Here is a 126995-nt window from a genome sequence, read left to right on the forward strand (position 1 = left end):
GGTGCTCGGGTGGTGATGGAGGTGGTACATTAGGGGTATTTAAGAAACTCTTAGGCATATGGATGATAGAAAAATGGAGGGCTATGGTGGAAGGAATGTTAGACTGATCTTAGAGTAGGTTATAAGATCAACACTACATCGAAGGCTAAAGGGCCTGTACTGTGCTGTGCTGTAAAGTTCTATGTTCTGTCTCATCTGAAATGGTCTCATAGAACGTGACCCAGGGTATTACAGGGAATATATTTATTCATGGTACCTCCAGGCTAGGATAAGGTGAGATATAAATGAGAATAATACCCATCACTTTGCATTTTAGTTGATTGTGAAATGTGTCACCGTTGATCAAGTCCATTGATTAATTTTCCAATGAGAATCCATCTGTCCAATGTTCACGTGCTTGGCATCCGTCTGTCTCGAAGGACAATGGGTGATGATGATCATCATCTCAAGCCTGGGTGGAAGGTATGGCGATCCTGAGATGCCCAGTCATCAAGATCCCCCTCTTGGCTCGACCAGTGTAGTCCAAAGGAAAGCTTATGAAGCACCAGCTTGGCAGCAGGAGCTGCCAGAAGGACGTTCAATAATGTCCATCCGCCTTATGGACTCCACTCTGGATTTGTCGTCTGGGTTTACTCCCATAGCCTTCATTTCTCCTGAGGCTTCTCACAAGATAGTGGGGGTACTTACCCATTGCTGGGGATCTGGCTCACAAGCACCAGGGCATGTCCACACACCGGTGGGCCTGTGTGCATTGTGTAAGGGCCAGACGTCCTCCCTGCCCTCTGTAGTTCAGCCTGAGTCTGAAAGGAGTTCAGTTTCTGTGTGTCACCAGCGAGGAGGCACTACACAAGGTTTGCCGTTGGAGAGGCTATGTACCGGCAGGGAGAGACTTTTGCATTCAGCTCTCCTTTTAGCAAGACTGCTAGCCAGCGATGGAAGCTGAGATTAAGAGTGATAAGCACTACCACACTAGATGCATCACAACAACTATTTGTTCACAGATATACAACCATAAGACACAGGCTCAGAATTAGGCCATTTGACCCATCGAGTCTAGTCTGCCATTTCATCATGACTAATCCATTTCTTTTTCAGCTCCAATCTCCTGTCTTCTCCCCGTACCCTTTCATGCCCTGACTAATCCAGAAACTTTCACCTCTGCCTCAAATATACCCAACTTCTTGGCCTCCACAACCTCCTGTGGCAACCAGACCACAGATTTAGCATTCTCTGGCTGAAGAAATTCCTTCTCATCTCCGTTCTAAATGGACCCCCCTCTATTCTGAGGCTGTATCCTCTGGTCTTAGCCTCCCCCACCAAAGGGAACACCCTCTCCACATCCACTCTATTGAGGCCTTTCACCTTTCAATAGGTTTCAATAACATTCCACCCCCAACTCTTCTGAATTCCGGCAAGTACAGGCCCAGTGATTTCAATATCACTGCAATAAGTATTTTATAGTAAAACGGTTGAACTACACATTTGAAAGTTAATATACAAAATATGAAACTGATTGATTATAATGGGGGATGACAGCGTTTTGTAGGGAAAAGAGGGAATGTTTCTAGTTCTTCCCCCTTCCTTTGTCTATATATTTTTTTGGTCTGCAGCTTGCTTATGGGTGATTTCCAAACCTTTCCTGAACTAAGGCTATGGAAAAGGCAAAAGTGCTGATGGGGGTTCCCAGCATAAACTGATTTTAAAAAATACCCATGGGTGAAATTGCATGTTCATTCCTGCGATGACACAGCACAGCAAACCACGCAGTAAATCAAAGTCGAAAGTAAATTTTTTATCAAAATCACCACATGTGTCACCATACACTACCCTAAGTTTCATTTTCTTGCAGGCATTCACAGTGGGGCAGAGAAATAGAACGGAATCAATGAAAAGCCTCACACAAAGTCTGACAAGCAACCAAAGTGCAAAAAAAGATGTTATGCAAATAGAAAAAAACAAATGATTGAAGATAAATAAACAAATACATAAACAGACACTGAGAACATGAGTTGTCGAGGTCTTGAAGGTGAGTCCATAGGTTGTGTTAAGTGATCAGTTTGGCATTGAGGTGAGTGAAGTTAGCCATGCTGGTTCAGGAGCTTGATGGCTGTAGGATAACAGCTGTTTCTGAATCTGGTGGTGTGGGACCTAAAGCTCCTGTGTCTCCTTCCCGATGGCAGAAGTGAGAGGAGAGAATGGCCTGGGTGATGGATGCTGTTTCCTTCTGGCTGTGTTCCTTGTGAATATGCTCAGAGCGAGCTGACTGAAATGGTGGAAATGGCTAAATCCCTGATTAGAAATTGTGAGAAATTAACTAACCCATCCAGGTTCTGCAGTGGACACTATCCAGGCCAATGCCTTCCATTCTAGGGAGTCCTACTCATCACTGAATGTGCTGGAAATTTGCTCTGAACAATTCTTTACTGTTCTAAATTCACAATGAAATTCAGATAGACATGTGGTCTTTATTTATCAACGGGAGATCATTTGGAAATCTCTCTGAGGGATGCATCATTATCAATTTGTCTTCCCAGTCAGCTTTTGAAACAATTTTGATAGCAGTTACAAATTCCATATGATTTGAACAGAGACCATAAAGTAGTACAGAACAGTAAAGGCCCTTCAGCCCACCATGTTGCGACAACCTTAAATCTTTACTAAAATGATATTGAAATAGGATGATTTGGTGATCTTTCAGTGAGCTGGAGCTCACAACAGTCAGTCTAGGACCTTCATTTGCAAAGTATTAGCTTGGCTGTAGCCACACACACACACACACACACACACACACACACACACACACACACACACAAGCATCTACACAATCACATGCACACAGGCAAGCACACACGCCATATACACAGAAACATTCATGATGAAATACCAAACACACCTGTGTACTTGCATGACTAAAAATCCACACATGCATCACACACAACACATGTGCATGCACTGCAATGCACAAGGCACACAGACACAGGTGAACACAGCCAAGCACACACACACAAGACACGTAAAGAGCACACACATACAAACACAAAGACGTGTAGGGAACTGAGTGTTAGCACCTGGTGACTGAGATAATTACCCCTCAGTTTTTCTCCATATAATAGACACATTGTTTGGTGCTGCACGCAGGCAGAATGCATTTTCTTTTTGTTAAAATAAACTGATTTATGTCCAGAGGCTGTCGACTATATGAAGGTATTGTATGGAGAAACTTTGATGTGGTTCCAGACCTCTGTAGACCCAGGGCCTATGTTTTCCCTGAAAAGTGAGCATGTGTAATATGATTTACCTCAGAGGACAATTGTGAACATCACAAATCCTGTGTTTTTTTTAATCTATTAAGTGAATCAACCAAACCTGAGCATCTGTCATCAGATTAAGCACAGAATCAAAGCAGTTAATCAGCTTTGAAGTAACTTTATCAACAAGCCTGACTATAATAAAAAGGTGAGATCAGGTAGTGTCATATCAAAATTGTTTAAGGATCAAACAGTTCTGTGGTATTTATTACTCATCTAATCTGGCCATTCATTTGTCAGCCACATTCTGAGACACCAACTCACTGATATAAAGGATGATATGGCGAGCTGACAGTTAGCCTAGCTTCCTTTAGGCACCCTGGAAGTTCTCCGCTTTGACCGGCTGTCATTTTTGTTCTGTAGCTGCGTCATTTTGATAAGATTACTTTCAAGTAGTTTTAAGTTAATATTATTAGATTGGTGGTAGGGCATGGGGTGAAGATGAAAAAAATAGTACTTACATAGAGTGCAAGTGAAATTCAGCTTTAATAAATTACCCGCCATATCAGGGCAGCAAAACAACGGGTCCAGTGTAAACCAGGCTCTGCTCTCATTACAGAAGTCCCTGGAGCAGTGCAGTAATGCCTCATATTGTAAACACAGCCATTATCTCATGATCCCTCCATCGCTGCAGTTTCAGGCATGGTTCAGCACGTAGCAATCTGTCCTCTGACTTAGATAGCTGTGGGTTCAAGTCCCGTTCTTCAAGATACGAAGGCAATAAATCTGGGCTAACACTCCAGTGCAGTACTAAAAGAGCACTGCATTAAAAGGACTGCCAAATGCATCTTTTAAATAACATCCCATTTGCCTTAACAGGTGACCATAAAGGTCCATCTTATACATGGAAAGATGTAAATAAGATTGAAGGAGTACAGAGAAAATTTACCAGGATGTTGCTGGTACTGGAGGACCGGAGTTATAAGGAAAGGTTGAATAGGTTAGAGCTTTATTCCCTAAAACATAGAGGACTGAGGGGAGATTTGAAAGAGGTATACAAAATTATAAGGGGTAGAGTAAATTCAAGCAGGCTTTTTCTGCTGAGGTTGGGTGAGACTACAACAAGAGGTCATGAGCTAAGTGTGAAAGGTGAGGAGTTTAAGGGGAATGTGAGGGGAAATGTCTTCACTCAGAGGGTGGTGAGAGTGTGGAAGAAGCTGGCAGCGTAAGTGGGGGATGTGATTTCGATTTCATCAGTCAAGAGGATAGGTATGTGGTTGTGGAGGCTATTGTCTGGGTGAAGGTCGATGGGAGAAGGCAATTTTAATGGTTCAGCATGGAGTAGATGGGCCAGAGGATGGGGAGAGTAGGTTTCTATGCACACATAATGATGCAGGATGCAACTTGGCCCAACAGAGCCCTGCCAATTTCAGCAAGCAGTCCCATCAGTCTTCTCTCCCTCTCCTCATTTCATGGTAATCCTATAAATTACTCCATCTCACGGATTCTTATCAGAATGGGAACCAGGTTTAATATCACTGACTGTCCATTCAGAAATCTGATGGTGGTGGTGAAGAAGCTGTTCCTGAAAGGTTGAATATGTGTCTTCAGGCTCCTGAACCTGCCTTCTGAAGGTAGCTATGAGAAGAGGGCATGCCCTGCATGATGGGGTTCTTAATGATGGATGCTGCCTTGTTGAAAAGTCTCCTTTGACTCTTTTTGCCATTGGCAAAAGGAAGGAGTAATTTACAGAAGCCATTTAACCCACTCACACAGTGGTTTCCAAATGTTTTTGGGCCATGGACCAATACTGTTAAGCAAGGGGTCCATAAACCCCAGGTTGGAAACCCCTGCTTGTACTAGCACATGTGGATGGAATCTCAGTGAAGCTGTCACAGAGAGAACATTCAACTCCACGCAGGCAGCTCAGGAACAAGAATCAGGTTTATTATCATAAACACGAGAAAGTTGGTCATAAAAATTGTGCTCATAAAACATCCTCTCTTGCCAAATTGTTAATACTCTTTCCAGGTGCCTCTTGCAATTCTCATCAGATTCACTTGAAATGTGTGAAAATGCATCCACCAAAACTGAAGCAAAGTCCTGGGTAAATTCTGATCGCTTTTTGTTGCTATTCTGAATCACGTCATTCGCCAGGTAAAGGAAAGTCAGTTTTCTACTTGGTTTAGCTTTCCTGACCTCCTGGTGCTACAACAGCACAATGGTCTTGGAGTGCTCGCAGGGATGAATCAGTCATGTCTCATATGGTGTGAAATTTGATGTTTTGCTGCAACTGTACAGTGCAAAGACATAAAAATACTATAGCTTACAAACTAAATAGTGAAAAAAACAAAGGATAATAAGGTAGTGTTCATGGGTTCTTGGACTATTCAGATATCTGTTAACAGAGGCAAAGCAGCTGTTCCTAAATTATTGAGTGTGTGTCTTCTGGGTCCTGTACCTCCTCCCAGACACTAGTAGTGAGAAAAGATGATGTTGGATTATTTCTCACAATCTATGTCACTAAAACCAGATAACTTCGTCACTGCTGTTTGTTGAGTTTTGCTCTATACAAATTTGTGATGAACTGTGATAGATACTTCAGAAATCTCTCTGCCAATGATGTCATGCATGCAAAAGGTTAAAGGTTTTTCTGAGTTCAGTAAGGATTTTAACCAATGGCTCATGATAGTCTAATCTTCAAAGTAGATTAATATCAAGCAAGGCTCTATCATAGCCTTAACACTTCTCTCAATATTTTTTGCCACATTACTCTGTCTCACCTCCAGCAAGCTTCCTGCTAGAGTGCAGTTATTCTGTAGACCAGGGATTCCCAACCCTTTTTTAATGTCATGAAATAATACCATTAGGCAAGGGCTTTATGGACCCTAGGTTGGGAACCCCTGCTATAAACAAATGGAAGACTGTTCAGAATATAAAACTTCAGAAACCAATGTCACCCTAACTTTAGTCACTGACCTGCAGCATGTAGAAAACTCCTGTATATGAACTTGTTCAGAGGTCAAGTGCTGATTTTATCAAAGTTTGAAGATAATAAGATGATTAAGTAGGATAATGAGTAAGGATTCCTACTAAAAATAGTCTAGGACTAAGTGGTGCAGACTACAGTATGGAGTCTACAGTTTTAAGAGTTTACTCCTGAACACAAAGAGTGGGAGAAATGTGGAATTCTCTTCCCTCTCATTGTTTATTTTAGTAACAGAAAGATTGTCCTTGTTAAGGACTGCTAGCATTGTCAAGGACCCTCCCATCCATCCCACAGTCTTTGTTCCACTACCATTGGACAGGAATTATCAGGATCGGATACAGCTTCTTCCCCCAGGCCATCAGACTACTGAACTCCCTGCCACCACGCAGGTTTCATCATGTATGAAGTGCCAGGAGCATTATATATTGTTTACTTTTTAACTTGTGTTGTAAGTGCACCTTGGGCTAAATGTCAATCGTTTGGAATGTTCTGTATTTGTTAGTTTATTTGTGGTAATATTACTTTATGTGTGATGTCTGCGAGTTGTGTGTTGCATATGTTGATTCGGAGGAATGCTGTTTTGTACACATGGATTCAGCTGAATGACAATAAACTTGAACTTGAACTTGAAGGATACAAGAAAAAGGTAGGTGTACGACATTAGGTCACTGGTCAGCCATTATCTCCTTGAATATCGGTAGTGCCAATCAAAGGCTTGTAGAGTTAAATATTAGAGATAGTGTAATTAATCTGCTTAAACTGAGTGATCATCTAATTGTAAATTATAACATGTAAGTGTGCTTGTGATTGTCCCAGCAACAGTAACAGTTCAATTTAATTATATTCTGATTTAATGCTAGATAGTGCATTAGCTAACAGACTAAAATTATTATAACCTGCAGGAGAAACTTTCACGTTGTGACAAAAAGGATGCAAAAAGTAATTGAAATAATGTCTCAAGTAATTTTTAGATGTCATTTCAAAAATGCTCCAGCTGATTGATTAATAAAAACATTATTCGTTACTTGCTGAGCTTCCATTCAATGTGCTGGGATTTGGCCATTGCCTCAACCATGGCATAAAGAGTGATACGGTTACTAGAGCAATATCCCACCTATATACTCCACACCAGAAGAATTGTAAGTTGGCTCAGTATCTCAAAATGTTGAATAAAGACATGAACAAATAGCATTTAATACTATGCCACTAAAATCAGATAGGATGGATGAATAAAAATTAGGCCTAAGAAACAGGCAGCAAAGATCATTCGAAAGTAAGGAGAGTAGAGGATGGACTGGGGTGGAATAAGCTTTGGGTTATGGAAGCTGAAGACATGAATCACACCAATGGCATAAGGAAATTACACGAATTAAGAACTGGAGTGAACAGCGTAGAGATGTCAATTGAATTTGCATTTGGATTCAATTAGATCAAATATTTTGATTGCCTTTATTTTCTCATCACAGAGGAAAGGTTTTAGTAACACAATCCCATCTGAACAAGACTTTAAAGACAATTTATTTTAAGACATGCTGTGTTGCTTTTAAAGTTGTTTGACTTAGATCAGTATGAGTCAATAAATGATAGTGGCTGTACCAATCTACATTCAGGTAAATTAGAAATGTCTGTGAGACATGCCTGAACAACAATGTTCCGCCATCTAGGAATAACAGTGAAGCTTTTAAGAGTTGGAGAAATTAGAAACTTCATCTTGGCCCGGGTTCCATTTGCCAATGCTAGACTGAATTCTCAAAATTCAGATTACACTTGCATTAGATTATATTCATGTCAGGCAATGGAACTTCTACATTTATCACTAAGAAAAAAATCAAAACATTTCATGCGTAGAATGTACAAACAAGGATGAGATGGATTATCAGTTAGTTCAATTTTTGGAAATGATAGTTTAGGGAGAATTGCGAAACATATTAACTTCCCACCATCCTCTGAAGTCGTGCCATGGAATCATTAGTATCCAGTTGAATGGAGCCACAGTCTGAGGCCTTATCTGGGAGATGGCACTTCTAACAGTTCATCACTTCTCTGATATCATAATGGAGTGTCATCTTAGATTATGTTCTGGAGCAGAAGTACAATTTGAACTCAATGCCTCCTGACTCAGGAATAATTGTGCTACTATTTGAGACAGACTGCCCACTCAGAGATATGGTCTGTGATTTCTCTACCAATACTGCACATTAAAAATTTAACTATGTATTTCTTTGAAGGCATAAGTTCAAAAATTCTCTCTCAGATTTTATGTTTAAACATTTGGATTGAACTGCAGTGAGAAAACTGCAGCTGTAATCACTTTTAAGTGTCTTTTTTTGAGGCGGTTGTCAGAGAATGATTTCAGCTGTGCGGGCTTTCAAAGCTGGATCAGCCAGGTTCCGAGACCATTAATGAGTGTGTAGCTTGTATTCACTGAGGACATGCACTCAGTGCTCCTGATAGGCGTCAAAGCCTCTGCAGCTGTTTGAAGCATTTCATTGGAACAACAAATGGGAGTCAATAAACAGCCCATTAACATGGCTCTGCCAAGGCAGCCCAACTGACTATGATATCAGTCCTACCTATTGTCCTTAACCCCACAGTTTCCGAGTTTGCATCCACACTGCAAAATAATAGAGCCCTGGCTTGTCCTCTCATCTGAGCCAAGATCACTGAGTTCCAGCTGTCTCAGCCTGCCCTGCTCTTCCACTCTAAGCTTCATTCCAACAACAGGCACCTAACCCAGTAGCCAAGCAGGGCTCTGGGACTGCAGGAGTGCTAAACTGTCCAGGGGAGCTCGTTTCCCTCTCAGCTCACGTCAGCACTCGAAGCAAAAGTTGAAGGTTTCCTTGAATAGGTTGTCTTCTACTGCAGCAGGCACAAGACGAGCCTGTTCATTTGCATGAATATAACTGGGGAGTTGTCCATCGGAGGGGTCAGAGAGCTGAAGAATAAACACCCTAGTAAACTTTATGAACTCCTGTAGCAGCCAGCAATGAGCTCCTCTCTTATGATGACTGTAAACTTTGTGCCATGCACGGAATATATGTATTTTGTTGTTTTTTTGTATTTATGGGAATGGATAAATGAGATGTTAAAGAACTTCAGAGGAAGGCAGGCTCCCTGATATTTGGAATCAGCCTTATTCTCATCAGGACAGAAGCCAGAACATTATTAAAAAGATCAGGGAAGCAAAGGAAAGGTCATTTTATGTTCCTGCTCATAAAGGCAAAGTAACAGAAGGAGACCATTCAGCCCACAACATCTTTGCAGATTCTCATTAGAGTAATCCCATCAGCTCTGTTTACCAGCTCTTTCTCCTCTGCCTGTAAATTACTTTCCTCAGTCTCCTGGTCAATTCACTCTCAAAAATAAAATGACTATAAGACCATGAGATATGGAACAGAATAAGGCCATCTGGCCTATTAAGTATTCTCCTCCATTCCATCATGCCCAATTTATTATCCCCCTCAACCCCATTCTCCTGCCTTCTCCCTGTAACCTTTGATGCCCTGACTAATCAAGAAAATATCTATCTCTGCTTTAAATACACTCAGTGACTTGGGCTCCATAGCCCAAGGAAATAAATTCCATAGATTCACTACCCTCTGGCTAAAGAAATGTGTCATCTACTAATTAGAGGAGCTTCTCTCTAACTACCATGATCTTGTACATCAACATCAAATCTACTCTCAACATTTCCTACTTCAAGGAGAACAAAACCATCTTCACCAGTCTAACCTTATAAATTGCTGCTTCTAATCCTTGGAACGATTGTAGGAAATGATCATTCCATCCTATATATATATATGACCAGAATTGAATGTTATGTGCTAGTTGTGTCCTCACCAGTATATAGCAATGTTCAACATAATGGTCTGCTTCTGTGCGGTAACCTTTCATTTACAAATCCCAGGATCTCTCTCTCAATGTGCCCTGCCACTTACAGATATCCTGGCATGTGCCTGTGAGTCACAGTTAAGCACAGGCTTGGCAAACAGTTTGAATAACCAAACACACTGTTTCTCAATCTACCACTCATTCAGAATTAACTCAGTACAAGTTAGTCACAGACAAGATATCGGGGGTTTTCAAACCTTGCAGCAGAAATGTGCTTCAGAGGAGAGTTTCATGGGCTCAAGATTGGAGTGGAAAACCAGATTCTCATATCTTCTGCCCCACATATTTAAACCTGCTCATTAATTATGTACTAAATGCCAGTTTGAGTTATCACTTTCAGTTCCTGAAAAGCAGTAAATAGAAAACAAATTCCCTCTTTAATTTACATAAAGCAGAATCTAAATAGTTTTGCTTGGTCGTTAGAACCTTTAGAGCAGACGACAAATGTAGAATAATCCCATACCACAATAACTAACCTTGCTTTGTAGCCTGAAGTAAGTCACCCTTGCACACAATGGAACCTACCTTGCGGAGCAGCTGTAGATGTGATGCACCTGCCTCCATCTCACAATGGCATAATTTGAGCTGACAACGTGCACACCTTGTAGCAGCCACCTGCCCAACATCGATGTCACCACAGAGCCCACAACACTTTTCATCCCGAAACTTCACCTGTCACTAATGGCCACACTTCAAAGGATGTTTTAAGCATCAACTGATTTGGGCCGACAGGCCTAACCGCAACCTCTACTCAACAGATTAGCAAGTCCTTTCCCCTAATTAGATACAATGGGGACCTTGCTGCTGATCAGGCAAATACAATCGCAACTCAAGTAGGTGATAGAGGTCAGGGTATAATTATGGCTTGAACAAGACACGTGTGAGCTAAGCACTTTTCCCTTGTTATTTCTGCATCTCACTGCCACCCTTGTAATTACTTCATTTATGAGAAGGCAAAGGCAACAACTATATGTTCACGCTCAAATACCAAAAGTACCTTTACAGGATTTCTACATCAGTAGAGTTTTATTGGAACTGAATAAGTTAACCTTTTGATGGAATAACCTTCTATAAAATTTAAAAAAGTAATTGACTGATCTAGTCAATACTATTATGCATGTGTGCTTTTTCAGTATTTTCAGTATTCTATTCAAACTTATAATCATTATGACCATCATTTTCTTTTCCTTTTGTCTCTATTTAAGGTTCACTTGTGGCATATGCCATTTGTAAGGAGTTTTTACGTTCTCCCTGTGACCACATGGGTTTCCTCTGGGTGCTCTGGTTTCTTTCCACAGTCCCAAGATGTACCAGGTAGTAGGTGGATTGTTTATTGTAAGTTGTCCTGTGATTAGGTTAGGGTTTCTGGGTGGCATGGCTCGTTGGGCTAATAGGACCCAATCCATGCTGTATCTCTAAATGAAAATAAATAAATAGAGGCTTCCCAACAGTAACTAGGATATGGACCAGAGATTATAGCGGGAAATAGAATAGGCATGTCAAAGGGACAATAAGATGATAGTCATGTGAGATTTCAATATGCGTGTCAATTGGAAAAATCAGGTTGGTAATGGATTTCAAGAGAGTGAGTTTGTTGAATGTCTATGAGATGGCTTTTTAGAGCAGTTTGTTGTAGAGCCTACTAGGAGATCAATTAATCTGGATTGGGTGTTATGTAATAAATTAGAGGTGATTAGGAAGTTTATAGCAAAATAACCCTAAGGAACCAGTGATCACAATATGATTGAGTTCAACTTGAAACTTGATAGGGAGAAAGTAAAGTCTGACGTAGCAGTGTTTCAGTGGAGTAAGGGAAATTACAGTGGTGTGAGAGAAGAGTTGGCCAAAGTAAATTGGAAGAAGATGCTGGCAGGGATGACAGCAGAGCAGAAATGGCATAAGTTTCTGGGAAAAATGAGGAAGGTGCAGGATTGATGTACTCCAAACATAAAGAAATCCTCAAGTGGCAAAATAGTACAACTGTGGCTGAAAAGTCAAAGATATGTAAAACCAAAAGAGAGGGCATACAACAAAGCAAAAATTAATGGGTTGACAGGATTAAAAAGCTTTCAGGAACATACAGAGAGCAACTAAAAAAAGTCATTAGCAGGGGAAAGATGACATATGAAAGCAAGCTAGCAAACAATATCAAAGTGGATAGTAAAAGTGTTTTTTAAATATGTAAAGAAATAAAAGGGAGATGAGAGTGGATATTGGGCCACTAGAAAATGAAGCCAGAGAAATAATAACAGGGGACAAGGAGATGGAAGATGAATTAAGTAAGTATTTTGCATCCGTCATCTCTGTGGAAGACACCAGCAGTGTGCCAGATGTTAAAGGGTACGAGGGAAGAGAAGTGAGTGCAGTTACTATTACAAGGGAGAAGGTGCTCAAAAAGCTGAAGGCAGCAGAAAGGAAATTATAGACCAGTTAGCCTGACCTCAGTGGTTGGGAAGATGTTGGAGTCTATTGTTAAGGATGAGGGTATTGAGTACTTGGTGACACGGGACAATATAGGACAAAGTCATTATGGTCTCCTTAAGGGAAAATCTTGCCTGATGAAGATGTTGGCATTCTTTGAGGAGATTACAAGTAGGATATATAAAGGTGGATGTTGTGTATTTAGACTTTCAGAAGGCCTTTGACAAGGTGCCACACACGAGGCTGCTTACCAAGTTAAGAGCCAGTGGTATTACAGAAAAGTTACTAAGATGGTTAGAGCATTGGCAGATTGGAAGGAGGCAGTGATTGGGAATAAAAGGAATCTTGCCTGGTTGGCTGCCAATGACTAGCGGTGATCCTTAGGGGTCGGTTTTAGGACTCCTTTTTATGCTGTATTTAAATGTTTTAGATGATGGAATAGATGGCATTGCTGCTAAGTTTGCAGATGATACAAAGATTGGTGGAGGGACAGGTAGTGTTGAGGAAACAAGTAGAATGCAGAAGGACTTAGACAGATTAGGAGAAAGGGCAAGAAAGTGGCAAATGAAATACAACGTTGGAAATGCATGGTCATGCGTTTTGGTAGATGACATAAATGAGCACACTATTTTCCAAATGAGGAGAAAATCCAAGAATCTGAGATGCAAAGGGACTTGGAGTCCTCATGCAAAACAACACAAAAGTTAACTTGCAGGTAGAGTCGGTGGGGAGGAAGGCAAATGTAATGTTAGCATTCATTTCAAGAAGTCCAGAATACAAGAGCAGGGATGTGATGCTGAGACTTTATAAGGTACTGGTGAGGCCTCACCTTGAGGATTGTGACCAGTTTTGGGCTCCTCATCTAAGAGCAATGCTGGCATTGGAGAGAGTTCAGAGGAGGTTTCCAAGGACGATTCCGGGAATTAAAGGGTTATCATACGAGGAACGTTTGATAGCTCTGAGTCTGTACTCACTGAAATTTAAAAGGATGAGGGAGGATCTCATTGAAACCTTCCAACTATTGAAAGGCCTAAATATGGTAGTTGTGGAAAGGATATTTTCCCATTGTGGGGAAATCTAGGGCAAGATAGCACAGCCTTAGGATAGAGGGGCATCTACTTAAAACAGACATGCAGAGAAATATCTTTAGCCAGAGGGCAGTGAATTTGTGGAATTTATAATCACAGGCAGCTGTGGAAGCCAGGCCGTTGGGTGTTCCTAAGGCAAATTTTGACAGGTTCTTGACTGGCTACATCATCAAAGGTTACAGGAAGTGGGGTTGAGGAGGGGGATAAAAGGATCATTCGTGATTGAATAGTGGAGCAAACTTGATGGGCCAAATGGCCTAATTCTGCTCCTATGTTTTATGATCTTATAACCAAGACCTGACATTACCCTTCGTAAACCAGATTCAATATACACAATGATTCATCCTGAGGCATAGTTCCATTTACGTTGTCCCAATCTTTCAAATACCATGTAATACATTTCAGTGGTGTACTACCCTCATTGAAATGTGGACCCAAAGAGTGATATTTCTCAATACTCTAATATTATTTTACTTCAACCTTTGCTAGCCAAAAAGATCATACAAATACAGCATTCTGTATTATCTTATTTTCTTTTCAAGGTAAAAGGCAAAAGAAATATTCTTTCAAGACACTTTATTTCAAGAACCTATTAATACACAAAATAAAATCTGGGGAATTTAAATACAAGTAATTAAATAAATATGAAATTAAAGTGCCAATATAAGTAATGGTAAGCATGAAAATTCTGCATTGTTGTAAAGTTCATCCAGTCAACCAAGAGCAAGGAATCTTTCTTTCTTATTTCATATGATTTATGAATGACTGCAGACCCACCAACGCGGTTGAATCTTAGCTGCTTCCTCAGTTCATCAGCAACTAGCAGCAATCCCAGCCAGATTCAGATTCATTTATTTATCACATGTACATCAAAACAAACAGTGAAATGCATTGCTTGTATTAACAGCCAGCACAACCTAAGGATGTACTAGGGGCAGCCTGCAAAACTCTACACATCTCAGCACCAACAGAGCCAGGTCCATATCCCCTGAATTAATTAGAGGAAAAAGTTGAACAGGAGAGTTGCATTTTGTTTGTGCATGTTAAATCCATGAATAAAAACAGGAGGATAAAATTAAAAGACAGATTTGCACTTTTACTGTCAGACTTTGGCAAGCTTAGAATGTTCCAATAATACCCAACAGCCAAGAATATGCTTTTCAAGTGTGCTTGCTGTTGAAGTGTTTTGGAAATTAAACTTACAGGTGGTTATTTAGTATACTATGGTCTCATTAGGAATGTGCTTGTTTACTGGAGAAGTGAATTGCAACAAACTCATGTTTCCCTCAGAAATTAAAATACTGAACACAGATACTGAATATTGACATGAAATCTGTAAGTGCTGGATCAAGCTCTAGAAGGTCAAGTAGCCTCCGTGGAGCGAGAAACAAAAGGGACAACATCCATTCAGGGGAGCCCACTTGTAAGGTTTGGACACCCGAAGATGTTTGCAGTCTTTTTTACGTACTTTGGAGTGATGTACAGATGGGGCAGCTGATTTCATATAGCAGTTCACATATCTGGCAGGGAAATAATGATGAGATGTGCTTTAGTCATAGCAGCCAGAGCACTGGAGATAGTTCTCCCATTCAGAGGATGTTATACATCTATAGAGAATGAAGAGGGCTTTGTTGCAGCCTTCAGCTGAAAGGGGGTCTCAACACCACAGTGTTGTAAAGTTATTGAATTTAGCCAATGAGTCCTAGAATCTGAGAATCTATTTCTGTGAAACAAAGTGTTATAATCAGAGATTATAAATTACTGTCTTATTGCAGAGTACTTGTGTACTTTAATGTATGTGGTGGACTAATGCATACATTCATAATCGTATCTTTATTGCATGAATGTTAAGCCTTCTCCTAGCTTGCCCCCACTCCCACTTGACCCCATGTTCTCTACCATCCCTTTCATGTAATCTGTCTGCAGTGGGATTTAACTACGCCACAAAGGCTATTATATGACTTTGCCCTAGTGCATATGTGTTCGTATTAATTTTGTGTTCAAATCACTACTGATTTGCTATGTACCTTACATGGAACAGATTATTAACGTGTGGTTTCAATCATAATAGTGCAATCTTGTGGTAACCCACAACCTATTACAATTACTGTAAATGATGAGTTTTTGTAATAGTATTTGTTCTTTCAAATTCCAGTCCAACATAATAATTTGGAAACCAATGGAAATAAAAGATCAAAAAGGAGAACAAAGAAAGAAAGTACAATAAGGTACAGAAGTTATTCACACACAATTAATGTGGTAAGTAATTGAAAGTTAATTTGTTTATGCACATTCAGGATCATATGTAATTTTTTAAAAATTATGTATAATATGTGTGGTGGTATGCTAGTGTAAGACTGAGGTTTAACTCCCGCCGCTATCTCTAAAGAGTTTATACATCCTCGTGTGACTGTGTGGGTTTCCTCTGGGTGTTTTGGTTTCCTCCCACATTCTATGCTCACATGAGTTAGGATTATAAATTGTGAACTGTGCGCATGTTATATTGGCGGCGGAAACATGGGGACACTTGCAGGCTGTGCTCAACACATTCTCGATGCAAAATACATTTCAATGTATGTTTTAATAGAGATGTGACAAATAAAATTAATCTTTATCAAAAACGTACACTTGTCTCATTTAGTGTGTTATACCAAGAACCAAAGGGTTGGTAGAAAAGATGCAATTCCTGTTCATTGGCTTCTTTTGTCTGACTCTCATTTTCTCCCCCACATAGTTTATCCTCTAAGTTTTAATGTAGAACTAGGGAGTAACTCTGTTTGTTTCCCAAAATGATCAGAAGGCACTGCAGTGATTTTTGCTGCCCAAATAGATTCTCTCTAAAGCATTTCATGCTGGTTGACCCTTCCCTTAATGCATTACTGGGTTCTGAAAGATCTTATTAGTTGCAGTAATTGAGGGCCAGAGGTTCTGCCATCCTGAATTTCCTGGTGTTTTGCTCATATTGTACCTGGCTAAAGTTTGAGCAGTGTAGGTGGTCTTTCAGCCAGTAAGTGAGGCTGTTATTCAGTGCTGTACCCTCGAATAAGGTCAGATTCTTGTGACCTTCAGCTGCCCATGGTGACTGAACCAATATTGATTGCCACAACTCTGGGAGTTATGTTACTGCATTCACAAGCATATTTCTAATGAATTAGTAGCACATGCTAGTAAAACCCTGACTGTTATATAATAACATGTTCTAGTACAATACTACCAGTTTTATGATAAAGATATACAAAATTATGAGGGGCATTGATAGGTTAAATGCAAGCAGACTTTTTCCACTGAGGTTGGGTGAGACAGCTAGAGATCTTGGGTTAAGGGTGAAAGGTGAAATGTTTAAGGGAACATGAGGGGGATCTTCTTCTCTCAGGGGATGTTGAGAGTGCGGAATAAGCCACCAGCAGAAGTGGTGGATGCAGGTCCAATTTCAACATTTGAAAGAAATTCAGATAGGTACATGGAAGGTTATGGAGAGGTATGGAGGGTTATGATTCAGCTAAGAGTCGATGGAATTAGACAGGTTAAAAGTTTGGCATGGACAAGATGAGCTGAAGGGCCTTTTTCTGTACTGTAGTGTTCTATGATTCTTTGACACAGCCCATCTTTCCACCACCTTAATAGCGATAGAGTACCACCTCATCAGTCTCTGCATCCAGCACATTATCCTCCATAACCTCCACCATCTCCAAAGGGATCCTACCACAAACAGATCATTACCACTCCGCCACCTGCACTTTCTGCTGAGATCACTTCCTCTGTGATTCCCTTGTCTATTCATCTCTCCCCACTAATCTCCCTTCTGGCACTTATCTCTGCAAGTGGTCGAAGTGCTACACCTGCCCATTCACCTCCTCCCTCACCTCTATTCAGGCCCAAACAGTCCTTTCAGCTGAGGCAATCATTCATCTGTGAATCTGCTGGGGTCACCTATTGTGTCTGGTGCTCCCAATGTGGCCTCCTCTACATTGGTGAGGCCTGTCATAAATTGGGTTAGTGCTTTGTTTAGCAGCTCCACACCATCCATCATAAGCAGGGCTTCCCGGAGGCCAGATATTTTAATTCTAATTCCCATTCGCATTCCAATATGTCAGTCCCTGGCCTTCTCTTGTACCAAGCTGAGGCGATCCTCAGAGTGGAGGAACAACACCTTATATTCTCGTTGAGTACAATCCAGTTTGATGGCATGAATATCAATTTCTTCTTCTGGTAAACAAATTTTCCCCTACCCCTTTCCTCCCTTTTACTATTCTCCACTTGGATCTTCTACTTCTTCTCAGCTGCCTATTACTTCTCCCTGGGTCCCCTCCTCCTTCCCTTTCTCCTATGATCCTCTCTCCTCTCCTATTGGATTCCTCCTTCTCCATCTCTTGACCTTTCCCACCTACCTGACTTCACATATCACCATCCAGCTGGCTTCCTTCCCCTCCCTCTACTTTTTATTCTGACATCTTCCACTTCCTTTGCTGTCCCGAAGAAGGGCCTCCGCCTGAAATGGTGACTGCTTGTTCATTTCCATAGACGCCGCCTAACCTGATGAGTTCCTCCAATATTTTGTGTGTGTTGCTTCAGATTTCCAGCATCTGCCGACTTGCATGTATCTTTGATTCTGTATAATAGCATAAACCTACTATACTGTAACAGCATGAGCAAGCATAACCTTTCCTGTTATAAAATAGTATAATATCAATAGTTATATATTTGCATTCAATGCATAGACCTGTCAGTAACGCAGTATAACACTGTATATACTGCATAACCCTGCCATTATTATAACCTTGCCAGGTATGTAATAGAATGTACATTATTGGCATGTTAGTTATATAATAGTGTGTATTGATTTAGTTCTACTGGTTATACAGTTATGTATATCAGTAAAACCTTTCTATTTGCATAATAGTCTGTACAGGCATTGTCCTACCATTTATATAATAATGATAGTTTGGAGGGTTGTTAGCTTAGCCTGGAGGTTAGTTTGTAAATGTTTTGTCGCCGGTCAAGGTAGCATCATCAGTACACAATTGAGTGTTGTTCCTGCCAAGTGCTCATGTTTATATTGGTCTGACTCATTGTTCTGATTGGTTGGCCGTCGAGCAGGCTGCTAGTCTCCACTGGGTTCTGGCCAGCTGGATAGCTGAGTATTCCTGGTTATCTGATTATGTCACCTCAACTGGTGATAAAACATTTGCAACCTACCCTCCGGACTTTGCAAACATCCCTACAAACAAGCCACCAGCCTGATCTACCAATCTTTTCTTTCATGCCATATAATAATGTTTCCAAGCATAACCCTGACAGTTATTTAATGACATAACACAAAATTCTGAAAGAAAATGCAATAGGCCAGGCAGCATCTGTGGAGAGAGGAGCTGCATTTCAGTTTACTGACTGTGCATTAGTACAAGGTAAGATTAGAAGTAAAAACAAGCTTGCTTTATTTCCAAACAACACACACAAAATGCTGGTGGAACACAGCATGCCAGGCAGCATCTATAAGGAGAAGCACTGTCCTGACGAAGGGTCTCGGCCCGAAATGTCGACAGTGCTTCTCCTTATAGATGCTGCCTGGCCTGCTGTGTTCCACCAGCATTTTGTGTGTGTTGTTTGAATTTCCAGCATCTGCAGATTTCCTCATGTTTGCTTTATTTTCAACTGTTTTTCTCATTTCTACTGTAAGGTAAAGGACTTTTCATCTCGTGTTCTGGTTACATTTGCCTTCTTTTTATTATTATTATTTCTTTCTTTTTGTATTTGCACAGTTTGTTGTCTTCTTCACTCTGGTTGAATGCTGCACAGTTGAATGGTCTTTCATTGATTCTGTTATGGTATTATTCTATAGACTTAATGAGAATGTTTACAAAACAATGAATCTCAGGATTGTATATGGTGACATATACTGTATGTACTTTGATAAAAGCAATTTACTTCAAACTTTAAATCTAAAACAATAACTCTGGTCCTCTCTCCACAGATGTTCCCTGACCTGTTGAGAGTTCACAACGTTTGTCATTTTCTAGCATCAGCAAGCACCTGTTTGCTCATGTGATAGTAAATCATTTGTGTACACCTTCCAGTTGCGAAGGAACATATATACTCACACGTAACCCTACTACTTATATCATGGCATGGATTACATCTGCCCTGCAACATACAACTCAGCAAGCCATAAATATTTCTTTGGTCATAATATTGTGAGTAGCTCCTATTAGAATATAATTCAGATAAATGCCGCAAAGTTATCGTGTTCATGGCGAAGCAGGAGATATAGAGTGCAGCTGTTGCTGACATCAGCTGAGGCAAGCGCTTTCACATCTGAGCTATACAGAGTTTCAGTAGCGACTGGTGCAGCTGGAAAGATTTTTTTGGAGATGTTTTGTTTTGGCATTCTGCCTTCGTGGCCTGGGTCTCCCTCTTGTAGCGACTGGGAGTCACTGGGAAGCAGCAGCCCTTTCAAAATATTTGTCTGCTAGAACTAGTGTGATATTCCCCATGGGCACTGGCTGTCAGTATTATGCTAGAAGCAAGAACAGTCGTTCAAAGTAAATTTATCATCAAAGTACTTATGTGCCACCATATACAACCTTGAGATTCATTTTCTTGTGGGCATACTCACCAAATATATAGAATAATAACTATAACAGAATTAATGAAAGACTGCCCATCTAGGGTGTTCAACCAGAGTGCAGAAGACAACAAACTATGCAAATACAAAAAAGAAGAATTAATAATAATAAATAAATAAACAATAAATATTCAGAATGTGAGATGAAGAAGGAAGTATGTGTGTGAGGCCAGTGTTCTATGCTCAGTGTCAGATGTGGAAGGTCCTGGAATCTCCCAGCCTCCTGGATGACAATATCTGCACCAGGTGTATCGAGCTGCAGCTCTTGAGGGACCGAGTTAGGGAACTGGAGTTGCAGCTCGATGACCTTAGCCTGGTCAGAGAGAGTGAGGAGGCGATAGAATGGAGTTATAGGCAGGTGATCACATTGGGGCCATGGGAGATAGACAAGTGGGTCACAGTCAGGAGAGAGAAGGAGAAGAGTCAGGTACTAGAGAGTAGCCCTGTGGCTGTACCTCTTGACAATAGGTACTCCTGTTTGAGTACTGTTGGGGGGGACAGCCTACCTGGGGGAAGCAACAGTGGCTGTGCCTCTGGTACAGAGTCTGGCCCTGTGGCTCAGAAGAGTAGAGGAAGGAAGAGGAAGGCAGTAGTGATAGGTGACTCTACAGTTAGGGGGTCAAACAGGCAATTCCGTGAATGCAGGAAAGAAACTCGGAAGGTAGTTTGCCTCACAGGTGCCAGGGTTAGGGTTGTTTCAGATCGCGTCCAAAATATCCTGCAGTGGGAGGGAGAACAGCCAGAGGTCTTGGTACATATTGGTACCAATGACACAAGTAGGAAAAGGGAAGATGTCCTGAAAAAAGACTACAGGGAGTTCGGAAGGAAGTTCAGAAGCAGGACTGCAAAGGTAGTAATCTCGGGATTACCGCCTGTGCCATGTAACAGTGAGAATAGGAATAGAATGAGGGGAAGGATAAATGTGTGGCTGAGGGATTGGAGCAGGGGGCAGGGATTCAGATTTCTGGATCATTGGGACCTCTTTTGGGGTAGGTGTGATCTGTACAAAAAGGACGGGTTGCACTTGAATCCCGGGGGATCAATATCCTGGTGGGGAGGTTTGCTAAGGCTTCTGGGGAGAGTTTAAACTAGAATTGTTGGGGGTTGGGAACCGAACTGAAGAGACTGGGGAAGAGGCGGTTGGCTCACAAGTGAGAAAGAGCAGCAGTGCGAGAAGAGTATGGTTGGGTTGGAGGAGATCCTTGATGATGAATGCTGCTTTCTTGTGGCAGTGCTGTCTATAGACATGCTGAACAGTGGGGAAGGCTTTTCCTGTGATGGACTGGGCAGTATCCACATACTTTTAGTGGGCTTTTCTGTTTCTGGGGTCTTACCATGATGCAGCCAGTTCATCTACAGAACTTTGTCAAATTTCAGCTGACGTGCCAAATCTGTGAAACCTTCTAAGAAAATGGAGGCAATACCATGCCTTCTTTGAAATGGGACTTGCATTTTGCTCCCAGGATATGATAAATCTGAAGCTCCTGACCCTACCTGGTGGAGGTAGCTGAGGTTTAAGTTCTCTGTAAGGATGTGTATTTATGAGAGTTCTAAACTGTCACTACAAAACTATGTACAAAACTATCAGAGCCTCTGAAGGCCTTTATAACAATTACTGACTGATCTTAATGGGACATCACAAGCCTTACATAGAACGTAGAACATAGAACGTAGAACATTACAGCACTGTACAGGCCCTTCAGCCCACGATATTGCCCTACTTTTAACCTACTCTAAGATGAATCCAACCCTTCCATTCTATGTAGCCTTCCATTTTTCCTATTATCTTTATGCCTATCTAAGAGTTTCTTAAATGCCCCAAAAGTATCTGCCTCCACCACCCCAGGATGATCCACCTACCCGCTCTCTGTGTTATAAAACCTAGCCCTAACATCCTCCTATCCTTTCCTCTAATCACCTTGAAATTATGCCCCTTCACATTTGGCATTCGTCTCCCGCAATCCATTTGCCTCTTTTCATCCTGTACTCCTCAAATCACCCCCCATCCTCCTTCACTCCAAAGAGAAAAGCCCTAGCTCACTCAGCTTATCCTCATAGAACAGGCTCCTGGCAGCATCCTGGGAAATCTCTTCATTGCCCTTTCTAAGCTTCGCCACACATCCTTCCTATCATGAGGTGGCCAGAACTGAACATAACGTTCCAAGTGAGGTCCAACTGGGGTTTAAAGTTCAAACTAATATTTATTATCAGAGTGCATACACGTTACTACATACAACCCTGAGATTCTTTTTCCTTCAGGCATACACAGCAACCCTATAGAAGGGTAACTATAAACAGGATCAGGTTTTATAGAGTTGTAACATTACCTCATGGCTCTTGAATTCAATTCCCAGCTATTGAGGTCCAACACTATATGCTTTCTTACCGAGCCTTACCCTGCCTTAAGAGAAATTTGGAAAGATGTTCAAGAGCTGTGGTCATAGTACCTATCTCAAACTATGCCTTTTCACTTCGTCTCACACAGCAGAAACACACAGCTCCTCAGGAGACCAATTATTCTATTTAACCAAAGACAAATTGTAGCAGTATGCGGCCAGTACTGTCCCCGGGGGGAAGCTCTCCATTGGGCACTAAATGAAAGAATTCAGAGCTCCCACTCCACCCTGACAGACCCACAGTTCACTCCCATTTCACAGCAGCAATAAGTTTAAAATTAACTCCTGATTTCCATCTGCATTGCCCCTAATTAAGGGAGAAATTTCCTAAAAGGCTAGGAACAAGCAAATTATCTTTGTTACTGGAAAAGTAACAGAAACAGAAGTCTGGAAGTAAGGTTTCAGCAAAGTATTATCACTGTCTGTTCAATTAACTGAGGAGTGCAGCACAGGTCCCAGGGCACATGTGGGAACTGTCAGTTTCCTGCTCTGTAATAATTCCAGCAAAAGCACTTGTAGGAGAAGTCCTCTTTAGAAATATAAGTGAGTGGCATGGAGACCATCTAATGCTTGCTGGGCAATTATCACACTAGCAATACTCCTTTCCCTCTCTATCAAAACAGCATGACAAATTGTTAAATTACTGGGATATTAATGCAGCTGCCTGAAGTAGTCATCCAAAGAAATGGGTTCAATTGCTACTGCACCAGACTGGGAATTTCAGAAACACAATACTATATGTGGAACAAATGAATGTTTGCTTGAAAAAATGTTCCTTTTAATTGATCTGACAATGGTGTTTTTGAATAAACTACTTCTGCTCACTGAAGCCAAAATTGGGTGATGAAGCATGTTGTCACTTGTCTATTCAGGAGATTTGCAAAGATGCACATTCTGGTCACATACTGCGTTTACTTAATTTTATTCTGGCCTAATGAGCCCATGGCATCCAGTTATACACAAATGACCAATTAACCTACTAACAACCCATGGGAGGAAACCAGAGCACCCAGAGGAAATCCCTGGGACACGAGGAGAATTGCTAAACTTTTTACAGAACCTGGGTTGCTGGCGTTGTGAATCATTACGTCAACCGCTATGCTACCAAGTTGTTTGTATATTTTAGCAAGAAATCAACCAGGCAAAGTTTTCTTCTCAGTTTCAAAGCTCACTATATCACTTCTTGTTAGTGAGCCTTCTAGCTAACATTTTGGCTACTTGAAGCCAGGTGTGTCATGGTCCGGTCTGTGAAGTCTGTGTTCTGGTTCATGGTAAGGTCTGTGGACTCCTGGCTGTCCCTTGTTTCAGTTGGGCTTAATCATAGGCATCTGATGCTTGTCTTGGGGCTGGGAATATAAGTGGCCCTGGGCTTGAATGTGGGGGTTGGATTGTCTTGTCAATATCCCATCCTTGCCTCTGTGGGGTAAGTCAGGCTGTCACCCTACGGTTGGATCTGGCCCTTCCTGTCCTTGCCTCTGTTGGGTAAGCCAGTCTGTCTGTGCTTTTACCCTGAGGCTGGACGGTTCCCTTCCCTTCCCCTTCTTTCTGTAGCCCTTGGCTGTGGCCTTGCCTGTTACTTTTCACCTGAAGCCTTGCCTGCGTCCTCGCCTATTCTCGCTGTCAAGTTCTACTTCCGGAGCAAGACTGGAGCCTTGCTGTGTCTAGATAAGGAACTGCCCTTCATCATTTGGAACTGTCTCTTTATGTCCATGCCTTTGCTAGGTAGGTCCGGCTGTTTGCTGCTACCTTGTGTTGAGAACTGTCTCATTGTGTTCAGCTGGCTGTGTATGAGTCCCAGCCCTACGTCCTGTTCCCAAGGAGGGGTCCCAGCTCTGGGTTCCGCATTCCTGTCTCCCAAGACCAAGGCTCTGTGTTCCAGTCTTCCAAGTCTGAGCATAAGCTTCATGTCCTCATCCAGCCCAACAGTCCTGTGTCCAACCCCCACGTCCAATCCTGTTGCCTTGCCACATCTCGTCCTCGCCTGTATTTGGAGTCTGAGCCCAAGTCAAGACCCAGATTCCGGGTCCCTGTCCAGTCTCTGGCTCGGAGTCCTTGTCCAGGTTCCAACTCCCTAGTTCCAAGTTCCTAGTTACTCATCCAGGTCCCGCTTTCCTAGTCTAGTCCTAGCCCAGGCCCTATATCCTATTCTCATCCAGGGCCTGTGTCTTGTCCAGGGTTGTTTCTTCCCCTCTTCCCTTGTTTTCTTGACAGACCTAGTCCTGTCCCTAGTACTTCAGTGTCTGTGTCTTGCATTTGGGTCTGCTCTCAATGCCCATCATATGACAAGGTGATATATAGTAAAAAATGTAGCAATGTATATCATTATGGACTAATATTTTCTTAATAATTGTCAGCTCAAAGAAAGGCAAACTGCTGGAGGTAGCTTGAAGTGGAAAGATTGCCATCTTTCAAACTCTCTTCAGAAATCAACTCTTTTAACCTAGGAACCTCCCAAGTAAATTTCCTCAATATTACCTTCAATGCAAGGATATCCTTCATTAAATAGTACTAGTACTCCAGGTGCCGTCTCACCAGAATCAAAACTGGTCAAGATAAATTGAAATTCCTCTACTTTTATATTCCATATCTCTTGCAATGAAGGCCAGCATTCCATTAGGTTTCCTGATGACTTTGTGCCATCATAATGACTTTGTATTTCTATACTAAGGCCCAAAATGCCTTGGAAAAGCAACATCTGATAGTCTCATTCCACGTAAATAGTAAGTTCATCCATGACCATTACCTTTCCCAGGCTCCTCCACATGCGAAATTATTTGTCTTTTAGCTGTAATACATTCAGTAGCCACATTACTAGATATCTCATGCATCTAATAAAGTGACAACTGAGTGTATGTTCATGATCAGCTGTTGTAGCCTATCCACTTCAGGGTTCAATGTTGTGCATTCAGACATGCTCTTCTGCATTCCACTGTTGTAACACGTGGCTATTTGAGTAACTCTTGCCTTCCTGTCAGTTTGAACCATTCTCCTCCAACCTCTCTCATTAACAAGGCTTTTTCCGCCAACAGAGCTGCCGCTCACTGGATGTTTTTGTTTTTTTGCACCATTCTCTATAAACTCAACAGACTGTTGTGTGTGAAAATCCCAGGAGATCAGCAGTTTCTGAGATACTCAAACCACCACGTCTGGCACCAACATTCCACGGTCAAAGTCACCTAGATCACATTTCTTCCCCATTCTGATGTTTGGTCTGAACAGCAACTAAACATCTTGACCATGTCTGCGTACTTTTATAAATTGTGCTGCTGCTAATTAGATGTTTTGCATTGTGAGAAAGCATGCAGGTGTACTTAATAGAGTGGCCACTGAGTGAAATTTACAGTTATACAGTACCTTTCAAGAAAAAATGTCCTAAAACCCTGTGCATTGATGTAACATGGAAGACTGGGCTAGTGGACAGAACTAGATCATTTCAGTCAAAGGAAGAGGATTTTCACAGGGAAGAAGTACAAAGTAAATTTATTATCAAAGTACATATGTCGCCATATACCTCCCAGAGATTTGTTTTCTTGTGGGCGTACTCAGTAAATCCAAGAAACATAATGAAAGACCACATCCCAACAGGATGGACAAATGACCAAAAACAACAAACTGTGCAAATACAAAAGAAAAAAAGAAATGATGATAATAATAAATAAATAAGCACTAACTATCGAGAACAAGGGATGAAGAGTCCTTGAAAGCAAGAATAGTTCAGAAATGGGGTGAGTGAAGTTGAGCAAATCTGTCCACACTGGCTCAAGAGCCTGATGTTAAAGGGTTATAACTCTTTATGAACCTGGTATTGTGGATCCTGAGGGTCCTGGGCCATCTTCCTGATGGCAGCAGTGAGAAGAGAGCATGGTCTGGGTGGTGGGGGTCCCTGATGATGGATGCTGTATTCCTGCAACAGTGCTCCATGTAGATGTGCTCAGCGGTGGGGAGGGCTTTTCCTGTGATGTAAAGTGGAAATTTTTACAAGTAGGGATTTACAGAGGGGGACTCACTCCCAGGAGCCTCTCTGACTTCTGAACTCTTATGAATGATGCCATCTTCTCATAATCAACTGCCTAATCCATGAGTCCTTCTGTTGATGAGAAGAGTTTTGCTGGTTTATTCAGGGAATGCTGAAAACACAATCATAACTCAGTAAACCAGTAACATCCTTCCCATCAGCAGATGGAAAGAACCATGAGTTTTCTGGATGGATATGAGGAGCCAACATAATGCAAAAACACAAGATTTAAGATTCAAACATACTTATCAACTTGTGCATCAAAGCACAGGGGATTGTGTTGTTTATCTTCAATAGTAGTAATAGTCCACCACTTGAGCTGAGTATGATGTTCTCTAAGGAGTTGTCTACTGGTGGGTATAGAGGCTGATTCATGACTGCCATAACCTGGATATTAGGGTAGATTTCCTTAATGGAGAATGCCTGTGCAGGACTTTGTTTAACATGGAGAGGCTGATGCACAGGGAGCCAACACACGGTCCTTGACAGATTGGGTCAGGGTCCAATGTCATGGAATGCAACACGACTGCAGACCCTTCACCACTGTGGCCGTCCTCCACTTTCACTGCTGTTGTGATGTTTCATCATCTTTTGCTAGCTCCACCGTGGGGGTCTTGGTTGGATTGCTCTTTGTCAGGAACCTCACCCTTGACCTTACTGCCATGGGTGACCCTACCAAGAGTGAAGCGGCAGATGGCTGAACTCCAGACAGAATCGTTTTTGGGACCTCAGGAACTTAGCGGCCTCTCCACCACAACAAGGTGATGATCCTCGGAGAAAGTGTGCGTTAACAACCAGCACACCTAAGAGTGTACTGTGGGCAGTCCGCATGTGGGTTGCCACACATATGGAGAGCTCTAGGCAATAGGGGTAATGGTGTGAGCTGGTGTTGGGAGACTGGAGGACATGACAGACAAAGAAACAGGCTAGATAAAAAGGTTATAGTTTGTAGCAACTGTGACAGAAGGAATCAAACATAAATTCATGAAGATTAAAAAGCTTTCACTAATAGAAAGTATTGCTATAAATGCATTAGAGTACTTTGACTATCAAGACATTTGACACCTGGAAACTCAACTTTGCATATAACGAAACAATATTAGACAAATTAGCAACAGTTCAGCTTTTCTCTACCATAAGTTATATTTCTACTTCTGTTTGCTCTGTAATCAGACAATGAAAAAGCATTTCAGAGAGACACCCAAATTGAAACTCATGCAGAATACTTGCAAGGAATTTATTTTTAATGTGCCTTAGCTCAAAGGTTTCAAAGGTACATTTAATGTCAGAGCAATGAATACAATACTTTTCTTTGCAACCGTCCAGGAAAACAGAGGAATACTCCAAAGAATGAATGACAGTTAAATGTTAAAACACCAAAATCCACCCCCCAGCTCCCCTCCCTCTCATGCATAAGTGGCAACAAGCAACAATCCCCCTCCCCCCACCAGCAAATAAGCATTGGCACCCACCACTGGGCACTCAAGTGTGCAGCAAAGTAACAGCAAAGACACAGACTTGCAGTATTCCAAAGACTACTCGTTCACCCGGTATTCGGCATACCACAGAGTCTCTCTCTTCCTAATGAGGGAGAAAGAGATGTCTCCATTTCACAGCGAGCAGGGAGACATAACAACTCACTGGTTTACAATGTTAAAAGTCCATTACGTCAATTTTTCTGAGCTCTGTGCCCAAAGATCTCAGGTCTCTGGGCACACAGCCAAAGATCTTCCAGCTCCCACGACAAGCCAGTCCGAGACACCAACCTTCGATCCGCCTGTCTCCAGAGCCCTGAGATCCTAGGCCCCTAAAGGCAAGTTGATCTCTTAGGCCACGCCCTTGGCATGTCAGTTAACAGTTAGTTGTGATACCCCAAGAGCAGGTCCTATTCCCGCAAAGAACCGAAGCCAGTGTGGAACTCCAGGTCAGGGTCTTCAAAAGAACACTGAAAGGGAAAAATATTATAGATAGAAATAGAGCTGTTTCCGAAGATGCAGGCAAAGGAGTCACCATTTAGCGCCATCTTGAAGCTAAACTGAGAATCATGGCGACATTGTCCAAAATAAATAATTGAATATACTTCAAAAATGTGTTGCCAAGAAAGAGTTATACTTGCTCAGTTATTGACAAAAAATCATTTCTGATTAGTGTTCTGGGAGCATAATATACACTTAAACCATTTGAACATACTGACAGCACCTGGATCTGACTTTGCGGCTAATTGAGTTCATCTCTGGAAATGTGGGAATGAGACGACTTGTGAATATTAATGATAATGGTCAATTGACAGAGTTTATTTATTTATAGAGGCAGTGTGGAACAAGCCCTTCTAGTTCGAGCCAAGCTGCCCAGAAATCCCTCGATTTTAATCCTAGTCTAGTCACATGCAATTTATAATGACCAATTAATCTACCAACTGATATGTCATTGGACTGTGGGAGGAAACCGGAGCACCTGGAGGAAATCATCCACACGGTCATGGGGAGAACATACGAACCTACAGGTCGCTGGTACTGAAAAGCGTTGTGCTGACCACTGTGATACCATTGGCAAAACTGGTGTGTGAATCCAGACAAAAGGGATATAACCAAGGCAAATAAAACTTTGGAAAGTTTGATAGAAGAAATGAAAGGGTTGGCTATTTTTTAAATTGAGAGAAATTATTAAAATCTGAAGTGCAGAGAGACTTGAGAGCCCTTGTGCTTATAACTTGCAGGTTGAGTCTGTGGTGAGGAAGGCATATATGATGCTAACATTCATTTCAAGAGGACTAGAATATAAAAGCAAGGATGTAATGTTGAAACTTTATAAAACACTGGTGAGGCCTCACTTGGGAGTATTGTGGGCAGATTTGTGTCCCTTGTCTTAGAAAGGATGTGCTGAAACTGGAGAGGGTTCAAAGGAGGTTCACAAAAATGATTCCAGGATTGAATGGCTTGTTTATGAAGAGCGTTTGATGCCTCTGGACCTGTATGCACTTGATCTCAGAAGAATGAGGAGTGAATTCATTGAAACCTATCAAATGGTGAAAGGCCTTGATAGTGTGGATGTGGAGAGGATGCTTCCAATGGTGGGAGAGTCTAAGACCAGAGGACACAGCTGCATCCTTTTAGAATTGAGATGAGGTGGAATTTCTTTAGCCAGAAAGTGGTGAATCTATAGAATTCATTGCTATGGATGGCAATTACAATTTTATTGTAATTTATAGCATTGTTTTTAAATGGTTATGCATTGCAAACTACTGCTGCTGCAAAACAACAAATTTCATGACATATGGTAGTGATATTAAAACTGATTCTGATTCTGATTGGGATTTATTTCACTACAATGAGCATTACAAATAAATCAGATTAATTTAAAGCCTAGATTTGCACACAGCCATTACAGAAATTTGAAAGAGGGAAGGGCAAGGCTGTCATCTAAACTGTTCCAGCATTTAGAAGTTTAGAGATTTTCTTTTTAGATGAGGGACATAAAAAAAGGTGTTAGGAGAGGGATGATACAGCAATCAATCACAGAAAATGTTAGAGCTTCCTTTAGTGGAGACATCCTGGAGTGCTCATCCAATGAAACAGTATAAGTTGAGCTCATCAATAGGAAAGATGCAATCGTTGTAATTGAATTAAAATATGGACCTCCCAAATGCCAGTGGGAGATGGAGCAAGATTTAAATAAGCAGATTATGGGAAGATGTAAGAGCAACAGTGTTATTGCAATGGGTGACTTTAATATCCACATTATTAGCTGAGACTTCTTTAATGCCAAAGACACATCCAGGAGAGTTTCTGGAAACAGTGTATGGATAATCCAATCAAGCAATGGGACATACTAAGCCTTGCACAGGGAAATAAGCCTGGCCAGATGTCAAAGTTTCACTGATCAATAAAACTCTGTCACTTTCAGATAGTTATGGATAAGGATAACACTTGACCTTTGTGGAATGTGTTAAATTAAGGAAGAGCTAATTATATCACCCTTTAGGTAGGACTGTGTTGAGTAGATTTGGAATGGTTATTATTGGTTAGGTTCACATCTCTCATGTGAGACACATTTAAATGCCAGTTGATTAGAAGTCTAGGAGCAAAGCATTTCAAGAAAGAAAGACAGGTGTAGCTGGTAGAGTTCAAAACCTTGGGTGATGAGAAATGTTGTAAATTTAATCAAAGAAGCATATGTAAGACTTAGGAAGGGAAAATCAGATAGCTCCTTGAGGAATAGAAAGGAGGAAGGAAAGAACTTAAACAGCGAATCAGGAAGACTAAAGTGGGCCATGAGATATCCTTGGTGAGCAGGACTAATGAAAATCCCAAGGGATTTTTTATACCTAGCGGGTAACTAGAAGGAGGGTAGGATCACTCAAGGATAAAGAAAGGATTTTATGTCTGGAGTTAGAGGGAGCGGGCAAGGTACTAAATAGTACTTGCATTGTTATTAACCAAGGAGAAGAATATGGTGAACATGGGAAAAACCTTAAATGGACTTTTTGCATCTGTGTTTATTCAGGGCACAGAGCTGGTAAAAGTAATTCTTATTCTTTGTGATTGATTTTTAGTAACATTCCAGCAGATTTGGCATTTCCCCTTAAATGAAAGTATTTCGAGACCAGTCATTACAGTTTTACTATAAGAATAGCTTTATTTGTCACATGTGCATTGAAACATGCAGTGAAATGACAGTTTTTGCAACAAATCAATTCAGTGAAGATTATGCCGTGCTGTGGCACTAGTGCAGCATGCCCACAAGTTAATAACCCTAACCTGTAATCTCTGTAACGTGGGGGAAACCAGAGTACAGAGGAGACACACGCACTCACAGGGAGAATGCACAAATTCCTTAAAGATGGCAGCAGGAATGAACTCTGATCTTACAGCTGACACTCCAAAGCTTGCACTAACCACTCTGCTATTAGGCTTCCCTCACTGTCACACGTTTTATTCATTTACTTATTTATTTCATTTAGAGCCATGCTGCCCGGCAACCCGCCTATTTCAACATCAGTCTAATCACAGGACAATTTCCAATAAGGAGCACCCAGAGAAAACAGGAAGAACATACAAACTCCTTACAAACGGCACCAGAATTGAACTCTGTACACTGAAGCCCCAAGCTGTAATAGTGTTGCTCTGTTACGCGATCTTGGAGGAAAGATATGCCAGACTTTTTCAACTTATTTCCAAAATGAAGCTCTGCTTCTGAAACCAAGAACATAATTAGAAAATGTATATATAGGACTGTGAGGCGTGGTGCTGTTTAGTGACAGGATATGGGCTGATAAGTGTTCCATTTAACTACCCAAGGCAACAAACAGCCTCTGATGATTATAATTAATATTCCTGATGTGATTATTTCTCAAAAAAAAGATAGATAGCAGTCAGAGTATGCCTGAGCTTGATCTTATTCAAGAAGAAACTGTTTAATTTGAATCATAAATGCAAAAGCTTCTGCAGATGCTGGAAAATTTAAGCAATCAATTGAATCACCTTTATCTAAAACGGAAGGGGCTTGCCCTGAAATTTGAGTGTGATGTAAACACATACAAGTCCTTGAGAAAATAAATGTATACTTCTAATTGTTGCTGTGTTAGAAACATGCAGCTGGCTAGAGAGAAACAACAATCCTTCACCAGTGTGGTTTCATTCTGATAACTGAACACCAGATCTTCCCTGGGTAAAAATCCAGCCAATCACCATGCACTTCTCAGGAAAGTCTGAGTCTCATCACTATCCAGTGATACAAGTTGTCACCAGGATGGAAAGAGGCTTTTGAACTGTCTCCACTACACAGTCTGTTCAATGAAACTAATAGAGCTGCACTGGTTGCAGGATTGGGAACTTGTAAGTCTTTGTTTCAATATGAATAGGTTTTACTGACCTGAGACCCATAGAAATTAATTTTCCAGATGTAATCAGGGGTACAAAATGTGCTTGCTATAGGTCACTTCATTGCAAACTAGTTGGCTCATTGTGCCTGTTAACTTTCTGAAAGACGATCCAATTTCTCCGCTCTGTATACAGAAAGCTGCATTTGCCTTTCAAAAAGTGATGTACGTATATATCCCTTTCCTTGCGAAAAAATCTGTCATTAATCTTTCACAACCGACACAAAATACTGAAGGAACTCAGGAAGCTAGACAGCATCTATGGAGGGGAATAAATAGTCAATGTTTTGACACTTCATCAGGACCACTTACTTCCACTGCTCTTCCACTACACATTCAAAATTACTTTTACCACACCATTCCAGGAGAATTTTCCTGCAGAAATGTAATGGAAGTGTGCAATTGATGCATTCCAAATGATCAACCTTTGACCTGTACCAATGTGTATCTGCAGGAGGACCAAGGATGCTGGCTTGTGGATGAGATGCTAAATAGTTTTCCCCTCTTACAAAAGAAAGAAAAGAAAAATTCTCTGAGACTATTGGATGATGAGCAGATAATCACTTATGATACCCAAATATAAAATGAAGAGTCAGAGTACAGTACAGAAATGGACTCTGGCCCAGCACCTCCATGCTGACCATGATGCCTATTGACACTATTCCCAGTTGCCTGCATTAGGTCTGCTTCACTCCACTACTTACTGATCCAAATGCCTTTTGAACATTGTTAGTGTTATTTCCCTCAACCACTGGCAGCTCATTCTGGACATTCACCACTCTTTGTGTAAGAAAGCTTCCTCCTCAGAGCTGTAAATTTCTCTCCTTGCATGTTAAGTAGATCAACAGATAAAATTACAACACTTAATTGACACTTGGGTAGGAAAGGTGTAGAGGGATGCTGACCTGGTCTATCCAATCTGTCCCTTATAAGTAAAGGCCTCCAACAATCTGGTATATCTCTTCTGCAATCTTTCTAAGGCTTTCACATCCATTCTGCAGCATGGCCACCAGCAATGAACACAATGTTCTCAGTCAGCCTCACCAATGTTTTGTTAAACTGCAACATAACATCCCATTTCTTATAATCGATGCCTTGTCTTATGAAGACAAGCAAGTCGCTACCCTTTACACCTGTGTCACCATTCTCAGGGAAATATGAATTTACATCCCAATGTTCCTCTGTATATCAATATTCCTGAAGTTCCTGCCACTTATTCTATTTACCGTGCTAATATTTGGCATCACAAAATGCATTACCTCACACTTTTTTCATAGATGCAAGAAGTTATATAGCCCAGAAACAAAAGCTCTTCAGTCCAATTTCTCTACACCATGCCTATCTGTGCTAATCCCATTTGGATTAAATGGCCCTTATCCCTCTAAAACTTTCCCACCAATGTACCCGTCCAAATATCTTTTAAATATTGTACCTTAACCCACCTCTGCTACTTCTTCCAGTAGCTCATTCCACATATCCACCACTCATTTGGATTCAATTCCACCTCCCACTTGGCTGACACAAACAAATTCCACAATATCACCATACCCCTAACTTTCCCTCTTCAGTGTATACCACTGAGAAGTCTTCATTTAAAATCCCATTGATATTCCTTGGCTTCACATGTTGATTTCTTTTCTTGTCCCTGAGGGGAACTTCTCTTTCCCTGACTACCTCATACTTCTAATATATTTAGCAAAGTCTTTGGGATTCTCCTTGCCAGGACATTTCACCTCCTATTTTTGCCATGCTGATTTCTTTCTAAGGTAGTCTTCTTGTTATTCCTTTTCATGTCTTGTGGTGCATTGGGTGGTATTTTTGCCATTTCCATGACATATTACTTTTTTAGGAGGCCGAGTTGCTAGCTCATTGCTCAACCCAGCACAGATGAAAAACGTGCAAGGGGCCAGTTGGATTCGAACTCGGGACCATTGGCCTCGAAGTCTGGTGATGATGTCACTACACCACTGGCTGGCTAAAGGTTTTCTTCTATGTCCCCTCTAAACCTTAAAGTACTCATTCGATAGGAAATGCCTATACTGTACCTGACATATGCTTCCTTCTTATCTCTGATCAAGCCTTTAGTTTCCTTTGTTAACCACCATTCCCTTATCTCACTATCTTTTCTTCTTATCCATAAGGGACAGCTGACTTTGAGCACAACTATCTTGCCTTTAAAACCTCCAAATTATTGTAGACATCAGGAAGGGGAAGTTGAGGGATCACACACTCGTTCTCATTGAGAGATCAAAAGTGGAAAGGGTGAGCAGTTTCAAGTTCCTGGATGTCATCATCTCTGAGGATCTGTCCTAGACCCAAGAAGGCAAAACAGTGGCTATATTTCATTGGGAGCTTGAGGAAAATTGCATTACCAAAGTTACTCACAAATTTCTACAGATTTCTACACAATCCAGTGTATTCTAACTGATTGTAACTTTCCGGTTTGGAGGGGCCTCTGCACAGGGTTGAAAGTTGTAAACTCAGCTATCTCCATCATGGCCAGTAGCCTCCCCAGCATCAAGGATACCGTTAAAAGGCGATCCCTCAAAAAGGCGGCATCCATCAATAAGGACCCTCATCACCCAGGACATGCCCTCTTCTCATTGCTACCATCAAGGAGGAGCTACAGGAGTCTGAAGACTCACACTCAATGTTTCAGAAACAACTTCTTCCCCTCTGCCATCAGATTTTTGATTCAATAATGAACCAATGCAACCTCAGTTTTTTCTCTCTTGCTTTGCTAAATTTATATACATCTTATTGTAATTTATAGTTTTATTATTATGTATTGCAATGTAGTGCTGCTGTTAAACAACACATTTCACAACATACTGAATGACAATGATACTAAGCCTGATTCTGATTCGGGTTCTGATTCTGAAAAGCTCTCTTGAATGGATTTTATGAATTCCACCCCATCTAAACCCTTACATGAAAGCAATTAAACTACCATGCAAGTTGCCTATATGTCAAATTGATTGTCACTTACTTATTTCTAAGTTCTGCATAATGCCCATTCCCTTCAGAATATCTTCCCTGAGTTTTGTTGTGATTCCCTTCCTGATCTGTATGCAACACCTCCCTTGCTGCAGCTTCCAGAATCTGTATTTCGTTAACAGTACAGAGAGGATTCTGGTGGCACACCGAGCACGGAACATGATTTTAAGCTGGTATTCCGTGGCAACTTTGTTGCATTACTCAATAGGGCCAACCACATAGCCAGCACATTAGGGCACTGCAGTGTTCCAGAAAAGTAAGTCATTTTTTTGTTTGTATCCTGGGGGTGCAGCACCACTTCTCCAGGACTCATGGTAAAAGAAAGCTGACCCTTAACCCGTCTCTGCGTGATGGCTTCATTAGTAGAGAGATTTCCAAGAGCTATGAGGTAATGTTGCAGCTCTCTAAAATTCTGATTAAACCACACTTGAGTATTGTGTTAATTTCTGGTCACCTTATTATAGGAAGGATGTGGAAGCTTTAGAGAAGGTGTAGAGGTGATTTACCAAGATGCGGCCTAAATTAGAGAGCCTGTTTTATAGGGAAAGGTTGAACGAACTGGGGTTTTTCTCTTTGGAGTGAAGCAGAACGAGAGGTGACTTGATGATAAGGGGCATAAATGGGGTGGACAGCCAACACCTTCTGTCCAGGGTTGAAAGGTGAATAAAAGTGGATATTCTTTTAAGGTGATTAACATAATATATCAAGTGGGTAGTTGGTTTACACAGACAGTGGTGAGTGCATGAAACACACTGCCAAAGGCGGATACATTAGGGACACCTAAGAGACTCTTAGATAATGGATGAAGGAAAAAGAGAGAGCTATGTAAGAGGGAGGCGTTAGATCGATCTTGGTGTAGATTAAGTGATTGGAACCACATTGTGGGCTGAAGGGTCTGCTGTTGTGCTGTACTGATCTGTGCCATTGCCACATTTATTCTGACTTTAACTTTGAGTTTTAAACATCAACTCTGGTTCTCTCACCTCAGAAGCCCGGTGTTGTTAAATGCTTCCAGCATCTTCAATTTTTATGCCAGAGTTTCAGTGTCCACAGTTGTTGGATTTCCATGGGATTTACTCTTGTTTACCCACATATGCCCAATATGTAGAGGCTCCAGCTTTCTCTATGGCACTATTTCTATCTGCCTATTTTCTTTGTTTATCCTCTCTGGTTTCTCCTTACACTTTTGTTTTAATAAAATGTTGACCCAAACTCACGTTCACAGCCATGTTCCCTTCCTTACTGACTGTGAACTTCCAAGTGAATTTCAACACTCCACGATCTGGCATCACCCATGATCACAGGCACCATATGTTCAAATTATTCAGTGGTTCTTGAGTCACTGTTCTTCTTGCATCCTGAGATACATATTTAATCCCATACATCAGCACATGCGTGCTCTTGAATTCTCACTCCTTCTCCAAACTGTCCTAGTCCATGATCCTGATGAAGGGTCTTAGCCTGAAACATCAACTGTTAATTTCCCAATAGATGCTGCCTGATCTGCTGAGTTCCTCCAACAGTTTGTATGTGTTGTTCCAGCATCTACTGTCTCTCTTGTATCTGTGGCGCATCTACTTATTGGCTTATCTATTGTGGCACTGAAAGAAGCCATTTGCCCCATCAAGTCCATACCAACTCCCAGAACAGTGATTTCATCAGCCTAATTACCCCTTCCCGGTTTCCCTGTAGTCCTCAGATCACATATCCATCAGTTTCTACTCAGATTTCACCATTTGCCCTCACCAGTGGGTATTTAACCATTGTCAACTAACTGAGAGCATCTTTGGGATGTCAGGGACAAAAATAGCTGGTCCAGTCTTTCCCTTCTCTAGTCCCAGTAATGTTCTTGTGAAATGTTCCTGCACCTCTTCCATCTTAGTGACAACCTTCCTATAGCCAGGTGGGCAGAAATTAACACAATGAACCAAGTGTGGTTTCCAATTACAGCATTTCCACTTACTCCCAGGAATCACTGGTCCATGACCATGCAGAGTGGAGAAGGTGCATTGGGGATGGCCTGAGAATCAAAAGGCCATACATCAGGAACACACAGAAGCCCTGCATGAGCAGTGAAAGAGTCGCATTGCTTTACAAACTACCTGAAACCCTTCGTAAAGCCTCTTCTGTGGAAGAGTCTGTGGTTGCTGCATTAGCCTCACTAATTATATCAGAAACCAAAAAACCAGGATGGAAGTAAATCGTGCTCTATATAAAAAAAGGCACATGAGAAGAGTTGGTAGTGTGCTTTTGTTATGAGAATATTTAAAAATCCATAGTAAACTTATTGTCAAAGTACATATATTACCATAACTACCTTGAGATTCACCTTCTTGTGGCATTTACAGGGAAAAAGTACAACTGAATTTTACAAGAAAAAATTATGTGTTATCAAACAGAGACTAACAATCACCAATATGCAAAAGAAGACAAACTATGCAACTGAAAATAGTACTAGGAACATAACTTATCAAGAGTCTTTGAAAGTGTGTCTGTAGTTCATAGTTATAGTGAATAAAGTTATCCACACCAATTCTGATGGCTGTAGGGTAATAACTATTCCTGAACTGCTGGTGTGGGATCTAAGGCTTTTGCAGCTTCTGCCTGATGGAATTAATGAGAAGAGGATATGGCCTGGGTCTTTGAAGATGGATGGTGCTTTCTTGTTGCAGCACTTCATATAAATGTACTCAGTGGTACGGAAAATGTTGCTTTTTACGGCAATTAATTCTACAGAGGTTCACCTTAAAGAAATTAAGAGAGTGCCTTCTCCAAATGATATAACTAGTGTAAATTTAAGATTTTAATATAAAGCTACAACAATACAAAATGCTAAAAGCAACTCAATTTGTCATTGGAAAGAGTGAGTTTTAAAAAGTGCATATCAAATTTATAAGTTATAGTATCATAGAGGATGAAAATTCAGAAACAGGCTCTTCAGTTATCTAGTCAATGCAAAACTATTATTCTGCCTAGTCCCATTGACCTGCAATTAGACCATAGCCCTCCATACCCCTCCCATCAATGCATTTATTCAAACCACTTAAATGTTGAAATTGAACACACATCCGTCACTTCCACTGGCAACTTGTGCCACACTCTCAACACCCTGTGAGTGAAGAAGTTCCCTCTCATGTTCCCCTTAAATTATTCACCTTTCACCTTTAACCTACAAACTCTAGTTCTAGTTTCACCTGGCTTGATTGACATAAGCCTGCTTGCACTTATCCTATCTGTATCCTTCATAATTTTGAATATGTCTATCAAATCTCCACTCATTCTCCTGTACTCCAGGGAAAAAAGAATCCTAACCTTTAACCTATAACTGAGGGCCTCAAGTCCTGTCAACATCCTTGAAATCTTTCTTTACACTCTTTCAATCTTATCGCTTTCTTTCCTTTAGGTAGGTGACCAGACCTGCACACAATACTCCAAAGTTAGCCTGACCTACATCTTATACAACTTCAACATAACATCCCAGCTCCTGTTCTCAATACTCTGATTTATAAAGGCCAACATGTCCAAAACTCTCTTTGTGACCCGATCAGCCTGTGTTACAACTTTCAAGAATTATGGATCTGACTTCTGAGATCCCTTTGTTCTACCACACTCCTCAATGCTCTGCCATTCCTTCATCAACTTCCCTGGAAACCTCCTCAAAAAACTCTGAGATTGGTTAGACACAACCTATTATGCACAAAACCATGTTGACAATCCCTAATCAGGATAGTCCCTATCCAAGTGCTTATACGTGCTGTCCCTCAGAATAGCTTCCAATTATTTACCCACTGCTAACACCAAGCTTACTGGCATATAATTCACCGATTCATTCATAGAATCTTTCTTGATAAATGGAACAACATTTGCTATTCTCTTGTCCTCCAGCTCCTCACCCATGTATCCAATACCTCTGCTATAGATCCTGCAATTTCTGCACCAGCCTTCTACAGGGTCCAAGAAGAACCTAGTCTAGCCCTGCAAATATATCCACCCTAATTTTCCTCAGGTTAGAAAGTCCCTCCTCTTCTGTAATCTCAAGGATTCAAAGTATACTTATTCAAAGTATGCACAGAGTATACAACCCTGATATTCCTCTTCCTCACAGAGAGACAAAGAAAAACCACAAAATCAAAAGTGTCCAGGCATATTCAGTTCAGCTCAGTGTTCGTCATCTGCAGGCCAGCCCGATTCAAGATCACCCAAAACAGCAGCACAAAAAGGAATGACCAGAAACCAGAAACACATCACAACATGAACTACAGAGTCCAATTCACAAACCGCATTGGTTAAACCTTGCCCAAGGCCCAGAACTCCAGCACTGTCCTTCGTCAGCATCGAGGGAGACAGGGATCATTTGAAAGCAGGGACCTTCCTTTGGGAGCAGTGAGCAGGCGGGAGACAGAGAGACCATCACACACAGATTGTCTTCCGGCATCAGTGAGTGAGAGGCTGGAAGACGGTGCTGAATACCCACTCACCTTCCGCAATCACCTCAATAATTTAAATCTACCTCCGCACTTTAATTGGTGAGATTGGTGAGAAATGGAGTCGATCATGGGCTCGCATCTGGATTCAATATTATTGTCAATCCTTTAGGAGGCAATAATATGAGATATCTGCAACTAATGAATGAGAGACATCTGAATGCAAACAAGCCAGCTGGTTCCTTACAATCACCTCTCAGAGTCTAACCCTAGCAGAAATAACATGACATTTACCTGACCCAGTCCTGAGAACATTAGCAGACATTAAAATCCATCCAACATATACCACAGTTGCAGAGAATATACCTGGTTAGACACACGCTGGGCCTGACTGTATGTCTCAAGCTTTGATATCCACTTCGTACACTGTAACTAATACAAAACGAGAACATTTAATTAAACTACTAGGTGAACAACAGGAAGCCCTGTGCAAAGGTATCCATGTGCAAGAAGGTTTTCTCCAAAATGTTTACACATGCCTAGGTCAGAGGATGATTTCCTCATGGAGAAAGTTGAACTACTATAAGTAGTGTAGGAATAAAGAGTTGCTTATTTAAAACAGAGATGGGGAGAAATTTGATAAAGCATTCAGCACAGGAACAGGCCGCTCCTCCCACAACATCTGTGCCGAGCATCATGCCAAATTAAACTAATGCCTTCTGCCTGCACATGATCCATATCCCTCGACTCCCTGCACTGTCATGTGTCTGTCTAGAAGCCTCTTAAACATCATTAACGTCTACTACTGGCAGCCTGCTCCATGAACGTAACACACTCCATGTAAAAATGTACCTTGCCCCTTGCTTCTTTAAACTTTACTCCTTTCACCCTAAATGCATGTTCTCATGAATTTGACACGTCCACCCTAGGGAAAACATTCTGACTGTCTACCTTATCTATGCCTTTCATAATTTTATAAATTTCTATCTCCTATCAGTTTCCAATGCTTGAGACAAAACAACCCAAATTTGTCTCCTTACAGCTCACACCCTCTAATCTGGGCGACATCCTGATAAATGTCTTCTGCACCCTTTCCAAAGCCTCCACATCCTCCTGTAATGGGGTGACCACAATATCTTTTGGAGGTTTGTGAACCGTTAGAATTCTCTGCCCTGCAGAACTATGGAGATGGAATCACTGACTACATTCAAGGCTGAGAGAGAGTGGGCAGTGACTGCTTGGGTGGAATATGGAATTGAGTACTAAATCAGATTAGCAGTGGTCCCTGCTCCTGCATTTGTGCTCTTCTTATCTCACACTGATCACTCCCAGTTGATTCTGGGGTAGGACCAAACAATAGACCCAAGACCTTCTGCAACCTTGGACACAGTGAGGGTTTTTGCCATTCTGAGTAACATTCTATTTGCTAAGTTCTTAGTTCAGAAAATTGGATGTTAACTACTTCAGACTGTAACAAATAGTGTGGCCTCTTTCATCCAAACTCTTAGGCTTTGGTTTGGGGATTCAGTAACCAGTTTCACCTCAATTCGTTCAAGTGTTCAACTAATGAGTTAAATGATATCCACAGTTGTAAATCAGTTATTCTTCGGGGATCTCATGCAATGCACAGTACTGTGCAAAGTCTTCGGCACATATATATAGCCAGAGAATCGAAGACTTTTGCTCAGTACTGCACTTGTCAACTAGGAGTGGAGTGCAAGTTTGTAAATCTAGCAGGAACAAACAATATTGGAAATAGCGAGGGCAGAGCACCAAAGGAGGGGTACAGGACAGGTGGCAGGGGAAGCAGAGGCGCAAACGCACCCAGTCCTGAGACATCAGATAACACCATCTGATGCCAAACAATTGTTTATTGATCATTACAGAATATCTCTCTGGTGCTTCCCACTCCCTCTCCCTTCCCCTTTTCCCAACCACGATTCCCCTCTCCCTGCCCCCTTCCCACTCTCAGTCTACAATAGAGACCCAAATCAGAATCAGATTTATCATCATTTTCAGGTCATGATCTTTTTTTTGTGGCAGCAGTACAGTGCAAGACATAAAATTACCACAGAATTGTGCAAGGTCTTATGTCCCTAGCTATATATATTTGTGTATCTCAGACCTTTGCACAAGGCTCTATGTGCTTCAAACATTTGCCCAGTTCTATAGTTCTGTAGCGTTGTACTCCATGGGCACAGTAACAGTAGTAGGGAGATCCAGACCCAAAGTCCTTGGCTGAGGCGTGAACACATCTTCGTCAACAATGCCATCACCTCAGTATTGGACTAATATTCATGAGTGTAAATCTAATCCATTCAATTTCAAGGATATTAACTTCACATTTTTATTAGTATATTTTCTTCTAGTAGCTTCAATGCTTCATATAGCTTGCCAGAAGTTGTTACGTGAGTTTGCACAAGAGGTCAGAATAAAAGGGGAACTGAAAACCTGGGTCAAATGTAGGTTTCAGGATTGTCAGAAATCTCAATAGTTTTGTGTTGTGTCTCTGTTTCAAACAGAATGACTTTTGGCTTAATGTGGCTGAAATAAAATGTGATAGATACTGACACTAAGGGATTATGCCAGAACCTGTAAAATGCCCTATCAAAGCTCCCTTGTTCATGGTCCCACCGGACAAGGTCCTACTCATCTGCAAAACAAACCTCCAATGATAGTTTTCTAAGAAATCGCCTGTTTTACATTTACAAGGGTTGTAAACTCACACTATGGCTCTTCAAATATTGGCACTGTATGTTTCTGTTTTTAATATGCAGGACAAGGTTGGGGACTAATTCAGGATTCAGCAGCACAGTGGAAGTTATTAGCCAGTAAAATGACCAGAGCCTGTGAAATGAGACACGGAGCCATGGTACTGTAGCAGTTAGCACGATCACTTCCAGCTCCAATGATCACAGATCAGTTTTCGGTTCGCACTGCTGTCTGTGAGGAGATTGTTCTCCCCGTGACTGCATGCTTTTCCTTTGTGTGCTCCGGTTTCCTCCTACATTCTTATGGCTTTGCATTCCAAAGGTGTACTGGTTAGGGTTATTCCCCTCCATGAACTTGATGAGTTCCTCCATTATTTTGTGAATACCGACAGACCAAGAATATGATAAGATAAGCAACCAAGATATATGTTTTAGCATAATGGATCAGCCATTGACTGGCAGACCAGTTTTGGAGTGAACTCTCTGTTGTCATTCCTATGCCTGAGTATGAAGGTCCACTTGACATCTACACAAATACCTCATCTGCCAATCGTTGTCAGCCCAGAGGTCCTTTTACTGTAATACCACTCCATCAATGCAGCACACAATGTCTCAGGGATCAATTAGAGGATTATCCAGCATATTGGAATGAGTAAATGAATCGGAAAAGCTTCTCAAGGTGAAAAGAACCAATACTGTCATGAGCATACTCACACTAATGTCTAGCAATCATGGTTTATAAGGCTAATAGAGTGATAAAGGATCCATTCAGCATTTGGAAATTTGCCAGATCTTTAAAAAAAGCTATCCGATTACACCCACTTCAATTAGTCCATAATACTGCCCAGAATTAAACACTATAATCTAGCTCGGGTTTAATCAGAGCTTTAAATAACATTTCAGTTTATTTATAAATAGAATAGATTCTGTAAATGATGGAAATCCAGGGTAACACATCCAAAATGCTGGAGGAACTTAGAAAGACTGGCAGCATCTATGGAAGTAAATAAACAGTCAACTCCTTATGAGGGATCCCAGCCCTAAATTATTCCTTTCTAGAGATGATGCCCAACCTGCTGAGTTCCTCCAGCATTTTGTATGTGTCACGCTTCCATTTTATTTAATAGCCGTAGTTTCTCCATATCAAAATATGATAAATACTAAAATTGCAGAACTACTCAAGAAACTTCATCTTCATCTGGAACATCTTTAATTTTATTCATCTCACAATCTTTTCATGCAGTGCTTACACATAAATTGTTGTCATTTTATTATGGCAACTTTTAAACAAAATCCAATGCAATTGGTTAAATGAAAAATTCTGCCAATTCAAATTGACAGGAGACATAATTTCTCAAAATATACAAGTGGAGGAATATTTTGCACTGAATATTCTCCACTTGCATTGCTTTTCTGTAACTTCTTGTAGTTTTATGAGTTTATGTATAAAATACACACTCTTCTCAAGGCTATATTCTGTGACAAATTAAAATCAGGGTGCACTATGAAGCCATTTCAATTATTGTGGGGTTTCATTTTCCCCACAGAGGTTATGGCCCTGCAGCTGATGTTAAATGTGTATGCAGGAATTCAGTAAGTTTCCAAGTAAATATGTTCTGATAAACTTTCACTTCCAGTGCCAATGAAAAATACACTTTCAGTTATGTTTTAGAAGAATAATTGTTCTGTGTAGCTAGGGACTGGGACTAAATTGAACAGAGTCAATGCGGAGATGCACAATGGGTTCCTCTTTCACCCTGATTCTTAGAAACGGGCTACCTGGCCTCCATGATTCATAATTTTTTTAATTGCTGAAACTATTTCTTCTTTTTAGTGATGACAACATGCACAAAGTACATCTCATCATTTACACCTACCTACTACATATAATCAGTGATCATATGTAGTATAATCAGTGATCAAGTGATCCTGCATAATTACAGAGGGATCTGGTCTTGGAGGACTGAGCTTCCAATAAGGAACTGCAATCCCGACCTGTATTCTCTGGGGGTTCCTGATAGAGGACAACCCATGTAAGGTTTATATAGAGAATGGTAGGACTTGGAGGCGTGTTGTGGAGCGGGGGACCCAAGAAATACAAGTGCACACTTCTCTGAAAGTCACAAGTGAATAGGGTAGCAAAGAAGGTGTCTGATATGCTGTCCTTTATCAGTCATGGAATTTAGCACAGGAATTGGGAAGTTATTTCCAGTTACATAAGATGTTAGTAAGGCCAAGCAGGGTATTGTATACAATTTTGGTCACCCTTTTGTAGGAATTACGTTAATTACATTAAAAAGAGAGCAGAAAAGATTTACCAGGACTTTGCCTGGACTTGAGGGACTTGCAGTACAAGGAGAGGCTGCATAGACTGGAACATTGGTGATTAAGGGGTGGTGTATAAGGTATAAAAGATTATGAAGGCCATAGACAGGTTTTTTCCCTAGGTGCTAATAAAACACACTGTAAGTTTAAAAGCAAAAATGAATGATTTAAAAGAGAATTTAGGAGAATCTTCTTCATGCAAAAACTGGTGTTTATTTGGAATGAGCTGCCAGAAATAGTGGCTGAGGCAATATTTAAAAAGCCATCAAGATAGGTATATGAATAGGGAAGGTTTAGAAGGCCATGGCCAAATGCATGCAAATAGGACTAGATTGCTGGACAGCACAATTGGCATAGGCAAGATAAGCCAAAGGGCTTCTTTTCATGCTGTATGACCCAATGATTCAATAATAGGGCAGATTTTGAAATTCTGCTTTTCCTGAAAGAGTGATTAATATATCATATTCTTCCCTTGGCCAAATTAATATGGGTCTTGGTTATTTTAATTGATCAGACACAAACCACTGTCCAGTCACACAGTCTCAAGTTTCATCTTGGATTATAAAATGACTCTTTCCATACTCAATAATCATTAATAAAATGCACTTCATTAATAACATTTTTGTAATAAAATTGCTTTTTTTGCTTTATTTTCAGAGGTGTTAAATCAGTTCACTTTGAATATAAAAATCTTCAGGAACTGGTAAAAACAGCCCCAAACATCTGCTGTATTTCTCAAAATAAAGGACACATTTGAGGTTATGGTGAGGTTTAACATAGTTTTCTGGCTTGGATTGTCAATTAACATTTGAGAATCATCACCCACATCCCTCAGGCCGTACGTTGTTGCTCTTACGCAATTTCCATAGTGAAAAAGGGAACTCATTTTGGAAAACGTAAACCATTTCCGTTACATGCCATTTATTGAATAACAAACTACTTGCAGTTGATAGAATATAAGAACTGATGCCCCGTTTTTGTATCCTTCTCACAGCTTATGAAACATAACTTCCTCCATTCACTGAATCTACATTCAGTGGCCACTTTATTAGGCACAGAAAGGTGCCTAATAAAGCAAAACCCGATGTGGTCTTCAGCTGCTGCAGACCATCCAGTTCAAAGTTTTGTTTTGTTTTTTTTTTCACCATTCTCTGTAAACTCTAGAGACTGCTGTGTGTGAGAATCCTACGAGATCAGCCGTTTCTGAAATACTCCAACCACCCCGTTTGGTACCAACAATAATTCCAAGGTCAAGGTTCACCCCTCATGATTAAAGGTTGTTTAGTGTCACTTCCTGTAAACAAGTGTAAGGAGAATGAAATCATGGTTACTCTGGATTTGATGCAGCACAAATAAAAACAAAAGATAAAGAACACAATAATAATAACAAACACACAATAAATACAAATACATAAGATAGCTTATATACTTAGATTGATTTATGTCTATGAAGTGATGCTAGGCTGTACAAGGTAACTGATGGGAAATAATAAAGTAGTGTTATAGATCGTAGGGAGGGGGTGTTGGTCAGCCTTTCTGCTTGGGAAAAGTAACTGTTTTTGAGTCTGGTTGTCTGGGCATAGAGTCTACATAGCTTCCTCCCTGATGGGAGAGGGACAGACAGTCTATGAGCAGGCTTATAGTGTTACTGGCCCTTTTCCAGCACCATACCTCTTTCCTGATGCGAGTCGGCAAACAGTCCACGAGCAGGGTGTGTGGGATCCTTCATGATGTCAGAATCAGAATCAGGTTTAATATTACTGGCATTTGTCGTGAAGTTTGTCAACTTTGCAGAGGCAATACAATGCAATACATGGTAAACGTAGGGGTAAAAAAATGAATTACAGTAATTATATATGTATGTATATTAAATAGTTAAATTAAAATTAGTGCAAAAAGCAGAAATAAAGAAAAGAATAGTGAGGTAGTTTTCATGGGTTCAATGTCCATTTAGGAATTGGATGGCAGAGGGGAAGAAGCTGTTCCTGGGTGCAGAATTGGCTCAAAAGCAGAAAACAATCAGCTATGGTGAGAGGATCATTTTCAGAAGATGTTAAAAGTGGGGTTCTGCAGGGATCGGTTTTGGGGCCACTGTTGTTTCTACTTTACATGAATGATTTTGATAAACACATTACAAATAAACTAGAAAAGTTTGTCTATGACACAAGATTAGGGGGATGGGTTGATAACATTCAGGCAGATAAATGGCAGATGAAATTTAATGTAAGTAAATGTGAAGTATACATATAGGAAATAGAAATTTTAGATATAAATATACAGTGGGGGTCTTGAGTTAGAAAGTGAAGGATTTGGGTGCCTAGTAGACTCATCACTATCAACACACTGAAGTGATTCGGAAGGCCAATAGAATGGTGGACTATATAACGCACTCAATGGAATTCAAGTCTAGAGATATTTTCCTTAAGCTGTATAATGTAGTCAGTGGGGTTTAAGTCAAGAGACATTCTCCTTAAGCTGTATAATGAACTTGAGAGGCCACACCTTGAATACTGTGTACAATTTTCGTCTCCATTTTGTGTGAGGGATGTGAAGGCACTGCAGAGAGTCCACAGAAAGGTGACTAGACTCATTCCAGCTCTGCAGAGTATGAGCAATGAAGAAAAGTTGATAGAATTAAATCTTTTTAGCCTAAGTGATGTAGAATGAGAGGAGACATGATAGAATTGTTCAAAATCATTAAGGGTATAAGTAAATTGGATGCCAGCTGCTACTTCAAAGTTAATCTGGATAGTTATTTCAACACACAATGTGAATAGGAATTTGGCAAGCTTTGTTGGACCAAATGGCCTGTTCTTGGCAAAAACCTTCTAATATTCTAAAGTACTGTGACATACATGAAGGCTCTACACTGGGTAGTACAAGCTGCCCAATACATCACTGGTATGAGCCTACCTGCTATCAAGGACATATGTACAGTATGGTGCTGGAAAAGGGCCAGTAAAAGTTTGAGGAGATTTGTTTTGTCACCTATAACAGTGGTCCCCAACCTCCAGGCCACGAAGCATGCAGCAGTATCTGGCGCACCCAGCACATCTTAATGAAACAGCCGAAATAAACATCTAATTAATTACGTTTGTAGATGTTAATTTCGGTTTTTTTCTTAAAGATGTACTGGGTGTGTTCCGGCTACCCCTGCATGCTTTGGGGTCCAGAGTCAGTCCGTGGCCCGGAGGTTGGGGACCACTGACCTAAAACACCCAAACACTTCTACAGGGGTATCATGAAGAGCACTCTGACTGGCTGCATCACCGTCTGGTACGTGGGGGTTACTGCACAGGACTGAAGTAAGTTGCAGAAAGTTGTAAAATTAGTCAGCTCCATCATGGGTACTAGCCTCTGTAGTATCCAAGACATTTTCAAGGAGCAGTGCCTGGGGAAAGAGGTGCCCATCATTAAGGACCCTCACCAACCAGAGCATGCCCTCTTCTCATTGTTACCATCAGGTAGGAGGTACAGAAGCCTGTAATTTGATTATTAACCTCTCATCTTGGGTACCTTGTCAAAAGCCTTCTGAGAGTCCATACCAGGCAGAGATGCAGCATGTTAGGATGCTCTCTACTGTGCATCTATAGAATAATGTGAGTATGGATGTGCAAAGTCAGCTCTCTACAGCCTCTTCAGAGAGCAAAGGCACTGATTAGCTTTCTTACCAGTGTAAGATGTGCTCTGGGACCATGAGAGGTTGTGTGTGATGTGCACTCCCAGGATTTTGAAAATGCTCACAGTTCCTACTGTTGTGCCACCAATGTAAAGAGAGGTGGGAATGGAGTGAGTGCCCTGAATTCAATAATCGTTTCCTTTGTCTTGCTGACATTAAGGAAAGAGGTTATCTGTCTGGCACCAGACCCTGGGCTTTTCCACCTCCCCTCTGAAGGCCGTCTCATTGTTGCTGGTGGTGAGCTTTACCCCTGCCATGTCATTGGCAATGTGCTTGCTCGGGTATTTGGCTGTGCAGTCATGTGTGAGCAGAGTATACTGTAATGGGCAGAGCAAACTGCCCTGGGGGGCACCCATGGCAAAGAGGATAAGGAGGGAGGAGCGGTTGTGCATCCTGACTGTCCGAGGTCAAAGTCACATAGGTCACATCTCTTCCCCATTCTGAACACCATTTGAACTCTTGACCACGTCTGCATGCTGTTATGCATTGAGCTGCTGCCACATGATTGGCTGATTAGACATTTTAGGGCAGGTGTACCTAAAGGTGTATGTCTCCCGAGATAGCTAGAACTTTTTAATGTCTGGGAGAGGTATACATCAGTACATTTTCCATCTTTTTTGATCACTTCTATGATTAGTCATCCAGTAAGGCTTCCCAGGGTAATTCAGTAGGTCTTTGTTTGAGAGGCTGCAAGGAGCCAAGATAGATGGAATTGCAATGAGAAATACAATGTCCTAAAAGCTCATAAAGTTAATGTGCCTCATACTGTTAATGACTCTGTACTGTACATCCCAAGGACCAAGAGCAATATCTAAACATCCCACATTAATGTAGCATCTTTACGGGAACTTCATTGAAGGAAATTGAGTCTGAGTCAAGTAAGGAAGTAATTGGATAAATGACTCATACTTGGATGAAAGGATTAACTTTTGAGATTGAGTTGTGATATTCAAAAAGGAACTGGATAAATCAACATAGAGATCAAGAGTCACAGAACACAGAAACAAGTGATTAGACTGACAGACAGACAGACTTTATTGATCCTGAGGGAAAATGGGTTTCGTTACAGTCGCACCAACCAAGAATAGTGTAGAAATATAGCAATATAAAACCGTAAATAATTGAATGATAATAAGTTAAGTGGAAATAAGTCCAGGACCAGCCTATTGGCTCAGAGTGTCTGACACTCCGAGGGAGGAGTTGTAAAGTTTGATGGCCACAGGCAGGAATGACTTCCTATGACGCTCAGTGTTACATCTCGGTGGAATGAGTTTCTGGCTGACTGTACTCCTGTGCCTAACCAGTACATTATGGAGTGGATGGGAGTCATTGTCCAAGGTGGCATGCAACTTGGACAGCATCCTCTTTTCAGACACCACCATCAGAGAGTCCAGTTCCACCCCAACAAAATCACTAGCCTTACGAATGTGTTTGTTGATTCTGTTAGTGTCTGCTACCTTCAGCCTGCTGCCCCAGCACACAACAGCAAACATGATAGCACTGGCCACCACAGACTTGTAGAACATCCTCAGCATCGTCCAGCAGATGTTAATGGACCTCAGTCTCCTCAGGGAATAGAGACAGCTCTGACTCTTCTTGTAGACAGCCTCAGTGTTCTTTGACCAGTCCAGTTTATTGTCAATTCATATCCCCAGGTATCTATAATCCTCCACTATGTCCACACTGACCCCTTGGATGGAAACAGGGGTCACCAGTGCCTTTGTCCTCCTCAGGTCCACCACCAGCTCCTTAGTCTTTTTCACATAAGCTGCAGATGATTCAGCTCACATTAGGACGATTAGGACTGTATCAAACATTCTTTTACACTGAACCTATTTTATTCCACCCACTTTCCCTGAAAAGTCTCCCCACCCACCCCACCCAATCCATATTATACTAACCTCCACGAAAATACAGAAATATGATAGAATTTATGAAAAATTATACATAAACAGCCTCTTAGAGGACCAAAACCTTGTCGTAGAGTTTGGAGGTGTGCGTGCCTCAATAGCTCAGAGAGCTATGTTGGCTGGAGTCAAGGCCTTGTGATTTGATTCTTGGTAGGGTCACCCATGCCAAACAGGTCAAAGGGCAGAGGCCAGACCAAGAGTGGTCCACCTGTTCTCCACGTTCGGGAGTTCAGCTCAGGGCTAACAACCCTGAAAGGTAGAACAAGATTGTTATGGAAGCAGCAAAGCAGAATCGTTCTATATCTGTTTGCGATGACAGACAGAGATGGAGGACCTTCATTGCTGCTCTAAATGCCAGTGGCATAAGAGGCAGTAAGTAACCAATACACTAAGGTAAATGTACAAGGGTTAATTATGCTAGTAACCAACATGTCCTTAGGATGTGGGAGGAAACTCGAGCATCTAAGGAGAGTGCATGAGGAACATTGAAACTTCACACTCACAACATGGGAGGTCAGGATTGAACCCGCTTTACTGGAACTAAGAGGCAACTAAGAGGCTCACTGTGTCACCATGCACCAAAATTTAAAAGAAAGTATTGCAGAGTACAGGGAAAGGATAGGTATAACAGGACTGGTCTTGCATAGGTTTGGAGTAAACTCAATACTAATAAACTAAAATTCCACAACTGTAATCTTTCTGTGTGTGTCAAATGGTTGTTGTGATGCGTCTAGTGGGGTAGTGTAGTGGTTAGTGCTTGTCACTTGCTCTCAGCTTCAACCGCTGACTAGCAAAAAGAAGAGCTGAATGAATAAGTCTCTCTCTCCCAGTACATAGCCTCTCCAACAGCAAGCATCATGTAGTCCCTCCTCACTGGTGACACACAGAAATTGAACTTCTTTTGGAGTCAGGCTGAACTACAGAGGACAGGGAGAGGTCTGGCCCCTGCACACATAGCACGCAGGCCCACCGGCGTGTGGTCACGCTCTGGTGCGCATGAGCCAGATCCCCAGCTATGATTAAATGGCCCCACTTCCTTGTGGTCAGCCTCAGGAGAGACAAAAGCTACAGGAGTAAACCCAGACAGCAAATCTGGATTGGAACCCCTAAGGTGGCTGGACGTCACTGAATATCCTTCCAGCAGCTCCTGCAGCCAAGTTGATGCCTGACATGTTGCTTCATTTTCCTTTGGACAACACCGGTGAGGCCAAGAGGGGGATCTTGACCACTGGGCATCCCAGGATTTCCATACCTTCCACCCATGCTTGTGCCCTGGAGAGGTCACTCTATTGCTGCTGTTTGCAGCAATATACAATGGACTAACCCATTGTGCATGTGCCATTGTCCTTCGAGACAGACGGATACCACCATCATCAGTCTTTCTGTGTCCTTGCATGTTCGATCTCCATATCAGCAGGAGAAGTGTCTCGGCCTGAAATGTACTTTTTTCCATAGATGCTGCCTGCCCTGCTGAGTTCCTCCAGCATTTTGTGTGTGTTGCTTGGATTTCCAACATCAGCAACTTCTCTTGTTTGTGATTCTACATCAGCATTATTTTTCTATCTTGATTTTTGAAAAATCCAATCATCTACAAATCTCTATATTGAATGTAATCAGTGATTGACTCTCCACAGACTTCTCCACAAAGAGTCTTTATGCTCAGATGGAAGAAATAGCTTACACCTTATTTTAAGACTGTGAATCTGTGTTCTGGATGCCTTAGTCAGGTGACACATGTTCTCTGGATCAAGCCTGTTGAGTCACTAAGAATTTGATGATTCGGGCCCTAGCTTACTTGCATTCTTCTCTTATCGCAATCCCAAGAAAAATTCTAATGTATCTTTACTGTGTTCCCTGTATCAAAATCAAAATCAGAAAGTGGCTTATTATCACTGACATATGTTATGAAATTTGTTGTTTTCCAGCAATGATACACTATAGGACATTACCATAAGTTACAAAATAATAAAGAAATAGTGCATAAGATGAAGAACAAGATTTTGTTCATGGGTTCGGCTATTCAGAAATCTGCTGGCAGAGGGGAAGAAACTGTTCTTAAAATGTGGAATGTGGATTCTCAGGCTTCTGTGATGGTACTAATGAGAAGAGGGCATGTCCCAGATGGTGAAGGTCCCTAATGATTGATGCCTGCTCTTGAATAACCCACTCTTGGAGGTGCCTTTAATGGTAAGGAGGGTCATACTCATGATGGAACTGGCTGACTCTACAGCCCTCTTCAGCCTCTTGTGATAAAATATAGCTGTAGAAACTTGCAAGCCTTTGATGACATACCAAATCTCCTCAGGTTCCTGACAAGGTCGAGCCGCTGGCATGCCTTCTTCATGATTATATCAATGTATTGGACACAGGATAGATCCTCTGAGATGCTGAAGCCCAAGATCCTCTACATATCCTTTTATAAGAAACCAGAATTATTCTAGGTCTGAAATTCTCTTGTAATAAAGATCAGTATAAAAACCTGATGTCTAAATTAGCAATGTGCAATGGAGAAATAACTATCTGCCTGTAGGAGCTGTAAATGTCAACAATAGTAAAAAATAGCAACAGTGTTGAGTCAATAGTGTTCTTTGTCTGCTATAAGATTCCCAGAGATTAATAAACTCTACCTTTCTCAAATATTCAGCTTTTTGTGTTTTACTGTAGAGTCAAGTAGTGAAATAAAAATATTGATGTAACATATTAATTTTAGTGCTTAAGCTATTAAAATATAGTTTGCAGGAAAACTGAGTTGGAACACAGCAAGTGAAATATTTTATAAGAGAACTTACTTTGACAATATAAATATAAATATAAATATTGAAGAATGTTTCAATTATTGCTCAACTTTCCAGCTTATTAAGAAAGGCCCAGAGATCAGTATCATTGAACTGTGTGTATGTGTGTCTCTCTGTCTCGCTTTCTCTCTGCATACCACAGAATCATATGATTTTGGAGGACCAATCAACTATGTTGACTCCTCCTACAATTCTTTTTTCTCACGCAGCTCCTCGGAATCAAAGAAGACGTGCTTCCAGTTTCATGTGCTCTGAGGTAAAATGATAAGGGATGAAGAAACAGGTGCCCCAAGAAAGGTGTTCTGAGAAGGGGATCAGATACTGGGAATGAGGGGAAAATGTGATCAAAGAAGTCAAGGGTAAAATGGACTCTTCAGAATAGAGACTGGGAACAAGAAGGAATGGCATTATGCAGAATGGGTGGAAGTGATCCGAATTGTGGGTCTGGAAGGAATTAGCATAAAGGCTAAGAGCAGGAGTGCATGAAGTATGATGGACTCTGTAAGGCACCCTGTCAGCAAATCTTTGACTGAGGACCAGAAAAGCCACATAGAAAGCTTCAACATGAAATACTTATCAATTCAAAACTTTGAACACATATGAAGAAACTGGAATTTAGAACGGTGTCCTACAGCAGCTGAGGTATCATCAAGACGGACATAGGTGCTAGTGTGTAGAAAATGAAACCTGGGACACAAATCCACTGTCAAGGACGCCCACCATCCAGATAGTGCTCTGTTCTCACTATTAACAACAGGAATAGGAGGTACAGGAGGTCTCACACTACCAGGTTCAGGAACAGTGATTACTCTTCATCCATCAGGATCCTGAACCAGTGCAGACAACTTCACTCACCTCAACGTTGAACTGACTCCACAACCTATAGATTCACTTTCAAGGATTCTACAACTCATATTCTCAGTATTATTTATTTACTTTTTTTGTATGGTGACCTGTAGTAGACGTACTTCGATAAAATTAATTTATTTTGAACTCTAAAGCAAGTTTCTGTGAGCTTGCCCGACCTGTCTACCAGGAGCAGGGATTATTATTTCATTGCAGGGCACCATCCCTGAAAGGCAAATAAATAGGTGATCAGTGTTGACCATTCCCAGGGATTACCTAACAGTGACCAGTTCATCACATGAATAAACAGTGCAAACCAATCATTTTTTTACTTTTGTACGATGTTGTGGGAATAACTGAGACATGGCTTCAAACGGGCAGGGCCTGGGAAATGAATATTCAAGGATATACATCTTATCGAAAGGACAGACTGACTGGCAGAGGGGGTGGGGTGGCTCTGTTGGTGAGGAATGATATTCAGTCCCTTGCGAGGGGGGACATAGAATCAGGGGATGTAGAGTCAGTATGGATAGAACTGAGAAATTCTAAGGGTAGAAAGACCCTAATGGGAGTTATCTTCAGGCCCCCAAACAGCAGTCTGGATGCAGGGTGTAAGTTGAATAAAGAGTTAAAATTGGCATGTCGCAAAGATAATGATCCGGTTGTCATGGTGTCATGGGGGATTTCAACATACAGGTAGACTGGGAGAATTAGAATAGTACTGGACCCCAAGAAAGGGAGTTTGTGGAGTGCCTCCGAGATGGATTCTTAGAACAGCTTGTACTGGAGCCTACCAGGGAGAAGGCAATTCTAGATTTAGTGTTGTGCAATGAACCAGATTTGATCAGGGACCTCGAGGTAAAGGAACCATTAGGAGGTACTGACCATAATATGATATGTTTTAACCTACAATTTGAGAAGGAGAAGGGAAAATCGGATGTGTCAGTATTACAATTGAACAAAGGGAACTATGGAGCTATGAGGGAGGAGCTGGCCAAAGTTCAATGGAACAATACCCTAGCAGGGAAGACAGTGGAACAATAATGGCAGGTATTTCTGGGAATAATGCAGAAGGTGCAGGATCGGTTCATTCCAAAGAGGAAGAAAGATCCTAAGGGAGTAAGGGGCGGCCATGGCTGATGAGGGAAGTAAAGGGCAGTATAAAAATAAAAGAGAAGAAGTATAACATAGCAAAGATGAGCGGGAAACCGGAGGACTGGGAAGCTTTTAAAGAGCAACAGAAGATAACAAAAAAGGCAATATGCCAAGAAAAAATGAGGTACGAAGGTAAACTAGCCAAGAATATAAAGGAGGATAGTAAAAGCTTCTTTAAGTATGTGAATAGCAAAAAAATAGTTAAGACCAAAATTGGGCCATTGAAGACAGAAATGGGTGAATTTATTATGGGGAACAAGGAAATGGCAGATGAGTTGAACACGTACTTTGGATCTGTCTTCACTAGGGAAGACACAAACAATCTCCCAGATATAATAGTGGCCAAAGGAACTAGGGTAAAGGATGAACTGAAGGAAATTTATATTAGGCAAGAAATGGTGTTGGATAGACTGTTGAGTCTGAAGGCTGATAAGTCCCCAGGATCTGATGGTCTGCATCCCAGGGTACTTAAAGAGGTGGCTCTAGAAATCGTTGACACATTGGTAATCATTTTCCAATGGTCTATAGATTCAGGAACAGTTCCTGCTGATTGGAGGGTGGCTAATGTTGTCCCACTTTTCAAGAAAGAAGGGAGAGAGAAAACAGGGAATTATAGACCGGTTAGCCTGATGTCAGTGGTGGGAAAGATGCTGGAGTCAATTATAAAAGAGGAAATTATGACACATTTGGATAGCAGTAGAAGGATCAGTCCGAGTCAGCATGGATTTATGAAGGGAAAATCATGCTTGACTAATCTTCTGGAGTTTTTTGAGGATGTAACTATGAAAATGGACAAGGGAGAGCCAGTGGATGTAGTGTACCTGAAAGCTTTTGATAAAGTCCCACATAGGAGATTAGTGGGCAATTAGGGCACATGGTATTGAGGGTAGAGTACTGACATGGATTGAAAATTGGCTGGCTGACAGGAAACAAAGAGTAGCGATTAATGGGTCCCTTTCGGAATGGGAGACTGTGACCAGTGGGGTACCACAAGGTTCGGTACTGGGACCGCAGCTGTTTACAATATACATTAATGATTTAGATGAAGGGATTAAAAGTAACATTAGCAAATTTGCTGATAACACAAAGCTGGGTGGCAGTGTGAAATGTTAGGAGGATGTTATGAGAATGCAGGGTGACTTGGACAGGTTGGGTGAGTGGGCAAATGTATGGCAGATGCAATTTAATGTGGATAAATGTGAGGTTATCCACTTTGGTGGCAAGAACAGGAAGGCAGATTACTATCTAAATGGAGTCAAGTTAGGAAAAGGGGAAGTACAACGAGATCTAGGTGCTCTTGTACATCAGTCAATGAAAGCAAGCATGTAGGTACAGCAGGCAGTGAAGAAAGTTAATGGCATGCTGGCCTTTATAACAAGAGGAATTGAGTATAGGAGTAAAGAAGTCCTTCTGCAGCTGTACAGGGCCCTGGTGAGACCCCACCTGGAGTATTGTGCGCAGTTTTGGTCTCCAGATTTGAGGAAGGACATTCTTGCTATTGAGGGAGTAGGTTCTCAAGGCTAATTCCTGGAATGGCGGGGCTGTCACATGTTGAAAGATTGGAGCGACTGGGCTTGTATACACTGGAATTTAGAAGGATGAGAGGGGATCTGATTGAAACATATAAGATTGTTAAGGGATTGGACACACTGGAGGCAGGAAGCATGTTCCAGCTGATGGGCGAGTCCAGAACTAGAGGCCACAGTTTAAGAATAAGGGGTAGGGCATTCAGAACAGAGATGCAGAAAAGCTTTTTCACCCAGAGAGTGGTGGATATGTGGAATGCTCTGCCCCAGAAGGCAGTGGAGGCCAAGTCTATGGGTGCATTCAAGAGAGAGTTAGATAGAGCTCTTATAGATAGCAGGGTCAAGGGATATAGGGAGAGGGAAGGAACAGGGTACTGATTGTGTATGATCAGCCATGATCACAGTGAATGGCGGTGCTGGCTAGAACAGCCGAATGGCCTACTCCTGCACCTACTGTCTATTGTCCAGTCTTCCTGACATTTTTACAACAGTGCTATAATTTTAGTCCTTTATTTTACTTCTTTTTAAATAATTATCTTTCCTCCAGCTGAGACTTTCTGTTTAGTGCAGTTTGAATCTCTTCCCCTTTCTGAGAAGGACTAGCCATCAAACCCCTCCCATTTTCTTACACCTGACTCATCCCTCTCTAAGTTAGCGGAAATTCAAATGTAAAGTGTCTTTAAATAGCAAACTAGCAGTTAATTTACAAGAACTACTGGGGATGATAAGGAAAAAAGGCTAGAACATTAAGAAGAGGTAAAACAAATTGAAAAGATCTAGAACATTGGGAGGAAGAATGAATCTGACAGGAAAGTAATGAAGGTAGTGATAGACAAAGATAGAAGTAAACTGTAGGACAAGCTTACCAAAAATAAAAGATTTACAAAATTAAGAATCATTTTAGAAAAGCGAGATGAAAATTGTGAGTGTAATGATTGATATCTGTATTGGTATTGGTTTATTACTGTCACGCATACCAATATACAGTGAGACATAGAAACATAGAAAACCTACAACACAATACAGGCCCTTCGGCCCACAAAGTTGTGCCGAACATGTCCCTACCTTAGAAATTACTAGGCTTACCCATAGTCCTCTACTTTTCTAACTCCATGTACCTATCCAAAAGTCTCTTAAAAGACCCTATCATATCTGCTTCCACTACCGTTGTGGGCAGCCCATTCCACGCACTCACTACTCTCTGAGTAAAAAACTTACCCCTGACATCTCCTCTGTACCTACTCCCCAGCACCTTAAACCTGTGTCCTCTTTTGACAATCATTACAGCCCTGGGGAAAAGCCTCTCATCATCTTATACACCTCTATTAGGTCACCTCTCATCCTCCGTCACTCCAAGGAGTAAAGGCCAAGTTCACTCAACTTCTTCTCATTAGGCATGCTCCCCAATCCAGGCAACATCCTTGTAAATCTCCTCTGCACTCTTTCTATGGCTTCCACATCCTTCCTGTAGTTAGGCGACCAGAACTGAGCACAGTACTCCAAGTGGGGTCTGGCCAGTGTCCGATATAGCTGCAACTTTACCTCTCAGGTCTGAAATTCAATACCACGATTGATGAAGGCCAATACACCATACACCTTCTTAACCACAGAGTCAACCTGCACAGTTGCTTTGTGCGTCGTATGGACTCGGACCCCAAGATCCCTCTGATCCTCCACACTGCCTAGAGTCTTACCATTAATACTATATTCTGCCATCATATTTGACCTACCAAAATGAACCACTTCAAACTATGCACAACACCTCCAACCTTTGAGTCATCAGCAAACTTACTAACCCATCCCTCCACTTCCTCAACCAGGTCATTAATAAAAATCACGAAGAGTAAAGGTCCCATAACAGATCCCTGAGGCGCTCCACTGGTGACTGACCTCCATGCAGAATATGACCTGTCGACACCTACTCTTTGCCTTCTGTGGGCAAGCCAGTTCTGGATCCACAAAGCAATGGCCCCTTGGATCCCATGCCTCCTTACTTTCTCAGTAAGCCTTGCATTGGGTAACCTATCAAATGCCTTGCTGAAATCCATATACACTACACCTACTGCTCTTCCTTCATCAATGTGTTCAGTCACATCCAGAAAAAAATTCAATCAGGCTCGTAAGGCATGACCTGCCCTTGACAAAGCCATGCTGACTATTCCTAATCATTTTTATACCTCTCCAAATGTTCATAAATCCTGCCTCTCAGGATCTTCTCCATCAACTTACCAACCACTGAAGTAAGACTCACTGGTCTATAATTTCCTGGGCTATCTCTACTCACTTTCTTGAATAAAGGAACAATATCCGCAACCTCCAATCCTCTGGAACCTCTCCCATCCCCACTGATGATGCAAAGATCATTGCCAAAGACTCAGCAATCTCCTCCCTCACCTTGCACAGCAGCCTGGGGTACTTCTCATCTGGTCCCGGCGACTTATCTAACTTGTTGCTTTCCAAGAACTCCAGCACATCCTCTTTCTTAATATCTATATGCTCAAGCTTTTCAGTCTGCTGCAAGTCGTCACTACAATCACCAAGATCCTTTTCCATAGTGAATACTGAAGTAAAGTATTCATTTAAGTACCTGTGCTATTTCCTCTGGTTCCATACACACTTTCCTACTGTCACACTTGATAGGTCCTATTCTTTCATGTATTATCCTCTTGCTCTTCACATACTTGTAGAATGCCTTGGGGTTTTCCTAATCCTGCCCACCACGGCCTTCTCATGGCCCACTTCTTGCTCTCCTAATTTCCTTCTTAAGCTCCTTCCTGTTAGCCTTACAGTCTTCTAGATCTCTAACATTACCTAGCTCACTGAACCTTTAGTAAGCTTTTCTTTTCTTCTTGACTAGATTTATTACAACCTTTGTACACCACAGTTCCTGTACCCTACCGTAACTTCCCAGTCTCATTGGAACATACCTATGCAGAACTCCACACAAATATCCCCTGAACATTTGCCACATTTCTTCCGTACTTTTCCCTCAGAACATCTGTTTCCAATTTAAGCTTCCAATTTCCTGCCTGATAGCCTCATAATTCCCCTTACTCCAATTAAACACTTTTCTAATTTGTCTGTTCCTATCTGTCTCCAATGCTAATCTAAAGGAGATAGAATTATGATCACTATCTCCAAAATGCTCTCCCACACTGAGATCTGACACCTGACCAGGTAAATTTCCCAATACCAAATCAAGTACAGCCTCTCCTCTTGTAGGCTTATCTACATATTGTGTCAAGAAACCTTCTTGAAGATACCTAGCAAACTCTACCCCATCTAAACCCCTTGCTCTAGGGAGATGTCAATCGATATTTGGGAAATTAAAATCTCTCATCATGACAACTCTGTTATTATTACACCTTTATTCAGATGAAATTATTACACATTGTTCCCGATGAGGTCTGTTTGGAAGAGTCCATGAAGAGTCCACAAAATGTGAGAATTTCACCACGTAACTGACAGAAGTCCCTTTTCCAGGACTGGTCACCGCACACCCGAGACTTTGCAGGGGTCACCAAAGTGGCTGCCAAAAATCCATGTTTGGGTTACGAAATGTCAGTCACCTCCAAAGTGCACAGCGTTATCGACTACCCACTCCATCTTGGGTTCCATCGAAGCTTGCACTCTTCAATCTCATTAACGACTCTGCTGTCCAAACACAACGACTCTCCACCAAAGTGTCTCTCCCAACGTGTGTCTCTCCGGAGCAATCTCGCTGCTCCTTTTATACTCTTGGGGTAGGTCCCCGCGTGACACTCACAGAAACAAAGTCACAGATTCCCAGCACATCATGCACCATCCCAGGTACATAACACACATATTCCCAGTACATCACGTACTGTCCCAGGAATTGAAACTAGGGTTCCTATCAACGTAAAAGCTACCAAAAAAGAGCAGTGCAGTGAAATAATAAACTGCAAGATCATAAACAGGTCAAGAATCCATCTTATAATACAAGAGGTCCATTCAGGATTCAGATACCAGTGGGATAGGTGTTGTCCTTGAGCTTGGTGGTAGGTGCTTTTGGGCATTTGTTTCTTCATCCTGATGAGAAAGGGGAGAAGTGAGAACATCCAGGGTGTGTAGGGTCTTTGGTTATACAGTACTAGGTGCTTCACTGAGACAGCAGGAGTATAAGCAGGGTCCATTGAGAGGAGGGTAGCTCCTGTGATGTGCTGAACCGTGTCCACAACTCTCTGCAGTTTCTTGCTATCATGTAAAGAGCAGTTGACATACCAAGCCATTATAGATTTAAACAGAATGCTATGGTGCATTGATAAAAATTGGTAAAAGTTGATGGGAACATGCCAAATTTCTTTAGCTTCCTGAGCAAGTAGAGGTACCTGTGAGTTTTCTTGGTCATGATTTGACCAGTGCAGGCTAATGGAGATGTTCACTTCTAGGAACTTGAAGCTCTCAAAATCGACCATCTGATACACTTAGAGCAAAAGATGACTCAGCTGTACAGAGAAAGGCATAAGGATAGAACAGACAGCCATATGAATGGAATGCAAAGAATTAAAGTGATGCTAAAAAGGCCCATCAAGTAATGAGTAGATTTTCGTGTCTGACTGTGTGCAATTTTGATGATGAATCATTATAAATATGCACTTGACATCAAGCCACTAATAAGATCCAAGCAATGATCAGTCTAGAGAAATGAGAAGCAGCTGAGATCCATTCTTGGTCACACAAAGGAGAGAAGACTAAACATTGAACAAATGACCTAATTTCTGGTATTTAACCCCTCCTTAACAATCGGTAATCCCCGCCTGGTTCCCTGCTTCTGGTACTTGACAATTAGATGCATCAGAAGCCATGAAGAAACCGCTCTTATATTCACACATGCAGCTACATTTTGAAAGTATCTGTAACTTTGACATTGAATAATGTCATTTAATGGCAAAAGTTGAAACACCATGGCCATGATTTTGATGACCACAAATGAAACAGTCACAAAACAGAACAGAAAAGTGGTTTGCAAAGAATAAAAAGCACTATTCTAGGAAATAGTTTTTCTCTTTCTTTTGTTTGTTTAAAGTGCTCTGATGAAATAGTTCAAATTCGAGGCATGTGCCTGTTGCATAGTGAGAGGCCTATCTGTATCTAACTGCCAACTCACATAACATCACAGCAATGGCCCTTTGCTCAGACAAGGGAAAACACACATGCGCGTGCACAGACACACACACACACGCACATACGCACACAAACATACACTGCACAGAGATCCTTGTCAGCATAGGCCTTTACAATGGAAGGAAGGGAGAGAGCAGAACTGCAACCAGATGAGCCACAGTAGCCCCTGAAAAAGAAATTGAACCTGGTGGGTGAGTAACCCTCTCCTCTCTTGCACCATAACATACTGCACCGTGCCAACTGCCTACTTTTACGTCGGCTACTGCAGTTCTTGTAATGAAGTAAGCAGCCATCAAAGCCAAGCAACAGACACAAAATGCTGGTGGAATGCAGCAGGTCAGGCAGCAACTTAGGGAGAAGCGCTGTTGACGTTTCGGGCTGAGACCCTTCGTCAGGACTCCTGATGAAGGGTCTCGGCCTGAAACGTCAACAATGCTTCTCCCTATAGATGCTGCCTGGCTTGCTGCGTTCCACCAGCATTTTGTGTGTGTTGCTTGAATTTCCAGCATCTTCAGATTTCCTCGTGTTAGCCATCAAAGCCAAACTTTTTTCTCGAGTACATATTTCTTTCCTGGAGCTCATTATTAAGGCCAGGAAAAGTCTCTCTCACAACTCTTTGAATCTCTGCTATTGAGATTGCTGGGAGTTTGCGTGCAGGTGCAAGGTTTTCCTACTGCCGACCCTGCAATGCCAATACTTTTTATTGGTCTCAGCCCAAGATGCTGACTGTTTATTCCTCTCCATGGAAGCTAAGGGCTGATTGTTGAGTTCAAGGAGGGAAAGGAGAGTGATGAGGCACAAGGTCACATTGGGGAACAGCAGTAGAGAGAGTCAGCAGCTTCAGATTCCTGGGTGTTAACTTTTCAGGTGACTTGTTCTAGGCCTAGCACATTGATGCAGTCTTAAGCAAAGTATGCCAGTGTCTCCAGTGTCTTTATTTTCTTAGAAAGTTAAGGATCTTCAGATTATCACTGAACACTCAAACAAGCATCTACAGATTTACTGTTGAAAATATTCTGATTGGTTGCAGCAATTCAAATGAGCAGGAATGTAAGAAGCTGCAGAGAATAAGGGCAGAAGCTCATTCTCAATACATCATGGGCACCAGCTTCCACACCATTGGTAGTATCTACAGAAGACGATGTCTCAAGAAGGCAATATCTACTATGAACGAAGCTCCCATCTGAGCCATATCATTTTCTCATGGATACCATCAGGCAGGAAGTACAGAAGCTTGAAATCTTCCACCACCAGGTTCAAGAACAACTACTTCCTTTTAACCAACTGACAAAACACTAATCATTACAGATCAGCAACATTGTGACAACTTTGACCGAAATGGACTTCATTTGTGTTTCTTCTTGTAAAAATAGTGCATAATTTATGTCCTCATTGTGAATTCTGTTTATATGATGCTAAGTACCTGTGATGTTGCTGCAAGTAAGTTTTTCATTGTACTTGTGCATATAAGTTGAATTTAAATAAATACTAGGTTGAGGAAAATATGTGGATCAATGATAAGGATGCAGTAGAATGGCAGTGTCAAGCTTTGCTATTGGTCTATAGGATGCCTATTGACCGTATAAATGCAAACAATGATTGGAGAAGGCATCAGCAATATAACCATGACACTCTTGTGATGCCATTGAAATTCAAGACATGCAACGGAATTTTATTGAGACAGCAAGACTGTTGTCTAGGGAATACATACTGTTCCCTGCAGTGTTCCCTAGGATGCTGAACCCAAAACTCCCCTAAAGAGATCAGCAGTCTAAAGCAAAACAAGGAGCAGGAAGAAGCTGGAGGATTTAGAGCATCCACACAGTATGACAGAGGAGGATAAGGATTTTTCTGCTGAGAAAATTTAAGGACCGATGCTCATAATTAAAATGTTGCATCCGAAGGCTTGTTGACTGAGGCGGACATATACAGTGGTGCTAGAAAGTTTGTGAAGCTTGTCGAATTTTCTCTATTTCTGCATAAATATGACTTAAATTATCATCAGATTGTGGAAGTCCTAAAGCTAGTGAAAAAGAACCTATTAAATAAATAACACAAAAAATTATACTTGTTCATTTATTTATTGAGAAAAATGATCCAATATTTATTTGTTGGAAAAAATATGTGAATCTCTGGGCTAATGCCTTCTACAAAAGCTATTTGGAGTCAGTTGTTCTAATCAATGAGATGGGATTGAAGGTGTGGGTTGTAGAGGTGCCCTGCTCTATAAAAGTGACACACAGTCAGGTTACTGACAGAGCCTGGTCTTCTCAAGAAAGATCTGTTTATGTGCACCATGCCTCGATCAAAACAACTTTTAGAGGACCTTAGAAGAAGAATTGTAGAGATGCATGAAACTGGAAAAGGCTACAAAAGCATTTCTAAAGACCTGAGTGTTCATCAGTCCATATTTAGAGAAATTGTCTACAAATGGAGAAAAAAAACAGTACTGCTGCTACTTTCTCTAGGAGTGGGCGTCCTGCAAAGATCACACCAAGAGCACAATGTGCAAAGCTGGAAGAGCCCAAGGGGAACAGCAAATCTCTAGAAATCTCTAGAACTTGCTAAAGTCTCTATGTTCATGTGTCCACTATAAGAAAAACCCTGAACAAGACTGGTGTTCATGAAAGGACACCAGAGACGAAACCACTGCTCTCCAAAAATAAAAAAAAACATTGCTGCATATCTCAAGACTGCAAAAGATGAGCTGGATGTTCTACAACGCTTATGGGACAACATTCAGTGGACAGATGAGACAAAAGTTGAACTTTTTGGCAGAAATGTACATTGCTATGTTTGGAGGAAAAAAGGGCACTACACACCAACATCAAAACTTCATCCCAACTGTGAAGTGTGATGGAAGCATTGTAATGGTTTAGGGCTGCTTTGCTGCCTCAGGGCCTGGGCAGCTCGCAATCACTGAGGGAACAATGAATTCAAAATTGTATCAAGACATTTTACAGGACGATGTCAAGGTCACAGTCAGTCACCTGAAGCTTAATAGAGGTTTGATAATGCAACAAAACAATGATCCAAAAGACAAGAGTAAATCAACAACAGAATGGTTTAAAAAGAAGAAAATTAGTGTTTTGGAATGACCGAGTCAAAGTCCTGACTTTAATCCTATAGAAATGTTGTGGAAGGACCTAAAGCAAGCTGTTCATGCAAGGAAGCCCACCAACATCCCAGAATTGAAGCAGTTTGTCAGGAGGAACCCTCCAAGCTGATGTGCAGGACTGATCAATAGTTACTGGAAACATTGGGTTGAAGTTATTGCTATATACAAGGGGGTCCCATCAGTTTCTGAAAGCAAAGATTCACATATATTTTCCACCAAATACGTATAATATTGGATCATTTTCCTCATTAAATAAATGAACAAGTATAATGTTTTTTGGTGTTATTTATTTTATGGGTTCTCTTTATCTAGTTTTAGGACTTGCATGAAGATCTGATCACATTTTAAGTCATATTTATGCAGAAATAGGGAAAATTCTACAGTGTTCACAAACTTTATAGCACCACTGTAAGTAGATATAGGAAGCAAAAAAAGCAGAGTTCAATGTGTTGCTCAAAGAGTGAAGTGGAAGGAACGGTCTTGAATCATGGCAGAAGAGGAGACCTCACCCATTGGGATGGGCTCTACTTCAAAGTTCGAAGTATATTTATTACCGAAGTATGTATACACTCTATAGCTTTGAGATTCATCTACTTACAGACAGCTACAAACAAGAAACCCAAAAGCACCCATTAAAAAAAAAGATCAACAGACACCCAATGATCAGAGAGGGGGAAAAAAACAAATCGTGCAAACAATAAAAGTAAGCAAATGGTATTTGGAATGAAAGTGATTCCTCAGACACAAAGCAAGGAGCAGCCAGAGAAGGACACAGCCTCAGCCTCAGACCAGCAAAAAGTGGTGTAAACTTTGCGGAACAGCAAGCAGACCAGCTCAGCCCTCTCCTCAGGTCCTGCCACCCTGCCTTGCCAATCAATCTGGTCCGGCATTTAAATCATCCAACCATCAGGTTATTCCTCACTCTAGGACCCAGGCCCTGTCACATTGATCCGCTCTGGGCCTAGAGCCACTGTCATGTTTTAGACCATAACCTGTCCTTTCCAAGTTGGCCCAGGGCTTAGATTGATCAAATCTTGCTCTCGGTTTAGGTGGGTGGGCTCCAAATCTACTTCTCCTCCACTTCGACTTTTCTCTGCCCTACACACCCCAAATCCATCTCAAATGTGCCTCGACCTCACTCTGACATCTCTTCGAACATGCCTCAACCTCTCCCTGATTTTGCCTCGCACCCACGCATTTCAACCCTCCGCTTAAAGCAAACAGAATCAGGTCATAAACACGAGATTCTGCAGATGCTGGAAATTTAAGCAACACACACAAAATACCGGAGGAACTTTGCAGGTCAAGCAGCACCTTTGGAAATGAATAAACAGTTGATGAGACTCTTTGGATAGCTAGTTCTGTTAATGAGGTTTTAAACTGGAAGCTGTCATTTGGAATGGCTTCAAATGGAAAGGAAGTTACAATCAGAAAGAATAAAGGGCTGAGTCAAAGACCAAAGGAGCAACATAGTTAATGAAAGGGAGATGAACAGTCACTGTGCATCACTGAACTCAGACAAATTACAGGAAAACAATTAGAAGAAGTTAAAAGCTTTGCAATTTGAATATATTAAACTTCCATGATAAGAAAATTTAGGAAAGAAAGGAACTAAATGTGGGTGAAGTATTAAAAAGACTGTAATGAAAGATGTATTAATAAAGAATAAGCTTGCCTTGGACACCAGAACATGGAATTGGCTGGGATGCAGGTAAAATGGGGCAAGAACTGCTGGGAGTAATTTATAACAACTCTAATGAAAACAGTATAGTTGGTAAGAATTAAAAACTTGTAGCAAAGATTAAAATATAATTGCGCAGGACTTGTATTTCTTCTGGAGTGGGCAAAATATGTTAACATAAGTAGTTTAGAGGGTAATTCATTTTGGATAGTTTCCCAGAGAATAGATCACAGAAGTAATTAGACAACCAGTTATTATAGATCTTTTTTAATGTAATGTAGAAGACGCAGAAAATATACCAGGAATGGTGCATAACTAATAATGGTCTAATGAAAGAGTGGAACTTAATGTGAATAGTTATTGAGCAAATCAGGTACAGGAGCAGGCCTTTCAACCCACTGAATCTGTGAATTGAATGAATGAATTAAATTGACTTTATTTCTTACATCCTTCACATACATGAGGAGTAAAAATCTTTGTTACTTCTGCATCAAAATGTGCAATGTGTAATCATAGTAATTTATAACAATTCATAATAAATAGAACAGTCAATGTAACACAAAATACACTCAAATCAGCCTGAGTTAATCAGTCTGATGGCCTGGTGGAAGAAGCTGTCCCGGAGCTTGTTGGTCCTGATTTTTAAGCTGTGGTACTGTTTCCCGATGGTAGCGGCTGGAATAGATTGTGGATGGGGTGACTCAGGTCCCCAGTGATCCTCTGGGCCCTTTTTACACACCTGTCTTTGTAAGTGTCCTGAATAGTGGGAAGTTCACAACTGCAGATGTGCTGGGCTGTCCATTCTCTGCAGAGTCCTGTGATTAAGGGAGGTACAGTTCCCATACCAGCCAGTGATGCAGCCAGTCAGGATGCTCTCAATTGTGCCCCTGTAGAAAGTTGGGATTTGGGTGCCCATACCAAACTTCCTCAACTGTCTGAGGTGAACCGTTTGGCTTCTTGTAGAGAATCTAGTCAGATTCTTTCAGACTGCTCTTTACTGCCACATTTACACACACTCTATAGCCATTCTTTGCAATTAATTTTTCCTCAGAGACCCCCTCCCCAAATCTGTGTTATGTGGAGATAGCTGCTCCATATTTTCATGTTTCAATTTGTAGGTGAAACGTTCATGTCTCAAACTATTCTCATAATTTTTTTTCTGTATCCTCTCTTCTCCCTCCTTACATCATGTACAGAAGCCTGAAAACATGTATCACTAAGCTCAGGCATAACGATGCACTCAGTGGCCATTTTATTAGGTACAGGAGTGGACCTGATGTAGTCTTCTGCTGCTGTAGCCAACCCACTTATTGTGCATTTGGAGATACCCTTCTGCACATCACTGTTGCAACACATGGTAACTTGAGTTACTGTCACCTTCTTGTTAGCTTGAACCAGTCTGGCTATTCTCCTCTGATCTCTCTCATTAACAAGGCTTTTTTGCCCACAGAGCTGCTCATTGGATTTTTTCTTTGTTTTTCACACCATTCTCTCTAAAATCTAGAGACTTTTATGCATGAAAATCCTAGATGATCAGTTTCTGAGATATTCAAACTACCATGTCCAGCACCAACAATCATTCCATGGTCAAAGTCACTTAGATCACATCTTTCCCCAATCTAACATTTCGTCTGAACAACTGAACATCTTGACCATGTCTGCATGCTTTGATGCATTGATTTGTCATCAAATGATTGGCTGATTAGAAATGTGTATTAACGAGCAAGTGTACAGGTGTGCTTAATAAAGTGGCCACTAAGTGTATACCCACAGTTATCAGACTATTGAATGGATCTCTCATACAAGACAGATTCTTGACTTCACTATATACCTTGTCATGGCCTTCTGTTTATTTGCACTGCACTTCTCTGTGACTGAAGCATTTTATTCTGTATTTTGTTATTGTTTTACTTTGTACTATCTCAATGCACTGTGGTGATGGAAAATTGATCTAAATGAATGGCAAGTATATGTAACTCATATAGATAGGTAGGGTGCCTAAAACTTTTGCACACTACTGTGTTTGTCAATGTGGGGCAAAGAGCAAGATTGTAAATCTGGTGGGAGCAAAGGATTTTGGTAATGGCAAGGGTGGAGTGTCAAGAGAGGGGTGGTGTTGCGAGTGTAGACGCACCCAGCCCTGAGACACCAGGCAAGGTAACTTGGTTCCAAAAAATTGGTTTATTGATTATTGCAGAATATCTCCCTGATGCTTTCCACTCCGTCCCCACTCTCTTCACCTTTTCCCAACCATGATTCCTCTCTTCCTGCCCCCCCTCCCACTCTCAGTCCACAACAGAGACCCATATCAGAATCAGGTTTATCATCAATCATACATGTCAAGAAATTTGTCTTTTTTGCTGCAGTACAATATATAAAATCATTACCATACTGCGCAGAAGTATTAGGCTTCTTAGCTATATACTGTATAGGCGCCTTAGACTTTTGCACAGTAGTGTAAGTCACAATTATAAACCAATTTACCAAAATCAAAATCATTTAAGTCACGTGCTGGGATAACCAAGTGATTTAAAATTAATTTGTAAAAGTGACAAAACAGACAGCTTTCACAGCCAGTTGCCACACCTGCCGAGACTACAGCCTAGGGACAGACAGGGGACACATTGCAACAAAATTTAGCACTATATGGACATGTTATATAAATCATAGTTAATAGTAACAGACACCTCTGACAATTCAGATAATTTTAACTCTAGACCTAAGGTAAATACAGACCACTTGACAACAACTTTTGATGGTATCAGAAAACTTCAGTCAGATCCATGATTTATGACTGTGTCTATCCAATTTGTTTCTCTTTTGATTGGACAGCCAGAGACCTCTTCCTAAGATGAAATAGTTAATATGAGAGAGCATAACCTTAAGGTGTTTCACAGTATAGTGATGATGTCAGAGGTAGTGTTTTTTACACACAGTCATGGGTGCATGGAATGCGTTGCCAGGGTTGATGGTAGAGGCAGATACATATGGAACAAGGATGAAAGAAAAATGGAAGGGTATGTGGGAGGGGAGGGTTAATTGACCTTAGAATAGGTTCAAGGTCTGGCAAACGATCATGGGCTGAAGGGCCTGTACTGTGCTGTATTGTTCTATGTTCCACATTCCATAAACTGTTTATAGTTGGCAATTAGTTTATCATTGTCACTTGCAATGAAATACAGTGAAAAAGCTTTTTTTTTGCATGGTACAAGGTCGATAGCAAGCTGCATAATGAGATAGATTGTGATGTCAAGAGACCATTTTATCTTACCCGGGATCCATTCAATAGCCTTACAACTGTGGGATAGAGCTGGTGATACGTAGTTTCAGGCTTTGCATCGTTTACTCTATGGGAGAGGTGGAAGAGAGAATGTCCAGGGTGGGTGGGATGACTTTAATTCCTAGGAACTTGAAGATGTCAACCCTTGCAACCTCAGCACCATTGATGTGAACAGAAGCATCCCTTTCTGCTCCCCTTCCTGAAGTCAATGACCAGCTCTTTTGTTTTGCTGGCATTGAAGGAAAGATTGTCATCTTGACACCACTTCACTAGGCGAGTTTCTTTTTGAGCTGCACCTATTGTTGTTTAAGATGCAGCCTGAAACAGTGTTATCATCTGCAAGCTTACAGATGCAGTTAGAGCAGAATCTGGTCGCACAGACATGAGTGTACAGAGAGTAGAATGTGGGGGGGGGTGGGGGCTGTGAGGAGGCAGCTTTGTGGAGCACTTGTGTTGAGGATAATTGTGTTGGAAACGTTACTGCCTATCCTCACTTATCAGACCATAAGACATAGGAGCAGAATTAGGCCATTCAGCCCCTGAAGTCTGCTACACCTTTCCATCATGGCTGATCCTGGATCCCACTCAACCCCATACACCTGCCTTCTTGCCATATCCTTTGATGCCCTGACCAATCAGGAAATGATCAACTTCCGCCTTAAATATACCCACAGTCTCGGCATCCTCTGCAGTCTTTGGCAGAGCATTCCACAGACTCACTACTCTCCGGCTAAAAAAAAATCCTTCTTACTTCTGTTTTAAAAGGCTGCTCCTCAATTTTGAGGTTATGCCCTCTGGTTCCGAACACCCCTACCACAGGAAACATCCTCTCCGCATCCACCTTATCTAGTCCTTTCAACATTCAGTAGGTCCCCCACATTCTTCTAAATTCCAGTGAGTACAGGCCCAAAGCTGCCAAACACTCCTCATATGTTGACCCCTTCATTCCCAGAATCATCTTGTGATCCACCTTGAGACTCTCTCCAAAGACAACACATCCTTTCTGAGATATGGGGCCCAAAACTGTTGACAATGTTCCAAGTGTGACCTGAATAGTCCCTTATAAAGTCTCAGCATTATCTCCTTGCTCTTATACTCTACTCCCCTTAAAATAAATGGCAACACTGCATTTTCCTTCTTTACCACAGACTTGCCCTGTAAATTAATCTTTTGGGAGTTTTGCACGAGGACTCCCAAGTCCCTCTGCACCTCTGATGTTTGAACCTTCTCCTCATTTAGATAATAGTCCGCACTATTGTTCCTTTTACCAAAATGGATTATCATACATTTCCCAACACTGTACTCCATCTGCCACTTATTTGACCATTCTTCCAACTTGTCTAAGTCCTGCTGCAATCACATTGCTTCCTCGGCACTACCTACCCCTCCACCTATCTTCGTATCATCCACAAACTTTGCTACAAAGCCATCAATTCCATTATCCAAATCATTGACAAACAATGTGAAAAGTAGCAGTCCCAATACTCTGAGGAACATTGGTCTGATGGTCAGGAAATCAAAGATCCATTTGCAAAGAGAGATTTTGAGTCACAGATCTAGAAGTTTGGAGATGAGTTTGCCTGGAAGTCTGGTACTAAAGCCAAAGCTGTAGTAGATAAACCTGCCTTTACTATCCAGGTACTCCAGAGATTTGTGTAAGGCCAGGAAGATGGGGTCCATTGTAGATCTGTTTCAGTGGTAGGTGAAATGCAGTAGGACAGGGTTGTCTGGGAAGCTGAAGTTAATGTATGCCATGACCAGCATTTCAAAGAATTTCAGATGATGGATGTAAGAACAACTGGACTGTAGGCATATGTTATATTACTTTGTTTTTGTTAGGTACCGGGGTGATAGTGGTCTTCTTAGAGAAGATGGAAACCTCAGCCTGATACAGGGAGAGATAAAAAGTATTGTTAAATACTCCTGTCAGATGATCAAAGCCAATGACATCATCTGGGCTAGATGCTTTCTGTGGGCTCATTCTCCAGAAGACTGGTCTTACCTTCATTATGATGACTGTGGTTTCAGGTGCATTGGAGGTTGTTGGGTTGGTTGGTGAAATTCCAATTATCTTCCATTAAAATTTTCACAAGCTCCCTTGCAAATTAACCATATTATGAAAATATTATATTGATCTTCTCCTCTTGTTTCCATTGTCAGTTTCAGGGACAGGTCAGCATGAAGCAGTTGCAAGTTTATTTCCCCGTTGATCATTTCCTTGTTTGGCTAATCCTCGTTATACACTCAGCAGCCACTTCATTAGTTAACTCCTGTACCTAATAAAATTTGTCTGCTGCTGTAGCCCATCCATTTTCAAGATACAATGTGCTGTACATTTAGAGATGCTCTTGTACACACAATTATAATGTGTGGTTATATGAGTTACTTCAACTTCTCGTCAGCTTCAACCAGTCCGGCCATTCTCTTCTGACCTCCCTCATTAACAAGGTGCTTTCACCTATAGAACTGCCATTCACTGGGTGTTTTATGTTTATTGCACCATTTGCTAATGCGTAAACTCTAGATTGTTGTTTGTGAAAATCTGAGGAGATCAGCAGTTTCTGAGATACTCATACCACCCTGGCACCCACAATAACTCCACAGTCAAAGTCACTTAGATCACATTCTGATGTTTTGTCTGAACAACAACTGAACTTCTTGACCATGTCTGTATGCTCTTATGCATTGAGATGCCACCACATGATTGGCCGATTAGATATTTGCATTAACAAGCAGTTATACAGGTGAATCTAATAAAGTGACTACTGAGTGTATGTGACTGCTACCTGTGACTTTCAGTCCTCTCACTGTGGCAAATACTGACACACTTTATACAAGATGTTCATCATCCTTATTGAACACAAAGCCCTACAAAAAAAGTTCCATTGGAAAGAAATGTAGACACAAATTCCTAGGGCTAGGAAGGATCTGGCAAAGTATGATTGAGATGAGCTTGCAGAATGTAAGTTGACATCTGAAGATATTCCTTAAAGAAACAATTTTTAAAATTTGATTCAACACCTTTGTTTTGAATCTGCATGAGATTATACCTCTAAACTTTACCTTTATTAATCTTGACAGGTTGTAATGACGCTACACAAAAGGCATCTCTGCACCAAGAGCACAGCAAGGACTGCCAGTGAAAGAAACCAGGTGCTAGTCCCATTTACCTACAGCAGACAGCCCTCGGGCGGCACGTTCATGTTCAAAATGCAGATGTTGAAAGTCAGGAGCTTGTCAGTAGCCTACCCAAATGACTAGAGGCATTTTGCTTCAATAAGTAAAAGATCTGAGCAGTAACTGCCTCTTAATGTAATGTGAGACCAGCCAGAGTGCACTATCTTTTTGATGTATTAAATGAGAACGCTGAACAGAATTAATGGATGTGTGCAGAATATAATTCAAACTGTGAGTGGGAAGAGAAAAATGTACAGGTGTTATACTTGAGCAGTAAAGACATCTAAAGATATGGAGAATGTCTAAATTGCTCCAGAATGTATGCACTTGTTGTCTGCATTACACAATAACTCAGGATCAAAGCTTGCAGCTATTAATATAAAGCATTTGTGTTCTGTAAGAGGCAATAGGTCATTGGGAGTTTATGCCTTCCAAGTTACAAGAGTGTGCTTATAGTTTGTGCTGTTGCTTCTGCTTCTTGAACCACTGGGGATAACTTCACTCAACTTCACTTCCCCATTACTTATGGACTTACGTTCAAGGACTCTTCATCTCATGTTCTCATTATTTATTGCTTGCTTGCTTATTTATTTATTTATTTATTTGTCTGTTTGTTTGTTCGTTCGTTTGTTCATTTGTCTATTTATTTAAGTATTTATTTATTTTCCCTTTTTTTTCTTTTGTATTTGTACAGTTTGTTGTCTGTTGCACATTGGCTGCTTGTTTGTCCTGGTGGGTGCAGTCCTTCATTGATTCTATTGTGGCTTTTGGGTTTACTAAGTATGCCCACAAGAAAGCAAATCTCAGAGTGGTATACGGTGACATATATACACTTGGAGAATAATTTCACCTTGCCCAGATAGGGCATTCTAGTGGCGGCTTTGTGAACTTGAGCCCTATGGACAACATCGTGGTAGACCATAAGATATAGGAGCAGAATAAGTCCATTCAGTCCATCGTGTCAACTCCATCATTCCATCGTGGTTGACTTATCATTTTGCTCAACCCACATTCTCTTACCTTTTCCCCGTAACCTTTCACGCCCTGACTAACCAAGAATCTGTCAGCCTCTGCTTTAAATATACTCACTGACTTGGCCTCCACAGCTGTCTGTGGCAATGAATTCCACAGATTCACCACCCGCTGGCTGAAGAAATTCCTCGTCATTTCTGTTCTAAAGGGAGGTCCTTCTATTCTGAGGCTGTGCCCTCTGATCTTAGGCCCCATTATTATTGGAAACATCCTCTCCACGTCTGCTCTATCTAGGCCTTTCGATATTCAATAGATTTCAATGATATCCCTCATCACTCTTGTAGAGCCCAGCAAGTACAGGCTCAGAGCCATCAAGCACTATTCATACATTAACCCTTTCATTCATGAACCTTCCCGTGGTGATGAGGAGCGTGGGGGCACAGCAGTTTGCATTTCTGCCTCACAGTTTCAAGAACATGGTTCAAGCCTGACTTCAAGCCTGGCCTCTCTGTGACCATATAGGTTCCCTCGGGAACTCCAGGTTCCTCTCATTTTTTATATTGGATTATTAAAAGTCCAAGAACAATGCAACATCTACTCATTGAAACATACAGTGAAATGCATTGCTTGCATCAACAACCAGTAGCTGAGGATGTGTTGGGGCCACCTGCAATTGTCACCACACAGTCCATAGCTTGCCCACAATGCTTGGCAGAACAACAGAAAACATGACAATACAGGATACAGCAAGTAACTAAACAACAACAGCAAAACAAAGCCCTTCTCTCATTCCCACCCGCATACCCATACCAAGCCCAGGGCAGGCCTCAGGGCCTCCAGCAAACTCACGGACTCGTGGACTTCAGACTCATAGGCATTGGGCTTTGACTACTGGACTCTGATTGAACTTTGGGCTTTGATCCTAGGTATCAACCCAGAACTAACGCTGATACAGCCCTGAACTTGGGACTCACCAAAATCACTTTCCTCCCTCAGATGCTGGTTGACCCACTGAGTTCCTCCAGCAGAGTGTTTGTTGCAAGAGTTAGTGGCCATGTGAGTAAGATTAAATAACAGGGCAAAGGAGGAACCTTCACTGAAGGATGTTGTTGAAACAGGTCAGATTTTACTACAAACCAATTGTTTCAGGACATCTTTACTGGCACCGGCCATTTCTCTTATACAATACTGCATTTATTTAATAATCTGAATTTAAATTCCTCAGTTGCAATGTTGGGATTTGAACTCTTGTCTCCAAATCATTAATCCAGTTTGGTTCTTAGTCTAATAAGTTAACTACAATGCAGTATTGTACATCAGAATATAATTATGTGCCAGCGTGGAGCAAGCCTTGAGTCCTGTTTCCCCAAGATGGCAATGTTATATAGAAACATAGAAACCCTACAGCACAATACAGGTCCTTCGGCCCACAAAGCTGTGCTGAACATGCCGTTACCTTAGAAATTACCTAGGGTTACGCATAGCCCTGTTTTTCTGAGTTCCATGTACCAGTCCAGGAGTCCAGACCCTATCATATCTGCCTCCACCACCATCGCCTACAGCCCATTCCATGCACTCACCACTCTCTGCGTAACTAAGTTTTCTGAATGAGATTAAACAAGTATGTTTGTGACATCCTCTGATTTCCATCTGCAGCTTTCCACCTCTCCTTTGGTGTAAACACCAGACTACTTCTGGAATTTTGTTCTGTTCAGTCCCTGACTACGATTCAGGGTCTTGTTCAGCTTACTCCAGCTGATAAGGAAAATCCAAACACAATGGGCCTCTTCAACCAGTGCAAAGCTGCAGTGCTGGTGCCCAGCCACATTTGCCTTCCAGTGAATGCAGAAATGGGCCGGATCTCATTAACGGAAGCAGATCGCATCTGACACCCTCAGGTTTGATCTGATTAGTTATGGAGTGGCCTTGAACCTCAGACTTCAGCTTTGCTTCCCTTCCCACAGATACCAAGCACGTCCAGCATCATCCCTTTGTATTTCACATTTCCAGCATCTGCAGAATTTTATTTTCTATGTCCTGATAAATGTGAACTGGAGCAATTACTAACTAGGGAGAGTTTTACCATACCCCATTAAAAGAATGTTGACTTTTGAAAAAACATGGTTTTTAAATCGGTTTATAATGAGAAAAGCTGCAGACATTTGATCACATTGTGATTGCACCACATCAAAAAGAGCCATTTCTAAAAAAATGTAAGTTGACATCAAAGAACAGTTTTGCTTACTGAACTGATGGATTTCTGCACATCTGTACCTATAGTACAAGGAAGGTTTGCACTGAATCATACAAACATTGCCCCACCCTCTGTTCAGACTGGGACACCGTCACAGCAGCAGTGTCCCCAGTGACGTTGGTCTGGAGCATACTTGGCTGGAGATCAGACTTTCCTGCATGGGGTAAGCTCTTAAAGAGCCCAAGCTCACCAGAGAAAGGCAAACTTTAACGATGATGACAAAAAAACTTGGCAGCCTTTTTTTCAATGCATTATTTTTCTTTTTCATATCTAAGTTTGCTGATGAAACCACTGCCGTAGTCAAATCAAAGGTGGTGATGAATTGGCATATCGGAGGGAGACTGGAAATCTAGCCAGGTGGTGCCATAACAACATCCTCTCACTCAACATCAGCAAGATCAAACAGCTGATTATTGGCTTCAGGTGAAGCAAACCAGAGGTACATAAGCCAATCCTCATCGGGGGAACAGAGGTGGAGAGGGTCAGCAACTTCAAATTCCTTGCTGTTATCATTTAGAGGGCCTGTCTTGAGCCCAGCACGTAAGTGCAATTTTGAAGTAAGAACGACAATGCCTCTACTTACTTAGGGATTTGCTAAGGGTTGGCATGACATCTATAACTTTGATTAACTTCTGTAGGTGTCTTGTGAAGAGCATATTGACTGACTGTATTACAGTCTGGTATGGAAATACCAATACCCCTGATGCGCTATCAATAACTCTAGGAGACTGGAAGTAGAGTACAAAATGATAGGCTTTTATTAACAGCGAAAACTGGCACGACCATGTTGAAGACTGTAGGAGGAGCAGTGCCCCAATCGCCTTTATATGGGGGTCTGTGGGAGGAGCCACAGGAGCAGTCAGCGGGGGGGGCATGTCCAGACAGATATACATGGTTTATCACAACCCCTGAATGGAAAACCCTGTAAAAAGTAATGGATATGGCCCAGTCCATCATGGGTAAAGATGTTCCCACCGTTGAGCACATCTACACGGAAAATTGTTGCAGGAAAGCAGCATCCAACATCAGGGAACTCCACCACCCAGGACACGCTCTCTTTTCACTGCTGCCATCAGGAAGTAGGTAAAGGTGCCTCAGGACTCACACCACCAGGTTCAGGGACAGTTATTACCCCTCAATCATTGAACTAAAGGGGATGACTTCACTTGCCCCATCATGGAAATGCTCCCACTAACTATGGATTCTCACCTAGTGGTCATTTTATTAGGTATTTCCTACAGTACTGTACAAACGTCTCAGTCATATGTAGCTAGGATTCATCAGACCTTTGCACAGAACTGTGTAACTTTACATATTGCACTGTACTGCTACTGCAAAAAAAAAACAAATTTCTTCTCAGATGTGAGTGATGATAAACCTGATTCTGATATGGGTCTCTGTTGTGGACTGAGAGTGGGAAGGGTCAGGGAAAGGAGAATCTTGAATGGGAAACGCGGAAGGGAGGGGGGAGGGAGTGGGAAGTCCCCACCCTGGCACCCCACACCCCTCCTGCAATGCTCCACCTCCACCATTCCCAACAGCGTTTGCTCCTGCCAGATTTACGAACTCACTCCCTACTCCAAGTTGACAAATATAGTACTGTGCAAAAGTCTTAGGCACCCTAGCTGTATATATGTGCTGATGACTTTTGCACAGTACTGAATATCTAATGATGGGGCCACTGAGTGTACGCTGGTGGACTTCTGCTGCTGTAGCGCACCCACTTCAAGGTTCAATGTGTAGTACGTTAAGGAATGCTCTTCTGCACAACATTGTTGTAACTCATGGTTATTTAAATTACTGTCCCCTTCCTATCAGCTTGAACCACTCGATCCAGTCTTGCAATTCTCCTCTGACCTCTCTCATTAAATAGGTGTTTTACCTACAGAACTGGTTCACACTAGATGTTTTTGTTCTTTGCATCATTTTCTGTAAACTCTGGACACTGTTGCGCATGAAAATGCCAGGAGATCAGCAGTTTCTGAGATACTCAACCCACCCCATCTGGCACCAACAATCAAAGACACTCTGATCACATTTCTTCCATATCCTGATGTCTGGGCTGAATAACACCTGGACCTCTTGACCATGTCTGCATGCTTTCATGCACTGAGTCACAACCACGTGATTGGCTGATTGGATATTTGCATTAACAAGCAAGTGCACGGGTGTACCTAATAAAGTGACCACTGAGAGTATATGAGGGAGAAAGGAATGTGTTGTTATGACCTGGGGGGAAAGTGGTGGGTTGGGAGAAGGAGGCATTGAGTTCTTTGGAGAGCTAATACTAGGATAGAATTGTCAGAATTGTGAGTCTATTTCTATGTGGCAAGTTCTATTTAATCAATCAAGAATATTGTGTACAGTTATAACAGTCATCATTTGCCTTTCTGTTTCATCCAACAGTGCCCACATTACTCTGTACCATGAGGAAATGATGCGTTACTGAATATCCTCTTGTGCCATTTGAGGCCAAGGTTTATTGAATGGCCAATGCCTCTCTAGGTTAATGGTTTGTGAAAGGGAACTTCATTCAGCTTATAAGGAAGAGCAAACAATAATTTAACAGGGCCCCTCTACAGACCATCAGCAAACACATTGTGCCTGTGGTTTTGGTCATGTACAGCTAGGATACCCAGAGCAGACCAGCTGCCCACTGTGTGAATGATCAACATTACACAAGGGGTGAATTGAAATGACACTGACTCAGTCTGTTAAGTACTGAGTCAGCACGTTGAGTTGGCACTAACACTTGTCTGCCCAACCCAGTCATACTGGCACCACTGATCTCCTCCTCAATCCTCTCTCGACGGCCTTGTACACCTGTTGCAGACTGTTCTGCTCAGATCTCTGAGCACTGCTGTGTTACAGCTTAAATGAATCCAAGAGCATGATGCTCAGGATGTCAGAATCTAGATCCTGAGAGGACAGATCTGCTAACGATGAGACACCATGGAATAAAGACTCTTTTTAACCCTTTTGCTTCCACTGGGGACATTTGGGGGAGAGTTTTAAAATAATCGCAACTTGGTTGTCATCAGATCCATGTTACATATACACAAACATCTTTTACAAGCCTATTTAATGCAAATACCTCATTTAACTTAAAAAAGGAAGTTAGGGCCAGGTTATGTCCTTCATGTCATCTGCATTTTAATCTGCAGTGGTAACATTGACACCAGTATTGCTATGGAAACTAGGCACCAAAAAAGAAAGACAGCAGAAAAGGAAGAATTTATTTGGTCCACATTGAGGACCATAAGAGTTCAATGAGATCACCTGTCCTAGATGTCCCACAAAACACAGATTTCACTTCAGTTGCCTCAGGAGGAAATGTTTCAGGAAATCTCCAAAGATGACTTTCTACCATACTCAGCATGTTCTATCAGCCTGAAATCATTGACGTCAGGTTTGGACAGAAGGTAGACCTGGTCCATTAACTAAGGATTGAAAGATAAAATGGTACATCGCTCACGTTCATCTCCATACCTTGCCCCAACTGAGGTTATCTTTCGTACTACAAGAACACGACTTTTCCTCTCAGGTCAGCTTAAGAAGTAGGTTTCATATAAAATGAATACTCAGTGGCCATTTTAGTCGGTACAGGAAGTACCTCATAGAGTGGCCACTGAGTGCATGTTCATGGTCTTCTGCTGCTGCAACCCAACCACTTCAAGGATAGATGTGTTGTGTGTTCAGAGTGGCTCTTTTGCACAACATGGTTGTAACATTTGATTATCTGAGTTACTCTCACCTTCCTGTCAGCGTAAACCAGTCTGGCCGTTCTCCTCTGAACTCTCTCATTAAGAGGGTGCTTTTGCCCACAGAACTGCCACTTACTTAATCTCTTTTGGGTTTTTTTGTACCATTTACTATAAATTCTAGAGACAGTTGTGTGTGAATATCTCAAGAAATCAACAGTTTCTGAGATACTGAAACCACCCCATTTGTCACCAACAATCAAAGTCACTTAGATCATATTACTTCTCCATTCTGATGTTTTGTCTGAACAACAACTGAACCTCTTGACCATATTATGCATTGTGTTGCTGTCACACGATTAGCTGATTAGATATTTGCATTAACAAGCAGGTGTACAGGGGAACAAAATAAAGAGCCACTATGTTTTATTGTGTACGAGAACTGTTGGGCATTGAATTCACCTAATGCAACAGTGACTTTCTCTTATGCACCAATAAGCAACCCCTCTCATTTAGTCTTTGAGTTTATACTATTGCATCCATTTATTATTGGTGTAAACTGACATTCCTGGATATGTGGAGACACAAGAGACAGCAGATACTACAATCTGGAATAAGAAACAAGCTGCCAAAATAACCCCATGGGTTGAGTCGCATCTGTAAGAGTAAAAGAAGATCGACAATTCCTTCCTCTGCACCTCACCCAGATGCTGCTCACTGCTAAGTTCTTCAATGTTTGTTTTATGCTTGGATTTATGATCTCAAAACAAAATGATACGAGTGCTTAGAATTTTAAAAAGATGCTTAGAATTTAAAAACAAGACAAGGGGAAGAATTTTAACAAAGAACATATTTAGTTTGTCTGAGCCACAATTCGACTTCTAGTCTGCATTCTGTTTTTCCAACAGATGATTTGTTGTCTTTAAAATGTTTTTAGATACACAAGGATTGTAAATGGAAGTCTTTTAATTCCTGGTTAGATGTAGTCCTGTTCTTGTCTATATTGAAAATAATATTTGTATAGTGAACATTGTTCAAAATTTTGTATTGTCTTTTGCCTCTAACTCATTTTTATGTGAACTATATACAAGAGGCAGAATGATCATGGTAAACTGCATCACTGGGACTCTCAAAGCTCTGTCATAAGATGAATTTGCCAGATTAACAGTTTTAGGGATGTGCCCCCAGCCTCCTTAAAGAAATGCAGAAACCTGACTGACTGCTGATATTATTGAGCCTTGAAGCCATGCTTTGAGAGTACACAGAAGCAACAGGCCACAGCACAAGTTTCCCATCTATCTGCCCTGTTGTCCATCAGCTGCCTCATCTGTGGAAAAATCTACAGTTCCCATGTTGGCTTCATTAGTCATTACAGAACCCACAAAACCAGAAAGTAAGCCGCCCTCGAGCCTAGGGAACTTGCTCAGAAGACAAAGCAATTTGAATATAGTTTATTCTGCCTTGTTGTTTCAAATAAGTTATCTTTCCAACAACTGGAAAGGCTTTAAAGTACTTTGTAGAAGAAATTAGAAACTTGCTTTTATATAGTACCTTTTCCTTCCTTTCAATGTTTCAAAACACTTCACAGCCAATCCACTACATTATCAACCGTTAGTACAAGTTCCAAGAAACATGTGGCCAGTTGGGACTGCAATCAACGCATGCTGTGGAGAAGTATTTTGCAAGGTAAATTTTGACTTTGAATGAATTAGAGCCTGCACTCGGATATATTTTTTAAATTTTTGCTTCCTCATGTTGAATGTTAAGTCATTTAAAACAGAAACCTAGGCATCCAATATTCCTCCGAGATTTGCAAACTCCATAATGCCTCCTTTTCATTGCATTAGTGATTCTTTGACTGAGAAAAGTGCAGCGATGGCTTTGAGTAAGAAGCAAAGTTGCACAATGGTGGTTCACTATTATTATAGGGTCAAAGGTTACATTCTCCAACTGTTAAGCTTGCAAACAATTGTTATAACTTTTTTTAATGGACCAATGGTACTACAAAGTAAAATAGACAGGAGCATACCTGCAGGATGCCAGTAAGTGCACATATTTACTGTCAGACAGAGATTTATAGCACCCTACAAAATGGTTCCACTTTGAATTCTCCATTGATTAGTCTTTAAAGCAGGCATTTCCAACCTTTTTTATGCCATGTACCATTATCACAGAGCAAGGGGGTCTGTGAACTCCAGGTTGGGAAACCCTGCTTTAGAGGGTGTTACGTGATGAAATTCCACTATCTGTGAAGCATCTACTGTATAATTGTTTTTCAAAAAGGTGTTGTGCCCATCCAAATTCAAGTGGAACGATTGGGTGTTGACACTCCAGAAAATTGTCCGGCTTGAATCATTTGCCCATGTATTTCTATGGGCAAGTTTTGTGTTTTTGCTGAACAGGTGTTATGGAAATCAGAATGTCAGTCTGTAGTGTTCAACCACAGATGCTGAGTTTCTGTAGATTTTTGCTTCCATTTTAAATCCAGCATCAATAGCATTCATTCTTCTAATGTTAGTGGGACCTTATATTACTCCTCAGTTTTGGTTTGACAACATTGTCTCTCACTTTTACCATCTGACACTGCTTAAAAATAATCAAATAAAAACCTCTGGTTTGAAATAGACACTTCATTAAAATTCAAAATCAACAGCCTGTTACATGTCACTCACAGGGGACAGGATAGCAAGCAATAATGAGTCAGTTTGATCTTGGGAGGCAGATGGGCCATAACGTCATAGAATAATACAACTTGGAGACAGGCCATTCAGTCCATGCTGATCAAGATTCCCATCTAAGCTAGTCATATATACATTTGTTTGCCCCACATCCCTCTAAAACTTTCCAATCCATGTCCCAAGTGCCTTTTGAAAGGCATTAAAAACAAAAGTTTGTACATTCCATAGGGAGTTCCATATCTTTACCATAGAGAAATATTTCCCTGAAAAAAATATTAAGGGAATATTAATTTAGGGTTATTGAAGAGGGAGGGAGGACAGAATTTAGAAACTGATATACAGAGCAGGTTACCAGAGTGAGTGTTTGAAATGTTCAGCAGTTCACTATCCAAGTTTGAGTAAAATTGTGAAACAAATCGTTGAAGACATTGTGGGTTAAATGTTATTTGATTATTTCATAGAGGAGAATGGTGGGGAAGAATTAAGTGATTTTATTTCTTACATCCTTCACATACATGAGGAGTGAAAATCTTTACATTACATCTCCATCTAAATGTGCAATGTACAATCATAGTAATTTGTAATAAATAATATGTACAGGATAGTCAATATGGCATAGAAATACAATTGTATCAGTGTGAATTAATCAGTCTGCTGGCCTGTTGGTCCTGGCATTTATTCTATGCTACCATTTCCCAGATGGTGGCAGCTAGAACAGTTTGTGGTTAGGGTGATTTGGGTCTCCAATGATTTTTTTATGTGCCTGTCTCTGTAAATGTCCCGAATAATAGGAAGTTCACATCCACACCACTCTCTGCGATTGAGGGAAGTACAGCTCCCATACTAGGCAGTGTTGCAACCAGTCAGGATACTCTCAATTGTGCCCCTGTAGAAAGTACTTAGGATTTTGGGACTCATGCCAAACTTCTTCAAGCGTTTGAGGTGTAAGTGGCATTAGTGTGCTTTTTTCATCATACACCCGGTACATACAGACCACGTGAGATCATCAATGATGTGTATGCTGAGGAACTTAAAGCTATTCACCCTCTCAACCCCAGGTCCATTGATGTCAATAGAGGCTAGTATGTCTCCATTCCTCCTGGCGTCCACAACCAGCTCCTTTGTTCTGCGACATTGAGGGAGGGTTTGTTTTCTTGACACCATTCTGTCAGGGTGATGACTTCTTCTCTGTAGACTTTGCTCCTTGTGTCAGGATTTCACCACTGAGTTTGGGACTTGTAAAGATGTTGTTTACATTTGTTTCTTGATGGTGAGGAGGATTGTTGAAGTTGAGTTGCAGTGATTTGGGTGGGACAAAGAGGTTGCAATTCGATGAAGGTACCAAGAGAAAGCTATATGTTGTGATCTTAGCACATTTGCACTTTAAAAATAAAAAATTATCTTCATTTGTCACAAGTACATCAAAATGTACAGAAAGAAACTTGAAAATCATGAATATGTTCTGGAGGCACCCCACAGGTGTTGGCACGTTTTCTGTGTCAACGTGGCATGCCCACAACTTACTAATCCAAACCCATATGACTTTGGCACCAGGAAACACACATGGTCGTGGGGAGAACATACAAAGTCCTGTAGACAGCAGTGGGAATTGAACGCTGATTACCGATTGCTGGCACTATAATGGTGTTATGCTTGCCAGAACACATAGTGCAAATACAAAAAAAAAGAAAAAACCAAAATATAATAATCAATAAATCAGTAATAAATGTTGAGAACAGAAGTTGCAGGTCCTTGAAAGTGAGTCCATAGGTCGTAGAATCAGTTCAGTGTTGGGATGAGTGAAGTTATCCATGCTGGTTCGGGAGCCTGATGGTTGAAGGGTAATAACTGCTCCTGGGGTAAATGGCTCTTGTACCTCCTACCTAATGGCACTTAACAGTTGTTGTTTATACTAACAAGAAGAACGATCAAACAAAATGTTATTCCTATCATTTTGAACATTTTGTGTGTATGACTACCACCCAGACCACAGTTTGGTAGTTCACTTTATTAAATCCTTTTATGTAACGGAGTCCACTGACAGTCAAACGATAGAGCTGCTAATGAGGCACAGGCAATGTAAGACAATTATTTCTGGTTCATTCAATGCACCCACGTTTCATTATCATATGGCTAAGATGATCATGCTAAAATGGCTTCCAATGTAATTTCTGAGTCATCCACACATCAACCTGGCTGGCAAAAGTAACTTATTAGCTTTGAGTGGGAAATAGCAAGATTTGGAATCTCAGATTAACAAAGAAAAAAAACACTCGTGTTACACAAGAGTGGTGAAGAATTATGGAACAGGATCATAGATTCATAGAGCACTCCAATACACACATCGGCCTATAGGCCTTTGTAGTCTATGCCCACTTTGTCTTTTACCTATTCTCATCCACCTGCATCTAGACCATAGCCCTCCATACCTCTCCCATCCACGTACCTATCCAAACTTCACTTAAATGTTAAAATTGAACTCGTATCTAGCGCTTTGTTGGTAGCTCGTCCCACGCTTACACCACCCTCCAAATGGAGAAGTCCCCTCCCCTTAGATTCCCCTTAAACATTTCACCTACCATCCATAACCCATGAACTCTAGTTATAGTCTTATCCAACCTCAATGGAAAAAGCCTGCAGGCATTTACCTTCTCCATACCCCTCATAATTTTATACACCTCTGTCAAATCTCCCCTCATTCTGTGGTGCTCTAGAGAATTAAGTCCTAATCTATTCAACCTTTCCCTATAATTTAGATCCTTAAGTTCCAGCAACATCATAGATCATAGAACATTACAGCACAATACAGTACCACCAGCCCACAATGTTGTGCTGAGCTTTTAACCTTCCATAAGATCAATCTGACACCTCCCTCCCCAAAGAGCCCTCCATTTTCCTGTCATCTGTGTGCCTAAGAGTCTTTTAAATATCCCTAATGTATCTGCCTCTACCACTAGGGCATGTTCTACGTACCCACCACTCTGTGTAAAAAACTTACCACTAACATATGCCCTATATTTTCTTCCAATCACCTTAAAATGATGCCCCCTCATATTAGCAATTTCTGCCCTGGGAGAAGGTCTCTGGCTGTCCACTTGACCTATGCCTTGTATTTTTTCTCTATACTCTTTCAAGCTTATTGATATGTAGATGACCATAGCTGTACACAATACTTCAAATTCGGCCTCACCAATGTCTTATACAACTTCAACATAGCATCCCAACGCTTGTACTCTGACGAGAAAATCTGCAGATTCTGGAAATCCAAAGCAACACATACAAAATGCTGGAGGAACTCAGCAGGCCAGGCAGCATCTATGGAAAAAAGTAACCAGTTGACGCTTCAGGCCAAGACCCTTCATCAGGACAATTTGTCCTATTTCCACCTAGCAGGACATGTCCAAGTGAGGGGTCTCAGCCTGAAATGGCAACTGTTCACTCTTTTTCATAGATGCTGCCTGGCCTGCTAAGTTTCTCCAGCATCCTGTGTATCCTGTACTCAATGCCCTAACTTATGAAGGACAATGTGCCAAGTGCTATCTTTACAAGCTTTTCTACCTGAGATGCCACTTCCAAGCAACTATACATCTGTATTCCCAGGTCCCTTATTTATGAAACATTATCATTCATAGTTGCTAACTACATACTAGCTAAAGATGCAATGACTACATGTCACTCCAGAGCAGAATGTGGCAATGGAGCCAATTGTGTTCCAGTGGATAAGGTCCAAGTAGTACAATTAATCCAACTCACGGATCTGAGTCAATTTGCCGTTAAATAAGAATCCTCTGATCTTGCATGAGAGCAGGAAATGCAGGTCCTCGAATGCAACTTTGATAGAAAGCACTTTGGAAAAGGTATCAGACTTTCCAAGCTACTTGAGTGAGGAAGAACATTGTCAGTCGTTCAGAACAAAGCAGTGAAGGTATTATTATGACTGGAAATAAAAAATATAAGCGCAAAAGCAGAACCTCTCATTTGAGACTATTGATTAAAAAAATGGACACCAGTTTTATTCTGATATGGGAAGAACCCAGAACAGTGCTATTATTGTAGTGACCATTACTCTCATAATGTGTAATGTCCGGCTAAGCGGAAGTAGAACAAATTGTGTGGAAAACTGTTATTTCAGAAGAACCAGTTGTTCATCAAATTTGCTGGTTTAAAACTCACCAAGCAATGTAGTATGTGTTGAAGTCAATGCAATAAACAGTGTCAATTTTGACAACTGTTAAGTACTCAATAGACAATAGACAATAGGTGCAGAAGTAGACCATTCGGCCCCTCGAGTCTGCACCGCCATTCTGAGATCATGGCTGATCATTCACTATCAAAACCCAGTCCCTGCCTTGTCCCCATATCTCTTGATTCCCCTATCCATCAGATATCTATCTAGCTCCTTCTTGAAAGCATCCAAAGAATTGGCCTCCACCGTCTTCCGAGGCAGTGCATTCCACACCTCAACAACTCTCTGGGAGAAGGAGTTTTTCCTCAACTCTGTTTTAAATAACTGACCTCTTATTCTCAATCCATGCCCTCTGGTACTGGACTCTCCCAACATCTGGAACATATTTCCTGCCTCAATCCTATCAAATCCTTTAATTATCTTAAATGTTTCAATCAGATCCCCTCTCAATCTCCTCAATTCCAGTGTGTACAAGCCCAATCTCTCCAATCTCTCTGCATAAGACAGCCCTGCCATCCCAGGAATCAACCTAGTGAATCTACGCTGCACTTCCTCAATTGCCAGGATGTCCTTCCTTAAACCTGGAGACCAAAACTGTACACAATATTCCAGGTGTGGTCTCACCAGGGCCCTATACAAATGCAAAAGGACATCCTTGCTCTTGTACTCAATTCCCCTTGTAACAAAGGCCAACATTCCATTTGCCCTCTTCACTGACTGTTGCACTTGCTCATTCACCTTCATTGACTGATGAACTAAGACTCCTAGGTCTCTTTGCATTTCTCCCTTACCTAATTCTACACCGTTCAGACAATACTCTGCCCTCTTGTTCCTGCTTCCAAAGTGGATAACTTCACATTTTTTCACATTGAATGACATCTGCCAAGTATCTGCCCACTCACCCAGCCTATCCAAGTCTCCCTGTATTCTCCTAACATCCTCTTCGCATGTCACACTGCCACCCAGTTTAGTATCGTCAGCAAACTTGCTGATATAGTTTTCAATGCCCTCATCTAAATCGTTGACATAAATCGTAAAGAGCTGTGGTCCCAATACAGAGCCCTGTGGTACCCCACTAGTCACCTCTAGCCAGTCCGAGAAACACTTATTCACTGCTACCCTTTGCTTTCTATCTGCCAACCAGTTTTCTATCCATGTTGAAACCCTGCCCCCAATGCCATGAGCTCTGATTTTACTCACCAGTCTCCTATGTGGCACCTTATCGAATGCCTTCTGAAAATCTAGGTACACTACATCCACTGGCTTATCCTCGTCTAACATCCTTGTTACACCCTCAAAAAACTCCAACAGATTAGTCAAGCATGATTTGCCCTTGGTAAATCCATGCTGGCTCGGCCTAATCCTATTACTGCCATCAAGATATGCCACTATTTCGACTTAATAATGGACTCAAGCATCTTCCCCACGACTGACGTTAGGCTCCTTTTTCTCCTTCCCTCCCTTCTTGAAAAGTGGGATAACATTAGCCACTCTCCAATCTTCAGGAACTGATCCTGAATCTAAGGAACATTGGAAAATGATTACCAATGCATCCGCAATTTCCTGAGCCACATCTTTTAGAACCCTTGGATGCAGACCATCTGGACCCGGGGATTTATTAGCCTTCAGTCCTATCAGTCTACTCATCACAGTTTCTTTCCTAATGTCAATCTGTTTCAATTCCTCTGATATCTTATGACCCTGGCCCATCCATACATCTGGGAGATTGCTTGTGTCCCCCCTGGTGAAGACAGATCTAAAGTACGCATTAAATTCTGTTGCCATTTCCCTGTTTCCCATAACAATTTCTCCCAATTCATTCTTCAAGGGGCCAACATTGTTCTTAACTATCTTCTTTCTCTTCACATAGCTAAAAAAGCTTTAGCTATCCCCTTTTATATTCCTGGCTAGACTGAGCTCATACCTGATTCTTTCTCTCCGTATTGCTTTTTTAGTTAAGATCTGCTGTTCCTTAAAACTTTCCCAATCATCTGTATTCCCACCCATCTTAGCCCTGTCATACTTCTTTTTCTTTAATGCTATACAATCTCTGACTTCCTTTGTCAACCACTGTGGCCCCTTCCCCCTCTTTGAATCCTTCCTTCTCATTGGAATGAACTGCCTTTGCATCTTCTGTATTATCCCCAAGAATATCTGCCTCTGCTGATCCAGTGTCTTTCCTCCCAGGGTATCCGCCCATTTAACTTTGGCCAGCTCTCCCCTCATGGCTCCGTAGTCTCCTTTATTAAATTGCAACACTGACACCTCTGTTCTGCCCTTATTTGCCCTACTCACTTGTTATTCATCCATGATCATCCATGCACAAAGGCGAATATTTGCATCCTACAAGTTAATCTTCCTGGTTAATAAATGTGCAAGCACCAACATGATAAGTGAACAAACATCTTTTTTGTTGTCTTTCTCCTAGTCAGTAAACAGTTCTCAGGAAATTTTCTTACAATCATACTAAAGCCTTTGACAGTTCCAGGAAAGTTTTCATCACCAATGGCCTTCTGTGTAATTCCAAATCACTGTAAAATTATTGTAACTTTAAACAATGTCAGCTATTCACATTAACACACATAAAATTATAGAGGAACTCAGCAGGTCAAGCAGCATCTCTGGCAAGGAATAAACAGTTGACATTTCCGGCCAAGGCCCTTCATCATCTCGGCCTGAAACGTTTATTCCTCTCCACAGATGACGTCTGACTTTCTGATTTCCTCCAGCATTTTGTGATGTTACTCTGAATTTTTAGAATCTGCAGAATCTCTGCTCTTCATGTTTAGCTATTCATATTGTAGATATCACAATTCAATGTCTACAAATGAAGCTATTCATCTCAAAGAATGTGAGTCACAGCAAATGAATTCCTGATCAATGTGTATTACATGTGTGAACTTAAGGTCACAATACAACATTAAATCTTTAAGATTTGCACAGTTTATAATAAAATTACTATTTTAGCAATCTTGTGCTATATCTTATCATACCATAGAGTCATAGTCATAGAAAAGTACAGCAGTGAAACAGGCCTTTTGGCTCATCGACACCAGGCCAAACCATTTAAACTGCCTACTCCCATCAACCTACACCGAACGTTAGGCCTCCAAATCCCCACCATCCACACACCTATCCAAATTTCTCTCAAACATTCAAATGGAGCTTGCATGCACCACTTGTGCTGGCAGCTCATTCCACACTCTCACGACCCTCTGAGAGAAGAGGTCTCCTCTCATGTTCCCCTTAAACTTTTCACCTTTCACCCTTAACACATGACTTCTAGTTGCAGCTACCCCAACTTCGGTGGAACAAACCGCTCACATTCACCCGATCTACAGCCCTCATAATTTTGTATATCTGTATCAAATCTCCACTCAATTTTCTACGTTCCAAGGAGTAAAGTCCAAACCTATTCAATCTTTTATTTTAACTCTATATAGACATAATGTTACATGTTAAATTAATAGGCATCCGTTACTCTCGAGAGACCATGGATTTGTGCCTTGGGAAGTTTCCAGTGCACAGGCCTGGGCAGGGTTGTATGCAAGACCGGCAGCTGCCCATGCTGCAAGTCTCTCCTCTCCACGCCATCGATGTTGTTCGAGGGCAAGGGCCCATACAACTTGGCACTGGTGTCATCGCAGAGCAATGTGTGGTTAAGTGCCTTGCTCAAGGACATAACACGCTGCCTTAGCTATGGCTCGAACTAGCGACTTTCAGATCACTGGACTAACACCTTAACGACTTGGCCACATGCAACTAATCATGATCATGCTATATACTATATGATAGACTTGACTGAGAGTATGACAAAGCATAAAATATCACAAGTGCGCACACAAGGAGATATATGAAATGCATTACATTTTGGGAGTGTAGCATGCAATGAAGCACAAAAACCATATTGCAAGTAAACATCTCTATATGATACAGTGCCATCTGAAGTCAATGCCACATGAGCTTTGATGATCATAGTTTTGCTCAGTTCATAAATTGTCATAAAAAAAGATACACAAAATGCTGGAGGTAGCTCAGCATGTCATGCCGCACCTATGGAGAAAAATGAAGAGTCAATGTCTCAGGCAGGGACACTTCATCTGGACACTGTCTGACTCACTGAGTCCCTCCAGCACCTTGTGTGCATTACTCTATTTTTACAGCATCTGCAGAATCTCCTGTGCTTTTGGAAAAAAAAGTTATCATCTACAACACACACCATCTACAGTTGGTGAATCTAGAACAGATAATCTCAAAATTGAGGAAGAAATTGAGAAGCCTTAGTTGACGCAATAGTGAATCTTAGGTAAGAACTAGGGATTAGTTACTGCACAAGCAGAAACTTTCAAACCCAAGAGGCTCCGTTATGAAAATATTAAGATTCAAAGGAGAAATGTTTAATTAAGTCATGTGAGGATATAATAAATGAGAATATAATGTTGTTATTGATATGTTATATTTAGATTGCTGAATTATAGAATCATACAGCATGTTGTCTGGGCAAAGGGAATTAAAGATCACAACACAACATGGACACAGAACTCTTAGCCCACCATGTTCATGCTGCTCATCGCATCTAATCACAAATCCTGGACCAATTCATTTCTCAGAAAACCGTCTGCATTTTCTCTTTAGGATGGTGTTTAGTGCTGGCATGCCCAATATGTTGGGTGCAGTAACAGAGAAAGCAACTGTAGCTTTATATTGCATAGTAATGAGTATACCACAGAGGTAGTAAAAAGGGGATTATTTTTTAAACTAAAAGGTACCCACTCTTGCAGCTGAATACCTTGCAGTATTCACAGGTCATGTTGCAGAAGGTCTGGAAGCAGAATTATGAACTTCAAAATGGTCCAATCAAGTAAACCATCTGCATTTGGCAAATGGCTTTCTCATGGAAATCTGCGGAGCTGTTTGTGTAAATGTTGCACTCTGCAATGGGATTTCAGATCACAATAATTACCCAGAAACCCCTTACACCTCTCCATCCATCTCCAGAATGATAGTATATGATTTGGAAATCTGACTATAGCAGATTACAGCAGGAAGGCAAACTGGCATTCTTTTTGAAAGGACTATAATATAAAAGCAAGCATATAATCATGAGTCTTTATCAGACTACATTTGGAGTATTATGAGCAGTTTGAGCCCCATGTCTAAGGAAGGATATGCTGGCAGTAGAGAGGAGGAGATTTACAAGAAAGATCCCAAGAATAAAAGGGTTAATGTATCAGAAGCATTTGATGGCTTTGGGCCTGTACTTGCTGGAATTAACAAAAATGGGGGTGGGGGGGGATCTCATTGAAAACTATCATATGGATAGAGTGGACGTGAGGAGGATGTTTTGAACAGTGGAAAAGTCTAGGACCAGAGATCACAGCCTCAGAATACAAGAGCGTCCCTTTAGAACAGAGATAAGAAGGAATTTCTTTTAGCCAGGTACATCTGTGGAATTCATTGCCACAGACAGCTATGGTGGCCAAGTCATTTGGTATACTTAAAGTGGAGATCGATGGGTTCCTGATTAATAATGGGGTCAAAGTTTATGGGGAGAACCAGGAGAATGGGGTTGAGAGGGATAATTAAGACATGGTGGAATGCTAGAGCAGACTCAATGGGCCAGATGACTTAATTATGCTCCTATGTCTTATGGTCCTATGGTTCATTCGTGTACTGCCTGCCTGTAAAGGACAGCCTATAAGCTCTTAAAAACTTGCAAACCAAAATGGTCAAGTGCAGAAACACAGGTTAAATGCACAGCTCCACTTGGCTCTTATCATGTTTGGCCCTTACAGCCATCTCTTCCACTCAGTCTACCCCTTTCACACACTGTGATCTGGATTAAGCTGCAGGCTTTGATGCTTATGTGCTCTTTCATCACAACTCATTTCCAATTATATCACCTTTTTGACTGACTTGAAACAAAGCACTACTTAAAACTAAACACATGCATTTACGTGGGGAATGACGGAGGTGAAGATCATAGCATCTTTTAAGGAAACGATGGATAACTCTCCACAGCATAGGAAGGTGGGACTATAGGAAAGCACAGGGAGTCTTGCCTATTTTGGAATGCTGTAACAGCCCAGTCACAGTGTGTCCAGTGGCATCCCTCTGTGCTGTAAACTTGGACCTTCCTTCTGACTCTAATGTGAAACATAAATATTTTGAAAGCACAGTTACTCTGCTTACTTCAGCATTTGAAGGTACAAGTGCCTAAGAAAACTGGGTTGGGTCCTCCATCCTAATGCCTGGCTGCCACCCCTATTGTAGATACAATGTCTACTACTTGGGTAACATCAATTATTTGGACCCCCACCAAATTCATTAGGCAGACACCACTCTTTGATCATTAGTGCTTTGGGCTTACCAGACCTTCTACACCATAATGGAATTCATTTCATTCTCCCCACAGATGAATGATACACAAACCCTTGCTGATAGTGTGTTTCACATCTATATCCTTTGGCAAATGGGAAATATTTTGCTCACGGCATCCGTCCCATTAAAGAGCAGATCTGAGAAACTTAACTGGGGTTCCAGAGTCAATCTTTTGACGGGAAGCAGGAATAATGTGAAAGAAACAGTAACAAAACACATGCTAAGGACTGCTGCTCTCATGTTGGTTGGGAATGTGGGTAAACAATCTTCCAATACTGCCGGGAGCCCCAGAGTAAGCGGAGACACAGGTATCTCTAGTTGCCTCCTGCCACTCTGTAGTTTGTCTGCACTGAGATGTTTCAGCCACTCCAGACTGCTGAATAGTAGAGGCTGCTCACTAATCAGAGTTTGGGGTGTGGGAATTATAATTCCAAAAGTGCAGAGAGAAGCCTGTTTCACCAGAGAAGATGCCAGCTCAGACACCAGCATGGTAGTCCACAGATCTGGCAGAAGATAAATGTCAAAAACTTTCCTCATCACTTTATATTCACTAACTTCCCTCAACCCTTCCATTTGCCCCAAAACATTGACTGTCCATTTCTCTCCATGGATATTGTCTCACCCACTGTTTCCCCAGCAGTTTGTGTTTTTTTTTGCTCCAGATTTTAGCATCCATAATCTCTAGTTTGTCCACCAATTACAATTACATTTCCATCTAAGATTTTCACAGGAGTATTACTATTTGACATGAAAAATTAATTGGACAGGTGATCAAAGAAGTAGGTACTTAAGATAGTAGAGTGGAGAAGATTTTTAGGGAGGGAATTCCATAAACTTGGATCTTAGCATAATAATTAATTTATTTATTGATTGATTTATCCAGTATCTGTTGGTCAGTGGGTCACACAATCCAGCTATTCTACACCAGTGCCTTTGCTATCCAACCTCAATCAGAAGTCCCAATACAATCGCTTGAGTACTTGTTCTCACACAGCGAGTGCTGCATTGTTGGAAAGGTCACCTCTCAATTGTGGGACCTAACCAATACAACTCTACAAGGAGGATACAACGCATCTCCTGCACTATTTGAGGAAGAGCACTTTGGTGCCCTTGTAATATATGACCAGAACTTACAATCTGATCATTATAGGGTAAGATAAGTAGGTTCCATACTATGCTAAAAGTACCTACTGTATATTATACTACATAACCTAAAGACAAGGAAAAGAATTAGGCCACTCGGCCCATCGAGTCTGCTCTACCATTCCATCATGGCTGATCCATTTTTATTTTCAAATCTATTCCCCTACCTTCTCTCATAATCTTTGACACCCTGATTAATTAATAATATGTCAACCTCTGCTTTAAATTTTCCCAGAAACTTGGCCTCCACAGCAGAACCTGTAAATGAATTCCACCGATTCACCACCTCAGGGCTAAAAAAATCCCTTCTCATCTTTGTTCCAAATGGACACCCCTCTATTCTAAGGCTGTACTCTCTACTCTAAGACTCACCATCTATAGGAAACTTCATCTCCACTTCCATTCTGTCTAGGTCTTTCAATATTCAATAGGTTTCAATGAGAGCCCTCCTCATTCTTCTAAACTCCAGCTAGTTCAGGCCCAAATACATCAAATGGTCCTCATACATGAACCCTTTCATTCCCAAATTCATTCTTGAGAACCTCCTCTGGACCCTCTCCAATGCCAACACATCTTTTCTTAGCAAACGGGACAAAACTGCTCACAATACTCAATGTAGTCTGACCAATGCTTGTAAAGCTTCAGCATTACATCCTTGTTTTTATATTCTAGTGGTCTCCAAATGAATGCTAACGTTGCATATGCCACTAATGAAACCTGCAAGTTAACCTTTAGGAAATCCTGCACAAGGACTCTCAAGTCCCTTTACACCTCTGATTTTTGAATTTTCTCCCCATATAGAAAATAGTCTATGCCTTTATTCCTTCTACTAAAGTACATGATCATAGACTTCCCTACACTATATTCCATTTGCTAATTCTTTGCCCATTTACCCAATCTGTCCAAGTCCTTCTGCAGTCTCACTTGCCCCTCCACCTATCTTTGTATAATCTGCAAACTTGACCACAAAACTATCGATTCCATCATCCACATCCTTGACACGTAAAGAGAAAGGAAGCGGTGCCAGTACTGACGACTGCGGAACAGCACTAGTCACTGGCATACAAACACAAAAGGCCCTCAAGGGCTCTTGTTAAGCAGCTTTGCAAGGCCCTTCTGAAAATCTAAGTAAACAACATCCACTGGCTCTCCTTTTTCTATCTTGTCTGCTATTTCCTTATATTTGTCAGGCATGATTTCCCCTTAAGGAAACCATGCTGATTTTGGCCTACTTTATCATGCGTCTTCACGTACCCTGAAACCTCATCCTTAATAATGGACTCCAACATCTTCACAACCACTGAAGTCAGGCTGACTGGCCTATAATCTCCTTTCTTCTTAGAGTTGATCAATCTAATCGAATAAAAGATCAGCACAACATTGTGGGCTCAAGGGCCGGAACTGAGTAGTACTGTTCTACATTTTATGTTCCAAGGCAAAACCAAACCCACTGGGAAATTCAATATAATAATTTGTCTTAGAAAAGTTTTAACATTTTGTTTACAAGCAACTCTTTGCTTTTGTGTCTGTAAGTCAGAATGTGAAATGCACTTATTTTGTTGGCGCATTGAAAAACAAACTGGCAGGCTTATTATTAACAAATGCACTGAGATATAGTGAAAAGCTTTTGCTTGCATGTAATCCCAACAGATTATTCCATACGAAAGGGTAAAAATGCAGAATTACTCTGTAACAATTACAGAGAAAGTGCAGTGCAGTTAGGAAAACAGCGTTTTTCATGACAAGGTAGATTGAGAGATCAGAAATGTATCTTTATCATATAAGCAGTCTGTTGAAGAGTTTCCTACCAATGGGATAGGAATTGTCCTTGAGTTTAGTGTTATATTTTGTCAGCCTTTTGTATCTTCTGTCCAATAGGAGATACACAATGAGTGGAGTTCCATCGGTTTAACAGAAAAATGGGTTACATGCCATCAGTTCATAGATATGTTTGGAAACTGAGAAAGTGAGAATCCAATGAATTCTGAGATTGGGATTGGCAGCAACAGTTGTATAACACTATGGAATCTGCTTGTGAATTGAAAGGGTTTCCACTTCTGTTGTAAATCTGGCCAAAGGCTGTATTGTAAAAGACAAAAATTTCATCCTGAGCAGTCAACAGTTCAATTACATACATTGAGGCAGAGGCCAGAGTCTTAGAGCTGATCAATGGTGATGGTGATGGAGTTCTTCACTCTAAATATCACCAGGTTTAGAATAAAGAACTTGCCAACATGTGCCATTTCTGTTATCTGGTCTCTGATCTTACTCCTGACTGTAATCTCCTGACTCCAACAATCACTCCTCCAAGGCCCCTCCCTGTAAATATACAACTGACACAACTACATTTACACCTCACCCCCCCCCACCCCCCCGCCCCGCCCCAACACACACACAGGTACAGGTTTCCTATTGAATTTTTCCAAGGCTGTGACCTTTCTGTCCGGTATCTCTCACTGAACTGTCATCAGGTTATCAGGCTCACTCATTCTGCCTGGAACTCAGAAAACTGAACAATGAGCTCCAACCGCAGTAACTCATCTGTTTGTTCTGATGAACAAAATCCCCAAACCTTTCCCCTAAGCATGGGCTGCTGACATTGGATGTCCAGAAGTGGGCATTCTGCAGTTTCCTACTTTTATGCATTGTGTCCAATCAACATTTCCAGTGAAGGGGATTGGGCAGAAGGGGGTGTATGGGGAAGGATATGTTACTGACCTGCAATGTTCTTTCCTGGACTGGACATTTCACAACAACAAGTGGAACATCAGGAAATTACAGAGCTTCCAAGGAACTTTGAACAGCAGAAAAACTTCAGAGCTGAAGAGATGAGCTCAGTTGTTTTGTAAACCCTGGACTATCCTCTGGCTAGAGGGGATTTCAATAAAGCTACTAACTTCATCACCTCTGATTGGTAAACCTACAAGTAACAACCCAGCACCATCCCTGGTTTGATCTGTGGATGATTCAGAATGCTGTTTCCTTTTCCTTCTAAAGTAATTCATCATGCAGGCTTTTATCGAAAAAAACACTTGATGACCAACCTTTGCTCACATTGGGGGTTTTCCCCTTTGCACTGTTTAAAGACCAGTGGTAACCACGGAAAGATGTCTAAGTTGGATTTCCACCAAGCTGGCCCTGATGTTTTGCTAGCTGATCAGAGGAATCTACTCACCAATGCTGTTAACAGATGACGCTGCTGTGACCAAGAAATGGTGATTGACTGTACATACATGCTGTAAGTCATAAACATAAAGAGATGCTGTAGATGTTGTAAATCCAGAGTAACACACACAAAATGCTGGAGGAGGTCAGCAAGTGAAGCAGCATCTATGGAGAGGAATAGAGAGTAGATGTTCTGAGTTGAGACCCTTCACCAGGACACTGAGTATCCTGATGAAAGGCCTCAGTTTGAAACGTCTACTCTATCCCTCTCCATAGACACTGCCTGACCTGCTGAGTTCCTTCCTGTGAGTCAACACTAGGCAAGTAAACAAAGATTCAGTAAACTGCTGAACTACTGTTATATGTTTTCCTTCATTATCTGCAGTGTGTGTGAAGAAAAGTAAGGCAAAAGATACAGGAGAGATAAGAGATCACCAGCCTGGTTGGAGCCTGGACGAGCATGGGAAATACAATCAGGTCCTAGAGAACTGAGGGAGGGCACAGTGAATCTATGGTTACTGGTTTCTGTTACTGGAGAGCGGCATCTTATGGGCTCGTGGAATACTGAATCCTTGATTGATGGTTTGGGGCAAAAAGGGAATCAAGAACTGCAGACAGATTCAAATTGTTTGGGACAGGTGGGGCTTATATCAAGTCTGTAAGATTCATGGAATGAGACTACTGGGTAAATAACTAGCACCTTGGCCTTTGAAGGCAATGTGCAACAATGAGACGTAAAGGACTTACAACAGTGAAATTCCAGCTTTGAGTAACAATACCAGAGGCCAAACATTCTTAAATTTCCCTGGCAACCCTACGAATACTTTGCATTAGGAATGATCATTTGATTTTCTCAATGCAGTAGAAACATACTCACAAATGGAATTACGCAATCAAATTTCTGAAATATGCAAACAACTCAGTAATATTGGTTTTCACTTACAATGGTATTGCACCTATACACAATTAAACCAACTCATAAGTGAGACCATGGTTCCTTGGTTTGTCACTTGAAGACCACAAAAGGTTAAATAAGTGTATCCTGTTGCTATTGCTGAGAATATATTTGATTCTGCATTGGCATACCTCCCTGTGATACACCTGTCTGATGAAACACAACCAGGGCACAACTACAGCAGGACCATTTTAAACTATCAATGGCTCACACAATGTAAAAGTTATGAGCTGTGGTGCTCTGCAGTGAGTACAACTGAAAAAGCAGGACACCATCAGTACTAGGCATAATTATACAATTAACACTTAACACAAAGGAAGATACACCCATGTAGGAGTTGAACTGCTCACCTTCCAATTCAAGAGTCAAAGTTAGAACATAGAACAGTACAGCACAGGAACAAAATTCAAAGTTTAAAGTACACTTATTATCAACATATGTATATATACATTCTACATCCTTGAGATTTGCCTCTTTACAGAACAAGAAACCCAAAAGAGCCCATGAAAAAAAGACCGACAAACACAGAGAGCAAAAAAATCATGCAAACAATGAAAGTAAGCAAATAGCATTTAGAAGCCTGGAGCAGACCCACAGCTTCAGCCTCAGATGATCACATAGTGGAGTGAACATTCTGGAGCTCGAAGACACGAAGCCCAGATCAGCCAGAGCAGGCCACAGCCTCAGCCTCAGTACAGCAATGAGCTAGTAAACATTGCCCCACAGACATGAAGCCTAGAGCTGGGTCTTCAGCCCATCATGTCTGCCCCAAAAAATGATGCCAAAAACAATCAAAGTACCACAACTTGTAATAACTCCCTCCCTAGGCGATGTACAATGAACTTGGATTGTTAGAAACTTATCTTTAAATTGCCTGATATTACATTAATATTTTGACGTTGTGGGTGTGACATTCTTTTCTACATTTGGCCACAATCCCAAGATTCATAGTCAGATTGAAGGAGTCAAATAGATGTTGGCATTCAGTGACCAAGTTGTATTAAGAATAGTTTTTTTTTCAGTAACCACTTCCCTTTGGGCCTTCTTTATGTGATGCCAGAGGAAACCTGCAGCCCACAGTGACATGCTAGTTTTTTTGTGGTTTGAGAGCTAATGTTGTGAAACAAGCAGAAGCACGATGGCTGGCTTGCCTGAAGGATATCTGAATAAGAACAGAATTCCATGAATGCATAGGGATTCTTTCAGAGGAATTTAGTCATCAAATCATACAGAATGAAAAGAAATCATTCAGCCCACTACGTCCACACTGAGAAAATGGGCTCGCACCTGTATTAATCCAAGCTTGTAGCACTTGGTCCATTGTTTTCCATGCCTAGGTGATTAGCATGTTCGTGTATAAACTTTTAGACACTGTTGATGACTCTGCTTCAACCTCTCTCTCTAAGACAGTGTACTTCAGGGACTCGCCACTCTCTGGGTGAAAAATATCCCCTTTGGATCCCCTCTATTCTCCATGTGAAGTCAGTCAATTCAACTTAAGCAAGCCTGGAATTTTTATTGAGTTTTATATGACTCTCGCTCACTGCATTACTCTTCAAATTTTCCTTGCCACAATGACCTTTCCCTGTTTGTACAATCATCTGCTATAATAACCCATCCTGGTGAAATATTTTGAGAGCTGTGCCCAAGCCTCAGAAGGTGTAGCCTGAGACCATTTGACCACTTTAATGGCATTTTCACAGTTCAAAACAATTTAAATAATTAAAAACATGAAATAACCTATAAAGTAGCAAGTTTATTTTTTAAAAATATCCAAAGTGCCATAAATTACAAAAAAAATTAAGTAATGTTATTTTTAAAATATTATTCAATCAAGGTCAGAGACTGCATTTAAATGAATGAAGCTTTCATGTACACGTAACTGTGACAAGTTAGTAGAGCTGCTGCCTCACAGGTCCAGTGACCTGAGTTCAAAACCATCCTCTTGTGCTGTCAGTGTGGAAGCTGCACCTCCTCCATGTTTCTCCAGGCCTCCTGCTATGCTGTGAGGAAATCTGGAAATGCACGGCAGCTGTGGGCAGGATTGAAGTGCACTTGACCCTTCAGCTCAGGATGTGGGTTCTCCACCCCTGTCATTCAGCAGCAGAGCCAGAATTAGATACGCCTATCACATTATTTAATCACAAAGAGGCATACCAGCAGCTCTGCTTCATTAGGAGTTTGAAAAGATTTGGTATATCACCAAAGACTGTTGCAATTTTCTACAGATGTATGTTGGAGAGCACTCTGGTTGCATCACAGCCTAGTAGGGAGGCTACAAGCAGAATCAGTTTTAATATCACCAGCATTTGTCATCGCAGTACAATGCAATACATAATAATAGAGATTAAAACAGTGAATTAGAGTAGGTGTGTATATATACCTATGGAGGCTGGTCCATGACAGAGCTGACTAAGCACAGGGACACGAAGGCCAGCAAAAGTTAGCAGGTGCATCCAGCTCTACCACTGGCACAACCCTCCCACCATCAAGACTACTTCAAGATATGGTGATTCAAGAAGGCAACTTCCATTGTGAAGACCCTCACCACATAGGACGTGCCCTCTTCACAATTCTACCATCAGGGAGAAGGTAAAGGAGCCTGAAGACCCACAGTCAACACTTCAAGTACATTTTCCCTTCTGCCATTAGATTTCCAGGCAGTCCAGAACCCATGAACACCACGTTATTTATCTTTTAGAACTTATAGTATTTTGTATGTCTTGCACTGTAACATCACCACAAAGTAATAAATTGCATGATATATGTCAGCGATAATAAACCTTATTCTTATAACACACACAAAACGCTGGTGAAACACAGCAGGTCAGGACGAAGGGTCTCAGCCCAAAACATCGACAGTGCTTCTCCCCTATAGATGCTGCCTGGCCTGCTGCGTTTCACCAGCATTTTGTGTGTGTTGTTGTTTGAATTTCCAGCACCTGCAGATTTCCTCATGTGAACCTTATTCTTATTCTGATTTTGCCCTGCAATCCAAAGATAACATGCAGTGGGGAAATCAGAGATGAGCTAACTTACATGGAGAGCCTCAATAAAACTATTTGCAAAAGGTACGTACGTTTTGAGCTGGTATTGAGCACCCCAACCTCCATGTTTCTAGAAAGTTGCAGGGCTCCTGAAGCAGGACGATGCCCCGTTTGATGGACTTGGTGTTCCATTGGACCATGAACAGATCCTCAGGCTTCTTAAACAACAGGACCACATCAGGATTGAAAACCCAGCTGTGGTATTTTGTGGGGATAGCCTTAAAAACAAGAGAGACAGAATTATGTGTTGTTGAGCAACAGTCTATTGTAGGAACCTAGTGGTTTGAGCAACATCTGTGGGAGGAAAGGAATAGTCAACATTTTAGGTTAATGCCCTGCCTTAGGACTTTGTTGCTCCACATTTTAGCTTCTGCAGTCTCTTACTGTATGTGTCCAAATGTGATAGTGAGCCTTCTGAAAAGTGTTCAGGAATCAGATACACTATGGGAGAACTGTGGATTGTCTTCTCAGAACACAAAGTCAAGGGCTTGGGCCAGAGGAACTTGAGTGGAGCTGTTTCCACTCCCAGGAAGGTGAGGAACTGCACACGAGAGTGCAGTTGCTGGAATCTGGAGGATGAAACAACCAGTTGGAAGAATTCAGTGGCTCAAATAGTGCCTGTAGAGGCAATGACGGTCAGTTTTTCAGGTCAAGGCAATGGATAGTCGATTTTCCAGCTTGAGACCCTGAGTCGCTTGAGTCACTAAGTTCTTCCAACAGGTTGCTTTACCCTCCAGGACTGTGAGTGCAAAGACAAAATAGCCTATATAGGGAAATTGAGACAGGAGAGGCAGGTACCCGATAGATATAATCCGACGAGAAGAAATGATGGACAGGTGGACCCAGGTGGGGATGGAGCAGGGGTAAGTGCTGTGACAGGTGGAAACAAAAAATGGGCAGAAGGTGCCAGGCTGAGGAGCAATAGGGCAAGAGATACATTAGAGTTGGAGGATGGGGAAACTAAATAATGAAAGGACAATGAGCAGATGGAACAAAGTGAGGGTAACAACAGACACAAAATGCAGGAGGAACTCAGCAAGTCAGGTAGCATTTGTGGAACTGAGGAAGGGGGGTAACAAATCTTGATAACTAGAAGGGACGGATGGAATAGCCAAACAGAGGGAGAGAGACACTGCTGGATTGACTGGTAAAAGTGGGAAAGGAAGATAAGGAGTGTAGGAAATATCTAAAATTAAAACCAGAGGACACAGATTTGAGGAAATAACAAATAATTTTCTTTTGAGCAGTTCCTGTGTTCTGAAGTGCACAATCTAATTGGGTGGTAGGAGCAGATGTGCTGCTAGCTATCAAATCAATACTCAAAGTGGAAACAATTGTAGGGCCCAGGGAAAAGAGCAGAGGGCTAATGGATGACTCTTTGTGGAGCCAGGGCAGGTGCAATGGGCTGAATGGTCTCTGAATTTAAAAGCATAGATATGGAAGGCCACTGTGCTAATCTTTGGAAGAATATTAAACTGAAGTTATTCTAAGGAAGGCCTGAGATCCTCACTGAGAGATTAGTAAAGATAAAATTAAAGACAATTTTTAAGACTAATTTTATTTGTCACGTGTAATTCAAAACAAACTGTGTTACTGCCTGTTACACTGCTGCCATTTACAGCAGCAATGAAGGTCCTCCATCTCTGGTGATGTTCAGGGGTCCTTCATCATATCAGTAGCTTCTTTTCAGTTTTCTCCACTGTCACTCATTCAAGTCCCAGGTACAGACTCTGGAATAACATCACACTCAGATGCAGAAGGATTCTTCATTACTGTTTCCTTAGCAATTTTGTTTTTCCAGTCAGGATTGTTAGCCCTGAACTGAACCCCTGAACCTGGAGGACTCGTGGACCACTCTTAGTCTGACCTCTACCTTATGACCTGTTTGGCGTGGGTGACCGTAACAAGACCCAAAGCATAAAGCCTTGACTCCAGCCAACGTAGCTCTCTGGGTCAAGGCAAGCAAGCCTCAAAACCGCGACAAGGTTGTGGTCCTCTTGGAGGAAACGATACAGTGAAATGCATCATTTACTTCAATGGCCAATACATTGGATGTGCTGGGGATGGTCTACAAGTGTTGCCATGCTTCTAGTACCAATATAACATGCACACAGCTCGTTAACTCTAACCCTAACCCATACATCTGTGAGCAAAACCAGGGAAACCCCACAAGGCCACAATATACAAACTCCTTATGGACAGCAACAGGAATTCAACCCTGACCAATAATATTGTAAAGCATAATATGAGCCACAATGCTACCTTGCTGCCACTAAAAAGTATTTGCCGTGAATATTGCTCTAAACACTACTTGGAAATTGTGTGCAATTCTAGTCGTTTCATTGTAGGAAGGATGTAGAGACTGGAGAAACATTGCAGAAGAAGCCTACTAGAATGCTGCCTAGATTAAAGGGTTAGAATCATAAGCACTATTTTGACAATCTTGGACTGTTCTCCTTGGGTGTTGGAGGTTGAGGGAAGACTTGACAGAGGTTTGTGGCATTATGGAAGGCCTAGATATGGTAGAGAGTCAGAACCTTTTCCACAGGATGGAAATGAGAAAAACACCAGAGGACATGTTTTCAAGGTTGGAGAGAGGAGGGTCAAAGTTCCAAAGCAGAGGATTTTTTTTTTTACACAGAGAACGGTGCCTGAAATGGTTCACCATGGATAGTAGTGGAAGCAGGCAGTGTGATGGAGTTTGAGAGGGGTTTGTGAATACGAGGGGAATGGAGGAGGCCATTTACTATAAATTGTCATCAAGATTGACACAACATTGTGGCCTGTATGTCCTCAGTGCTCTGCTGTTGTGTGTCAGCTGTTCTTTGAGGTTTCTGTGAGGGAAAGATTAGGGTGGTGTCCAGTGTGGGAAGGCGACACGTTGTGGGCAAGTGGTCTTCCTCCAACAGATAGCAACTAGCAAGCCACTGGAGGGTGGATAGGCTGTACTGGGAAAGCAAGGCCAAGAATTGGGAGAGTCAGATGGAAGAATGTGAGAGTACAGAAGAGGGAACAGGGAGAGAGAGAGCGAGCATGAGGGCGAAGAAAGGAAGTCAAAAGGGGAGATGTCTGAGAAGAACTGGTGCTGGACAAGTTGGGGGCTTTGACAGAGGGAGAAAGTGGAGATGGAGTATATGGAGACAGAAGTCAGTGAGACAGAAGAGTTGAGGGAGGAGGGGCTATATTCTAGTTTTTGAACACAGTATGTCTTTCTGTGAGTGGTTAGGGCCATAAGCAGCAACAGCGGAACCATGGAGTCAAGAGCAGAGGAATCAAGGCTATGAAGGATCAAACCATGAATCTTAACGACCATAAAAAAACTAAAAATGCTAGATAACCCACAACAATGAGAAGCTTCTGAGAGATGGATGGAATTTTGAAACAGGCATGCACATCACATAGACATCTCCATGTGGGCTCGCCAATTAACCCATGCTATCTGCAAACATCCGACTGGCAAGTCATGTTATAACAAACCATAAAGGTCTATGACGGGACCTCCAGTGGATGAAAGCGTGCAGCGACTGTATAACATTACCCTGGCTTTGAAATGCAGGCCATTCTTTGCAACAGGATCGCTGCCTCCAGGGTGGTCTTCTACCACTGGCTTTCTGCCGAGCACGAAAGGAAACAGAGGGATAACTGTAAAGCAGGACCCCGCACGACAGCACTCCCAAGGACTGATCTTAATTGGTGGGAGCGGCTGGCCAAAGTGTGAGTTACTGAGAGGTGAGGACTTCCCCGTAGCTCTGATTAACTGCATTTCGGCGGCGAAAACGTGTTCCCACATGAAAGGGGCGGGAGGACTGCGAACAGCTTGTCGTCGGTGGCAGCCTCCGCCGCCACGGCCGTGCGCGCTTCTGGGAGCTCGCCGTTCACCTGAAACTCGAGCCTTCTGCTTGCCTGCGTGGCGGTTTTATGATAGTGACTGAAATGAATCTATGAAAGTCGAAGCCTCGCTGCAGCAGCTGTGTCGCAACGGATGATAAATGAAGGGAAATGACTAAGCAAAGGAAAAAAAAAGGGTTCTGTTCAGCTATAAGCCCCCTCCCCATTTTCTCCTTTCCCTTTTCTTCCCCTGTTTGCATCATTGTGTTAACCACCACTCTCGTTTGGAATCGAACAAACCACTCTGAGGAGGGCAGAGAGGGCGGCTATTCCCGTGAGGGCCACGTGCGCTTACCTGCCGTTATTTTGAGTATATATATTTTCATTTTTAGAAGTTAAATACCCAGTTGTTAGAACATAGAACACACTCTCCAGCTGCCTGATAGTTGCTGTTTTCTGGAGGGAGCCCATTTGCCCACAACTGGCTGCCTTCCCCTTCTCCAGCCCCAGCAGCTGTGCCACCTGCATCCTGGAGCCCAGCTGGACATCACCCCACCCCACACCGGACACCACCCCAACCTTTCCCCCACAGAAACTGCACAGCAGCTCAATCTGTTTGCTTCAGTTGCTTGCCTGATTTGTCTTTTTTTCTCTTCAACATCTTGCTGGTCTTTTTTTTCTTGATGGGTTCTTTTGGGTTGCTTGCTTTGTGGCTATCTGTGAGCAAGCAAATCTCTAGGTTGTATAATTTATATATTCTTTGATAAAAAATGGTCTTGAATCTAAACCCTCCCTTCTACACAACCCAGAGACCTCCATTTTTATTTATCCACATTCCTATCTAAACCTCTTAAATATCCCATATGTACCTGCCTCTACCACCACCTCAGTTGGTGTATTCCACACACCAAACATTTTCTCTCTAAATGGCCTACCTCTGATTCCTTTTCTCCACCCACCTTTAAAGGTTGTTCTGCAGTATTGGACATTACCACCCAGAGACAGTGACACTGGCTGTCTACCCTATCCTTCCCTCTTATAATCTCATGCACCTCTATCAAGTTGCCTTTCATCTATCTTCACATCAAAGAGAAAAGCTCAGTAAACCTCCCCAATTAAGAAATTGTCATATGTCGTTGATTAGAGTGTTGCGCAGACTCAACAGAAGCATTCCTGTACAGGTCTGACAAAGGGCTTTTAAAAACCCAGTCTCTTTAAAAGAGAGGAATGGTCATCATCAGAGTAGTAAGGTTTTGGCTCAACAAGGCTTTGGCAGGAACAAGGTAAATTTATTTCTTATTCAACTCCAGAGAGAGTAGTGGGTAAGGCTACAGGGCCAGTGTTCTGTTCTGGGTGTTAGATGTGGGATTTCCAGGAGACTTCCAGACTCCCTAATGGCCACCTCCACACCAGGTGCATTGAGATGTAGCTCCTTAGACATTGTGTTAGGGAACTGGAGCTGCAGCTCGATGACCTGTGGCTTATTAGGGAAAGTGAGGCAGTGATGGGAGGCAGTTACCCCAAGGCTGCAGGAGACAGATAAATGGATGACTGTCAAAGTCAGGAAGGGAGAATGTCAGATAGTGGAGAGCATCCCTGTGGCTGCCCCCTCAACAATAAGTATTCCATTTTGAGTATTGTTGGTAGGGATGAGCTACCTGTGGAAGCAGCAGCAGCTGTGCCTCTGGTACTGAGTCTGGCCTTGTGGCTCAGAAGGGTAGGGAATTGAAGAGGATGGCAGCAGTAATAGAGGACTGTATAGTCAGAGGGACAGACAATTCTGTGGACACGAAAAGGAAATGTGGATGGTAGTTTGCCTCCCAGGTGCCAGGTCCAAGACGTTTCTGGATGTATCTACAATATCCTGAAAAGGGAGGGTGAGTTACCAGCAGTTGTGGTACATATTGATACCAATTACACAGGAAGAAAAAGGGAGGAAAAGAGAAAAAGGCTTCTGAAAAAAGAATACAGTGAGTTAGGAAAGGAGCTGAGAAGCAGGACCTCAAGGGTAGTAATCTCAGGATTGCTGACTCTACCACGCGGCAGTGAGGATAGGAATAGAATAAGGTGGCAGATAAATGTATGTCTGAAGCATTGGAGCAGGGAGCAGAGATTCAGATTTCTGCACAATTGGGACTTCTTCTAGAGCAGGTGGGACCTGTACAAAAGGGACGAGTTGCACTTGAATCCGAGGAGGACCGATGTTCTTGCGGGCAGATTTACAAGAGCTGTTGGGAGTGGTTTAAGCTAATATGGCAAGGAGATGGAAACCAGTATGATAGAGCTGAGGATGAGCCAGCAGGTTTACAAGTAGAGGATGGTTGTAACATGCATGTAAGGAAGGACAAGCCAATGATTGGGTAAAAATGCAAACAGTAAAGAGTTAAATTGTACCACAGAGTCAAAATACAAAAGGGCTAAGAATGCAGGACTGAAGGTGCTGTATTTAAATGCACATAGCATTTGGAATAAGGTGGACAAACTCATGGTGCAATTAAAGAGTGGTCAGTATGACGTTGTGGGCATCACTATGTCGTGGTTGAAAGAAGGCCATGATTAGGAGCTTGACATCATAGGATATACTTCATATCGAAAGGACAAGCAGGAAGGCAGAGGCGGTGGTGTGGCTCTGTTAGGAGATGGAATTACATCTTTAGAAAGAGGTGACAGAGGGTCAGAGAATGTTGAATCTTTGTGGGTGGAGTTAAGAAACTGCAAGGGTAAAAAAATTATAGCAATCATATATAGGCCTCCAAATAGTATTGCATTGACTTTATTTCTTACATCCATCACATACATAAGGAGTAAAAATCTTTACGTTGCATCTGTCTAAATGTGCAGTGTGCAATCGTAGTAATTTATATTAATTTATAATAAATAGAACAGTCAGTGTAACAGAAATACACTCAAATCCGCACGAGTTAATCAGGACTCGGGTCCTCAATGATCCTTCAGGCCCTTTTCTCACACCTGTCTTTGTAAATGTCTTGAATTACAATAAGTTCACAACTACAATTTGGCTGGGCTGTGCGCACCACTCTGCAGATCCTGTGATTAAGGGAGGTACAGTTCCCATACCAGGCAGTGATGCAGCCAGTCAGGATGCTCTCAATTGTGCCCCTGTATAAAGTTCTTAGGATTTGGAGGCCCGTACCAAACTTCCTCAATCGTCTGAGGTGAAAGAGGCGCTGTTGCACTTTTTTCACCACACAGCTTGTATGTACAGACCACGTGAGATCCTCAGTGATGTGGATGCCAAGGAACTCAAAGCTGTTCACCCTCTCAACCCCAGATCCATTGAGGTCAATAGGGGTTAGCCCAGGCATGGGCAAACTACGGCCCGGGGGCCATATGCGGCCCGTTAAGCTTTTTAATCTGGCCCGCAGAACTTGATGAAATTATATTAATAAACCTTGTTAACGTTTTTTCCCCGCAATTCTGGCGTTTTCCCAATAGATGACGCACTCTATATACATTGACCTTTGTTGAGGTGCAGCGTATTACTCCACATTTGCGCTTTACTCTTTGTTCAGCTCGACCTATTTGTGTGAACAGGCGTTCAGCGTCATGAACATCAACAAAGCCAGCCACAGATCCAAGTTAACTGACCAACATCTCAGATTCATCCTGAGAATCGCCACAACAAAACTAAATCCAGACTTTGATGCGCTGGCTAAAAAGGGAGACCAACAACACTGTTCCCACTGAAACTAAAAATAAGTTTCTTCGTTGTGTTATGTAAAAAATGCATTTGAAAATATTTTTTTCAATAAGCCTTACATGTTACATGTCATTTCTGTTAAGTGATGGACATGAGTAGTGCGCGGGTGCACGTACGTTCTCAAAAAAAAAATGCGCTCCAGATCAAATAACGCGCTCCGCATACCGGCGCGCTGTCACTGTTCTGTCCTTGTGCTGGTCGTTGTTGAGTTTTGGCACAGGGGACAATTGAATAAGAAGGAGCAGGACAAGTAGACCTGCATCTCCTACCGTTTTTGAAATAAAAACAGTCAGGAGGAGAGTGACGATGATAATATCTTGAAGGATAACAGAATTTTCAGTGCTTTAAAATAATAACTGTTACTATTAAAAAAAGCTGTATTTTATTCATTTAATTTTCAGTGTTTTAAAAGTCATTTCAATAAATAGCTAAATACCATAGGACTTCAAAGACAGATATTTTGTTGTAATGCATTTGTTCATTTTCAATTGAAATTAAAGCACATGTTTTCTACATATCCCATGATATTTTATTTTCTCTTATGAGGTGTATTACCAAAACACTCTGTCCATCTGCTCCTGGTCCGGCCCCCCTGTCAAATTTTAGAACCCTTTGTGGCCCACAAGTCAAAAAGTTTGCCCACCCCTGGGTTAGCCCATCTCCATTCCTCCTGTAGTCCACAACCAGCTCCTTTGTTTTTGCAACATCGAGGGAGAGGTTGTTTTCTTGACACTATTGTGTCAGAGGGATGACGTCTTCCTTATAGGTCAAGATGTGGGTTTAAGATTGCAAAGTGAGCTGGAAAAGTCATGTAATAAGGGTAATGACACAATTATAATGAGGGACTTCAATATGCAAGGTGATTGAGACAATCAGGTTTGTGTTGGATCACAGGAGAGGGCATTTGTTGAATGCTTACAGGATGGCTTTTTAGAGCATCTTAAGCTTGAACCTACTCAGGGACAGATGATATTAGATTGGGTGTTGTGTAATAACCCGGATCTTATTAGGGAGTTTCACATAAAGGAGAAACCTTTAGGAGGCAGTGATCATAACATGATTGAAATCATACTGCAATTTGAGAGGGAGAAGCACAAGTCAGATGTATCCATAATGCAATGGAATAAAGGGAATCACAGAGGCGTAGAGAGGAGCTTGCCCAGGTGGACTGGAGGATACTGGCAGGGACGATGGCAGAGCAGAGGTGGCTGAAGTTTCTGGGAATAACTTACAAGGCACAAGATAGATATATCCCACAGAGGAAGAAGTTCTCAAGTGGTAGGGGCAGTCAACTGTGCCTGACAAAGGAAATTAAGGACTCCATAAAAACCAAGAAAAGGTAGCAAAAGTGAGTGGGAAATTGGATGATGAGGAAATTTTAAAATTAAACAAAAGGCAGCTAAAAGAGCTACAAGAGGAAAGAGATGAAATATGAGGGCAAACTAGCCAGTATTATAAAGCAAGATACCAAAAGATTTTTTTTAATTATATAAAGAGTAAAGGGAGGTGAGAGTTGTTATTGGACCAACGGAAAATGATGCTGGTAAGGTAGTAATGAGGGACAAAGAAATGGCAGACGAACTTAATAGGTACTTTGCATCTGTCTTCACTGTGGATAACACTAGCAGTGTACCAGAGATCAGTGAGTATCAGGGAGCAGGAGTGAATGCCATTGCTCTGACAAAGGAAAAAGTGCAAAAATCTATCCAACCTTGTCTTAGATATATTTACTGAGGTAGTCCCCACTGCTTCACTGGGCAGAGAACTCCACAGATTCACCACTCTCTGGGAAAAGCAGTTCCTCCTCATCTCCGTCCTAAATTGACTCCCCCAAATCTTGAGGTTATATCCTCTAGTTTTATTCTCAGCTAGCAGTGGAAAGAACTTTTCTGCCTCTATCTTATCTATCCCTTTCATAATTTTATATGTTTCTATAAGATTCCCGTTCATTACTTTAAATATCCATCTTATTCCAAATGTGATCTCAAAGTTCAAAGTAAATTTATTATCAAATGACATATATGTCACCATATACATTGGTGAGATTCATTTTTTGTGGGCACACTCAATAAATCCAACAATCATAGTAGAATCAATGACAGACTGCACCAACAGGATAGATAACCAGTATACAAAAGACACAAACTGTGCAAATACAAAAAGAAAGAAAACAAAAATAATAATAATAATAATAATAATAATAATAATAATAATAATAATAATAATAAATACATTAATTAATAATAAATATTGAGAAAATCATATGAAGAGTTCTCAAAAATGAGTCCATAGGTTGCAAGGACAATTCAGTACTGGGGCGAATGAAGTTGACTGAAGTTATCCCCTTTGGTTTAACAACTTGCTGGGTGAGGGGTGATAACTGTTCCTGAACCTGATGGTTAAGCACACAGCCTTGTGGTACATCTGTGCTGATGGGAATCATGGAGGAGATGTTATTGCCAATCTGAAGTGACTGGGGTTTGCAAGTGAGGAAATCGAGGATCCAATTTCACAAGGAGGTATTGAGGCAAAAGTCTTGAAGCTTATTGATTAGTTTGGGGAGATCTTTTAAGTGTGGCTTTTTCCAAAACTAACAGGATCAGTATCTGATTTTCTGTGCCTTACAGCCCTCAGGACTCAAAAATAAATGGAATAATTTCAAATAACCTTGCCAGTTTGTGGCAAAACCAGCCATTGTTGATGAAAGGACATCAATCTGTATTGAGAACTTTCTTTAATCTCCCCAGAGGCTGCCTGACCTCCAAAATTTTTATTTCAGGTTTCCAGTATCTGCACGTTTATCTCACTTTTTAAGCTCAATTCTTTTTGTGTCGTTCACCTCCTCCTATTTACATCTGCTCCATGCAAATCAACAAACTTCCACCATCTTCAAGCAACATCAATAATTGTGCTGTTCAGTCTCTCTTGGTCTCAACCCTGTTTCAGATATTGTATTTTTTATTTATACACTTTTTTTACATCTTGGCATCGCCAGCAAGGGTGCAAATTGATGCCCCGATTCCCTTTAAAATATGGTGGTGACTGAATTAGGACCAGTCTACTGGTAAAGGTCCCTCCATGGTGTTGTTGTGTAGAGAGTTCCAGGATTAAGACTAAATGAGGGTGAAAGACTGCCAATATATTTCCACTTAGGAAGGATGTGCAACCAGAAGTATTTCTAGCCAGCATCCTGCTCTTGTACATTGTGCAAGCAGAGGTTAGAAGATTGGGAGGAGTTTTTGGACTAGTCTGAATGAGTTACTGATGAGCCTAAACACTCCAGTAATGGTGCATTGGTGGTGGGCGGGGTGACTGTTTAGGCAGGTTGATTGGATGCCGATAACGAGGTTGCTTTTGCCTGGCTGTTTTTGGTTTTCCTGAGATTTGTTGGAGCAGCACACATCCAAGCTAGTGGAGAGTATTCCATCGTATCGCCGTATCGCTGGCGGAGAAAACTTGGGGTGTCAGGATTCAGTAAGTCTTCTGGTCAATTTAGGATGTTGACAGCGGGAACCCAACATAAGCAATGTCAAGGGTTATTAGTCAGATTCTCCCTTGTTAAAGTGTTGAAGATTGTCATTACCTACTACTCTTGTCACACAAATGTTACTCACTACCTATCTGCCCATGTGTGAACTTTGCCAAGGATTTGCTGTGTCCTTATAGGGACTGTTCCATTGGCTGGGGTGTTGCAAATGAAATTGAATCATCAGCAATCAAATGAATCACCAAAAGAAAATATCAGGAAACATTCCCACTTCTGACCTTATAATGGAAGGAAAGTCATCGATGAAGCAGAAGACAGTTCTCCAATATTCTCCTAACACTGGGATGATTGAACTTAATAGATAGCCCAAGCACTTACTAGCCCAGAATGGGAAAGTTGAAAACAGTTCTTTTCCGAACATTTGCAGAAATGGGCACATTAGTCATGTTAAAAGGATCAACAGCTGCCAGCATCATATGAAGACAGGAGAAATGTCAAGATAGCAAGTCAGGAAGCTTTTTACAGTAATCTCTGAAATCTTAATCTGACTGCAGTTATATTTAGCCCTTGAATATTTGTACAGATCTGGTTCTCTGCCTCTACTTCTGATAGATGGAATTGAGTGAAGGTGCACCAGTTGGGAAAATAATCTCAGGAGAAGAGACGAAACACTGCAATTACTGGAAATCTGAAATAACACCAGATGATGTTAATCCATAGATCAGGCAGCATTTGTGGAAGTAGAAACAGAACTGACACTTCAGGTTGAAAACCCTTCTGTCCTGATGCGTATTTCCAGTTTCTGTTTTCGTTGATATTATACATTTAGTGGCACTTTATTAGGTACATATGCTTATTATTGAAAATACCTAAATAGTCAATCATATGGCAGCATTTTGGTGCATGAAAACATGCAGGCATGGTCAAGAGATTCAGTTGTTCTTCAGACCAAACATCAGAATGGGGAAGAAATGTGATCTAAGTGACTTTAACCATGGAAGGTGCTAGACAGGGTGGTTTGAGTATCTCAGAAACTGTTGGTCTGCTGGGATTTTCTTGCACATCAACCTCTAGAGTTTGCAGAGAATGGCGCGAGAAGCAAAAAGACATCCAGCGAGCGGCAGTTCTGTGGGCAAATACACCTTGTTAATCAGAAAGGTCAGAGGAGAATGGCTAGGCCAGTTGAAGCTGACAGGAAGGCAACAGTGTCTCAAATAATCATGTGTTACACCAGTAATATGTTGAACCTTGAAGTGGATGGGCCACTGCAGCAGAAGATCATGAACGTACACTCAGTGGCCACTTTATTAAGTGTAGGAAATTCCTGATAAAGTGGCCACTGTGTTTAATCTATGTTTATAGAAGGGAACGTGATCACACTGAAATCTATAAAACTCGTAAGGGGTAGATGCAGGTCTGATGTTTCCTTTCATTAGTGTCTAGTCTATGATAGTGACGGATTAGTGTTGAGTAGAGATATAATTGGCTACATTTTCAAAACTGTGATGAGAGTAAATTCCTTTATCCAGTTACTAGGAGGCCTGTGGTGGATAATCTATTTGGTACATTTAAGACAAATATTTAAAGATATTAAGGTAACTTAGGGTGTTTGGCTGGGGGAGAAAAGAAATGTTCAGGAGAAAAAGGGTATAATTTTATGGAAAGGCAGAACAGATGCAGGGAATCACAGGACCTTCACATACTTCAGTTTCTTTAGTTCTGGTGTTCCTAGCAACATTTACAGAAGGTTTCCTTACATTCCAATTCTGAGGTCCTCACAAACAGGAAGGTTTTCTGACCCTTACTGCAGACTGAGGGAACATGTCCCTGCTATTACACCGGTGGAGGACTAGCTCCACATAAAGAAAAAAAGAATCAAGAAACATTCAGAAACAATCAGAGTACAAGATATTGCCTACTCTCCACTGCACCCCATGTTCTATCTCCAATGAAAGTTTATGCAATTAGTGTGGGTCAGAAAGGAAACGATATATGCTGGCAGTCTTTCTCACTTGTCTGCACAGTCACCTCAGTTGTGATGAATGTTGTCCATTATCCACTGCCTTGATGGACACATGCATTTCAGGTTGATTTCTAGGTTCTCTGTAACACCATTTAGGGAACCAAAGAGGTGATTACAGCACCTTCATCCATCATCCATGCTCTCTTCTTGCTATTTCCATCGGGCAGGGGTCCCACACCAGCAACTTAAAGTATTGTTTTTACCCTACAACTATCAGGCTCCTGAAGCAATGTGGATAACTTCACACATCTAAACACTGAACTGCTCCACAACATATAGTCCACTTCTAATTCCTCTCCTTAGTTGCTGCCTTAGTTGAATTACTCCAGCATTTTTGAAATTATACTTTTGCTGCTTGGGTAAACTGGGGTTGTCAGAATGCTTCAAGACTACTGCACAAAGTACTGATAGCCCTACTCCTTCATAACTTTTACCACTCAGGAAGGCCTGTGCCTTCACATGGTTAAGGTGGAGATTGTAGCAATAAAGAACCTAACCTAACTTGGAGAACAGTACCGGTGACATGGGTTCAATTTCTGCTGCTGCCTATAAGGAGTTGGTATGTTCTGCACACGACTGCGTGGGTTTTCTTTGGGTGCTCCAGGTTCCTCCCACAGTACAAAATACCAGCTGGTAGATTAATTGGTCATTGTAAAGTGTTCTGTGATTAGGCTAGGAGTAAATTGGAGGTTCGCTAGGTGGTGTAGCTCAAAGGGTCAGAAGGGCCTATTCTGCACTGTATCTCAATAAATATAAATAATAAACAGACTACTTTTAGCTAACGTCTCACCTAAAATTCCAGCCATCCCTCAGACTGCAATGAAGTGCCTGTCTAGAGAACTTAATGTGGGAAAAAACACAAAGTTTGGGACTCAGAAGTGAAAACACTGCCACGAGACATTCTGCAGATGCTGGAAATCTTGATCAACACACACAAAGTGCTGGAAGAACTCAGCAAGTGAAGCAGCATCCCTGAAAGGGAATAGACAGTCAATACTTCAGGCCAAGATCTGCATTTAGGTACCCAGCTGTCTGTTCAGAGGCTGTAATTATACTTGCTGTGCAACTCTCCTCAGCACTTTGTGGTTTTCAAATATTCTCACAGGGAGCAGTGTGCAATTGCAATGAATTCGTATTTTCCACATTTCATGTCTGGAGAGTGTAAATGTGGATTCAGGAGTTGGAACATGCAGTTGAGTGTTTATAAGATTCTTCAAAATCACACTTTCCCAGCTGCCCTGCCCCCGGTATTGTGACCCTTCTCCTCGCCAACACGAGCTAAATCAAGAAGTTGTGGTTAGATGGATTTCAAAGGCACATCATCTGTAAAGGGAAGACTTAGTGATGTAAGAGTCTATAAGTTTTTCATACTTTGGAAAATATTAACATCAGAAGTGATCCTAACACAAAAATGGACTTTACTTGTATGCTGCAGAACAACAGCCTGCTTGATAAAAGTGTGGCCCACAATGAAGAAACTGCGTATATTAGTCCAAATTAGTCTGCAATATTGAAAGAAGTTTTCTTTGTACTCTATGCACGTGCCTAAAATAAAACCTCAGATATTGCAGCTTAGTGCAGTCAGCCTGTGGGGATGCTTAATCCCTAATTACATCATTTGGTCAACCCCACTAATAGCCATAATTAGGAAGTAAATACAGACATTTTAACCACAAATACTTTCTAAACTTTTAAACAGGTTTACCCAGCTCTTTTCTCAATATCCTCTAGTGGATGGTAATTCATTATTTTCAAAGCAACATCAGATGCAGCTTTCATTTGCTTGATATCGTTACGACACAGATCACACACATTTAGGTGACATCTGTACTTTCTCAGTATCTGAAAGTGTTGTCGAGCACCTTCACTTCATCTGCCACAGAATGCAGGATCTCCCGGTGATTATCCATTCAATGCAACTTCCCATTTCCATTTGGACATGTCTCTCTGTCTGCAGCCTCCTCTTCTGCCACAGTGAGGACAAACTCAAGTTGGAGGAGCAACACCTCATAGTCCATCTGGGTAGCATCAAACCTGATGGCATGAATATTGATTTTTCCAACTTCCAGAAATTAAATCTCTCTCCTTACTCCCTCCCCTCTCCTCACCTTCTTACTCTGGCTTCTGCTCCCTTCCTTTCCAGACCTGATGAAGGGTCTTGGCCTGAAATGCTGACTGTTTATTCCCCTCTATTTGCTGAGGTCCTCCTGCATTTTTATGATTTAATATTTAAGGTTTAAGATTAAGATTATTTTTATTTGTCACATGCCCATCAAAGCATTTGAACATTTAGTGAGATGGATATTTCATCAACGACCAGCACAGTCCCTGGATGTGCGACAGGTAGCGAGAAAACATCGACATGCTTCTGGCTTCAACATGGAATGCCCACAACTTAGTAATGCTAACCAGTATGTCTGTGGATATTGGGAGGAAATCAGAGCACCCAGAGGAAACCCACACAGTCATGGGGTGAATGTGCAAACTCCTTACAGACAGCGGCAGGAATTAAACTCTGATCAGTGAATACCAGTGTTGTAAAGCAACAGCGCTAACATGCTGCTCACTAAAAAGGAACTGGTACAGAAATAGTTAACAGTCTGGAATATCCTAGAAGGACAGGGAGGATTGGAGAGAAGAAAGGGGAGACCGCTTCTGATCTCACTATCTTTGTGGATCCAAGTAAAGTGCTGCACTAACAGTTATTCTACCGTACCATCCCAATTTGTGTGTGTTCTACTTCTTACTTGTAAGTTTGAACTCTTTGAAAGTGGAATCACTGTTTGACAAACTTGAGTAATGGACAGGATTGGCACATGTAGTGCAGTTGATATTGTGGTTGTGTGTGTGAACTGTTAGATGGCACTTGATAAAGTGCCACATGTAAGCAAAGTGAAAATCCATGATGTTAATAAGGATAGTTGTATTGTGGATATGAAATTGGAAAGCAAACAACTAGTAGTGAGCAATGGAGATACAACAGATGCAAATAGTTGGGCTAAGTTTTTCTGCAATCTTGGCAATATTCTTGCAAACACTTCAGCGACATGCGAGAAGACATCGTCAGTGTTCTATTGCCAGTCAACAGAGCACTGACGATGTCTCCTCACATGGGGATGAAACATCTGCAAATAAATTACCAAGATCGGAGAACAACTCAACCAAACCATCAACGACCTGGGCTACAAATCTTCTGAATTAATGCAGATATCAGCATGTAGAGCACAAGCATTCTGCTGGAGGAATTCAATGGGTTGAACAGCATTGGTGGTGGGAAAGGGATATTTGAAACTTTGTGTCAGAACTAGCAGAGAGCAGTAGTCAGTGGTTGTTTATCAGCCTGCAAGGAACTATACGGTGTTCTTTCCCTAGGTTTAGTACTGGAACTAATGTTCTTCTTCATTTATATCTCTGGTCTGAACTTCAATAGCGTGGACATAATTTTAAGGTTCAGACAAGATGTAAAACTTGTAAAAACTTAAATAGTGAGAAGGTTGAACTGCCTTTCAGAGTAGATAAACCAATGGAACTGAGATGTATATGGCAACATTTAATGCAACGAAAAGTGAACTGAACATTTTGGAAGGAAGAATGAACAGAAACAGTACAAACAAAATGATACGAATTTAGCTAAGTGACCTTGTTCTAAACCAAAACCTATTCTTTATAAACTGACTTTGAGGAAATCCTCTTGGATTGGCTTAGTGGGTGACCATTATGTTTTACCTTTTTCACTGTTTTCTGTCACACTTAGAAGCATTGCCATGTCACATGGATTTTCTCTATCTGAACTTGCTCAGAACAGAACTTGAGGAACCTTCACACCCAACTACTGTATGGTATCTCGCCATTCCAGATGGGGTCCAAGATGTTTCAGCGAACTGGATCCAAAACTGGCTTGGTGATAGGCAGCAGAAGGTAGTAGTGGAGGGTTGTTTTGTTTTTTTTTGCTGTAAGTCTGTAACTAGCAGCGTACCACTGTACCACTATACCACAGGGATTGCTGTTGGACCTTCTGCAGTCTAATAACTAACTTAGCTGACAGTATGAAGATTATTGGAGTTGTAGGTGGCAAGGATGGTGGCCTAAGGATACAGAGAGACACAAATCAATTGGAAATTTGGGCAGAGTAGTTGCAGGTGTGATTTAATCCAGAGAAGTGTTTGTCATTAATAGTGGTTGAATCAATATGAGCAGGGACTTGAGAAGCATTGATATATAGAGAAGGGCCCTGGGCTGCAGCTCCCAAAAAAATTGCCCCTAGATCTTTAAATATTTTGCCTCACACCTCTAATCTATATCCTCTACTTTTAGATTTCCCTACTCTTAGAAAAAAGATGAAGAGTGTAGTGAAGAAGGTGTTTAGCTTGAATACCCACATAGGCAGGGGTAGTGTGTATAAGAGTTGGGACATCATGTTGCAGCTATACAGGACATTGGTTAGACTGGACTTGGAAGATTGTTCAGTTTTGGTCACTACACTATAAAGAGGATGTGGTAGCACTAGAAAGACAGCAGCAGAGATTTACCAAGGGTTTGCTTAGAATGGAGGGCTTTAGCAAAAAGGTTGAGATTGGAAAGGAAGGGGTTGTTCCCAGTGAAGCACAGATGGTTGAGCTTTATAAAACCATAGAGGGTTATAAAATTATGAAATACATAGATGGGATAGATGCCACAGTCTTTTTCCAGGAGCAGGGAAATCTAAAGGTAGGGGATATAGAGTAGAAGTGAGAGGTGAAATTTCTGAGGGGCAGGTTTTTCGCACAAAGGGTGGTAGGCTTATGGAAAAAACTACTGGAGGAAGTTGTAGAGGTAGGTACAATCATAGTGTTTAAAAGGCATTTGGATAGTTACATGGATAAGAAAGGGAAGTGGGATACAGGCCAAATACAGACTATGGGATTAGTGTAAATTGAGGAGAAGTCAAACCAAAGGGCCTGTTCCTGTGTTGTAAGAATCTAGGACCTCATGACTAATACAGAGTTCATCAAAAAGACTTTTATCATCAGCCTCAGTCTGGGAGAAGAATGAAGCTGATTTGGTTGAGCTAGCAGCAGCAAATTTCAAATCTCCTTTCACTCGAGTATGAAAGGTATTGAACCGGTAGCAGTACTTTCCTGAGCTATCATGTCCATGTGTTGCTCCGTGCCCTAGTGGGCAAGGCATCAGACTAGTAACCTGAAGGTCACTGGTTCGAGCCTCAGCTGAGGCAGTGTGTTTGTGTCCTTGAGCACGGCACAACAACATATTGCTTTGCGACGTCACCGGTGCCAAGCTACATGGGTCCTAGTGCCCTTCCCTTGGACAACATCGGTGGCGTGGAGAGGGTAAGGCCTACAGCTTAGGCAACTGCCAGTCTCCCATACAACCCTGCCCGGAAACTCCAGGCGCAGATCCATGGTCTCTCGAGACCGACGGATGCCACCACCTATCATGTCCATAAAAACTTAAATAAATAAAGATTTTTAGGAACTTGCTTTACATTTCTGTATGAAAGCTGGCTGCTTCTGTGATGTCAACCATCTGTGATACTAACTCAGTTTTTCTCTCGGCATTAGTAGAGCTGGGCGTGTACTGCAACCTTGCATTACACAACTTCGTCCAGGCAGAAACCGGGTTGTGTAAGTGCTCAGTTCCTGAACACAGTCCACTAGCAATTCCTCCATAGGTCTGAAATGTAAATTTACTATAGTAACACGTGTAATATTGCTCAACATTCAACTGCTCCAATTCGTTAATCTTATTGAATAATAAGCCTAGCAGATAGTTAAATTATTAGAATGTATATTGTATTCCGTCATTAATGAATTTCATGAAACAGTTTATTATTAATATTGCTAGCTAGAAAACTTCTTTAAGATGTATGTGAGAAATTGGATTTCTGTAAGGTGGGTCATCGATATCCTGGGGAACTCCTGTACACTCCTTTGCATTCACAACATCTCACTATCCACATTAAACCATTGATGAGATTTCATCTACAATTTATCTCCATGGCAACCCAAACCTAATCCTATAGTGGAAATTCCCTTCCATACCTTTTCTATTACTAAAACCTAACTTTTGTTTCTCCTTTTCCGACGAATGGTCTTCAACTTGAAATGTCAGCGCTATTTCCCTTTCACAAGCAAGAGGAAACCTGCAAGTGCTGGAAATCCAAGCAACACACACAAAATGCTGGAGGAACTCAGCAGGTCAGGAAGGATCTATGGAAAAGATTACAGTCAACGTTTCGGGCCGAGACCCTTCATCAGGACTAGAGAAAAAAGATAAGGAGTCAAAGTAAGAAGGCGGGGGAGAGGAAGAAACACAAGGTGATAGGTGAAACGAGGGGAGGGATGAAATAAAGAGCTGGGAAGCTGATTGGTGAAAGGGCTGGAGAAAGGGGAATCTGAGAGGAGAGGACAGAAGGCCATGGAAAGAAAGTGGGAAGAGCAGCAATGGAAGGTGATGAACAGGTAGGGAGATGAGGTGAGAATGGGGAATGGTGAAGGGGGGGGGAGGGAGGCATCACTGGAAGTTCAAGAAATTGATGTTCATTTCATCAGGTTGGAGGCTACCCTGCTTCAGTATTCCCCATCAGGACTGGCTGATGCAGGAGGTTCAGTACTGGACCTTGTCCAGATGAAGGGTCTCAGCCCGAAATGTCAACTGTTTATTTCTTTCCATAGATGCTGCCTGGCCTGCTGAGTTCCTCCAGCAATTTGTGTGTGTTACAGTGGAGTTGGTCACTTCTGTGCCTATCAGAAAGGGAATGAGAAATGCAAAAGAACAATACCTAATAATTTCAATTTCTACCAGAAGGTGAATCCTTTGGAAATGAAATTCTACAATTTGTGACTTTAGCAGTATTGTTCAGCTCAACCGTTTGTTTAAACATTAAATAGTCTTGAAATGTTGTTGCTCCTTTTCAAGTCTTATGGTGCAACAGGCGATATGTTTGCCATCTCCATGGCATTGGATTGGCCGAGTTACTAGCTTGACATTCAGCCCAGCACGGATGGGAAGTATGCAAGGAGCCAGCCAGATTTGAACTCGGGGCTACTGGCCTCAAAGTCCATTGCTGATGCCACTATACAACTGGCTGGCTAGTCTTGAAATGACTGGATTTAATTTGCTGCCATCAGCCTTCTCTGATGTAAAGTGATTGTTTGAGGTCTGTGCCAGGTCATTCTTTTCTCATGCTCACCAGCATCCTGAGTACAAATAAAACTCTGATGTGTCAGGTCTGCCTCATTTCTGCATTTCCACATCAGCTATGATCTGTACAGTGAGGCAGGATGGGGTTTCAGATGCAGGGGGTGGCTGTCTTACAGCAGTGTAACTTGTAGGTCTCCAGTCTGGTTGCCTGTGGGAGCCAGCCAGGTAATGAATTCATTTGTCTCCCTTATGCAGATGCAGGAGTTATGCTCCGGCTATTTGGTTCAACAGACTGGCAATGAGATGCTGTTTCCTCAAAACAAAAGGAGTAGTGAATCTTCCAGGGCAACTTCTCAGCATCTGTGTTCAGTTACATTGTCTAGGAATCACTATTGTAATAATTGTCAAAAGTAAACAAGCATTTTTCATATTCCAGTTCCCAATCCACTACTCTACAAGTCACAGCTCACCCCTCTCCCATGCTGTATAATTGAACGCCAATCCTTTGGCCAAATGGTTTAAATTAATTCCACCACCCCCAGTTTTTTAAAACCCTCTGTTAAAGGAAATAGGTCCTTCCTATTTTCTTTATACCTCTCAGTTCCATCTCTCTCAGCAGCCTTCAATCCAAAGAAAACAACCACAGCCACATTGCTGAACTTCCAAACCTTCACAACAGCTTTGCTAAACCCCTCATCATCTCCCATGGAACCTGAAGCTTGGTACTGAAAATCTGTTCACTGTGAACATCAATTTGTTGGAATATTCATGGAACCAGAGCAGGACTTGACAGTGGGACCCAAGGTGACCTCTACTGATAACTGCACTCACAAAGGATTGTGACAGTGGACGTTAAGGAGCAAAGGCAGCTTCGGATATTACTGCAGCAGTCCTCGGCTCAGTTCCTCTCAACCGTTTCGTTGTCAGGTATAAATTAGAGATTTTATTGAGAGTTCCGTGGTTTACCTCATAATCAAAGTCTCCCAGCTCCTGGATATTCTCTCTTCTCCCCTTTCCCCTCAAGCAGAAGATACAAAAACCTGAAAGCACTACCATCAGGTTCAAGGTCAGCATCCATCCTATTGTCATTAGATGCTTGAATGGACATCTTATACAATAAACTAGATTCCCGGCCTCACAATCTACCTCATCATCATCCCACACTGCCCCTTTTTCTATAGCTTTTACACTTGGTCTTGCATTGCTATCGTTTTACCTTGTACTGCCTCAATGCACTGCGTAATGATTCAGTCTGTGTGAACAGTCTGCAAGATGAGCTTTTCACTGAATCTTGGTCCATGTGTCAATAATAAAGCGATTACGCCATTTGCAGCCTCATCATCCATAGGAAAACCTGAGTGGAACACTGCCAGTGTCAGTCTAGTCTGATACAGGATTTCTTACACAGGCCTGGGGCCGGTTAATACCACAAAGTCAGGGCCCAGAATCTCTCAAAGCAACTGACACAGATATGAGATAAATGCATTGAGTCAACACCATGTCATGTCTCCATGAAGCCTATTTAATGAATGTAAACCAGAGACAATAAGATCTAATTTCCACCCCCACTATTATCCCTGTATGTATGAGCTTAAACAATGACTCAGTTTATACTTCTTATGATGTTGCATTCCATGACTTTATCCTTTCCTGTGTCTGTAAACTGCCTTAACCCCGGAGTGCTCCACATTTCTTGCACGTTTCAACACCAGTCTCCATAAGACCATACAACATAGGAGCAGAATCGGGCCATTCAGCCCATCAAATCTAAACCGCAATTCCATCATGACAGATTTATTATCTCTTTTCACCCCATTCTCCTGCTTTCTCTGCTGATGCTCTGACTAATCAAGGTCCTATCAACCTCTGCTTTAACTATACCCACCTGTAGCCATCAGTGGCAATGAATTCCACAGATTCATGACCTTTTGACTGAAGAAATTTCTCATCATCTCTGTGTTAAATGGACGCCCCCTATTTGACGCTGCGCCTTCTGGTCCTAGACCGCACCCATCCCCCCACACACACACATGACTACAGGAAACATCTCATCTGCTGGTGCCTCGCATCGCCAGGCGGGATTCCACTTGTTCATTTGTACATGGGATAATCACCTGTGATCAAGGACATTTTGCCATCCATCCCTGGTTGATCAACTGTTGATGGGATGATGGGAAATGATGCTGGGCTAGAACTGGAGGTTGTCAGTGTGTATGATGAACTTGGGATATGTTTACGGGTAATGCAACATCTATTTAGGAAATAAGACAGGGCCGAGGATAGATTTTTGGCGGGTACAGAGAAGGAAAGAAGGCATTATAGATTTGCTTAAGTTTAAACAATGAAGTTTCAGTTTTAAGATTCTGACTGAGAGGCTGAAAAGAAGTAGAGAGATGGAGAGGACTGGGGAGGGAATTCCAAAGTTTAGGGTTGAAACTTTAGCCGGAAGCACTGGAGCAAGTAAATTCAGAAATATGCAGGAGATTGAAACTGGAAGACTACATTAGGTTTTGGACTGCTTGGTTATGCTTTAGTCGTTTTCTCTAAAACCCTCTCGCACAGCTCAGTGGCAAACGCTGCTTACCAATGCTCTTGTGATGCGCCTTGAGACCATTTGTTAAGGGGGGTATATAAAAGCAAGTTGTCAGTAGGTTTAAGTTCTTTCTGATGAGGCCAACACAGGAGGAGGCTGGATTTCCTTACTTGGCAGTGGCTATCCATCCACGTGACAGTGAGGGGCTAGAGAATTGGATTTGATCTCGCCTTGAGAATTCAGCACCAAAGCACAAGAAGAAGATGCTGTGCTAACAAGGCAAGTGACTTACTTGAATCCACAAAGATAGTGAGATCTGAAGTTGTCTCTCTTATCACTTCCACAATACCCTTTGATCTTCCAGGATATTCCAAAATATTGACTATTAAGTACCTGGGTGTCAATATCTCTGAGGGCCTAACATGGACCCAACATATTGATGCAGCTATAAAAAAGGCACGGCAGCAGCTATGTTTCTTTAGGAGTTTGAGGCGATTTGGTATGTCACCAAAAGCACTTGCAAATTTCTATAGATGTACTGTGGAGAGCATTCTGACTGGCTGCATCATCACCTGATATGGTTGAGCTACTGCACTGGGTTGAAGTAAACTGCAGAGAGTTGGAAAATTAGTCAACTCCATCATGGGCCAAGCCCCTGTAGTATCCAGGACATCTTCAAGGAACGGTGCCTGAAAAAGATGGGGTTGGACATTGAATTCATGAAGACTACCTCACTACCTTTTTATTTATATTACAAACGCTTGTACTTTGCACCACTTATTTAATTTAACTGATATATACATGCACACACAAACATATAAACACACACATACATACAAGCACACTATATATTTACTATAATTCAGAGATTTTCATCCATTATTATGTATTGTTTGTACTGCTGCCACAAAGTTAACAAATCTCACAACACATGTCAATGATATTAAACCTGATTCTGATTAATTTCTGTCCCATTCTCTTTTTAATGCTTACCTTCAGCCGTGCTACCCTTATAATCACACCATGAACTATTCCTCTCTAATTTATAATTCCCATTGCAAACATCATGCTGAAGTAATTTCTATTCATTTATATTTTACTATTTTTACCTAATCTTATCTTTTTATGCTCAAAATATTCTAGACCATTGCCAGTCTTTTTAACGTATTCACTCCATATTAAAACTCGACCTCATTTTATAACATTAGTTTCTTTTCATAGCTATCCATTTACTTGCACAAAGTTCAAAATAAATTTATTATCAGAATATGTATATGTCACCTTATACTACCGGGAGACTCACTTTCTTGCAGGTATTTACAGTAGAGCACAGAAATACAATAGAATCAGAGTAAAACTATACCCAAAGTCTGACGACCAGTGTGCAGAAGAAAGCTGTGCAAGTACTTGAATCATAATGTAAAGAACAATAAATTAATAAATAAATTACACTGAGTTGTAGAGTTCTTCGAACTGATTCCATATATCTGTTCAGAGCTGAGGTGAGTGAAGTTATCCACACTGTTGCTGTTACTCAGTGCATTTGCTGACTCGTGGCATTACTGGCATAAGTTCACCATCAAGTCGTGATTTAGCTTGCCCAGATCAAGAGGAAACACATCAAAGACTTTGTTAAGTAGACCCACTGGAAGTAGTGACTCAACCTAGGCACCCAGCTCAGGGAGCACGCAAGCAACCTGCAGGCGGGTCATCTCAGCTGCTGAACTGAAGGAAGAAATCTGGAGCAGGATGCGGGAAACGGTTTGATAGCATCTGAAATTTCTCTTATGAGGCTATGAATCAGTAAGGTAAAAAGGACTTTTCTCTCAACGTTTTCCTTGGCTTGCTCTGTTCAAAGTTTATCCCAGGACTGCATGGGATCCTTCTACAGGGAGAGCACGAAGGTGGCACCAGAGCTGGATGTGGCTGTGTGACTCACCGGTCAGTGCCTTCTGTCTTCGGGCTGCTGCCCTGGTACAGTACTACTGGCAGAACAGGAGAGGGACTGATAGCTGTAAGAGAACATTTTGAAGCTATTGATTTTAGATCCAGAACCCGTGTAACATCAGCATCCGACTTCTTAGCTCCTCTGCTTAATGCTTTAAAGTGCTGGTCGCAGATAAAATGTCTGTTGTCAGGAGTGTTTTCAGGCAGTTCATCTTGGGACAAAAGCCAAACCGCAGCCTGTTGAAAGTACAATCCCAGACAATAATCTGTGCTTTTAATTGTTGTGTACACCAGAGATTCTACGGATGCTAGAAATCCCAAGTAACACACACAAAAGATGCTGGAGGAGCCGAGTAGGTCAAGCAGCATCTATGGAAAGGAATAAAGAGTGAATGTTTCAGGTTGAGATCTTTCATCAGGACTTTAAATAAGTAAAACCTTCTTGATGAAGGGTCTTGGCCAGAAACAGCAACTCTTTATTCCTCTCCATAGTTGCTGCCTGACCTGTTGAATTACT

At 41.5% G+C, this 126995-nt stretch overlaps 1 protein-coding gene across 1 annotated transcript; it reads right to left on the bottom strand.

Annotated features, from left to right (window-relative positions):
- Positions 1-28169: 28169 nt before the first annotated feature.
- On the bottom strand, positions 28170-118624 carry LOC132392188 (uncharacterized). The gene is made up of 4 exons (XM_059966033.1): positions 118585-118624; positions 105338-105702; positions 101832-102017; positions 28170-28615 (listed from the first exon to the last, which is right to left on the bottom strand). Exons 1-4 carry the CDS (start codon positions 118622-118624, stop codon positions 28556-28558), a joined length of 651 nt encoding a protein of 216 aa, XP_059822016.1. The 3' UTR covers positions 28170-28555.
- Between the last annotated feature and the right edge of the window lie 8371 nt (positions 118625-126995).

Source organism: Hypanus sabinus, chromosome 4, assembly GCF_030144855.1.
Source record: "Hypanus sabinus isolate sHypSab1 chromosome 4, sHypSab1.hap1, whole genome shotgun sequence".
Classification (NCBI taxonomy): domain Eukaryota; kingdom Metazoa; phylum Chordata; class Chondrichthyes; order Myliobatiformes; family Dasyatidae; genus Hypanus; species Hypanus sabinus.

What these genes read in the sequence shown, in the direction of transcription:
- LOC132392188 (XM_059966033.1), bottom strand. Translation starts at nt 118,624, where the DNA reads ATGGCAATGCTTCTAAGTGTGACAGAAAACAGTGAAAAAG. An exon ending in GACAGAAAACAGTGAAAAAG is followed by an intron (nt 105,703 to 118,584) that starts GTAAAACATAAT and finishes ACCGCCACGCAG; the next exon opens with GCAAGCAGAAGGCTCGAGTT. An exon ending in GCCTGCATTTCAAAGCCAGG is followed by an intron (nt 102,018 to 105,337) that starts GTAATGTTATAC and finishes CTTGTTTTTAAG; the next exon opens with GCTATCCCCACAAAATACCA.